The 142,143-nt window shown below is 50.8% G+C and overlaps 2 protein-coding genes across 26 annotated transcripts in view; both read right to left on the reverse strand.

Moving 5' to 3' along the window:
* Window positions 1-11,406: 11,406 nt before the first annotated feature.
* On the reverse strand, window positions 11,407-76,298 carry LOC118676438 (RAP1 GTPase activating protein). Of its 17 annotated transcripts, none has more exons than XR_004974109.1 (26): window positions 60,550-60,644; window positions 58,574-58,609; window positions 40,281-40,374; window positions 33,739-33,774; window positions 32,623-32,670; window positions 31,153-31,191; window positions 30,376-30,561; window positions 27,475-27,578; window positions 27,193-27,271; window positions 26,724-26,801; window positions 25,573-25,656; window positions 25,270-25,370; window positions 25,019-25,148; window positions 23,808-23,963; window positions 23,342-23,413; window positions 22,616-22,702; window positions 22,116-22,253; window positions 19,833-19,964; window positions 17,991-18,068; window positions 17,037-17,146; window positions 15,947-16,060; window positions 14,534-14,657; window positions 13,508-13,610; window positions 13,059-13,193; window positions 12,849-12,886; window positions 12,308-12,445 (listed from the first exon to the last, which is right to left on the reverse strand). XR_004974109.1 is itself a non-coding variant. In XM_036350375.1 (26 exons), the coding sequence occupies exons 1-25, from the start codon at window positions 60,591-60,593 to the stop codon at window positions 12,878-12,880; spliced, it is 2,286 nt and encodes a 761-aa protein (XP_036206268.1). In that variant the 5' UTR covers window positions 60,594-60,644; the 3' UTR covers window positions 12,308-12,445; window positions 12,849-12,877. The 17 variants fall into 17 exon arrangements, 16 of the variants coding, with proteins under 16 accessions (XP_036206263.1, XP_036206256.1, XP_036206257.1 ...); XM_036350375.1 differs by having other exon boundaries at window positions 13,059-13,162; XM_036350370.1 differs by lacking the exons at window positions 12,849-12,886; window positions 60,550-60,644 and adding an exon at window positions 76,218-76,277 and having other exon boundaries at window positions 11,407-12,445; window positions 13,059-13,162.
* Window positions 76,299-82,775: 6,477 nt separating this feature from the next.
* Window positions 82,776-142,143, reverse strand: part of USP48 (ubiquitin specific peptidase 48) — a 66,183-nt gene continuing 6,815 nt past the window's right edge. Inside the window, exons 2-28 of one of the 9 annotated variants that reach the window (XM_036347608.1) lie at window positions 138,336-138,414; window positions 136,698-136,818; window positions 136,272-136,428; window positions 132,411-132,538; window positions 131,955-132,079; window positions 131,355-131,463; window positions 128,443-128,576; window positions 127,460-127,542; window positions 123,368-123,547; window positions 121,888-122,016; window positions 120,368-120,517; window positions 116,191-116,388; window positions 114,064-114,178; window positions 112,948-113,078; window positions 110,620-110,691; window positions 104,889-105,013; window positions 104,633-104,755; window positions 104,302-104,363; window positions 103,925-104,035; window positions 101,517-101,647; window positions 101,065-101,171; window positions 100,288-100,392; window positions 93,688-93,843; window positions 89,783-89,908; window positions 88,299-88,347; window positions 87,086-87,112; window positions 82,776-85,510 (exon numbers count right to left, since the gene is read on the reverse strand). In XM_036347608.1, coding sequence (XP_036203501.1) covers window positions 85,488-85,510; window positions 87,086-87,112; window positions 88,299-88,347; window positions 89,783-89,908; window positions 93,688-93,843; window positions 100,288-100,392; window positions 101,065-101,171; window positions 101,517-101,647; window positions 103,925-104,035; window positions 104,302-104,363; window positions 104,633-104,755; window positions 104,889-105,013; window positions 110,620-110,691; window positions 112,948-113,078; window positions 114,064-114,178; window positions 116,191-116,388; window positions 120,368-120,517; window positions 121,888-122,016; window positions 123,368-123,547; window positions 127,460-127,542; window positions 128,443-128,576; window positions 131,355-131,463; window positions 131,955-132,079; window positions 132,411-132,538; window positions 136,272-136,302 — 2,730 coding nt within the window. In that variant the 5' untranslated portion in view covers window positions 136,303-136,428; window positions 136,698-136,818; window positions 138,336-138,414 and the 3' untranslated portion in view covers window positions 82,776-85,487. Of the gene's footprint in view, window positions 85,511-87,085; window positions 87,113-88,298; window positions 88,348-89,782; window positions 89,909-93,687; window positions 93,844-100,287; window positions 100,393-101,064; window positions 101,172-101,516; window positions 101,648-103,924; window positions 104,036-104,301; window positions 104,364-104,632; window positions 104,756-104,888; window positions 105,014-110,619; window positions 110,692-112,947; window positions 113,079-114,063; window positions 114,179-116,190; window positions 116,389-120,367; window positions 120,518-121,887; window positions 122,017-123,367; window positions 123,548-127,459; window positions 127,543-128,442; window positions 128,577-131,354; window positions 131,464-131,954; window positions 132,080-132,410; window positions 132,539-136,271; window positions 136,429-136,697; window positions 136,819-137,959; window positions 137,971-138,335; window positions 138,415-139,605; window positions 139,794-142,143 lie in introns of those variants that run through there. The other 8 variants (XM_036347607.1, XM_036347610.1, XM_036347605.1 and 5 more) reach the window with 8 other exon arrangements.

The following is a 142,143-nucleotide window of genomic DNA, read 5'->3' on the forward strand; positions in this document are numbered from 1 at the left end:
CAGCCGATCAATGATTCTCATCATTGATGTTTCCATCTCCCTCTCCTTCTCCCTTCCACTCTGAAATCAATAAAGAAATATTAAAAAAAAAAAATTAAACTACATGCCCAGCCAGTGTGGCTCAGTGTTGACCCATGAACCAGGACGTCATGGTTAGATTCCTAGTCAGGGCACATGCCTGTGTTGTGGGCTCGATCCCCAGTGTGGGGCATGCAGGAGGCAGCCAGCCAATGATTCCCTCTCATCACTGATGTTTCTCACTCTTTCTCCCTCTCCCTTCCTCTCTCTGAAGTCAATAAAAATATTTTTTTTTTAATTAAGCTACATGTCTACCTTCTTGCCAGGAAAAAGAGATATGTCATCTTGAACTGTACAGTGTGGTGTGTTAAGGTGTTATCTTCCTACCATCTTCATAGCTGCCATTCTGAGCAACTAGGAGTCAATCCCACCACGGCCTCCAGGAGACTGGGTGGAAGATGCACTTCAGAGTGTCCCACCACCAGGGCGAGGGAGCTGGGGTCTTTATTCTCCAAGCACACCCCTCACTGGCTAAAATCTGCTCCCGGAAAAATGACCACCCTGGCCCTGCCAACCTGCCCCTGGCAGGGCTGAGAGAACCCCCCAGGCATGTGCTGGAACTTCAAATACTTCGAGGATAAAAACAGGTACACCGATGGGTTAAAAAGGCCTCGAGTCAGAGAGATGAGACTGCCATCTCTGCTCCACCATTTTCTTGTTTCCACGACCTGGGGGCAAGCTGCTTGATGTTTCACTCTCACGTTGATGTTTCTCTCTCCCTCCCTCTCCCTTCTCTGAAAATCAATTTTTTTAAAAAAAGAATAAAGATGATCTGACAAGTTATTTTCTATTCATCCAGATAACCCCGTCTTCTATTAAAGATAATCCAGAACTTAACACAGTAAGAGTTTATTTCTGTTGTTAACATCTGGTGGTGCCTTTGGTCAGGTGACGGGGACCCAGGCTCTTTCCACCTTGTGGCTCTTCCCTCCTCTAAGTTCCAGATGTTCTATTAAACCAGAATGTCTACCTACTAGGTTCTATCTGACCAACACATTGACGGAGGGGAGGCAATGGAGGAGACATCTTTTTAAACTACTTCTTCCTGGGAGTGACACACACAGTCCATTGGTGAGAACTGATCATATGATCCCACTCAGATGCAATGGGGGCTGGTTGAGCAGCTGGCTGCCAGCAACAACTCTAGGGCAGGTTCTCAGGAACCTGGGCACCATTGGTACGTGGGGCCGGAGACTTCTCTGTTGTGAGTAGAGGCCAGGGATGTTTAGCAGCATCTACTCACTAGATTTCTAGGTGGCAAAACCATAGCCCTCCCAACCAGTTAAGAGCTTCTGCTCTATTTTTTTAAAAATATATTTTATTGATTTCTTTTTAGAGAGGAAGGGAGAGGGATAGAGAGTTAGAAACATCGATCAGCTGTCTCCTACACACCCCCAACTGGGGATGCGCCCACAACCAAGGTACGTGCCCTTGACCGGAATCGAACCTGGGACCTTTGAGTCCACAGGCCGACGCTCTATCCACTGAGCCAAACCGGTCAGGGCAAGAGCTTCTGCTCTATGGTAAGAAAAGAGCGTGGATGGGGGTGGTCAGCAGGCGGTCTTGTCTCAGCTTCGCTCATCCTCAGGGCCCCTTCCCACTCACGTGCTCCCCAGACGGCCCAGAGCAGCCTCACCGTATTTTAAAACATTGGGGACTTTCACACAGGGTTGGATTTCGGGCTTCTCTGAAAAACTGGAAGGTGTGGCTGCCACTGCCCCACATTTCTGCAGGGCAGTGGTCAGCGGAGCTGGCAGATGGCTGCCCACCAGGTTCACCACACGGCAGGAGGACCTGGAGTGCCATTCCAGGAATCCGGAAGCTGATCATGAAGACCCTGGGGAGCCAGGCAAGGTGCTGGGACTGGGACATGAGCGTCCTTCTTGAAAGGTCATCCTGGCAGCCGTTTCGAGGACGGCTTTGAGGAGAGGAACTAGAGGCTGGGAGGCCAGCCGGGAGGCTGTTCAAACAGACCAGGCAAAGGCAGCTGGGGCCGTGGAGATGGGGAGGCTGAACAAGCCCCCCAAACACGAGGGTCCCCGCTCCTGTTTGTCGAGAAGGAAGTTAGAACATCACGTGAATGGACAGATCATTGCAAACTGCTGAGACTGAGGGCAGGAGGGAGTGGGACACCTCCCACGCACCCACCCACTGAACACCTGAGCTGCGACTGTGACGTGGCCACCACGGGGACCCGTTTCCACACACCCCCCCACCCCGTCCTGTGAGGTGGGCATTATTCCCATTTTACAGATGGGAGAGTTGCGGCAAGCTGAACCCGGGTCTGCCTGACTCCCAGGCCACGTCCCCCCATTTTGCCTCTGGGATGCTAATCTCTCCAAGGAAAACAACCCCAGCCCATCAGCCACGGAAGCCCTTCCATGGGGCAGGGAGAGCCTGGGAGTTTATAATTAGTCCTTCCCCGTGGCTTACCAGGACCTCCCACCGAGACCTAGCCGGCCGGTGGGGGATGGGAATTAAGTTCCCAGAAGAGGATTTGGGCTCCCAAGTTCCTGTGTGGCTTCCTAGGCCTCCTTGCGATGCTGCCTTGATCACAGCGCCAGCACCAGGCCCTTTTCTGGCTCCTCAGCCACCTGTGCCCAAACCTCAGCACCTCGGGATGGTGCACACAAGTGCCCCCCAGCCAACCACGGGCAGGCCTGGCTGGGGTCCGTCATTGGCCAGTGCCCCGTCTCCCTCCTGCCCCCGCCCCCAGAAGCGAGGCTTAGAATCGTAGAGCGATGGGAACACTGACTGTGAGGGTCTCTGTGGGGCTCCCGAGGGCGACGCCCTAATCCTAGGGCCTCACAGCCCTTCACTCATCTGTCCTCCCAACCCCCTGTAAGGGCCTGTGGCCAGCAGCAGAGCACACGCCTGAGAGCAGCCATCGCTCCGTCCGCTGACCACTGCCCTGCAGAAATGGGGGGCAGAGCGAGCCACCCTTCCCACTTTCCAAAAAGCCCCAAATGCAATCCTGTGTGGAAGTTCCCCATGTTTTAAAACACGATGAGGCCCTGGCCGGTTTGGCTCAGTGGTCAGAGCGTCAGCCTGTGGACTGAAGGGTCCTGGGTTCGATTCTGGTCAAGGGCATGTACCTTGGTTGCAGGCACATTCCCAGTGCGGGGTGTGCAGGAGGCAGCTGATCAATGTCTTTAACTCTCCCTCTCCCTTCCTCTCTGTAAAAAGATCAATAAAAAATATATATTTTTTAAAGAAACACGATGAGGATGCTCTGTGCCATTTGGAGAGCATGTGAGCGGGACAGTGCCCTGAGGACGAGAGAAGCTGAGAAGAGACGAGCTGCCCACCCAAGCTTCCCACGCCCCTTCCTAAGCATAGGGCAGGGGTCCCACTCTCCCCATTTTCCTGGTGACGAAGCAGAGGCCGAGAGAAATTCGGTAGCTTAGGTGAAGTCACCCCGCTAACAAGAGGGAGGCAGGACTCGAAGCCAAACCCTGCGGCTCCAGGGAACGGATCTAATCCTGCCTTTATGTCTTTTGGCGCTGCACAGGCTGAGGAGCAGTCAGGAATGTAGCTGCAAAGGTTCAGGGTGGCTGGGCTGGGCTGGCGTCAGTGGCGGAGATCCTGTTATCCTGGGCCAGTGCCTCGTCCTGGTGGGAACGCCCAGTGGCCTCCACCTGCCCGCGCCAGGGCAGGCTGGCTCCAGGGCCTGGGGGTCGGCCTGGGCTGGCACACTCTGGCTGAGGCCCTGTCACCAGCCTCCTGCCCACTCAGGACACCTGGTTGGGAGCAATGGCTGCAGTGAGGCTGTGCCCTGAGGCCAGTCGGCTGGGTCAGGGTGAAAGAGGGCCCTGGGGCAGGATCTGGAGGGGTTTGAGCTGTAACCATGCACCCCTCACTCCCAGAGCCAAGACAGGAGCAGCAGCCCCAGCCACTCAGGGCAGGAGCAGGCGCTGTCCCCACACGCACCCTGGCAGCCTGGCTCAGTGGGGATGGGCCCTTCGTCAGCCCTGAGCCCTCCGCTCCTGAGGGATCTCCTGGGCCATGGGCCTCCTTCCACGGCCCCAGACAAAGCTCAGGCTAGTGGGCGTCTGCAGGCCAGAGGAGGAGGACAGCCCAGAGAGAGCCAGACCCCAAAGTGAAGTCACAGTCAAGTGGGCAGAGGGGCCCAGCGTCCACCCCCAGCAAAGGATTCTCCTGGGTCCAGCCAACTCAGCGTCAGCTGTGCCTTGGGACTGTGGGTGCTGATGAGAAGGGAGGCACGCTGGCCGGCACTTCAGCCCCCTTCCCAACTGTCTTTCCACCTTCTTCACAACACCGGCCCCATTTTACAGATGAGAAAACCAAGAGTGACCAGGGCTCTACTGTAGCTGGTGGTCAGGGGAGACCTGTCCGAAGAGGTGACATCTGAGTTGAGACCGGTTGGTAAGATGGTGGCCCTGCAAAGAGCTGGAGGGAAGATTGTTCTAAGCAGGAATGAAGCGCGCGCCCCGTGGTGGGAATGACTTAATACGTCAGGCGATGTGTCTGGAGCCCAGAGAAGGGGGCGGGGAGGGGGGCAGTGGGTGGGATGAGGTGGGAGGGGCGGGCATCTCCTGTCGCCAGGGAAGCCCTGGCAGGTGAGGCGCAGGGAGAGCGGTGATGGGCTTTATGCTTTGGGAAGATCGCTGGCTGCCATGCAGAGGGCGACCCTCCGGCCAGGAACAGATGCCGGAGGCCTCTCTGTGCCCGAGTGGAGGTGGTGGCGGATTGGAACAGCTCAGTGCCCTGGTGGCGGGAAAGAGCTGGATCCAGACCTGCCCGGGAGTTGAAGCCAGCAGGGCTGGCTGAGGGGCTGAACATGGGCAGCAGAAACAGGGATGCCCCTAGGTTTTTGGCCTGAGAACCTGGGGGGGATGAAAGTGACATCAGTGGCTGCTGGTTCAGAGGATGGTAGCTTGGAGGTGCCAGTGGGACTGCGAGGTGGACGTGCTGCAGGCGGTCGGGAGGAAGCCAGGCTGCAGACAGAAAGGCAAGGGCCGCGGGGGTGTTGGAGGCGCACAGAGGCTGTGACGTGCCCAAGTTCACAGAGAGCCGAGGGCCAGGATTTCGCTGGAGCCTGTCAGACTCCAAAAGCCATAGGAGCTCTTTCCACGGCAGCAGGTGCTCAAAGAGGGAGCAAAGGGGGCTTTGTCTGAGGCATGGGGGGGGGGGCTACAAGGCTGGAGGGCAGGGAGGAGCCCCCTGAGAATGAATTTGGGAACCATGTGGGCCACCGTGGGCTGCCCAACCCTAACTACAAAGTGAGGTCACAGTCCGGCTGGGGCAGCCCTGTCCAGCGTGGAGTCCCGGGCCAGCCCATTGTACAGATGGAGAGACTGAGGGCCAGAGGAGGGCAGGGCTGGTCTGGGTCTTCCTGCCCTCGCCTCCAGCCTCTAAGTGGGATCCTGCCTGAACCAACTCAGTGGTCGAGGTGAAACAATCCACCAGTGACAATCCTGGGGGTGGGTGGGTGGTGTTCTCTTCAGGCCTCCAGGTGGAACTGGGGCCTGGAGTCTCCCCTCCAGGTCGCCCCACGCCTGCCTCCACCCCTGTGCCACCCATCCCCCACCTTCATGACCCCTCTAGGTCCCTGGCAGGGCAGCCTCCAGCCTGACTCCAGTTGTGGCTCCTGCCCCTCGGCCAGCATCGAGCCCCCCTGGCCCCTGCCCAGACCACCCAGCGCCAGGGCAGGGCTGGCGGGCAGTGCTCCCGGGCTGGCCAGCCGCGGTCTGGCTCCGCCCGAGGGATTGTGGCCTGGGAACCACTAGCTGTCTCCTCAGGGAAGCGGCTGGGATCTCCAGAACAAACAGAACAAACCACAGCCCCCCCCCCACAACCCCCCACCCAACCCCTCGCCCCACCCGAGGAGGGGAGCTGCCTCTGGCCTCCTCCACCAACACCCCCCTCCCCCCCAACCCCATCCAGTCGCCACCAGTGGGAAAGGAGCCGAATGGCTTTGGCCACATGTGGATGGAGAGGGCTGGGACTGGGGGCTCGGGTGGTCCTAGGCCCCCCCTCAGAGCCTCTTAGGAGGGAGGTTAGCCTGAGCTGGGGGGCGGGGGGACACGTCTCCTTAGCCTCAGGCAGAGAACAAAGCCCTGAGAGTCAAACAGATCTGGGTCCAAGCCCTCAGTTTCTCCATCTGTACAATGGGCTGGGCCCGGGACTCCACGCTGGACAGGGCTGCCCCACCCCTCCCCCTCTGCCACATCCTCGCTGAGTGGCCTTTGGCAAGAGACTTCACTTCTCTGTGCCTCGGTTTCCCCTTCTGAAAAGTGGCCCCAGTACCCCTGCCTCCCAGAACTGTGGCGAGATGACCTAGAGTCCCCTGTCCTGTGTAGGGCATGGCGTACAGTAGGTCCTCAAGGGACATCAGTCCCTGGCCGATCAGTGGGAGCCAGAGCAATCCCAGGGGATGCCTGGGCCTGGTGGGGCAGGCCAGGGGAGCCTCTCTGATTCAGACCAGCTGGGGGAGGGGCGCATCTGACTCCACTAAAAGCCGCAATTAGAGCCCAATTTAAAGAAACGCTGTGTTAGTTCTTCCCAGGGCAGATGTGATTACAGGCTTGGCGCTAAACTGTTACTAACGGGATGACACAGAGAGGCCCCTACCAGGGCCTGGCAGGAAGGCCGGCCCTGCTGCCGTGCTGTACACCTGGGGAAACCGAGGCCCCGTGCAGAAGGGGACGCGCGCCAGCTCACACTGCGGGTTAGACGGGGGCCAGGACCGAGCCCTGCCTCCTGAGGGTCCCTCCCAGCTCTTCCCCGCTTCTTGCTTTTCCCTGAATGATTTATCTCAGCGTCTAGAGCAGCGGTTCTCAACCTGTGGGTCGCGACCCCTTTGGCGGTCGAACGACCCTTTCACAGGGGTCGCCCGAGACCATCCTGCATATCAGATATTTACATGACGGTTCATAACAGTAGCAACATGACAGTTATGAAGTAGCAACGAAAATAATTTTATGGTTGGGTCACAACATGAGGAGCTGTATTTAAAGGGCCAGAAGGTTGAGAACCACTGGCCTAGAAGCTATAGGCACCTTGAAGGAGCGAACCTCCCTTCAAGAGGAAGGATAGGGCTGAAGCTCCGAGAGGAAGTGGGACCTGCCAGATTTGGGGGTCCCCATACTGTCCAAGTGCCCCCCAAGGAGTGCTGAGAGCATGTCTTTGGCCTGCCCCCCACCTTAGTCCCAACCAGCCTCCCGATGTCAGAGCCTGAGGTCACCCTGCCCTAGTCCCCAACCCCTGCACCCTTGCCCAGGCAGAACTCGAGTTGGCACTGGGTCCAGGGAAGGGGAGGGAGAGGGAAAAGCTGGCCTCCTCTCTTCCTCCCCTCTGCCCCTCCCCTCCCCCTCTGCAGCTCACTTTGGGGAGCCCCTGGGTTCCAAGGACCTTGGGAGGTAGAGTACTGGGGCCCCCTGCTGGCCAGGTGCCCCCTCACCGCCGCAGGTGGGAAAGGTTCTTCATTCATTGAACAAATATTTATGAAGCCTCTATTATGGGCCAGACTCTGGTTAGGCACTGCAGCTCAGCAGAGAACACACAGGGATCCTCCCTCCTGATGTCTATGGCCCCACCGAGGTGACTGGCATCTCCTGTCCCGTCCACGCTCCGGGGGAACCATCCCCATCCCCAGAAAACAGAAAGCTCCCCGTGGGCAGGAGCTGCCTTCCCACAGACCGATTCCGGGGGACACGGCTGTGACATGGCCACCAGGCTGAGGCCGAAGCTCTCAAACCTGCCATTCCTGACCGACCGCCCCCTCCCTCCAGAGCCGCCCGGCCAGCGTTGCCAGATCAAACACAGGATGGCCAGTTAAACCTGAAGTCCAGATAAACAAGGAATAATTTTTATTTAAGTATGTCCCAAATATTACATGAGGTATACTTAAACTAAAAATTATTCCTTGTTTATCTGAAACTCAACCTGAACTGGGCTCCGTGTGTTTCTACTTGCTAAATCTGGCCACCCTCCCCCAGACCTCATTCCTCCTGCTGTCACCTGGCCTGACCAGATGGCCCAGGCCGTGCCTGGACACGGCCCCTGCCTGCTCCGTCGTCGCTCCTGCTGGCCCCCAGCACCGCCGCCCTCCCCCTGCGGCCCTAGCTCCCCACCTGCCCCTACCTGGCGTGCACAATCCAGCCTACGGCCCCGTCAGGAATGCTGCTGGACCTCCTGCATGACAGGCCCAGAGAGAGGAGACGGGGCACAGCCGCAGAGAGGGGCTGTGAGTGTCAGAGACCGAGAGGCAGAGACACAGAGGTACAAGGCCCCGGAGAGTGAGCGGATCGGGATGGGGGAGAGTCGAGACAGTGAGTGCCCGAGGGCCTCAGGGGCCCACCAGGGTTTGCTCTGAGTGGACTGGGGCCAAGGCTGGGCAGCCCCTGGGAGGCAGCTGGGAGTCTCCTGACTGGCGGTCAGGGGTGGGCGTCCGCCCCAGCCCCTGCCGCCCTCCCCTTGCCATGCCTCCCAGGAACAAACACAAGGACATTCATGGCGTCCCGGAAGGGCCCATGGGCAGCCAGAGTGGCTTTTAAAATTAGCCTGGCTAACCAGATCTGGTTATTTCAGGAGGCTTCATCCCTGGCTGTCCCCTTGGCGGGGCGGGTGCAGGGAGGGACCTCCACATTCCAGGGTCCCTGGTTAAGCACCCCTGTGGCCTGAGCAGCAGAGAACATCCAGGTCCCAGTCCCCTGGCACTGGGCGGGCCTGCGCCTGTGGCCTCTCTTTGGTAACGTGGCCCCAGGGCTGGCCACGGATGTCCAGGGTCGACAGACACAGAGAGGCCCCTACCAGAACCTGGTGGGAGTGGGTTCTATGCCATGTGCTCCAGAGGCCAGGCCAGCCCCTTCACAGTGTGAGGTAGGGCTTCGCCCCCATTTCACAGGTGAGGCAACTGAGACCTGGAAAGACAGGTTCCAGCTCTAAGGCAGAGACGGGGGTGCCAGGTTTGCCAGGCACCCAGGTCCCTCCGCGGGAGGCCTCTTGCCTCCTGCGTCAGGAGAAACCTCTGGCTGCCGTTTCCACCACCAGAGCTATTTCTAAGCAGAGTCCAGCACTTCCCGGAACCCGGTGCCCCCCGCCCAAGCCTAATTCCAGCCTCGGACAGTGTCCTGGCTCGCCCTTCCCACCTCATAACCAGGGTGAGCACGGAGCTGGCATGGGTGCAAGAGAAACAGCCCTGGACACTTTGATCCCAGAGGCCAGGCCTGTCCTCAGCCTCCCCCAGCCCCACCTTGGAGCCCAGAGGAGGGGTGGGTGGGGTGGGGGCCCAGCGGAACCAGAGGCTGCAGACGGGACTGGCACAACCCAGGGCAGAGGCAGGTTCTGCTCTCCACGCTGCCCCTGCGTCTGCACAACAGAACCCAGCGCTCTGGCTCAGCTGTGGGTAAGAGCCGTGGGGTGGGGCACCTCGTAAAGGGATACAAGTGGGTGCCCGAGCTCTTTTATAAAAGGATCACCAACCCCCCGGAAAAGCAGGAAGCTGAGGCTCAGGGAAGCAACTGACAATCGTCCAGCCTCAAAGCCTCAGGTCGGACGTCTGTGCCCGGCCGGCCCCAGGCACTCCATCCTCCAGGCTGGGCAGTAACCCTGCGCCCTCTGATGTGGGTTAAGGATGTGGTCCTCATTCATGGCTCATCACCACCACACACACTATTTTTGGAGTCCACCATGGGCCAGGGCTGAACCAAGAAATTTATGAAGTATCACCTCACTGAACCCTCACATCAGGGTACCAAGGTCAGGACTGTTCGCATCCCCACTGTACAGATGCGGAAACTGAGGCCCAAAGACCCAAAGTAACAGAGCTAGAATGACCTCAGAGCCAAGCTCTTGACCTTGGTGCTGAACTGTGGCTGCTGACCCTTTGGGGTGAGATGGGAGGAGACAGGTGAGGGATTGAGACAGAGTTCTGAAGAGCCAGGACCTGGGAAGGGGTGTGAGGTTAGAGAACAGGGGTGAGGCTGAGCAGGGTTAGGGTCAGGGGGGGATCCACTGAGCCCAGGCCAGCCTAGAGCCAAACTCCAGTGGGTGGGATTGGGGGTTGGGTGTGAGTCACAGCCCCTGGGTGGCCCCAGACATCTGAGGGTCAGTGGGGGTCCCCGAGCACGGCAGCCCCTGGGGTACATCAGCATCGTCCTGGGGAGGGTGTGGGGGCTGGTGGAGGGAAGGAGGGGGCTGGAAGGCTGTCAGGAAGACCAGGGCACATCTGATCCCACTGGAGCCCAATCCTGTGCCTACCCCCAAGCCCAATCTTCTCCAACTCACCTCCCCCTGCCCTTCCTCCCGTGCCCCTATCTCAGAAATCTGCCCCCTTCACCCAATACCCAGGCCGACCCTGGAGAGCCTCCTCACCTCCCCCTCAGCCCCACATCCCAGCAGGCCCTTCATCAGATGCTCAGACCTCCTCATGCCTTCCAGGGTCCCTCTGTCCCCAGCAGCCGCCTCGATCCTCCCCTCCCTGCCCTGGCATGCTCAGCTCGTCTCCGCCAGCAGCCCTCAGCTCCTGTCATGGCACTCCCGTTGTAAGTCCTCCATGCCTCCCTGTTGCCCTCAGCACCAAGCCCTGTTCCTTGGTCTGGCATTCAAGCCGTGTGGCTCTTCTCCATCCATCTCCGGCCCCTCAGTCATTACATCCCATCATCAGAACTGTTTGCCACCTTCCCACTCCAAGCCCTGTCTCCCTCCCTCAGGGGCACTGTCCTCAGCCTCCCCAGGGCTCAGGCACCACTGAGCCAGTCTTTCCTGCGCCTCCCTCACCGAGGCTGGGCCCCCAGAGGCCGGCCCCCTGCTCACGCACACCCCTCACTCACCACCCTGTATTGTGACTGCCCTGCACTGCGAGCTCCTCCCAAGTTGGACGGACTCAGCCCCAAGGGTCCCAGTAAGCGATCCCTGGGTGCCCCCTGGTGGCCGCAAAGGGGAAATGCTTGGGCTTCAAGGAGCATGAGGAGGGGAAGTAAGTTGATCATTGAGCGCCCACTGTGTCCTCTTGGGAGAGGTACTGTTGCTCCCCTTAAACAAAAGTGGAACCTGCGGCTCAGAGAAGCTAGAAATTCCCAGTGCCACCCAGCGAGTAGATGGTGCCAGGACTAACCTGGGTCGGTCCAATTCAAAGCTGCGTTCTCCCCGTGGAGAAGGGGGCAGGGCGGAGGGGAGCACAGCGCCATGGGGAGGAAGCCACAGCTGGTGGTTGGAGCCTTTGCTTGGCCTCGGAGGTGCCCTGGACCCAGCGGCTCTGATGGGGGTGGAGGGCTGGGGGACAGGCCTTCCCTCCATCTTAGTACCAGTCAGACCTGGGGTAGGTCTGAGCAGGGCTCACGCAAAGCCAGGTCCATCTCGGGGTACAATAGCGATAAATAGAATTTATTTTGTACAACTGTTACCAACATACACACAGCCACGGGGGCTTCCCAGATGGGTGTTGGGGCGGGAAGGCTGGCCTGACGGTGGCGCCTAAAAAGTGTGGACAGACACACACAAGATGTGGACTCACAGCAGCTATGCCTGGCGGCCTCCTCCATGGGAATGGGGGGGTCGCAAAGGCGAGACCTGTAACTCCAGGCCAGCCGAGACCACTCAGCCGGGAGCGCCCAGAACATGGGGGGCAGAGGTGGAGCTGGGTGCCGGCTGAGAGCCAGGTAGGTTCCCTCCGCCAAGGGGGCCGCTTGTCTGTCATGTGGAGGCAGTGGACGGGGCATCGGCAGGTCTGTGGTAGAGCTTGAGGGTCCAGGAGGGGCAACAGGCATTGCCAGCTCCCTGCCCCTCAGCCCACCAGGGGCCTCAGAGCCCCAGGAAGCAGGACAGGGTGATGGGAGGCCCCTGGGAGGCCGGTCCCCCATTCTGGGCAGGTGCATGGAATCGCAGTCTTCGGTGACCTCTGAAGTGATCTTGTCCATTGGTAGCAGAGGTGCCCAGAGACAGCCCAGAGCCGCACAGCAGAACCCAAATTAGAAGCCAGGACTCAGGACGCAGGATTCCCAACCTGGGGCTCCCTCCATCACATCTCACCCCCCGCTGCCTGGAGGCTCTGTATGCACTGAGAGATCTCGGTCCCCCCTCTCATCTTGCCCCCCCTGAGTCGAGAGGGGCACCAAGGTGTGATGGAGGGCCCAGGCCGGGGCGAGCCAGGCCTGGAGTCTTGCTGCAACTGACCACTCCCTGTCCAGCCTGGCCCCCAGCCCGGGGGGTGAGGATGACGCCGGCAGCTTCCCCGCTCCCAGGTCTGGATGGCTCCGCCCTGCAGAGACAGCCCAGATGGTGGGCCCAGGGGAGGGTTGGGGAGACAGGGGGCAGCACACAGGCTGGTGGTGGCCTTGGGGGCAGAGGTCCTATCTGCCTGGATTTGACACAGCATCTTCACCTTGTGTTTCTTCGACCGCATCTGTAGGGTAAAGGGAGATGGAGACACCACGGAGCAGGGAGACAGGCCCGCCCTCGGGGCTCCAGGCTCTGTGTCTTCCCACCCCACTGGGAGCCCCCAGACCCATCCCTCCCAGCAGCTACCAAGTCCCTTTCAGGCTCCCATCAAATCCTCCCAGCAGCTCGTGGGCAGAAGTGAGGAAGCATTTGTTAGCCCCATTGCACAGATAAGGAAATTGAGGCCTAGAGAGGGGCCAATGACCTGCCCAAGTCACTCAGTATCTGAGCGGCAGAGGATTCGAACCCAGACACAAAGCTCTCAGCCGAGAGAGGACAGAGGGACAGGGAGACATTGGCCCACTTCCTCGCCACCCCTCCCCCCCACCTCCCTCCCCATCAAACGAGAGCTGAGGGTTGGGTCTGACCTTCTCTGTCACCTCCGAGGGGAGCCTGGCTAACAGCTCTGCACAGGCAGAGTGGCGGCGAGGCAGGGACAGGACAGCCGGCATGGAGCAGAGGACACAGGCAAGCAGAAGTCACTGGCTGTGCCCAGGCCGGATGAGCCCAACCCCTCCGGCCTAGGGGGACCTCTCGGTCCGGTCCCCATCCCTGACTCCCCCCAGGACTGCACGCACCAGCTGGGACGTGTGCTGCTCAGCCGCTTCCAGCTGGATCTTGATCTCCGGACATGCAGGGTCCCCCGACTTGCCGGCGTCTGGATGGGGTGACCGCGAGGGGCCTGGAGAGGGGGGCAGGAGGGAGCCACCTCACTGGCCACGGGGAGGCACCAGGGAGACGGGTATGGATGGGTGGTCGGCACTGGTTGGTGTTCCCAACCCGCCAAGTCCCTCCCCTAGGGAACCCCACCCTCACTCCCTTCTTTTGTCCCCCATCATGCTCCAAGATTCTTCCAGCAGCCAGCAGCCCTCCAAGCCACCCAATCATCTTAGGCTCAATGATGACCCCTCCATGACATGCCCACCACCTGGGGGATGAGAAGTGGTCTCCATCCTCAGTGCCCAGCCCTGACCCCTCGGCCATACGAATGGCCCTACTTGGCGGGGAAGCTGCTCCAGCCTGGTACCTGGGGAGCTGCCCCCACTCGTGGTGCTGACGCTGTCCTCCAGCCACGTGCTATAGATGAAGGAGTCCCGCTTGTGCGGAGTCCCTGAGGACGACATGCTCTCCTGGGGACGCAGGGAGGAGAGTAAGAGGGGGGTTAGCCCTGGGCCCTGGCACTGGCTTGGCTCCCCTCCCCTCTAGGCCACCTTTGCCTCCCTGCAAAGAGGACAGGGCCCACTGTCTGCTCCAGGGAGGCCACAGGAGGACAGAGTGGGAACAGGCACACACCGCACACGCCCATTCATTCATTCAACCATCATTCACTGACGTTCTCGTGGGCCAAGACACCGAGAGGCATGGGGCCGGGTCCCCGCCCTCAGAGACCGAAGTCTAAGAGGTGAGACAGCTGGGAAGAGACCATGATCATCATCCCAGACCTGGCCCATCAGGCAGGGCGGTCTGCACTGCTCCTTGCTGTACCTGAAGCACCTGGAACAGGACCCGGCAAGGAACAGGGGCCCAGTGCAGGTGTGTTGAATGAAGGGTGACAAACGGGGGCTAAGGGCCAAGCCCAGGGTCTGTGAGGCACAAAGAGGGACTAGAACATCAGGGAAGGCTTCCAAAAGGAGGCGATGTGAGGCTGAGCCTTGAAGTGTGAGCAGGACTCAGCCAGACAAGGAGGGAGGAGGAGGCAGTGGTGTGCTCCAAAGAAAATGGCTCGTGCAAAGGCCCAGAGGTGGAGTAAGCCTCGTATGTTTGGGGGAGGGCTAAGGAGTGCAGAACGGCTAGAGTGGTAAGAGATGAGGCTGAGGAGGGGACGGGGGGGGGGGGTCTTCAAAGGTCTCAGAGATTGGGCTCTGGGTGCAGGAGTGGGCCCCCTTCCCCCATGCTGGGGAGCACGGAAGGTCAGAGTAGGGGAGGATTAGTCTGCATTCTTCCTTCTGGCTGGGTCCCCAGATCGCATCTCAGCCACGCCCAGGCTCATGCTTCGACCAAAGAGCCCCCACTGCAGGCCGCTGTGGAGCACCCCACTCCCTGGGCCTCTCACCAGGCCTGTGTCGTCCCCGTCCACACCCTCCGTCTCCTCCACTACGCTGGCGAAGCTGCTGGCACTGGACGAGGAGCAGGAGAAGTCCTTCAGCACTTCTGCTCTCTGGGCTGCTGTCTCCGCTCTGCCACAGACAGCACCCCATCAGCCAGCACCCACTCAGGGCCCCTCCTGGGCCCAGGCCCCGGTACTCTGCCCTCCGGGCCCAGGGAGACCTGCCTACAGCTCGCCCAGCGCCTTTGTGGTTGCTTTATAGCTCCCCAGGCCTCTGAGCCTCCTCCTGCCGCTGTCCTTCTTAATATGCAGATCTGGTCCTGTCCTCCCCTGCTCAAAACCCTCTCAGGGCTCCCACTGCCCCAGATGAAGTCTCATTTCCTTGACTTGGTGCTCAATAATAACTGTTAATAATATTATCATGTAGTGCACATTTGCTCTGTGCCAGGCACTATTCCACATGTTTTTACCCAAATTGCCCCACTGCTATCACTATTGGACCCATCTTACAGATGAGGAGACACCAAGGCACAGAGAGGGTAGGCACACAGTCCAAAGTCACCCTGCCACAGGTGGGAGAACAGACGGGACCCAGCTTCCAACTCCACAGTCTGCTCTCAGCCCTCCCACAATTTTGTTCCATGCTCAGGCCTTTGTGTTTCCTGATGGGAGTCTCACTCTTCCCCTTAAATCTCCCAAAGCAAATTAATCTTTCAAAAATCAACAAGGGCCCCCTCCTCAGGGAGGCCCTCCCTGATTCCTCCTCGCATGGTAGGGTGACCCTCCCCACTCTGGGTCCGGCACACCTTGTCTCTCACCATCCCTGCCACCCTTTCCTGCTTCTCTGTTCACCTGCCTGACTTTTCATCTGGGCTGAGTCAGAGTCAGCCAACAAGAGCTGAAGGGAGGAGCAGCCTGCTTGCCGGCCTCCCTGCTTCCATTCCCGCCCTTGCCCCAACCCTTCATGTGGGCCTGGCCCCTCAGTCACTCGGCTCAATGCACTGCCCTTCGTCCATCCTTCAAGCATACCTCAGGGCCTTTGCACTGGCTGTGCTTCTTACCTGGAACCCTCTTCCCTCACCCTTTGTCAATGTCTTGCTTGAGCACCCAAGCTGACCCCCACCCCAAGTCATTCTTCATCGCATCCCCTGCTTTGTTTTCCTCTGACCATACCTCCCTGGAAATAGCTTACCAGGTTATGTTACACTGGTTGTCACCAATGTATGCCCAGGCCACCAATGTATTGCAGAGCGGTGGTGGGTGGGTGTCAGAGGAGGACCAAAGAGAGTGCCCAGGCCTCCCCAGCACCCTGGTGTGGCAGTGCCAATGCTCCTGGCATCCCCCGGCCCAGGCGGGGATGGAAAAAATGAGCCCAGCACTCCCAAGCCCCGGCCCGGTGAGCCCTGAGCCCCAACCTACCTGTTCTTGGTCGTTGGCATCTCTGGGGAGCTCTGAGTGGAGGAGTTCTCTGACTTCGGCTCCTGTGAGGCGTGCCCGCTGTCTGGGGTCTTCTGGCCAGCCGGGGGGCTCTCCCTGCGGGGCACACGGGGGCAGTGGGGGGATTCAGCACCAGGCCTGGCATCAGGGTAGAATGAGGCCCAGGTGGTGAGAAGAGGTCATGGGCACCTCCTGCCTCATCCCCACACCCTGTACCCTCAGGGGCCAAACCCAGAGCAGTCCTTGCGGCTAACTGGCCAGGCCTGGGCAGGTACCCGCAGCACCTCCATAAGACAGGACACCCCCGAGTCCTCCTCTCCATGGGAGCAGGTGTCATTGTCCCTTTTGGATCAGGAAGCTGGAGCCCCGAAATGGGAGGGAACCTGCCCAGGATCACAGCTAGAACATGCCAAAGCCAAGACGAACCCAGGATTTGCAGGATTCTGGGCTCTCGCAGCCATGAGGACTATGCCAGCACCATTCCTGAGCCTCAGGGTGCCCACCACCCTGCTTCGCATGCACAGCACCACCCGCCGCGCCAGCCCCATGATGTTGGTTGTGTTCTTATCCTCACTTTTCAGACTGGGACAGTGAGGCCCAGAGAAGTGCAGTGACTTTCCCAAGGTCACACAGCCCCACTGTGGTAAAGATGGGATTCACACCCAAGAACTACCCTCAGCTTCCCAGGAGCTGCCATGCTGTGAATACGGCCTGCTGCCCACCGCCGCCCACACAGATGTACTCGCAGACCCCCACAGACGAGCCCAAAATCCCAGCTCTGCCCCCCACTGGCTGTGTGAGCTGGGCAAGCCCCGAGCCCGCTGACCTACAGCATCCTGGTATGCAAGGTGGGACCCCAAGGAGCCAGCAGAACTGCTGAGCAGATGAAAGCATTTTACGTTAGGCGACGAGCTGGCGTGGTGCCTGGCACACAGCAGGAACTTGAGTGTACAGCTGTCACCAGGGACGGACAGACGGGCAGAGGGTAGGCACTCCCTCCTGCGTGCTCTGCTTTGCCGCTGAATGGGGGTCACAGGAGACAGACCCGTCCCAGCCGCCCCGCTCCACCCACCTTTTCTCCTGCACCTCCTGTATGTTCTCGATGCCGATGGCGCTGCTGCGGCGTGAGCCAAACGGACCTGACTTCTTCCGCGTGGGGCTCTTCCCAGGGACAATCAGTGACTGCGAGGAGAGCCCCCAACTCAGTGCCCACCTGCCCTGGGAGCCCCGGTGCCCCCCACATGCCACCCTGAGCCCTGCTGCTCCAGGCCCTGAAGCAGAGGCAACGAGCAAGAAAGAACAGGAGAAAACGTCCATCTCCAGAGAAAGCCCTCCCACTGCACAGAGAGCGCCCCCCGCCCCCCGAGATCACCCTGCAGGCTGGGTCCCAGGGGGCTGGCAGCCACTCCGCTGGGGTGGGAGAGGCCAAGTCCTCACTATGGCTATCCCCCCACCCAGGGCTTCGTGGGACCTGCAGCCTAAGGTCAATAGGGAGTGGGTATAGCAACCAAGCCCGTACCCCATGCTGGGGGAGGTTCTGGGCCAGCAGTTGGCAGATACCCCCATTTGCACACACACAGAAGCAGGCCCCCGTCTTCTTGGGGAAATCAGGAAGGTGGGACCCAGGGAGGCACGAAGGGCAGGAACCCCCAGACCAGCTCATGGTGTGGAGGGGGAGCCAGGTCAGAGGAGAGGGATGGAACTTCATGCAGAACTGGCGATATTGGGGGACGTGCAGCTGGGCAGAGGGTCTTTGGGTGTCAGATCCTGGCAGGGACTGGACCAGGACCCCAGGGGCCAGGACAGGGCCAGAAGCCTCTGGCCGGGGGCACTGGCTCTGGCACAGGTACTAGGCCCCAAAGCAGGCGCTGGGTGCCATCAGAGCTGCGAGCACTCCGACCTGCATGCCCTTGGACCTGTCCCAGGGGAAGAGGGCAACATCCCCAATATGGCCTTCGTCCTGAGAGCGAGCAGAGAGCAGCGCGTGCAGGCAGCCTCCAGAGCCGCTGGCCCCACGGGCGACAACCTCTTCCACGGTTCCTATGCCTATGGCACTGCCCCGGCGTCCGAATCTACTCGCACTTTTCCCGGGAATAAGCAATGACTGGCAAGCAGCAGAGGAAGGGGCAGAGACAGACAGGCAGAGATGGTCAGAGGGAGAGAGGTGGAGGGAAGGGAAACAGGGAAAAGAGCGAAAGATGGAGAAACAAAGAAGGGAGTGGGACACGGGATTGGGAGACAGAAAGAAAAGGCAGGGGAGGGAAGGAGAGGAGGGAGGGGGGAGAGACAGAGACATGGACAAATGGACGGTTATACAGAGACAGGAACACATAGGAGGAGCCCGTGAGAGGGGCACAGAGTGGAATACAGACAGACAGACAGACAGACACAGATGGGAGGAGACAGACAGAGATGGGAAGGAAGGGGGAGGCAAAAAGGAAAGAGCAAGGGAGAGAGTATGGCAGGAAGGAGGAGGAGAGGGAGTGCCAGAGGACAGGAGACACACAAACATGTAAGAAGTGCAGAGAGGCCAAGGGGAGGAGGAAAGGGGAGAGAACAAGGAGAGAGGAGAGAGCGGCAGGAAGGAAGCAACACGAAGAGAGGGGAGAGTTGTGTAAAAACAAAAACAAAAACAAAAATGGGTCTGGTTACTGCCATGGTGGGTGCTGCTGGCCTGGCCCTGTCTCTGGGGCCCCTCTACAGCCACCCAGGGAGGCGGGCCACTCCAGCAAGGAAATCTGGGTTGGGGGGAGGGTGGGCTTGGTGACTGCTGGGCAGCAGAGGACTTGCTCTCTGGCCAGGCCAGACCATGGGGCAGGAATAGGGGTGGAAGGTCCCTCTCACCACAAGTGACACAGTCTCACGGCACTGAGCACAGGGCTTGGCATGCAGCAGTCAATAAATGAGGGATGGAGGGATGGAGGGGTAAAGAAGGGTGGACGGAGAGGGGGGAGCAGAGCAGTGGGTGCAGTGCCAGGGGTGGCCACGGGGCGGCAGAAAGCAGATAGGCCCACAATTGAATGCCTTGCCCATCCTGTGTGCCCAGCACCCACCCTGAGAATTATTAGTAGCAGAAACCCACAGAGCCTGGCAGACAGTAAGTAATCACACAGTAGGTACTCACTCAGGAGATGCTCACACAGAAGCCCACACAATTCCTGACACACATTAGATAGCCACAGCCACATAGGCCCTGACACACGGGTGCTCACACGGCAGCCTAGGGCCAGGCACACGGAAGGAGGTGCTCACAGAGTAAACGCTCACACAACAGCTCACTTCCTGACACATCAGGCTTAGCACACACGATGTGCTCATTCAGCGGTCCATTCTGACATACAGAGGTTCTCACACACAGTAGGTGCATACAGAGTTTATGCCCACACAGCAGCCCAGGACCTGACACACAGTAGGTGCTCACAGAGTCCATGTCCACACAACAACCCAGGTCGCCACCAGTGTTTCAGGGCCAGGCACACAGCAGGTGCTCACACAGAAACCCAGGTCCTGACACAGAGTGCATGCCCACAGCCTAACACACAGTTGGTGCTCCCAGAAATTCAAGTAGGTGCCCGCACAGCAGCCCAACTCCCAGCACACAATAGACGGTAGGTGTTCAATGAGGAATGTGATATAGAGGCTGCCCCAGCGCTGACCCGAAGTCACACTTGAATAAGGGGCCAGGAGGAGTGGAGGGCCGAGAAGCTGGGAAGGAGACGGAAGGCTCTCGGCACCGCAGTGCCTGGCCTGGGCCCTTGCCCACCATGGAGAGCAGTGGCCAGACGGAGTCCAGAGCCCAGGATGGAGGACCCTGAGGCTGCAGGACCCTGGGGGAGGGGAGAGCTGAAGGCCCCGGGGAGGCACTCACTATTCCAGCGGCCTTGGCCAGGTCAGGGTTGTTGGGTGCGAAGCTCCCGCTGTGGCTGGTGGACACGGTGTTGGGCTTCTTGTTGCTGAGTCCCATGGCATCCATGGACTGGCTGCGGCTCCGAATGACCCGCTGTGAAGGTGGGGTTGGGGTGGAGGAGGCACCGGTTTCTGAAACACCTGCTCCTCAGGGAAACCCAGGCACCTGGTTCCTCCCCACAAATGACCACTCTGAGTGCAAGAAGTCCTTTCCCATGAGGCCACACACAGTCAGGTCCACATGGTGCCAAGGGTAGTTTGGGCCTTGGCTCTGCCGCCAACTCACTGGGTGAACTAGTGCAAACCACTCACCCCCGAGCCTGTGAGCCCCTCGTGTGGATGGGGTGAGTATTAAAGAAAGTACTGGGTCACGGCCACAAGTGTGCACAGAGAGCCCTCCCGAAGCCTTTTTTTAAAAAAAACATATTTTACTGATTTTTTACAGAGAGGAAGGGAGAGAGTTAGAAACATCGATGAGAGAGAAGCATCAATCAGCTGCCTCCTCAACACCCCCTACTGGGGATGTGCCCGCAACCAAGGTACATGCCCTTGACCGGAATCGAACCTGGGACCCTTCAGTCCGCAGGCCGGCGCTCTATCCACTGAGCCAGACCGGTCAGGGCTAGGAAGCCTTCCTAAAGCTTCTGGTCCTCCCTCCCTGCTTCTCTCAGCCAGGGCACCCTGAGTGCTTCCTAGGGGCCAGGCACCCCGCATTGGCCATTGCCCTGTGAGGCAGGCACCACTACACGCCCATTTACACAGGCAGAAGCAGCAGAAGCACGTCTGGAGCCCATATGTCAAACCCAAATCCTTAACTGTGGGCTCGGACCAATCGAGGGCCACCATCCAGCACCCACACGATGTGGGGTCACTGGAGCCCTCCCTCAGAGAAGACACCCACCCCCGTGCTCACCCCACCCAGCCCTGTCTCCAGTGGGCAGAGGCAGGCCTCTCCTTGGGCCCCTTTCTCAAAGACAGTCTGTTCCCTTCAGTCCAGGGCAGGCCTGGGCAGCTGGGCTAAGCCCCTTAAACGAGCCCAGGGCTCCAGCTTCGTGGTCTGGGATGAGGTGGGCCCGACCGGCCTGGCTGGGCACTAGGAGGATGGGCATCCTCCTCCTGTGGGTGGAGGAGACAATGGCAAGGAAGCCACCCCCTGAGCTTCCCCTGGCTATTCTGGCGCTATGAGAGGAGGAAAGGAACTCCCTCTGCCTCTCACTTTGGACAACAGTTGCTGAGGCAGATGGACAGAATTCTGCATTTTGCTCATTAACTTTTATCGTACTGATCTAACTGTTCTACAAATCATTGTCAGCAACTGTGTACGTTGTCATTACCCTACCAGACAAGAAACGGAGGCTCCGGGAATGATCAAGCTGGCGAGTGACAGAGCTGGGGTTTGAACCGGGGAGTCTGTGCTCTTCACACTAAACTAAACCAGAGAGCCAGGCGGGTCACACACGCTGAGGGTCACGGCAGGTCCCTCTCCGATGGCCACTTGGTTCACACGCCCCTCCAGGACCTGTTTCTTTACTTCCATCAGGACAGGGCCTCCTCCTCTTTTCACCTGCTGACCCGGCAGCCACCACATTGGCATCCGAGACACCCTATTGCCACCCAGACACTCCAACTGCACCCCAACCCTCAGGGAGCCTGGCCTCCAACCAGTAACTCCTCCCTGGGCAGCGCCCACTTTACAGTTCCAACTGCAAGTTCCACCCTGTCACAGAACACACTAAGTCCACCCTCAAGCCCAAGCGAACCACTCCCCCACCCACCTGCACCCCCACGGTGAGCGTGCCTCTAGCCACGCCCCCACCCACCTGCACCCCCACGGTGAGCGTGCCTCTAGCCACATGCCCACCCAACGGCACCGCTCCGGTGAGGTGAGCCTCCCTCTAGCCACACCCCCACAGGTGTCCATACCCCCAGAACCACGCCCCCACCCAGCTCCGCCCCCACGGTGAGCCCGCCTCTAGCCACACCCCCACACGTGTCCATACCCCCCACGTCCCCACCCAACTCCACCTCCACGGTGAGCGCGCCTCTAGCCACACCCCCACACGTGTCCATACCCCCCACGTCCCCACCACCTCCATTGAGCCCGCCTCTACACTGACCACGCCCCCACCAACTCCGCCCCCAAGATGAGCCCGCCTCTAGCCAGGCCCCCACACGTGTCCATACCCCGAACCACGCCCCACTCAGGTCCCTGGCCCTCGGAGCCCAGGTAGACCCGGCCCTTCACCTTGAAAGACTCGAAGAAGCCGCCGCCCCCGCCTCCGTTCTCCAGCTTGTCGTCGTCGCCGCCCAGGCCCATCATGGACTGGCTGTGCACGTGCAGGTCCTCGTACAGCGTCTCCAGGAGGGCCACGCGCGTCCGCTCCTGGGGGCCGGGCCCGCGTCAGGGGGGACCCAGCGATCAGCCCCTGGTCCCACCACTCGAGTCCCGGCTGCCTTCTCGGACAGAATGGGGAGTGGGCCTGCGCCCCCGCAAGCCTACGCCCGGCCTCCCAGGCCCCAAGATCCGGCCTCCTGTCCCCGCCCCCAAGGAGCCTGCCCACCTCGGAGCCCCGCCCGGGCATTCCTCGCGCATCCCCAGGAATGCCCTGCATCCTCTCTCCCCTGACCAGCTGTGCACAGCCCGAAGTCCTGCTCCCCCTGGCAGCCCTCCCCAAGCCCGCGATCTGAACAGGCTTTGCCCTCCGGGGGCCAGCTCTGAAATTCCAAGCTGGAGCCCATCCTCACCTCCAGTTTGGCAAACTTCTCTGCCTTGTAGCAGGCATATTCCGCATTGATCAGTTTTGTCAGCAAAAATTCCTGGAACTCGGGCCCCTGGGAGCCCCCGTGTGGAGAAAGGAAAGAGGGAGGGGGGGTCAGGCGAACAGAGACAGGAGCTGAGCCCTCTGTCCCGGGCTGGAGTCCCCTGAGCCCCAACTGCTGGAGCCCAGAAGTCGCCCTCTTCACCCCAGGGGACCTCCTTGGGCTCAGCTCCCCAACCCAGGCACCTGTGAGGGCCCCTGTGCCCTTCATGGCTGCCCACCCCTCAGGAGAGCAAACCCACAGAAGTCAGGGGCTAGGTCGGGGTCCCCGACTGCCTCAGCCTGTGGGGGACTGAAGCCAAGGCTCTAAGTGTGGCTTCTGGGAGGAGAGAGACCTGTGCCCCCTCCCCAGACATTTTAGACGAAAGAAGACTCATTGTCAAAAAGAACAGAAATGAGGAAGGGCCACAGAGTCTGCTACGAAACATGTAAAAAATGTAAAACAGTGACATAGTTTGTCCTGTGCCTTTGTAAATAAAGGTCAGTGTTTATCAAGATAAACAGAAAAGCCAGGCCCCGGGTGCACAGCTAGGGGAACCCAGCTGCCCTGGCACACAGTGGGGCTTCGGGACCTAGTATGGCAGAATGTGGGTCCCCATCTCAGCCCCCACCAATTGGGTCCTGCCCATGACAGGGCTGGGCAGCCTCTCACCTTCCTGAACACAGCAGGGTCCGGGAGCGGGGGCCCAAAGAAGGGCACGTCATCTCTGGCCGTGACAGAGACCTGGAAGGGAGGGCACCAGTCCCTGTGGGTCCCCACACCCGCCAGAAACCCTTAATTCACCACCCTATCCCGTCCCATGCTGGGCACAGGGCCTGCTCCTTGGTGGGGGATGTTCACTGGCTGCTGATAGAGTGACTGAACCCCAGGATCTCAGCTCCTCCATCCTGGGCCCTGAATTTGAGTGGTGGGAAGGGGTCTCAGGAGTCGTCGGGGATGATGAAGGGGGAGGAGGCTCACCGGCCTCTTTGAGAGGGGAGCTTTGGGGAGCAGAGAGGGCAGGATGGGAAGCCTCCATCATTGGAGCAAGAGGGGGACTTAGAGCCCTCAGGACAGTCCCCCTGTTTACAGGTGGGAAAACTGAGGCCTCATCCTGGGAGGCTCTGAGATCACCCACCTTATAGAGGGGGCCGCCGGGCCCCCCGCCCTCGGCCTGCACCACCACATAGGCGTGCAGGAAGTTGGACGCAATCATGTCAGGCACAAAGGGCGTGTTCTCATCCTGGAAGACCACAGCGACGATGTCATTCCCGATGTGCCGCTTTCGCTGCAACTGAGCACAGGGCCACGGCCTTCACAACCTGGCCAGGGGGGGCCACTGGGCGGGGTGGAGGGGGGCAGGGGGGCGCAGGGGTTTGGGAGAGCTCTGGGGTAGGCAGGGGACACATCTAAGGATTCGCTTCTCTCTCCAAAAATGTGGTGAGGAACTTGTCTTCAAATTATGTTCGTTTTCTTGGAATCCTGTGACAGATGAGGCAACTGAGGCCAAGAGAGACATGACTTGCAAGGCCCTACAGTGAGTTGGGGGACTCGAACCCAGGGCTCCTGGTCCCTAGGCCCTACCTCTCAGCCCTTCTTCTAAATACCCCTAACATGGCCCCTCCTGAACAAACAAGTTCCACCCGGTATAAATTCATGTGGCTAAAATGAACAGAAAATCTTCTTAAAAGAAAATAAAATGACAGTAAAAGTAAAAAATAAATATTTTCTTTTTTTCTCACATTTCCGTTTTCTCCCCCTGGCGTGGGGGTGGAGTGGGCTAAGGTAGAGACCCGCAGGCAGCTTAGGGCAAAGTGACAAATTTCTCAGTTCAGCTCCTGGAACACGCTCTACCCTTCCTCATAGCCAGACCTTTACAGAAGCAGTTCTCTCCACCTGGAACCCCCCCTCACTTCTCCCAGCTGCCTCACAGCCTAAAAGGCACTTTATCTTGAAAGCTTTTCCTAACTCTCACCTCTGCCAAGTCTAAGTACCCCCACATGACCCCACAATGCCCTTCACTCCCAGTAAAAATACTCATATTGGTTGAGCTTTTGCTCTCCCAGATACTCTTCTAGCCACTGTATGTGTATCCTTCCTTTACACTCACCTATGAGGTAGGTGCCATTATGATCCTATTTCACAGATGTGGAAACTGAGGCTTTCACAACTTTGTTCCAGGTGGCTCCCTGCCACCTGCCCCAAGTAGAGCCCAGAAGGAGGGGGGACTGGATCACCTCCATCTTCCACATCCCAGGGCCCACCGAGCCGGTGTGGTGGACACTGACTGGACAGGTAGTGGGGGACAGGAGGACAGGTGGGAAGCAGGTGAGTGGGTGCCCAGGCTACCTGCTGGGCGTCCCCTTCTGTGTAGGGCAGCTTGGTGGACACGTGAAACATGATCTCCTTGTTGCGGAAGTTGCAGTACACAGACTCGGTCCCCGTCTGCCCGTGGGTCACGTCCAGGCCTCCGCGGAACCTGCCCCCGGCCCCCCAGGCCACGGCTCAGTCTCCAGCCCCAGCCAGGCCTCCTTGGGGCCAGGACGGGGGCTCCCTCCCTGCCCAAGATTACAGCCTGTTTATCCCTCCCTAATGCTCACCCCTTAAAGTCCTGCAGTTTGACCTTCTGGCCAAGAAATTCGAGGAACTCCACAAAGGCAGGGCTCTCCTCATTGGTACTGAAGAGCTCCTCCTCGGAGGTCTGGGGACACAGAGGGCAGAGGTCATGGAGCTGCAGCACCTGGGCCGCCCTCCCCGCCACCCCAGAGAAGCCTGGAAGGAGGACCTCTGGCAGCCACGGGAAACTGAGTCCCTGGGGAGGTGCTCTCCCCGGCAAAGGTCTGAGGTCCCAGGTACACGGCCAGGTGGGTGGGGGAGCAGGGAGGAGGAGGAGGTGAGCACACCTGCCCAAGCTTCTGATAAATGACTCCAAACTTGAAGTTGTTGCTGATGACGTGTTCATCAAAGGTGACGATGAGCCGGGAGGCCTGGGGGGAGAGGACAAGGGGTGAACAGACTGCGTTTCCAGGTTGTCATTTACTGCTCTTACTATGTGCCAAGCACTGTGGCCGATATGCATCGTCTCATTTAATCCTCAGAACAAATGCATGAGGCAGACATTCCTGCCGCTCCCATTTTACAGATGAGAAACCAAGGCTCAGAGCTTGTCTCAGGCCAACACCTTGCAAGGCAGAGCTGGGACTTGAACTCCGGTCTGTTGGACTCCAGAGCTCAAGCTCATTGCTGAGTTTTGTCTATAAACCCTCACCCCAACTCCATGCTACAACACCCAGCTCCCTCCTTGCTCCTCTGTAAACCCATCTCATCAGTCTACAACAGGCCAAGGCCCACCAACTTGCTGTGGGACCTCGAGCCAGTTCCCTCCTCACTTTGGGCCTCGGTTTCCCCTCCTGTAACTGAGATGGAATCTAATTTCCGAGGCCCCTTCCTTTAGGGACGTTTCCTGGACCACATGACCCCTCAGGCACCGCATCTTGCTCTAGAATTCCGTCAGAGCCACAGGGCCCACATGTCTTTCAGGCCCACCTCTTTCAGGAAGCCCCCTGGCTCGCTAAAGAGAGAAGTCCCTACCCTTTTCCCACATTGTTACCACGCCCGGAAGTGCAGCTGCTGTCTAGGCAGCATTGATGAAGGTGCCTGTGTTATTCTCTCACCAGGTCCCTCTGGGGTCGGAAGGCAAGGCCAGTGAAGTCCCCTGGCTTGGGAACACCAGTTGCCCTTGCGAGGGTCCCCAAATTACACTGAGAGTTTCCAGAGGTAAGGCACGCCCCTCCCCACCCCCACCCTCCACAATCCTGGCTGCCAACACTAGGTTTAAATGCAGACCTTTATTATCTGCTGTGCACCCCTGGGTAAGACACAGAACCTTTCTGGGCTCCAGTTCCTCTTCTATAAACTGTGGACTTCGCAGGGTTATTGTGAGGATTAGATGAGAAGCTTAAGAAAAATACCCTGCACACTGCAGGTGCCCATAAGTGCTCAGTGCCCTGCTCACCCACCCACTTCAGTGAGCAGGGCCCAGGGCCCGCCATACCTTGGGGTAGAGCACAGGATAGAATCGATCCACATTCACATCTTCGCACACCAGCTGCAGGAGGAGATATGGGGGTGCCTGGAGGTGGGGACAGGAAGGGGGGGCCCTCTGGGCCTCCCAGGCCAAGTCGGGAGGGAGCGGGGGAGGCACGGTGCAGAAAGGAGAGGGAACCACCAAGGTGGAAGCAGTACTGTGGGCTCACTGCTGCTCAGAATGGGGTGTGGAGAACTGGGGTCTCCCGTTTCTGAACGTGCTCTAAAAGAGTGCCGAAACACACAGGCAGGGGACAGGGCCCAGCACATGGACATCACGGGACATGTGAGAGGCAGGACCTCAGAGATGGGGCCACAGCACACAGGGCTAGGACCTGGAGCTGAAGATGAGAGCATGCTAAGCCCTCACACTGTGTGCCCCGCCCGCCCCCAGAGGTGTGCAAAGGGGGCCCCGCATGAAGGAGCAGAGGCCTCACCTTTGCCATCTGGACCACGTTGGGGAACTCGGTGAGGCAGGAGATGGGGATGACATCGTGGTATGTCCGGCACTTGGTCCTGGGAGGAGAAAGCCCGCGGTGCAAGGCTAGGCAGCGGGAAGGGAGGTGGGAGCCCCTCCACACTAACATGCTGTGCAACCTCAGGCCGATCCTTGGCCCTCTCTGGGCCTCCGTTAGAAGAGTGGGTAAAATGAGACGAATTCTCAGATTATAAGACCTCAGTCCTCCCTGCTGTCGCAGGGCCCCTCACCCCACCCTCACCTGAGCAGCAGCCGCAGGTGCTCCTGGTCCCCGATGACATCATATTTGAGTGAGAAGACAAGGTGGCCCAGGGCAGCGTCCAGGGAGTAGTAATTGAAATGCTCCTGTGGGGGCGGCAGAGGCCAGGGGAGTGGGTGAGGCGGAGCGTGGGGTTTCTGGGAACCAAACCGGAAAGCCAGCTCACTCCTAGACAGGGTCCTTCACCCAGCAGCAGGTGTCCGGCTAACAGCAGGCTCTGCACCGGACAGACCTGCCCTCAAGTCCCACTTGGCCACCTGCCAGCTGGGGAGCCTGAGAAGGTCACCTCACCTTCTGTGCCTCAGTGTCCTAGTCTGGGAACCAGAAGGGAGGCCTCCTACCTGTGGGGTGGTGGCAGGGACTGAGAGGGATAGAGTGCCTGGCACAGAGTAGGTGTCCAATGGACATTTACAGAAACCCCGGCTCTCTGGGTTCTCACCAGTTTCAGGACCCCATCTGGTATCTCCAAATCTGTGTCCCAGCCCTGCCTTTCTTAGCACTGAGCACACAGTAGGGGCTCAATTAAAATATGTTGACTGACTGATTGCTCAACCTGTGGCCCCTGGAGCCAGGGCCCGTGGGAAACAGGAAGTGAAACATCTCATGAACACACTGGGCGGCTGACCGGGCAGGTTCCCGCCCTCCTGCCTCGTCGGAAGAAGCTGCAGGTGGGAAGGAATGGGAGAAATATCCCAGAGGCCACAAGGGGAAGCTGCTGCAGGGACAGTTCCCCCAGAGAGGAGCCCCGGGCTGGTACCTCCAGAGGGGGAAGTCCCAAAGCCGAGGGCCAGAAGTGCTGGGAGATTACACCCCAGCCTAGCCTGGGCTCCCCCTGCCAGCCCCGACTCTGGGAGTGTGCAGGCTCCCCAGCCACACCCACCCCAGGAGTCATCCTGGAAGTCAGTCCTGTTTAAACATGAACACCTGTGCTCAGAGGGCAGGCAGAGAAGGAGGCAGGGGCCGGGGATGTGCTCAGGGAGAGTCCGGGGCAGAGTCCCCCTCAGCCCTGCCTGGGCACAGAGTGATGGAAAACCCCAAGTGCTTGGCACCATCTGCAGAGAGGGAGTGGCAGGCACTTGGCAAGGAGGGCTGCACCAAGTCCTCACGGTGGGGAGTTTCCCCAGACCCCGTACCTGAGCCCAAGGAGCCCAAGGCGCGCAGTGGGAAAGTAGGCTCAGGGTCCCAGAAAGTCAGTCTCCCAAGTCATCCTGACCTCCGCCTCGGCCAGAACAGGCCCCAGTGCTTCCCCAGTCACCCCACCTGGAGGCAGGAGGTGGCCCTGGCTCTCTACCAGCCCCCGGGGTCCCCTCCACTCTGTGTTGCGAACCCAACTCTGGTCATCATGCCCAACTTGTACCTCCCCAGATCCTTCTGTGCTCGAGGCACTTGCTCTGTCACTTGTCCTTTCTTGGCAGACTTTTCTGAGTGCCAACGATGTGCTAGGCCCACCCAGTCCCCCAGACCCCACCAGCTGCCAGGCCCAGCTAAGAGCCTCCGGACAGTGGGTGGCAGGATGCAGGTCTCTCAGCTGGAGGCAGAATCCCATGCCCTGTACTGGCTTTGTCCCAGGCAATGGCTCCTGAACCAGGACCAGGCCAATGCCTTGGGCCCAGACTGAGGTCACACAGCTCCTAACTCCCCAAGGAGTCACCCCTCCTCCCAACACACACGTGTGCACACGCACACACATGCCTAGCAACATGGCCCTTCCCAAAGCATGTCCTTTTAAAAATATGACATATAACTATAAATTTAAGATTTATAACATGTTACTTTGACACATTCATGTACTGTAGTATGATTGTCGTTGTAGCAGTATTTATCGCATTACATAATTATAGTTCAATATTGTTGTCTGTTCCCATAGCGTGTCTTGATGGAAGGTCAGCCAGAGCTAACTCAATTCTTAGCAGTTTCCTCTTCTGAAAGACTAGGCAATCCTGATCTCACAGCGTAATTAAGATGTGATAATCACAGCTAACATTTATCACGCACTTACCATGTGTCAGGCATGGTTTTCTAGGCTTCAATGTACTTTTATTACCTCGTTTTTATAGACAAGGAAACAGGCTCAGGAAGGTTAAATAACTTGCCTGAGGTCACACCATTAATAAACAGAAGAGCCCCGATTCCCACCCAGGCCTCGAGATCCTGGAGCCACGCTACAACCTGTCGCCTCAGAGAAAACCGACCTAGAGACAGCACCTGGGGTGGAACTGGGCACATACAGGGTCCCAGCGTGGGACCCCCCTCCAGCTCCCACCAACTTGCCCAATCACTCTGGCCTGGAACCCCGCTCGGTGACACTCTGACAAGTTGGGACCAGGCAGGGTCCCTGCTCGGGGGCTGGTGATGGGGTGAGGGTTGCATCAATCCAGGTCACGCCATGGCATTACTGTGTCTTCCCACCCCATACCTCAAGCCACCTGAGGGCAGGGCCTGGGGAGATTTTGTCTGCTGCTCCACACCTGGTGCCGTGAACAGGGCCACGCACACTCTGTGCTGGACGCCATTCTAAACTCTACCAGCACCCTGCCATAAAGCCTTGCCAACCTTCTGCGGTGGGTACCACCATCACCTCCGTGTCCGCAGCTGAGGAAACAGGCACAGGGAGTAAGTCACTGGCCTGATGTCCCGTGCAGCAAGTGGCACAGCCAGGACGCAGACCCTGGTAGCATCTCTGCTGTGGACTGTCACGCCGTCAGACTGCTTCTCGCGATCAATGTTTGTTGAATGAATGAGTGCATCCACTACGCATGCTCCCCGAGACTCCGGCTCTGGGACTGTCACCCAGCCCCAGCCCGAGGGTTCTCTTCCTCCCAGACCGAGACCCCGAGACCTGCTGGAAGGGGGGCCGAGAATCCACCCTCTCACAGCACCCACCTTGCCGAGAAAGTGCTTCCGGTAGATGCGGGCTGTGGGGTTGCACTCCAGCTTCACCTTGGTCGTGGGTGACTGCAGCGGCTCTGTCTCCGGGATGCTGGTGATTTCGTGGTTGGTGCCTTCAATCCAGTAGCCCCCAAACTGGGGCAGCAGGATGAGGGGGAAGGGCCCTTCTCGCCCCAGGACCTGAAGGGGGACTCGGTTGAGAGCCACCCACACTACACCCCACCAGGGACCACAGGACAACTCCCCAGCTCAGACCTCGGGACAACCCAGACACTACACAGGTCCCAGACCACATGGAGCCTCCCCCCACGTCCTGTTCTCAAAGATGGGGGTGGGGACGGAGAGCCAGGAGCAGGACCTTGGCAGAGAGGCTGAAATGTGTTGCTCAGAGGCCTTGGGTTCAAATGCACTCTGAAGGCTTTGGCCTGTAAACCGAGTCTCTAACTCAGCCGTGGGCAAACTACGGCCCGCGGGCCGGATCCGGCCCGTTTGAAATGAATAAAACTAAAAAAAAAAAAAGACTGTACCCTTTTATGTAATGATGTTTACTTTGAATTTATATTAGTTCACACAAACACTCCATCCATGCTTTTGTTCCGGCCCTCCGGTCCAGTTTAAGAACCCATTGTGGCCCTCGAGTCAAAAAGTTTGCCCACCCCTGCTCTAACTGGTTAGACTCCTGACAGGGCGGAGAACGGGGCACCCCAACTCCCTGGGTGAGTGCCTTCCAGCTTGGGGCGAGGATGGGCTCGGGGGGCTCCAGTGGGTTACCTCGTGGACACTTGGGTAGGGAATGTAGTCCTCCTCCGTCTGCAAAACACAATCAGGGCCGAGGCCCAGCGGGGATGGGTCCGTGCCCTTCCCCCCCAGCCTCCCCAGAATGCTCCTTGTTTGGCCAGTACCAGGCTGGGAGCATCTCCCCATCTCGCAGGTGGGGCAGGGCTTGCTTTGGGGTGACCCCACGAGGCTGAGGCTGAAGCAGGCTTAGCTCACTGAGTACTGGCAGCCTCTTCTGGGCCTGATCCTGCCTGGGGAGGAGGAGGCTCGCTGCCCACCCCCGCACCACCACTCCCCCTCCCCCACTCCCGCCTGAAGGAGCCTCCAGACCAGTGGTTTTCGGTGCATCAGAACAGCCTGGGGGCTCATTAAACACAGGTGGCTATGAGCCACCCCAGAGTTTCTGATGCCCTAGGTCTGGGGGGCCCAAGAATTCACATTCTCACAGCTCCCAGGTGGTGTTGATGGGGCTGGTCTGAGGACCACGCTTGCTTTGAAAACCCCTGCCCTGGACAAAGATCAGGCTTATGCCCATGAACCCCCTTTAATTCTCCCCCCTGAAGCGCTAAGCCTACTCCCCCAGGCCCAGCTGCCAGTCTTCTTAGATGGTTGGGGTCCCAAATCACCAACCAGAGAACCACATGCCTACCTGGAGAGGCTATATGCAGTCCCCCCACCCCCCAAGGAAAATGTGAGACCAAACAACAGCCTCCCTCTCCCCATACCCCCTCCCCCTCAGCCTTTCAGGTAGGAGCTACAGGGAGCAGGAGTTTGAGTCTGGGTTTGAGTCTTTCTACAACTGCTTATCATAACTGGCTTCCAGGAAAACCGTTTACGTAGGCCATCTTGTGAGGGATGGGGCTTCGACGCTGGGCGGGGAGGCCTGGAGAGGCCTGGAGAGGCAGGGTGAGGTCGCAGTGCTGAAGGCTGGTGGGGAGGAGCTGGACTGAAGGTCCCAGACCTATAGCAAGGGAGGGGTGCTCCACACATCTCAGAACTCCTAGAGGGCCAGACCGGACGGAGCTGGGTACCCCAGCACCCAGCCCCTACGACAGCCGTGGGCAAACTACGGCCCGCGGGCCGGATCCGGCCCGTTTGAAATGAATAAAACTATTGAAAAAAAAGACCGTACCCTTTTATGTAATGATGTTTACTTTGAATTTATATTAGTTCACACAAACACTCCATCCATGCTTTTGTTCCGGCCCTCCGGTCCAGTTTAAGAACCCATTGTGGCCCTCGAGTCAAAAAGTTTGCCCACCCCTGCCCTAGGAGGACAACTTCATGAAAGGGGATGGGTTCTCCTGGCCTGGCTGCTTGGTGAGCAGCTGTGGTAGGACTTCCCAGGCCAACCCCACCCGAGGGAGGGAGTCTGCCTGCTCCTCCCAGCCCAGGTCCCCAAGCCCTTGGAGAGGCTGCTGAGGAAGCCCAAGGATGGGTAGGGTGGTCACGGTTCAGACCTACCTTGAGGGGTGGTGGGAAGGAGCATCGTTGTTCATCCATCCTGCTTCCCTGCAAAGAGAGGGCAGCACTTCCTGTTACACCCCTCCCGCCCTTCACACCCCTCTCATGCTCGCTGCCGGGCTACCTCCCCTGGGCTCACAGCCCTTCCTGTGTCAAAGGGAAAGTCCGCCCAGGTGGGGTACTCCGGGGCAGGGTGCTGCTTCGCTCAGGCCTCTCTGCAGGCCTGGCCGTCCTGCTGGGAAGTAACCTGGGCTGTGGGAGGCGGCGGCGGCAGGGAGGGGCTGGGGGCTCTGTGCGGGAATGCCTGCCGCTGGGAGTGGGGGCAGGGGTGGTGTGCGTGTGCCTGTGTGAGTGTGGGGAGCAGGGAGGGAGGCTATTGCATCTACACAGATACGTGTTGTTGAGAGAGAGGGGGAGGGAGGGAGAGACCCGGAGAGGGAGAGGGGGAGAGGGGGAGAGAAAGAAAAAGAGAGGAGGAGGGGAGAGATGGACACAGAAAGACTAAATGAGAGGCAGAGAAACAGGAAGGGGCAGGTGAGAGGGTGTAGGGGGTGAACTGACACTAGGGAAAGCTTCTGCGGTTTTTTCTACTCATCCCAGCCCCCTGACCACCTCCCAGCACATGCCCTTGCAAAAAACAGACAAGGGCTTGGAAGCCCAGGGCTGGGCAGTGGAGGGTGGGCAGGGGTCAGGCAGAGGGGGCGGGGCTGCCTAGCTTATCGACACCTCCCCCTCCCTGCAGCACAGCTCTGGCTGCCCTGAGCCCTGGCATCTGCCCCTCCTCCCATTTTACAGGATGGGGGGGGGGGGCTGCAGAGTCTGTGATGCCTCTTGGGGGGTTGAAGTGGAGACCCCAGCTCTGTGAGAGGAGGGGGTAGAAGGTAGGGAGGCACACAAGTGGAACCTGGACCCCCAGGGTCAGATAGGGAGTTGGGCCCTACCAGTCCCCATCCTCTACTCTGGACAGAGCGCTCTGGACAATACACTGCCACCGTCTCCTCCCTGCATGGCCTGTCTTCAGAGAGGTGTGGGGCAGGAGATGTAGCCAGGGCCCGCCACCCCCAGCCCAGCCCGTCTGTGGCTCCCAGCCCGTCTGGGCAATGGATCCAGCCTCACCTGCATCTTTTCAATCATCTCAAACAGATCTGTGTTCTGCAACAGAGATGGGGAGAGAGCAGGTCAGGCCTCAGGGTGGTCTAGCTGATCCTGCTGAGCCCCCAAGGAGTCTGCACCCATCCGTCCTGGTCCCCCTAACTCTGACCAACCACCCTGGACCTGTCAACCCAGAACCCAGGCCTCCGCAGGGCAGCACACCCCACTTCGTCCCCTTCCCCAAAGGAGGAGGCTGGCACCTCAGACAGAGGGGTGTGACCCCTGGGGAAAGACACAGCTTCCCCATGTCACTATGAGGTTGGCAGTGCCAGGATCGGCCCATGCACCCCTGAGAAGAGCCCCAGGTCCCAGCTCCCCAGAGGAGCTTAGCTGGGACCCTCAGGAGGATCTGGGGTTCCACCCTCACCCTTAAGCAGTGTGGGGTGGGGGCTGTTGGGGGAGAGGACGCTGGGGTGTCCAATTGGCCCAACATGCGTGTGTGTGAGTCCACAGCACCCCTCACCCCTCACAGACAGCCTCTGCTGTGGCTAGCCAGGGCACACGCAGGGTTAATCGGGCATCTGCCAGCTGCCTTGGCAGCGTCAGCCTCTCCAGCGCCAACTCCCTGTGAGCCTTCCTGGAAGGCGGCATCCTTTATGGCTGGTGGGGCAGGGGGCTGGGCCTGGGAAGCCCCCAGAGTCTCCAGGAGGGCGCCTCTCCCCCAACCCCTCCCAGCTCCTGCTGCCCAGTGGGGGCACCACCCGAGCTCACACACATGTGCTATGGGGCTGTGCACCAGGAAACATACTCTTTCTCTCTCTCTCTTGCTCAAACACACACGCACAAGCCTACACACCAATATTGAAACAGTCTCACTGCACCAAAGAAAGCAAACACAAACCCACGGGGTCTCACCACACCAACTCTGAGACTCAAAGCTATACACTGACCCGCAAACACCCATGTTGGTGTCCTAAGTTACACAACAGCACGCCCACTCACACACGGGTCCATGTGCAAGAGCCACACGCACAAATGCAAACCCACCCCTGTGCAGATCTGCACACCAGCAACTGCACCCGAAGCTACACAAACACCAGGTCTGCGTGTGGAGACACAGTAACAGGCACTCACACATACAGGCAGGCACGTTCATGGAAACTCGCTACGGAGCCCCACTCCCACGTACTTTCCCCATCGGAGTCACACACCCTGTGGCTCAGGCATGAAAGACTTGATCCCACAACAGTAAATGAGTTTTGAGAAAAAGGAAAAGCACACAGTGGTTAATCACCAGGGGTGAGGGTCACAGGCATGATCCTCACACCTAGCTGAGTACACACCACCCACCTCTCTCTCTCTCTCTCTCTCTCTCTCTCTCTCTCTCTCTCTCTCTCTCTCTCTCTCACACACACACACACACACACACACACACACACACACAGCTCTGTTAAAAATCATGAGACACAAACACCCCATGTGTACACTCTGAGGCTTGACCACAGGGACAAAACCCACCCCGTGAAATGCACCACCAGAGACACTGACCCATGGTCACCTGTGGCCACACCCAGGGCTTCTGAGCTTGGACGATACAATTCCACAGGCAGAGCAGAGGCCAGACACACACCTGCAGTGCAGGTAGACAAACATGCCCGTCAGCCCAGCAGCCTGCACAGCAGCAGCGTCGGCATCTATGCCCACACCACTTCAGCCCAGCAGTGATGGGGTGCACTGGTGTCCCCCAGAGCACCCCCCTCAGGGTGACCTAACAGGGCCAGGAACAATGCAGCAGCGGGAGTCACATCCACGCTGACACACGGTATTGTCACCAGAGTGTTCACACAGCAACAAGTGCCACCCACAGTGACAGCCTCACGGAGCAACAGATGCCCTGACCCATGGAGGACTGTGAGCCAAGTGGCCCAGAGCGTCACGCAAAGTTACACTGACATACACCTGAACGGGGGCAGGGGGTGGACGGAACGGTCCCAAAGCTAGCGCGCCTGCACGCGCACACACACACACACACACACACACACACACACACACAGCCACTGGAGCTCGTTCCGTGGGCAGTGGCAGCGAGAGCCCAAGGCCCGACCCTCGGGCAGGGGTGTGCCCTGTGCGCCGTGGCACGGTGTCAGTCCAGGAGCTGCTAACACACGCTCCATGGCGGTGCCTCGCACACGCGCCCTGGCCGGGGCACAGCCTGCCGGCTCCACGGAAGTCGGGCTGACCCGGCGGCTCCGGCTGAGCCCCTCGGCCAGGCCACCTCGTCCCGATCCTCACCTGCCAGCCGGCCCCCGCGGGCAACGAGCCCCTCCGCGGACGGCTGGGGGGCGCCGGGGACCGCAGCTGTGCCATCCTGAGCCCGGCCCGACCTCAGCCCCCGCCCCGGCGGCGCTTCAGTTGGCCCAGCGGCTCCGGCCCGGGCCCCGCAGCGCCAAGCTCCGCGCTCCGGGTCCGGCTCCGGCTCCGGGCGGCGCGCTGCCTGCGCTGGGCTCGCCCGGCGGCCGGGCCCGGAGGGGGCGGGGCGCCAGGTACGGGCAGCGCGGGGCGGGGGCGGGGCTGCGGAGATCCGGGGCGGGGACACCGAAACCCCGCCCCCGCCCTCCCCTCACCCGCCAGCGGCCAGACCCGCGGCCCGGACACTGCGCCTGCGCGCACTTGCCGGAGTGTTGGAAGATTTCAGCGCACGGGGCCTCGGGCACCCCCAGGCTCTCCCCAGCGCTCCCGCACCCCGCCTTCTCTATCTTCCCAGACTTTGGGTGCCCTGCCTCAGGGCCTCGGGGACGGGGTTCCTGGGACCGGCTGTGAAGCCAGGCAGGATAATAAGGGGGTTACCTTGGAGACTTTCCTTGAGTACCTACTGAATGCTGGACCCTTGGCAAATCTCATTCTCTCCCCACCACCCGTGTGATGCGGGTGTCATTCCCATTTTACAGAAAAGAAAACTGATTCTACGAGGTGAATATCGTGCTCAAGATCACAAAGCTAGCGCCTGGCTGGTGTGGCTCAGTGGTTAAGTGTCGACCTGTGAACCAGGAGGTCACAGTTTGATTCTGATTAGAGCATATGCCCGGGTTGTGGGCTCGATCCCCAAGGTGGGGCGTACAGGAGGCAGCTGATCAATGATTTTTCTATCTCTCTCTCTCTCCCTCTCCCTTCCTCTCTGAAATAAATAAAATAAAATAAAATAAAATAAAACAAAATAAAAGAAATTAAATAAATAAATAAAATAAAATATCACACAGCTAGGAAAGGCAGAACTAGGAATCCAAGGAAAGGCCTGGAGTTGCTCTCCACTCCCTCCTCCTCTCCTCCTGTTCCCTAATGCCTGACAGTGGCTGGCCTGATCTCTCCCTTCCCCAGGCCCCAGGCCATACCTGGCTCTAACTAACCCCACCTCTGTCCTAATTGCCCCTGACCCTGAGGGAGACAACCACAATGGGGGGGAAGGCGGGGGGGGGGGGGGGGACGCTGCCAAGGCACCCCACCATATGCAGCAGGACATACGGGTTCCATCTCTGGCCTTGCTACAACTTGCTGGGTGAACTTGAATGAGAATCTGCCACCTCTATAACCCTCAGTTTCCCCATCTATAAAATAAGCCTCTGCAGGCCCTTCCAGCTGACCCTGCATTGTGTCTGCCACTGGACATTGGGGGCAGGGCTAGGGCCTCAGCAGCCCCTTCCCAGACAGATGCTGGGAAAGCAGCAATTCCTTCCTGAGCGGTGGCCATGTCAATACCAGCTGCTCTGGACCCTGCAGGGGCAGGGCTGCCCACCAGCTCAGTGCCCAACCTCTCCTCATCCGGAAGGAGCTGCTGGCAGCTGCCACCACCCTCCATCTCCAGAACCACGGCCCCTGGAAGGAAGGCACTACGCCTTCCTTTCCCCCAGACCTGGCCCTGGGTCAGGTTGGAGCCTGGGAGGCAGTGGGAACTCCAGAGATGTGTGTTCCAGACATAGTGTAGCTTTGTTTTTAATAATTAACAGCAGCAAATATTGATTTATGCAGGCACTTCCAGGCCTGAGCGCTTCCGGGCACCCAGCAAAAAGCAACCAGAGAAACATCCATTCCCACACTGGGAGAAGGCAAGACCTGCTCGTATCACCGGAGATGCCTGTGTGCCAGGTGGAGTGGGGGGGGGGGGGGAAGGGGTGCAGCAGCTGTATGTGTGTGTGTGTGACTGGGACAGGATGTGACTGTGTGTGCCTGGACATCCTGGGTATGTGCATTTGTACATATGCATCTGTACATGCTTGCATGTGTACATGTGCAAGTTTCAGCACACATGTGCAGACACATGATTGTGTCCACGTGCATATATGTGGGTAGGCTGTGTGCATATGTCTGTGCAGATTTCGGAATCCCCGAGTGAAGAAACCCCTGTAAGGGGGCAGGTAGGAAGGTCCTGGGAATCTCAAGTGTGGCTTCTCAATGAAGAGAGTCCCTCCTGGGTGTTCTGTCCTACCCTGGGAACATCTTGCTGGTAACAAACAGTTTGGCTTCCTGATTTCTACTTTTCAAAGTTACTTTCAGGGTTATCACTCAATTGCAAGCTGGCAAGGTGGATAGAGAAGAAAGTGTCACCTCTATCTTACAGATAAGGAAACGGAGGCCCAGAGAGGGGCAGGGATTTGCCCACTGGCACAGGGAGACCTCCTGTCCCTCAAACTGGCTCCATCAACATTATAAATATGTGCAGAGTTAGGGGTGCTGGGCGATGGGGGTGGACACTGGGTCACCGGCCTGGTTCCCTCAGCTCCACTACTGGTTTGCTGGGGATCCAGACGAATCACTCAATCTCTCTGGACACTGGTTTCCTCCTGTTGAAGGAAGATGACCCACAGACTGTGATCCACTTGATTCTGGGGTAGGGGTAGGTTGTCGCGAGCCTCCCATCTGGGCTGTGTTGGCACAAACGGAGGTTTCTAGACAGACTGGGTGGAAGCCAGGAAACCCAAGGGGAGGCATCTCAGAACTTATCCAAGAAGGCCAGCCTCGGGCTGTCTGAGCGGGCAGGACTCGGGGGATGGGCTGTTCCAACCCTCATTTTCCTGATGGAAGACTGAGGCCCAGGAAGAGAAGGGATCGTTCAAGGGCACACAGCATTGGTGAGAACACAGGCCTCCTCCCAGATGCTCACTCACGAACCCAGCTGCCACGGGGTCACCCCCTTCCTGCCGAGCCCCAGGATCCACATGGCCCGTCTTGAGCTGTTGCCCAAGCACAGAAAATAGGACAGGGTCCCCCTGATACTGTCCAGAGGACCCCCACTTGGGACCCCCTTGGTGGTGGTGGTCCCCCACAAGGACACCATTCCTTGGCCATCTGCTCTCCCAGCCCAGGAGAGAAACATGGCCCTTGTTCCGGGCCAGAGTGCTTTGGAGAGGGGCTTGGCAGATCCTGCCTCTGCCATTTCCTGGCTGTGTGACCTTGGGAAAACCACTTCACCTCTCTGAGCATCTGGATCCTCATCTGGATAATGCCTGCCACCGAGGTTTAGTGAAAGGACCAAGAGGCGTGGTGCTTGTGTCCATGCTTGAGAACTGTGAAGTGTACTGCAGTACAGGCTACGATCCTTTGCATCAGAGAGGCCACAAGACCAGGCCCTCTGGTCAGATAGCCCGAGTGACAGCCCTGACGCCGTAACATCCTACCCGTGTGCCTTTGAATGAGTAACTTAACCTCTCTGAGCCTTGATTTTCTCATCTGCAAAATGGGACTAATAATAGGAGCTAGCACAATTTACAATGTACAATTTGAGGATGAAATGAAATTCTGTATGTAGAGCATTAAGTACCCACGTGGCCCACAGTAAATCTCAAGCAATGCTAGCCTTTATTACTGACATCTGACACTCTGCAAAAGTTTAATTCTTTCTCTCTAATCTGGACTCAGGGTCTGTGTCTGGTTGATTACTGGCCGCTTGGCACCCAGCACAAAGTTTGACACAAATCAGGTACTGGGTGAACACTTGATTGTCATGATCACAACAATAGCCCCATTTACGGGGCTTTTACTCTGTTCCAGGTATTGCGTATGAAGCGCTCTATCGGCACTTTTCCATTTAATCCTCACAATAGCCCTGTGAAGTGCGTACTGTCGTTATACCCAGTTTACAGGTGAGGAAACTGATGGTGATGGTGATGATGAAGAAAATGAAGAAGAGTTGTGCCCTAGCCAGTGTTGCTCAGTTGGTTGGAGCATCAACCCATACACCAAAAAGTGGTGGGTTCCATTCCTGGTCAGGGCACATACCCAGGTTGTGGGTTCGATCCCCCATCGTGGCGCGTGCAGGATAGATGTTTCTCTCTCCCTTCCTCTCTCTAAAATCAATTTTTAAAAAAGAATAGTTGGGCCAGTTTATACCCAGCTGTTCTCCCCCACCCCCAGCTGTGCCACAGACCACCCCCATTCAATCTCCTAGACTGTACCAAGCGCCCCCAGGGGTGAGGAGTGGTAGTCTGAACATTTTACCTCTGCCCAGTGCTCATTTTAGGCCTCGCTCGGCCCTGGGGGCCTCCAGACCAGGGCAGCGGGGAGGGGGCACTCACCTTTGGGCAGAGTGAGGCAGCGTGTGGGGAGACTAAGTCCACTCTCGGCAGGTCTAGTGCCTGAGGGAAGCGCTGGTTCTGCCCATCACTCCTCCTGGAAGAGAAAAGGAGTCTGAGGTCAGGGAGAGCCTCCAGTTGGGAGATTTGTGAACTTTCAGAGGAAGAGTCAACCTCCGAGTTGGGGGACGTGAGGGGACACAGATTCCATGGAGGAGTGGGTCCTGGGCTGCCCCAGAGGAAGAGGATGAGCGTGCTGAGCACGGCTGCTAAACAGGCTCTCCTTCGCCAGAGACCAGAGATGTGCACAGGGTCTCTCCCCAAATACTCCACTGGACCTCCTTCACACATACTCCAGCCAAGAGGATGTCCACAGCCCATTCTGAAGATGGGTAGACTGAGGCAGTGAGGGTTGCTGTAGATGGCTGAGTCCAGACCTCTGGTTTAAGCAGGATGCTCCAGCCTCTACGGACCCCTTCCTGAGCCTCAGGGAGACAGCAGCCTTAGGACTGAGAGGCCACTGGGCTATTGTTATTGACAATAACATTACCCGACTCTCATTGGGCCTATCGGGTGCCAGGCCTGTGCCAAGCCCCACTCCCCGGCCCAAAGGCACAGACTGCTCACCACCCTGGTATTCCCACCAGGACCCAGAGGCATGTGGAGGTCACACAGCTGGTCAGCAGCAGAGCCAGCATCTGAGGCCTAACCGATGGCAAGCCCGAACTCTGTGCCCACACCACGCCCTTCCCCGGGGAAAGGAAACGGGTCTGGCGAGGGTGAAGTCAGAGCCGTCATCCTAGAAAGCCTGCTGAGGAGGCCGCCTCCAGGGCCAGTGCTTCCTGGGACCCAGGCAGCCCAGGGCTGGGGGAGCAGCCTGGCTTCCGCTGGCTGCCTAGGGCCACCCTGACGTGGCTGTATCCACGCCCATCCACCAAGAGGATGTGTCATTCAGCCGCCAGGTGACCCTCAGCAGCACACAGCTGCTTGAGTCAGGTGAAGCTGGGACCGCCACACCCCGAGAGGGGGTGAGCCTGCAGGAACCTGGCCCAGGAAGAGACCCTGAGGGACTCTGGGCCCCCCTGCTGACTCCCCTCAGCACACCTAGTCTAGCAGGAGAAGCAGCCTGGAGGAACGGTATTTGACACTCTGCATAAGTTTAATTCTCTCTCTCTAATCTGGACTCTGGCTCCTTGAGGGCAGGGTCTGTGTCTGGTTGATTACTGGCCGCTTGGCACCCAGCACAAAGTCTGGCACGAATCAGGTACTGGGTGAACATTTGATTGTCATGATAACAACAATAGCCTCATTTACAGGCTTTTACTCTGTTCCAGGTATTGCGTATGAAAAGCTTTATCGGCACTTTTCCATTTAATCCTCACAATAGCCCTGTGAAGTGGGTACTGTCGTTATACCCAGTTTACAGGTGAGGAAACTGATGGTGATGGTGATGATGAAGAAAATGAAGAAGAGTTGTGCCCTAGCCAGTGTTGCTCAGTTGGTTGGAGCATCAACCCATACACCAAAAAGTGGTGGGTTCCATTCCTGGTCAGGGCACATACCCAGGTTGTGGGTTTGATCCCCCATCGGGGTGCGTGCTGCAGCTGCCTGTCCACCTCCTGGGGGTGCGTCTTAAAAGAAAGGTCTTGACCCAGAAGGATGGATATGGCAACAGTGGCATTTCCAGCCTGTGGTACCATTGTGGGGAGGTATTCCCAGGCACTCACCTGCTGTGTGACCCTAAGTGCCACACTCCTCTCAGCCTCAGTTTCCAAAAAAAAAATCATCATAGAGCCTGGGCAGCTACTATCCACTCAACAAATTCATTCATGGTAAACTCTGGCTCCCCGAGTTAGGATCTCATTAAGTATTTGCTGAGTAGTTGAATGGCTCAATGAGGGTGGGCAATAGGGAGGTATTGAAGGTTTGTGGACAGGGGAACAGCCCAAACACAGGCTCCTATAAATTGCAAGACGTGCAGACATGGGGAGAGACTGGAGATGAGGGGCTAGAGCAGTGGTTCTCAACCTGTGGGTCGCGACCCCTTTGGGGGTCAAACGACCCTTTCACAGGGGTCACCTAAGACCATCGGAAAACACGTATATAATTACATATTGTTTTTGTGATTAATCACTATGTTTTAATTATGTTCAATTTGTAACAATGAAAATTCATCCTGCCTATCAGATATTTACATGACGATTCATAACAGTCGCAAAATTACAGTGATGAAGTAGCAACGAAAATAATGTTATGGTTGGGGGTCACCACAACCTGAGGAACTGTATGAAAGGGCCGCGGCATTAGGAAGGTTGAGAACCACTGGGCTAGAGAGAGGCCTATAGAAATGGTCCAGGCAAGTCCCACTGTGGCTGCCGTGGGGACTCTTCGTTGAGACCTACTGTGCGCTGTAACTGTCAAGCACATTATACCCTCATTACAGTGCTACAAGATTGGCATTATTCATCCCCATTTTTACAGATGGGAGAAAATGAGGTTCAGAGAGGTGAAGCCACTTCCCCTAGCCAGTGGGTGACAGAGCCAGAATTTAAAGCTCATGCCCTTGACAGAGCAGGGCCAGTGGGACGGAGAGGAGAGGGTGTGCAGGGGCCAGGAAGTCCTGGGTTGAAGCCCGGGTGAGGCTGGCCCCTTGGTGCTGGGACCACCGTCTTGGCGTGGCCCTGGCTGCTGAGTGGAGGTTGTTGGCCCTGATGGAGCTACTTGGGTAGTGTCCTCCTGTCTGTCCCCCGCCATGCCACTGTAGGTCAGCCTGGCAGCAGCTCCCTAACATGGGCCCCTTCCAGAACGCTCTCAGCTTCAGTCTCCCCATGCCCGGGTGCCCATCTCAGTCAGGACTGTTCACGTGGGCACAGGACTAGGGAACTCTCCAAAGACCAGGGGGCTCTGGCTTCCATCCAGGGCCCAGCCTCGAGGCCCTCGGCTCTCCAGGTCTTGGCTGGCCAGAGTCCTGCTCCTCACAAGCAATGCCCAGCCCTCCTCCTTTTCCTCCCCCTCCCCCAGGTAATTCCACCTAAAAGGTCATGCTTAGGTCCTAAAGGGCAGGGGAGGGAAAGGAATCCAGGATGAGGACAGCAGGAAGTCAGAGGCCCTGGGCCCTGCCTATCCCCACCAGCCCAGCTGAGGGCTAGAAGGGCAATATGAACAAAAGCCACAGCTGCCCTGTGCCTTGCATGACCTTATTCAATCCTCAGAGCTTCCCCGGGAGACAGGCACTCAGAAACGGCTGGCTTTACACGTGAGGAAACGGAGGCTGGTAAAGGGGATGCTGACTTGCCCAAGGTCACACTGTCCCTGAGGCAGAGCAGGCATTTGAACCCAGATTTGTCAGTGCAGAGCCCAAGACCTGAACTTCACAGAACGGGAGGCCGGCCCTGTGGGCCCAGCATGGCACCTGGAGAGGCAATAATCATCGTAGCAACAGCAGCCAACGCTGCTTCCCTTGTATTAACTCATCCAATCCTCACCATTCAGAGGCGGGCACTAAGACACAGAGAGGTTAAGCCATTTGTCCAAGGTCGTGCTGATGGTAGATGTGAGTGAAATACGGAGGATTTGGACCCCTGACCATCAGGTCTAGGTGCTGTGCCCTAATGCTACGCTATGCTGTCTCTTAGTAAATAGCAATCTCTCAATACTTTTGAAGGAATGAATAAACTTAGCCTCTCGCCTCCCTCCCCACCCCTCTAGCCTCCTCTGATGCCTCCTCCTCCTCTCAGCCTTCCTACCTCTCACCTTCTCTCCCCCACCTTTCTGGCCCATCCCTCCCTCCCCTCTGCCTCTGGCCTCTGCAGACCTCCCCCAATTTGGTCAATTTCCTCCCTCCTCATGCACTAGAACCTTTTTCTCTCTTATCCCCCCCTTGACTCCTTCTGGTCTCCACCATCCATTCACAGAAGGTCCTCAGGCCTCTGCCCCTCCCCGCTTCTCTGACAACCCTCCTGACGCGATGGCTTGGCCCAGCTTAAAATGCTTTGCATTCTTCCTGCACATGTAGCATCTGGAAGGTGCCTGGAGCATGCCTTCCCTGCCATGGCCATAGGCGTGTATCTGCACAGCACTCTAGTTGACACAGGCGTTGTCTCATTTGATCACCACAGCAGCTTTGTAAGGTTGGATTATTATCAACCTTTTTCCAAATAAGAAAACTGATGTTCAGAGAGGCTCAGTGACAAGCCCCGGGTCGGACCAAGGAAAGGGCAGTACCAAGGTCTGACTCCAGCCCAGGGTTCTTTTACTACACACACCACAGCTGCTCTCAACCCAGGCCTCAGTTCTGCTGCCCAGCGTGGCCCCCAGCAGCCTCCCATCGCAGGTCCTGGCCCTGCAGCCACCGCCAGGCATCTTCCCTAAGCCCAGCAGGAATCCTGCCCTGTTTGGCCTGGACACCTGCCTACAGGTACAGGACACCTGGACACAGACAAGGTGGTAGCCAGAGAGGAGGTGACTTGCTCAAGGTCACAGAGAAAGCTTGGAGCCGACCTGGAGTTCGGGGCAGGCACATTCCTGGGTCACCTTCAGGCCCCGCAGACACATGGCCACCAGCCAGCTGGCCCCAGCTCCCTTCCCTCCTGGAGCACCCCTCTCTCCCAGGGAAAGGGTGCAGCAGGGGAGTGGGGGGAGGGGACCAGCTCCTGAGTGGGATGGGCCAGGCCGGAAGCCGCTGCTGACAGCTCCAGGGTTTCTTGGCAACTGTCACTGCACCTCCTCCCCCTCCCTTATCTCCACATCAAGGTAACAATAATAATCTCACCGTCGTGAGTACAGCTCTTTGTACTTTTCAAAAGCCCTCTTTATCTGCTCACCCCTGGGAGACTCACCAGAGCTGGATCCGGAGATACAGCAGTCGCTAGAATCCCCAATTCCCAGAAGGTAAACTGAGGCTTGGAGAGATTAAAACACCGCTTCGAGGCCACCCAGCAAGGTGGGGGCAGATTGGGGACTAGAACCCAGGCCTTCCATCAGTCCAGGGCTTCACATGCCACACTGGGGTGGGGGCATCCCACACTCCGCAAAACGCAGGTCAGACCCAGGCGTGGGGCGGGGGGAGAGATGGGAGACCGAGGACAGGTGACCAGAGGCCTCCCTGGGTTGCTTCCCACCTGCTGACCAGCTGGACAGTTGGAAGGAAGGTCCTGTCTTTTTCTCTCACCTGCAAAATGAGAGATGAGGTGCCCACCCATAGGTTGCTGTGAGCCATGGAGGGGAGTGAGCGCCGTGGGAGTGTGTGCTGTTATTATTATTATGAGCCACTCTCCTGGAGATCCCCCCCCCCCCGCCGCCTCAGGGCACCAGAGCGGGGACTGGACTGTCCTGGGGGTAGGACTTGGCCCTTTGCCCACCCACAATTCGCTGCTCTGGATGGAGGTCCCAGGTGGGTCTGGCCGCTGCTGACTCTCCCAGCCTCATGTGCACACACACCGGCCCCTTTCTGTCCCGCCCTAGTCGCCTTGCTCTAGCCTGGCTGGCTGGGCTGCAGGCAGTTTTCACCCAAGGCGGGTGTTTCGCATGGCGGGGCCCTGCACCGGCTGTTCCCTCGCCGGGGCTCCCTTTCCTTCTTTGCTGCTTGGTGACCTATTCGTGCTTGAAAATTCAACTTAAACAGGTGAAACTGGTGGCCAGAGCAGGTGACATAGGACCCCTAAGACAGGAAGCCTGTGATGGGGAGCAGGGGAGCCGGAGGTGCTGGACAGCACACACGCATGTTGGGGAACCGGACTTGGGTGGTCGGGGGCAGAAGAGGGGCTCAGCCAGCCAGTGAGCATGGGGATGAGAAGGATGTGGGGGGACTGGCCCAGGACAGGGGCCTGAGGGGCCCAGTCCAGCCCAGGACTTGTCACTAGAGGTACACGAGACCAGCTGGTTCTATGGTGATTCACGCAGGGGGAGGGGCAGAGACCTCCAAGTGAGAAGAGGGTGCAGAGGGCTACTCCTGTGGACCCTGAGCGAAGCCCCTTTGGATGGGGCCTGGGAGCTCCCTGTCTCCCAGTCATGGTATCAGGTCTGAGAGAACGCTAATCTCCTGAAACCAGAGACCAGACACTGCCCTGGAACTGCCCCTTGCCCAGGGGCCACAGAGGCCCATTGTCTCCAGAGCTTAACCATCTGGCACTGCCCCCCTGCTTGCCCCCAGCCCTGCCAAGGTGCCAGGGAAGGTGGCCAGGGGCAGCCTGGTGAGTCAGTTTTTGAAGTTAGGCCAGAAAGCCTGACCCCGGGGCCCATGGGGAGCGGTTGGGGATGGGCCACAGGGCCCCCCCCCCCCCCGACTCTCTTTTTCCAGGCACCTTTGACCTCTGCCAGGACTGAAGGGGGAGCTTGGGGACGGGGGGAGCCAAGAACTTGATATCATGTAATCCTTACAACAACAACCCTGACTGAGGGCGCTGCTATCTTCACCCTGCTTCAGAGATAAGGAGGTGGAGGCTCAGGGAGGTTGCAAGATGGGCTCACAGTCACACAGCCATTGAGGGGTACAGCTGGCAGCATCCCCCGGAGGGTGGAGGAGAGGGCCTCAGGCTCCAGGCTGGGCAGAGGGGTGAGCTGGAAGGTGGCACGTGGGGCCCCCACCCTCACCCCGAGCTGGCTGTGCGCCGAGACACCCGGATCCCGGAGCTGGGCCAGGCAGCAGCCTCCTGAGCAAACAACAGGTTGGCAGCCCTGAGAGGAGGTCATGGGACCGGCCCCCACCCGGAGACACAGCACCTGGGGACCAGGCCTCCCATCCACCTGTTCCCTGCCCAGGTGGCCTGAGCCCTGCTGTGGCACAAGCCTCGCCCTCCCTGCCTCCCAGAGATGGGCTCCTCCCTGCACAGGGGCCAGGGGGGAGGAGTGACACTGAGATGACCTAGCCGTGGGGCCTCTGCTCAGGTAATAACATGTTTGTCCAGCCTGGCACTTCACCGTTTACAAACTGCCTTCACTCTAGACCCTGTCAACAGCCTCACAAGGAACCCAAGTCAGGTAACGTTATCTCCATTCCACACGGAAGAAAACTGAAGCCGGGTGACCTGCCCAAGGTACCACGCCCGAAGCTCAAACCCAGCGGCTCTACCCCTTGCCCCATCAACGCAGGACAACCCCCAGTGATGGGCCTGGAACACGCTGCCCACCCTTAGTGCCCAGGCAAAAGGACCATCCCAGCACTCATTGGCTGGGGCCTGATGCTGTGCCCCACCTCCCTCACTAACCTATTGTCCTTCCCCCGACCGGCCTCACAGCCTCCAGCCTCGCAGCCAGCGGTCTCCCTCCTCTGAACTCCATGCATTCCTTCACTCGCTCGCTCCATCATCCACCCACTCCCCCATTTGCCCTTCATTCCTACGCTCAGTCACGCATTTAGGACACATGTCCTGCTGCCTGCTCTCGGCTGGACAATGGGGCTGGGTGTTGGCATCCAAGCTGGGTGAGCCAGGCCTCCCCCACCTCAAAGCAAAGCCCCAGTGGCACAGGCCCAGATGGTTCTCTCGCTGTTTCTGGCACTGCTTGGGCCTCCCTGCTCAGACACTGAACCCTCCCATGCTGAGGCCTTGTTTAATCCATCCCTCTCCCTCCCTGGCCAGTGGGATTGCCTCCCGGGCCCCAGGCCAGGCTGGTGACAGAAGTTCCTGCTGGGCCAAGGTGACACTCCCTTGGAGAGGGACAAGGTCACCATTTCCTAACCCAAGGCGGCGGGAAAAGCCCCGGCTCTGTCTCTAAATTGCGTGTGTTCCAGATGAAGTCACCATAACCTCTTCAAACAGTTTCCACTGGTAACTGGGACTTGAACGAGATGACGCTGAGATCTGGCTCAAACAGTCTGCAGGAGGGTGAGAAACTGGGAGCGGAGTCTGCCAAAGACTGGCTGAAACTGGAACCCTGGAGGGCTGTGGAGGGTGCCTCAGACCCCTTTCCAAGCTGCTTCTCTTCTCTGAGCCTCAGCCTCCTCATCTGCAAAATGGGATAGTAACACCCACTTTGCAGGGTTGTTGTGTAGAGTAAATTAGATATTAGACGTGCAGTCTGGCTAGCCTAGGGCTGAGCGCAGACGTGCTGCCTAATGATGTTTCGGTCAATGATGGACTGCAAGATGGAGGCCCCGTGATATTATAATGGAGCTGAAAAATTCCTATGCCCTAGTGACGCTGTAGCCGTCTTAATGTTGCTGTACAACACATTACTCACATATTTGTGGTGCTGCTGGTGTAAACAAGCCTACGGCCCTGCCAGTCATATAAAAGCACAGCACGTGCAATTATGCACAGTCCATAGCACCTGATAGCGCTGCTAAACGGCTGTGTACTTACTGTACTCTGCTTTTTATCATCATTTTAGAGTGCACTCTTTCTACTTACATAAAGGGAAGCTGTAAAACAGTATGCTGTGTTATGCCAGCGACAGCCGCACACACCTCATGTGTACCAAGTCTCCTGATTGCATCGTTTTCTCCTGAGCTTGATTTAATCTCGTGTTGTTTTGAAGGTTTAGTGCAGCCGAAATGTACAGTGTTTATAAAGTCTGCAGTAGGGTCCAGCAATGCCCTAGGTCTCACACTCACCCACTCACTCACTGGCTCACCCAGAGCAACTCCCAGTCCTGCAAGCTCCATGCGTGGTGAGTGCCCTACATTGGTGTCATTGTTTATCTTTACTAGTGGCCTGGTGCATGAAATTCGTGCACAGGGTTGGGGAGGGGGGCGGAGGGAGGTTGTCCCTCAGCCCGGCCTGCACCCTCTCCAATCTGCGAACCCTCAGCCCAGCCTGTACCCTCTCCAATCTGGGACCCCTCGGCCCAGCCTGCACCCTCTCCAATCTGGGACCCCTGTGGGATCAGGCCTAAACCGGAAGTTGGACATCCCTCTCGCAACCCGGGACCACTGGTTCCTAACCACTCACCTGCCTGCCTGCCTGCCTGATCACCCCTAAACACTCTGCCTGCTGGCCTGCTTGCCCCCAACTGCACCCCTGCCATCCTTCTCACCCCCAACTCCCCCCCCACCGGCCTGATCACCCCCAACTGCCCTCCCCTCCTGGCCTGATAGCCCCTAACCGCCTCTGCCTCAGCCCCACCACCATTGCTTTGTCCGGAAGGTCTCCTGGTCTAATTAACATATTATCCTTTTATTAGTATAGATACTGTATTCTTCCTGTACTTTTTCTATGTTTAGATATATTTAGATACACAAATACTTACCATTTTGTTACCGTTGCCTACAGTATTCTGTACAGTAACATGCTGTTCAGGTTTGTAGCCTAGGCGTGCAGTAGACTATCCCACTGAGGTTTGTGAACGTGCACTCTATGTTTGCGTAACGATGAAATCCCCTTAACGATGCATTTCTCAGAATGTATCCCTGTTGTTAAGTGGCACATAACTGTATACATTAGGTGTTCAATAAACTATAGGCTCCTGTCTGGAGAGGTATAACATCAGAGGTGTGGGCTCTGGAGCCAGACTGCCTAAGCTTGTTTCCTAGCTTGGCCACCTGACAGCTGTGTAACCTTGGGCAAGTTACTTAACCTCTCTGAGTCTGTTTCCTCATCTATAAAATGGGATAGCAGTGCCTGCCTCCAAGGGTTGCCATGAGGACTAAATCAGGCCAGCATTTCCTGGCCTTCCCTTCTCTCTTCCTTTCTCTCTTCTTTCCTTCTCTGCATGTTGCCAAGAAGCAAGGCAGGATTCCAGGAGAGAGTGGTGAGAAGGCAAACGAGAGTTCAACACAAGGGCCAATGTGACAGAGCTGCTCAAGAGTGAGACACCAGCCGCGTAAGACACGGCGCTCCCTGTCGCGCAAAGGCAGGCAGAGCCTCTCAGGGGTGTAGTGGGTGAGAGACGGACGTGTAGGAACAGGAGGAGGAAATGAAGCCTGGGCGTGACCAGGTGACTTCCCGGGAGCCTCCCACGTGGTTCTATGCCTCTCAGTGACTCTAGGTCCCTGTGATTGGGGTCGGAGGCAGTGGGTAATTCCCGTTATTTTGAGGACATGGACTTTCCCGGTTGCCCGGGGCACACAGATTGCTACTACTCCTCTGCAGGGCTGTTTGGCCATCCCTGTCAAAGATGAATACGTGCACTGGCCCAGGAACTCCACTCCTAGACATTTATCCTCCAGAAAGATTTACACAAATGCACAAAAATGTATGAACGAAGAACATGCATTGCAGCAGGGTACGCAACAGTTAAAATCTGGAAGCCACCCCCAACGTTCGTTCAAAGGAGGCTGGTTAAATAAATATATCAAGGTGCATGCAAACCATGAAATACCATGAGACTCAGTGATGACAAAGAAGGTCTCTAGTCCTGGCAGAAAAGGGGGCTTGAGGCATAATGGCGACTAGTAAGTGAAAACAGCAAGTTGCACAGCAAGCATCTTACTTGTAAAAACTTAAAATTACATGTAAAAGCTCACATGGCTTATGCCTGGGAAGCAGGACCACAAAGAACTTCTGCTTTCTACAGAATGTATTTGTCTGCATTGTTTGAATTTTTACAATGAGCAGTTATTATTTTTGACCAGAAAAAAATATTTCTTAAAAGTGAACATTTACTATGAGTTAGCTCTCTGAGTACCTGACTCCTTTATCTTTCTCAATCATCCTGAGGAGATATTCTTCACTCTGTATTCCAAGGAGGAGACTCTGACACGCGGGACCACACGGCCAAGGTCCCCCAGCCAGGAGCGACAGAGCTGGGCTGTAACCCCAGTCTGGCCGACCCTACAGCTCACACTCTTTCCCTACATTAGGGATTAGGCAACCTGCTCTGAGGGTCAGGGAAGAGAGAAGGCAGGAGAGAAGCAGCCTGGGTACTGGGCACAGGGCTGTGCCCTGGGACCTCAGCTGTCACATCCTGGGAGCCGGGCCAGCTGAGGCTAGCACGTGCAGGGCCAGGGTTGTCTGTCTCATTTGCAAATGCAAATGCAGGCCCCATTCCAGGCTTCAGCCCCATGCCCTGAGCTGCCCCAGGGCTGGCGGGCTGGCAGGTACCCAGCCCCACCCCTGGCACTCCCCCCAAGGCCACAGGGTCACTCGGCAGGTGGGCATGAGCTGGGACTCTAAATAACTTTCCATGTTGATCAACCTGTTTCTGGAACAATCTGGCACTGAAGGTCACTTGCCACCTTCTCAGCAAGAGCCTGGAAAGAGGACGACCATGGCTGGATGGGCCAGGGGACACATTCAGAAGCCAGATGGACTGAGTTCAAATCCCGGCTCCAGCTGAGGAGTGAGGCAAGTCACTTCACCTCTCCGAGCCTCCGCAACTCCAGTCCCCCAGCTGTGAAATGGGGTTGATCACTGTCTCTGCAGGGCTGCTGGGAGAATTCAGTGAGATTCCCTGAGCTAGGAGCCACCTGCCATGTGCAGGGGAGTGTTATGATCCTGCACACGTGCGCCTGGGGCACGTGCACGCCTGTGCAAATGTAGAGTGAACACAGGTTGCTCCTGGAGGGAGCGGAGGACCCTGCCCCACAGAACCAGCAGGCAGGTGGGGTAAATGTCTGACACTTTTGCTGGCAGCCATCACCAAGTTTCCCACAGCCCTGCCTGGTGGAGAGAGAGGGCGTGTGACTCTGTGGGTGAGGATGTGCATGGAAGGCCTGGCAGCAACATAACATGTGGGTGGGAGAGAAAGTGCTCTGTCTGGGGCATGCGTGGGTTTGTACGAGCACGTGTTACCTATCGCGTCATCTACCTGCCGAAAAGCCCCCAGTGGCTTCCCACTGCACGCAGGATGGAGACTCAGCTGCCTCACGTGGCCCACTCGGCCCCGCGTGTCTGCCCCACCTCCAGGCTTCTGCACACACTGTACTCCCTGCCTGTTACACTCGGCCCTGGGCTCCCCACCACACAGCTGTGCTAGGCCAGTCCCTCCTCACTCCTCTCACTCACCCTGAGGCAGGGACTAATACCTCCACTGTGCAAAGAAAGAAACCACTACCACCACTCAGCCAGGTGCCGCCCAAGGTCACCCAGCCAGGACGCAGCACCAGCCTGTCTGGCTGCAGGGCCGGTTCTCCAGGCCAGTGTCAAGGTCAGTGCCCAAGGACAGAAAGCATGCTCACAGGTAAGCAGGTCTCACCTCCAGGAAGGTGGTGAGCTTCCAGAGGGCAGAGTCCACACACGGAGCAGTTCCCTCCCCTTTACAGAGCCCAGCACATAGACGACATCCAATGACTGTGTTCGCCAGCATCGCTCCGTGCCGGGCCCTGGTTTTAGCCCTGGGCACAAATTACCTCATTGAATCCCCACAACCATCTACAAAGCTGGTGCTTTCCGTGTCTGCATTCTACAGGTGAAGAGACCAACACCCAGGGAAGTTACCCTGCAGTCACATGCCACTGGACTGACAGAAAGTCAGGAAAGTCGAAGCTGGTATTTGAAGTCAGGCCTGCCTAGAACAGAACCCAGATCTTTCTATGCACCACCCAAGCAAAGGGCCTGAGCCTGGGCACCGCTGGGATGTAGGGGCAAGCAGGGCCACCAGGCTGGGAACCTTAGAGCTGCAGGAGACCCGAAGGGCCTTCTATGCCTCTTCACCGTGCCAAAGATGGGCCTGGGGAAACTGCCCAGAGATGGGGACTCACTTCCCACCATCACACGGGAAAACCGTGGCAGCCCCAGGACCAAATCCATCTGGAGGGGATCCTCTCGACTCCTTAAGCTAGAGGGGCGTTTCCGTGGAAGACGGGATCTCTCTGGTCTGGAGCCTCTCCCAGGGTGTGCCCTTCCCCTGAAGTGGGCACCTCCTGCCCCACAGGAAGCTAGAGAGACGAATAAAGGGGCTTCGAGGCCTGCAAGGGCTGAGTTGACTAGAGAATGAAAAGGAGGGCAGGCCAGGACCAGTGACTGATCAGACCAGAAAGAGCAGACTTGGGGAGATACTACGCAATCCCTATCCTTATCTCACCGAAGAGCCAGCGGGGGGGATGGGAGACCCAGGGGTTGCATTTAGGCTCAGGCAGCTAATTCTAAGCAAGGAAGAACTTTCGATATCCATCTGAGCTGCCCAACAATGGAACAGGCTACTTTTAAGCAAGGAAGGGCTGGTCAAGGAGCCGCGAAGCGGTCATGATGGTCTCAACCAGGGATGATGGGTTTCAAGAGGTTCATGAAGCCGCTGAAAAGAAAGGTGCATATTTCTCAGGAGACTCCAAAGGCTTCTTCCAATATGCAAAGGGGTCATGAACCAAAGGAGGGGTCCTTGCTAAGCGGGAGGCCAGAGGAGGGTACTTCAAAGGTCTCTTTCATCTCCAAAGATTCTCGGAGGCCCACATTTTCTGATTCTAATATTTACAAAGCCAGAAGTCTAAGATTCAGTGGTTCCGCGTGTCAGTCACTGACATTATATCCAAACTCCTATACTGCCTGCAAGACCCTGATCAATCTAGCCCCTCCGCTCTCTCCAAACCCACCCCTGCCCTCACTCTCCCTCATCCCTCCAGCCGCACTGGCCTCCTCCCTGCTCCCAGAACAAACAAAGCTTGTTCCTGCCTCGGGGCCATTGCACCTACTGTCTCCCCTCTACCAGGAAGGCCCCCTTGCTCCTGCTAACTCTTTCCACAGCCAACGCCTCCCATCCTTCAGGTTTGGGTTCAAATGCTACCTCCTCAAAAAGGCCTTCTGTGACTTCCTCCGTCATCCTCCATCCCTGCAGCTTAGGGTAATGTGCACACGGGAGCCAATCGCTTCGATTCAAATCTCTGCCTTGCCAAGAGACCGTACACAGGCTATGTAACCCCCCATGCCTCAGTTTCCTCAGCGCTCAACCAGGGATAATAACAGCACCGCCTCAGGAGGCGGCAGTGAGGGTTAAATCCATCAATACAGGCCAGGGCTTTGGGACACAGCCCAGCGCCCAGTAGGCTCCAGGTGAGGGTCAGCTCTCCTTAGCGTGTACCTCTGCTTCACAATTCAGCACAGCCACCCAGTCTGTGTTCTTGCCCATTTATCGGCCATGTTCTTTACTCCCAATTTTGTAGCTGAGGAAATTGAGGCTCAAGGATGTGAAGCATGGCCAAACCAAGCTCTCCGGAGATAGGGGCTGGGCCTGCCTCATTTTCCGCTGAATGTGCAGGGTGGTATACAGCAGGTGCTCAGCAATTACTTGTGGCTGAATGAATGAATGATGTATTTATGACTGTGACTCTATCACTCTGAGGTGCGGTACAGATAGGAAGCTATGCACTTAAGATTCTATTTTAGCCCACCTCTTCCCACCCTAGTCCCAAATGACCCCCAGCTCAATCAAGGTCCCAGACTTTCTTAGAAATGGCCACTGGAACAGGCAGGCTAATGAGGTAGGGACCAGCATCCGTGCCTCTGTCCCCAATGGGACCCCCTGTCCCCATCTGGACCAAGCAGATGCCTTGGCATTTGCCTTAGGGGATGCCTGCCCAGAGGTATGGTGGCAGGTGTGGGCTCAGGAAGCAGCTGCTGGCTCCCTCATCCTGTGCTCCGCCAGCTACCCGCCAGGGGCCTGCCTACCAGATGCATAATAGATGAGGAGGCCCAGCAGGCTGTGCCTGCCTGGCATTTCAGAGCCACTAATGAGGCCAGCCTCGTGCTTCCTGCAGAGGCACACAGACCCCCAGGGCTTCCGGCTCAGTCATTACAGGGAGAAGCCACCTGAGGACAGGAGCTGCCCACTCAAGCCCTGCACTCATCACAGGCAGCGTCCAGGAGAGCAAGGGTTAAAGGTATGGCCTCGGGCTGACCACCCTGCCTCTCATAGACTGTGCATCTCTGTGCCAGACAGGTCCCTTCCCTGAGCCTCAGTTTCCTCATCTATAAAATGGGGAAGATAGATGGGGAAGAAGCTGTTTAAAGATGGAATAAAATAATTCAAATGAAGTGCTCAGCCCAGAGCCTGGGACCCAGGAAATGCTTCATATATGGGAGCAAGTGGTGCCATCACTGTCAAGGGGGGATATCTCAGTGACCAGACGGGCCCTCCCTGTGGGGCACCTGGGGCTGGGCAGTGACTACTGTTCTGGAGGTACTGCGGGCCATCTCCCTCTCCTTACCCCTGAACCAGGAATTCCCTCATGTCTGTGGCTTCCTCATCTCTGGCCAGGTCCCTTCCCTGGCAAGAGAAAAATCTGGATTCACGTCCAGCCCTCACCAGCTCTGTGACTTTGGGCCAGAGCCTTCGCCATCCTCAGTTTTGGTTTTTGGCCTCTAAAATGGGGACACTAAGCCAACTTGCAGGACTGTCATCACGACTTAATGAGACGACCGACCGTAGTAACATGCCCGGCACGGTGTTGGCACTTAATCCTTGCTGGGTCCCTCCTCCTCTGAGGCTCCCAGCTTTATGGTCAAAGTTGACTCTTCTCTTCCCAGGGTATTTCCTGAACCCCCTTCCCTGAATGACCACACCCAGCCATTCCCCAACCTTAGGATCACTCCTGCCTCTCCCCACCATTCGAATCCACCTTCCATGTCCAGCCCCCTCATTACTCAATGTCACCACAATAAATTCAATAAAAAAGAAAAAACATGTCCAGCACCCATTACGGCTGCACAACCAGAGTCACCCACTGTCCCATTGGCTCCTAATCCTCACACTGGGCCTCATGCCTCATCCCTCTGACATCTGCACGCTTGTTCTAAGCTCCTCCACTGCAAATTACCTGCTGCTGAGGTGCAGGGGGTGGGGGAATCCAGTCAGATCACATCTGGCCTCTACCAGCCCCACTGCTCCCCTGATGCAAGCCCCAATCCCTTCATCCCAGGAGCTGGGAAAACTACACCTCCTCCAGGAAGCCCTTCCAGCTTACTTGACAAAGTTTTACCTGTTCCACTCTCTGAACACATTCAATTCAATTCCACAGACATTCATTAAGCATTTCCTGGGTTGGGATAGCTGTGCAAGACCGTGTGGAGGACAGAAAGATCAGAAGAGTACAGCCCCACTTTTATGGAAGTAGAGCTGGAAAGGGGGCCCAAGTCAAAAGTAACTTCTGCTGCCCTGGCCGGTTTGGCTCAGTGGATAGAGCGTCGGCCTGTGGACTGAAGGGTCCCAGGTTCCATTCCGATCCAGGGCACATGCCTGGGTTGCGGGCTCGATCCCCAGTAGGGGACAGCCAATCAATGATTCTCTATCATCATTGATATTTCTATCTCGCTCACTCTCCCTTCCTCTCTGAAATGAATAAAAATATATATATTTTTTAAAAGTAACTTCTGCTTCCAAGGACCTTAGAGCCTGCCCTGAACTGCAGTGTAATAGAGACACATTCAACTCAACTGAGGTCAGCCCCCTGACAGACCCAATTCAACAAATACGTACTGAGCATCCCAGGGCTCAGAGAGCGGAAGAAACTGCCCAAGATCACATCACCAGTATGTGGCAGAGGCAGCTTCAAATCTACGTCTGTCAGACTCTGAAAGCCATGCTGTCCCACCACCCCAGGAAAGAGCCTAGTGTGCGCTCTACAGGCATGATAAGCAGGCGGGGAGGTGTTCTAAGGAGAGAAAGATGGGGTGCAGGGATCAGGAAAGAAAACACTCAACAAACCGTGACAACGGTGGGCTGGAGGCGTGGCGAAGGCTTGTGACAATGGAAGGGGAGGGCATAGCAAGGGCAGGGGAGAATGTGCTCGTAGGGGCCATATTCCCCTGGATCAGAAATGCAGGGAAGGGAGAAGTGAGTCCCAGGCTGGAAAAGGAGGTGGGGACAGGCCTTGAATGCCAGGAATCACAATTAATAGTCAAGATGACCCCCGTTTTACACTAATTATATGCCAGGCACAGGGTGGGGGCTAAGTAATTCGCTTCCAGAAGTGGGGGTGTGAGGGGGGGAAGGGAGGATCCAGGTGTTAGCACCTTGGACAGCAACTCCAGCAAGGAGGCTGTGGTCAAGGTGTTGTGGGCCCGGGCAAATCCTGGTAATCTCAGAATCTTACGTTATAGGTGTCAACTGAGGCCCAGAGAGGAAAAGGGACTTGCCCAACTTCATGGTTACTATCAGTTCTGGGCCCTTATCTCTGACTCTTCATTCAGGGCTCCCTGGAGTGGACTTTCTGGGTCACCCTCCATCTCCAAGTCTTCCCCAAGTGCGTCCTTCACTCAGACCCGCCCTGTGGCCTGGAGGCCCTGGGACAGAGCGGGTGAGACCCTGGGCTCTGCCGAGTCTAGAAGACCGAGATTTAAACCCCAGCTCTGCCACTGACTAGCTGTTTGAACCTGGGGAAGCCAATTCCCCCCCCCCACCCCCCCGTGCCTCACGGTTTTCATCTGTATTTAGAGACAATAGCTTCCAGCTCAGGGAGGTGGGAAAGATTCTGTGAGGTGATGTAGTTCACGCACCTGGCAGTGCCCGGTCACAGCAGGTGCTTGACAAATGGCCGCTGTGGAGATACTGTTACTGAGCTCCTTGAAGGAAAAGATGGCATCTTCCTCACCTCCACCCTACCTCTGCTCTGGGCTTAGCACAGTCTTGCACAGAGTAGAAGCTCAAAGTGACGGGCGCAGCAGCAGGATCTGAGCCCAGAGAGGGAGAGTAACTGGCCCCAGGTTACACAGAGCGCATCAAAGGAAAATAAAAGGGCAGACCCTGGAGCTCAGCCTGGGTACCCCATGTGCCTCCCACCCCAGAGAGGGCTTCCTGGGGGCACTAGTGCCAGATAGGAGTCGCCCAGCAGCTGGGGGCACTGCAGGGCCTGCGGGCCCTGGGAAGCCCTCAGCAGGGGCAGGAAGCAGAAGCCAGAGCCCTTGGGGGCTCTCCTGCTGGAGCTGAGGTGGCAGCAGGCGCAGCCAGCTGGGCCCATGTGGTGCTGGTGCCAGGGAAGCAGGGCAGCGCCCTGGGTGCTGTGAACCCCGAGGTGAGGCGGCACCTCCACCCACCGCTCTCCATGTTGGGGAAGCTGCAGGCACAACCGCCTCCCGCCCTCCTCCTCCACAGAGAGGGCAACTCACGCTTAGGACACGGGCTGGAGGAGAGAGTTCTGAAGGCTGTGCATGAAGTGGAACTAGAGGGCTTGGGGGTCAGCAGAGGCTAGGGGCACCCCCAGCTGGGGGCCGCCACGAGGTGGGAAGGAATGGAGAAGAGAAAGCAAGGACACCCTTTCAGCGAAGGCCTACAGTATGCCGGGCCGTTTGGTTTGGTTTGTACAACTTCCACTGTTACATACGCATTTCTATCTCCACGGCACAGATGAGAGCTCCGAGCTGCAGAGAGGTTAGCGGAATGCTGAGCATGCAGAGAGCGCCCAGAGGTGATGGGGTCTGGTCTGGCATTAGAGGGGGCCGTAATGAATGGTTCCAGACTGCCCAGCCCAGCAGGCCCGCCCCGGTACTTACCACACACTCCGGCGAGGGGCGAAGGACTTGTCCACCCTGAAACACAGCGAGAGGGGCAGCCGGTGAGGGGACAGCCCCTTCTACCCAGACGTGCCCAGCATGTCAGGCCAACCCCACTCACCCCCCACCCAGAGAAGGCCGGAGGAGGTGCTCGATGCAATGTCACTGTCCCCCACAGGCTACAGGAGCCCCAGTGTCAGATGAGGGCCATGGGGCGGTGTGGGGTAAAGGAGTAAGGAAAGAGGCAGGATTGGGGACACGGGTGTAGGGAGCAGGGGCCTGGGACCAGGCTATGGGGTGGCAGGGGGGTGGGGTCAGCATGGGAGGGCCTGGAGCAGGTGAAGCGGGACAGTGACCACAGCATTTGGGGTCAGAGCAAGGATGTGAGGTGTGGCCGAGGCCAGCTTACAGTGCTTCCAGACGGGACTAAACATGTGGGGGCTTAGGAAAAACCCTCCACACACACTTCCCCCTGCCTGCCCCGATCTTGGAGCTGGAGCCCACTCACAGCCACCAGGGGACAAAAGCAGGGGAATGTGGGAGCAAGCGGTCCACAGGAGCTTCCTCTCCTACCCCCCCCACCCCGCACCCCAACACACACACACCCTGCCCCCAAAGCAGAGCCAGAGGAAGTCCTCCAGCTCCCAGAGTTCAGCCGTTCCCCCAGGCTTTATCTCCCCAACCCCTCCAGGTCCCCCTGCAGAGAGAGTGGGTAGATTCTCCCCCGACCCACCTCTGAGGGCACCTTGGGGTTGTGAGGGCTGGAGAGGGCTCCACCCTCCTGCCCAGCTGGGGGCCTAGGGGCTCAGTAGCTGTTGGGACAACAAACAACCTTGCCTCCTGCCCAGAACCCAGAGGAGAATGGCAAAGAGGCACCAAGCCAGACTCCGCCAGTGAGGGGGCACCATCTGGGGAGACAGGACCAGGGTCTCCCAGAGGTCAGCTAAGGTGGCCTCTGCAGACGGGGAAGGTGAGGCCAGAGAAGCCAGGACTTGCACAAGGTCACACAACAGAGCCCAGCCCCGCTCCCTGCTCTGCCTCTCTGAGTCTGCTGACCAGAAACTCGGCGCTCAACCCAGGTTCCTCTCTTCACCTGATGGCTCACCAGGCCCCGCACAGAGAAGGCAGCCCACCCAGCCTCGGAGGCTGGGTGTCCAGAGAGGGCAGGCACGTCGGACACACTCCCCACAGCTCAAAGAGCACCTACCCTGCACCAGCAGCGTGACATGCGTGAGCCCCAACTGCTCCCCACCCAAAAGGTGTGTGTCCCTCCAACTGCAGGGAGGCTGGGCCTGGTGAAGGTTATGCAATTACTTGACCAGCCAGGGAAGGGGCTCTGGCCCCAGTCTGTCTACCCATCTCCCTTCCCATTTACCAGATCTCTGCCTGAGGCTAGGACACACACCCCCCATGCTGCTATACCCGTGAGGTGGGCACTTGAGGTCAAGAAGGACGGTGACCCCAAGATGCACAGCCACCACTCTGACTACCTCCACCCAGGTCTCCAGGCCCCGACAGCCAATAGCCCTGGGAGGAGGGGGTCCCTGAGAGACCGGGGCATGACATAGGGGCAGCCCAAGGGCCTGCTAATGGCTTCTAGGTTCCTTTCTTTCAAAGCCTCAGTGCAGGGGCCCAGCTGACTCAGGTGACCGGCCCCCGCCCACCCCACTCTACCTACAGCCAGGAGTGCACACACACAGGCCCGCTTCCTGTCCACACAGTCTCATGCCCAAGAGCCGTCGCGAACTTGGGACACAAACACAGAAAGTTCCGACCCCACACGTGCCCATGGACACCCACCCGCCACACGCGGGAGCGCACACACCGCGACTGCTCAGCGCGGCCCGCCACGCACTGAGATCACGCGCCCCCCGCTCCCGGAGCGCACACACACTCACACCCGGACCCCGGCCGGACCGGAGCCCGAGCGCACGTGCCCACGCGCGCACGCGGGCGCCCCCGCCCGACGCACCTACCCTCCGTAGGCCCCGAAGGTGAAGCTGCGCTTCCGGCCGCTCATGGTGCCCCCGCAGCCGCCCGCCCATCTGGCCGGAGCCGAGCGGAGCCGACTTCCCCGCGCCCGCCCGCCCGCCCGCCCGGGTCACCTTGGCAACCCGGCCGCCCCGCCCCCGGCCACAAGCCCCGGGATTGTCCGCGCCCCCGCGGGCTGCGGTCCAGCTGCCGCGGGCAGCGGCGCAGAAAGGGCCGCTTGTTCACGCCGCCCTCCGGCCGGGGGCGGGGGCTTCGCTGGACTTTCCCAGCTGGGACCTGGGGGGGCGGGGGGAGGCGTGGAAGAAGGAGGAAGGGGGTTAGACGAGACCCACCCTTCACCCCAGACCCGGGGCGCACCGGGCTGCAGACCCTCCTTCGGGGGCGGCACCTTCTTCCACCCGCCGCTAGAGCTGTGGGTGGATCTGCCCCCGTCATCACGCCAGCTGGTCGGGTCAAGAACTTGGAATCCAGGGTCAATGGTCGCAATGTGGGCAGGTCTCTGCCCTCCGCGTAGGTTCCGCAAATTTCTCGTCTGTAAAATGGGACTAATCGCCACCCCCACCCCCTACCTTGCGGTAATGGAATGAGTTAATGCAGTAATGCTTAATAAATAGCAGCTGCAAGGGTCCCACACTAGGATAGAAGCTCTGCTCAGGCAAACGAGAGAGTGAAAGAAGGAACGGACCAGTGTCACCCCAATAAAAAGGAAAAAATAAAATATAAAGTGTTAAAAAAGGAATGAATATGTAAAACTTGGGGGGGAAAAACCCACAAGAAGGAACAGAGCCTCCAATAGCCCTTCTATTGCTCACTCTCATCCCCCTCTCCCTGCTGAGGAGGAGGCCAAAGGGGCAGGAATGGAGATGCCCCGCCCTCCTCTTGAAAAGTCATTCAGCCTGGGTTCCTGCGGGGCTGGGTCCTACAGCTGGTCACGTATTCACTCAACAAACACTCTGAGCCCCTCTTCTGCCCCCAACTCACCCAGCGCTCACAGTTCAGCCCACCCAACAGGAAGCTGTCTCTCCTGCCCCAGGTGACAGGCGGCACTGGCCCTGCGCCCCAGGGCTCACCTCCCAGAATGCCCACTCTGCGCCCCAAAGGAGGAGGGATTATTCCCCACCTTCTGCACCCAGGGAAGCCACCAGAGCTTTCAGGGTTTCTATGGGGTTTTCTGGTTAAAAGGACTACAGGGAGCAGATGCAGTGAGGGACACGGAAGGAAGGACGACCAGGGGCATGATGACAGGGTGAGAGGGATTCTTAAAAGCCTTTCAGGAACTGTTTGGCCTGCGCCCTGGGCCGGGGCTCACTTAGCACCATCTACCCTGGTCTGGGTACAGGGCTCCACCGTTTGCCTCATGCGGCAGGGGGAGGTGGTGCAGCAGCCTCCCCATTTCAGATGAAGACCCCAGATCACAGCAATCACTGCTCTCTTGGGGGGGGGGGGGTCCACCCCCAGCCTCTCCTCTGCCCCCACCCTGGGTCCATCTCCTCCTCTCTACCCGCTCTGGTGGGCAGAGGAGCCCTCAGGAGCCGCTTGCAGAGTTCAGACTCCCAGCAGGGCAGGCACGATTTCCTTGCCCTTAGAACTACCCGCTGGGTTTGGTTCTCAGAGGAGGGTCTGGATCCCTCTTGGCAGGGTGCTCCGGAACCAGGGCAGATGCCTGGGTGGAGGGCCAACCCAGGGCAGTGAGGGAAGCCCACTCTTCACAGGGCAGTCCACTATGGCTCCGAAGGGCACTGAGGTTGGCCTGAGAAGGGAGGAAGTCTCTCCTACCTGAGTGGTGGCAGTGGGGAAGGGAGGCAGAGAGCTGGAGGGAGGGGAGGACCAGAAGTTAGGCCTGGGCTATGGGGGTGTGCTCAGTGCCAGGGAGGGGACCCAGGACTCCAGCCACATCCAGGCTGCTGCACCCCCGAGGACATGGCCCTCTGTCTCGAGTCTGTCTTTTCAGTAGGAATGATTCATAAGTGGGCTCTGCATGTCCACTTGGCAGGCTGGCCAAGGGGCCTCCAATGTGCCAAGTTTCCCAGCCGAGCCTGGCCCCTGGGAGGTCCTGCTGGTGTTGGGACAGTGGGCCCTTGAGAAGGGCCGTGGGGGCCACAAGGTTCCCACCGAAGACAAAGAGCCCAGTGTGGGCTCCCGCCTCTTGGGTTCTGACCAGCTGCAGCTGCCTCACTGGCAAGAGTGGGGGGTGGGGCGGGGTGGAGGTCACGTTCCTTTAGCCAGGAAAGCACCCCACGCTCCCTGGCCAGCTCCTGGTCCCTCAGGCAACAGTATAATTGAAAAGCACCTTCTTAACCTGCAAGGTCACTTCCAAGAATTTAGCCTCTACTTCAGGGCATGTGGGCCTGAAGATAAATGGCCAAGGACAAGGGACAGAGAAGCACAAGTTTATGTCCTCATGCTTGTGAAATTTACTCCTCGCCCTGTTCAAATCCCAGCTCTCCCACTTGTCAGCTGTGTGACTTTGGGTAAATCACTTAAATCTTTCTGTGCCTCAGTTTCTTCATCTGCAAAATGGGGTTGATGATGACGATAACAGTACTTACTTCAAAGGGTTTTGCCAAGGACTGACTTTAAATGAATACTTTTAAAGCACTGAGAATAGTATTTGAATAGCGTGTGCTTATTAAAGAAAGCACTTGCTGTAGCATCCTTTGTACTGGGCTAACCCATATGAAATCACGATTTTTGTAGTTAGCAGAGATTTATAGTAAGAATTCCAAAACAAACTAATGGCCATCCAGAGGGAGCCAGACAAATAAATTAAGATCCATTTATACCATGCAATACCATCCAGGAATGCAATACCATTCCTTCCCCGTTGGAAGGAATGGGGCAGATCTAGGTATGGACATATGGAACAACCTACAAGACAGACACACACACACACACACACACACACACACACACACACACACAGGCAATGGACAAGGCTCTGACACTTCCTAGCTCTGTGATCTCAAACGCATTATTTAATAGCCCCCTGAAAGCTGACCTCCAACTGTGACCAACAGTCAGCACAGAGCCGTGCTTGCCCACTGGCCCCAGGAGGTCATTGCCATCTTTGGGATGGGATAGAGCTCCCTCTTCCTTTCCCTCCAGCCGCTCACCTAGAAACCAGAGGCAGGCTGCCCTCCAGGGGCCAGGCCCTCCTTCCAGAAGGCAGCCTCCTCTTCTGGACATCTTAGGCTTGCACTTGAGTCTAACAGGTGCCAGACTCGGTGCAGAAGGAGTGAGGGTACAGGATGGAGTGTTGCAGAGCTCTCTTTCCAAGTTCACCCTGGGTTCAGCTCTGGGAGTCCCACTCCACTTCCCAACCCACAGCAGGGAAATATGAGGCACAGATTCCTGGGAAGATCTCAGGCCTGGGCTCCAGGTGGGACTGTTGGGGTCAAATCTTGCCAAGGTCCCCAGCACCTCCCCTGTCCCAGTCATTCCCATTCAAGATATCTGTCTGGGCTGCCTGGCCAGCAGCCTCCTGTGTGGCTCCACAATAATCAGCTTTCCTCCCCGGACCTCAGTTTGTTCATCTGATAAACACCCACTCTCACCTGGCTGGGTTAGAGACAAAATAATGGAAACATGCATTTGCCTTTGAGGGATTCCATTGTCCATGATCCATTATCGAAGTATCACTACCCTTAGCCATGGTCTTTGTAGCCAAGCCACACCCACCCAATCACATGCTGTAAACCCTGAGCTCCTGGAGAAAGAGTCTGGATGGGGGGACCCCAGGCCCTGGGGAGGGAGGAGAAGTGGGTGTAGCTTGGCTCACACCATTTCCCCAGCAACTGTCCAGTGAGGTTAACAACCCAGCCATCCCCTGTCCTGGCTCTAAGACTCCTACTTTATTCAATGGGTTCCTGAGACACCTGCCTACTCAGTGTCCCCATTCAGGGACCAGGACAATCTGGCCTGGACAAAATGGTCTGAATAAATGCCTCCACTCAGGCCAACACCCCTAAGAATGTGACTCTGGTCACCATAGGGACCATGTGCCTGCAAGGTCCCTGAGAGCAATGAGCTTTTGGAAACACAGACACACAAAAGGGCATGTCTTTCTTCCTGCCTTCAACCATTCAACAAACAATACATGCATAGTGAGCGTCTATTGTGCACCTGATACTGTTCAGGCACTGGTGACAGAGGATAAACAAGGCATCAAGTCTGGGAGGATCTGTGTGCACACCTGCACAGGAACTTCCCCGACACACATGCACCTGCCCTTGTACTGTGCACAGAGACATCTAACTCATGCCTATAGAGGTCATAGCAGATCAAATTCATGCAGATATGCCCACATGAACATCAGTCCCTACACTGCAAGCCCACATGCACATACACACGCAAAAGTCAAATCAAGCTCACACCCATATGTGCCAAAACCAGTGTGTGCTCACCTCCTGACTGTGGCTGGGTTTGTACACACATGTGAACACACACCAATGACAACAGATCCATGCACAGAAGTCACCGGCCTACACGCCCTTAGATCACATTAGGCTCACACGCAATATACAGACACACTGTGCACACACATACACATATACACACACACACACAGTGCCCAGATAACTACTGGGGAAAAATAAAGGTAGGAGAGAGGCTCTTTGGGGGTTGAGAGTTATGCAATTACTGCACCCCAATGAGAGGGGAAGCCAAGGCCCTTCTCACACATTGTAGCTGGAGTCCAGCCACCTTCTTCTCCTACCCCTGCTAAGGGCATCGCCCTCCCCGCCCATTTTCAGGGGCAGGTAGGCTGAGCTGGAAGGGAGGTTGCTTAATGCCCAAAGCTCTACCCAGTGCAACTAGGCTTACTGAGCCTTGTACCAGGGGGCAGGAGACCTGGGTTGTGGCTTCTGCTCTGCTCATCACTCATTGTGTTTTCTAGCACAATCTCTTCCCACTTTGGGCCTCTGTTGGTCCATCTGTAAGATGGGGGATGGGATGCCCTGACAATTCCTTAAGGTGCCACCCTCCCATTGAGCCAGTCCAGGATTCTGTGAGCCCCTTTTCACCCAGCCAAGGTCCCCCACCTTGATAGTTATTCTCAATGCGGGTGTCACTGCTCCCTAGAGGGCATTAAGAAAATACATGATGATGGTTTTTGTCCTTGGCAATTACTGGGGATCCCCACTATCATTCAGTGGGTGGAGGGTAGGAAAGCTAAGCTGGAAAGGGTTCTACCCAAGGAAGACTTGCCATGCATCAAATATCCCCCCAGGTATTCAGGTGGGTGAAAAGCCCATTGATCCCATTCTAGAACCTCATTGGTTTATATATGCACTAGTGGCCTGGTGCATAAATTTGTGCACAATGAAAGGAAATTAATTAGAAGAAATATTTTAATATTGCCCTTTCTCTATAATCGACAATGACAGATGGAAACCCACACATGCAATTGGAGAACAAAGGGTAAAATGTTTAACTGCAGCAGTGTTTGACTATATTCTGCTCAGTGAGAAAACCTGAAGTCATTTTCAAAGTCCACCATTTCTTACTTCTTTTCAGTAGGGTCAAGTTTCCAAGCGTTCTAAATCTCCAGAAAAAGAAAAGAAAATAGGATTCCGCCGACTCTCTTATCTGCCTACTCCAAGACTTCTGTGAGGATCAAATGAGATGAGGCACCAGGAAATGCTCCAGACATTTGGTTAAAGTGTAAAATGTTTCCACCTGTGTTCCTGGGCTGATAAAACTCCAAGGAGGTTAGTCGCTAGGGAGAGGAAGCCGGGAGTTGCTACGTGACGTCATTACCCAGCACCCACAGCGACCGTTTCAGGGCTGGGCTGGGCTATGGCGATTTGGTGGGGTGTCGCTCCTGGGTGATGGCAGGGCCTGTGTCCCACTTAGGGGAAGCCTAGTGTTGCTTTCTGGGCGCCAGGTCTGCAGTGCCGTTTCTCTGTGCCTGTAACAGCAGCTCCTGCATTGAGCATCTGCCCCCTGGTGGTCAGTGCGCATCATAGCGACCAGTCGGAAGGTGGGAAGGACTTGTCTTAGCATATTAGCCTTATGCGAAATGCTTGGTTACTTTATTAGGTCCCGGGGTGTGATCGTGCTAGAGTATCTATGGAAATAGAGGGCTTTTACTTTTTGTTGTTGTTAATCCTTACCAGAGGATATTTTTTCCCATTGATTTTTAGAGAGAGTGGAAGGGAGGGCAAGAGAGAGAAAGAGAGAGAAACATCGATGTGAGAGAGACACATCAATTGGTTGTCTTCTCCATGCACCCCAACTAGGGCAGGGATCGAACCTGCAACCAAGGTATACATGCCCTTGACCGGGAATCAAACCCGCAACCCTTTGGTCCGCGAGGCAACGCTCTAATCACTGAGCCACACCAGCCAGGGCGAGGGATTTTACTCTCTTAGGGCAGGATATCTTTTAGGTTTTGAAATTAGGTGTGTAGGTAGGTCATTACAGGAAAATGAATGCTCTTTAAAAAACGTGTTCTAAACGGGCCTGGGAGTCCGCCGCGGTCCCGGGCGACCTCCAATGGCCATCACAGGAACTGCAGGGCAAGGGTTGGGCGGGCTCCAGGACCAGGGACAGCGCCCCGGGCGTCTCCCCCGAGGAAGGCGGGGGCCCGGGGAGCGCCCGGAGGCTGCGCCCTGTTTCCCCGGTCTTGCGCTCGACACCCCAGCCCCCCCCATGCTTCTCACTCCTCCCCTTGTGCGGAGGCGGCCCCCAAAGCCTGCCCTCTCTCTCCCTTCTCCCCGCTGCGACCTGCCGCGCCTCTCCGGGGACACAGTGCCACACCTGAGCGCCACAATGCGCCGCCGCCCACCACGTTCGGCCGCCCCCTCGCCCGGGATCCGTTCGCTCCGTGTGCAGATCACGAACCGCACCTACGCGCCCTGGGACCTCTGTGATGCCAACGACAGGCCCGTGAGGCACATCCTGCAACCGTGATGTGACAACCATGACGGATGGGGAAACAGGCCTGCGAACAAGCAGACCCAGCTGTGCTGATGCCTCCTCCAGACCTCAGGCCCTCTCCCCCAACCCCCGCATCCCCGCCAGACAGGCACCCGGCTCAGTAAGAGAAGCCCCTAGATCCTCAGGCCCTATCCCCCCACCCCCAAACCCCCGCCAGACAGGCACCCGGCTCAGTAAGAGAAGCCCCTAGATCCCCAGGCCCTGTGCCCAGCCCACCTGTTGGTTCCAGCCTCATGACTACCGGTAAGTTAGGTGCTGTGACCATCCGCAGCTGAGACCAGGAATCGGCCTGCTGGGCGAGTGGCTGCTCAAGGGTGGGTGAGAGTAGAAGTGGCTGTGAAGACCTCTGAGGTCTTAACTCCGCTCTGAGTCCCTCTCGGGGACACTCCTGCCAAGAAGAAAGCCCTTCAACCAGCTCCCACTGCCTGCCCTGACACCCCTGGAGGCCTGACAGCCTCCCCTACCTCAGGGCTTGGGTGGGGTGGTTGCACGGGGCCCCGCATGCCTCTCAGAGGAGCCCTTATCTCATCTTCACACGCTTCAGCTCCACGACGCACGTCCCCAGGCACAGGGTAGGTGCTCACGGAATACTTGCTGCCTGGCTGAAGCCCTGCCCACCAGGAACCAGGACTCTAAATGCATCACCACAGACCCGGGCACAGAGCATGGCCGAGTGAGCCACCCGTAAGGAAGCGGGAAACGGACATGAGGCCAGACAGAGCAGGGTTTGGCTCCGTCTTGAGCTGTGTGACTCTAAGCCTCAGTTCTCACATCTGGAAAATGGAGATATACTAGCTCTTAGCCTCTGACCCCAGATCCGCTCCCTGCTCTCCTCAGCATAGTTGGCACTCCATAGTCAATGAATGAATGATGTCCTAGGTTGGCCACGAACAAAAAGAAAGATAAAATCAATTCTATTCCTGTCATACTACATATGCATGGGTTTGCATGGGCTGACATCAGCATGGGGTTAGAGTCAGATGGACATGTGTTTGAATCTTTGCCTCTGTCACTTCCTGGTTTGTGACTTTGGGCCACGTTCATAACCTCTCAATGCCTCAGTTTCTTCATCTGTAAAAGGGGGTGGTAATGGTAAGAATAGTACTTGTGTCATAGGGTTGTTCTTAGGACTCAGTGTAATGTGCTCAGCCCTGGCAACTATAAACAGGGACTGTCTTTACTCCTGCTCCTGGGCACGTGCTGGCACAGCCATGCGCTGAGTCAGGAGACCCGGGTCCTAGGCCCAGCTCTGCCACTGGCTCATCGTGGGCAGGTCCCTACCCCGCTGGCCCCAGTTCCCTTCTCTGTATAATGAGGGCCCTCCAAGGTGCCTTCTAGGTCTGATTTTCTGGGGCAGCCTGCTCCCCATGGGCTTGGTGGGTGGGGAGGCCTGGTCCCCGTGGGCATAGTGGGTGGGGAGGCCTCTAGAGAACAGCTCTGCCCCTCAGTCTATCACTCTTGTCATGGAGAAGGGGACTGTGTTCTCACAACAGGGGAAAGGTGGACAGCACTGGGAATCCCAGAGCGTCACTGCTACCTGCCCTGTGCCCATGCTGACCTCTCAGGACCAGCCCCCTGCCCCGCCCCTAATGCGGGATGTAGTCCTGAGCCACACCTGGTGGGCTCTGGGCCTCAGGGGCCCAAGATGGTGGGATGAGCTCAGGGGGAAGAGACATCTGGGTTTGGAACCCAATACCAAAGCCAGATGTGTGCCCGAGACCGAGCTCCTGGCCGCTAAGCCTTGGGTTCCTCGGTCACAAAGTGGGAGGGGCATAAAAACTACCAGATGAGCTCTGCCAGCCCCAAGGGCTCTGGCGCGCAGAGGCAACCCAGATGTGAAAGCCCTTTGTGAATTGCCACCATCGAGCGTAATCATGATAATTATTATCTGTAAAACGAGGGGGTTGGACCAGCTGATCTCCACGGGCTCCTCTCCAGCTCTGATGCTGGGGATTTCTCGGGTTCCCAGCTAGGAGTTCGTGCAGACAGGGGGGCGGGAGAAGCCGGGGTCTGTGGGATTGTTCGTCCCTGGGAAAGTCTGCCAACAAATCTCCCCATTCATCCTCTTTCCCCCACTCAGTCCTGGCCTCTGAGCCCCAGGGACAGGCCATAGGAAGGGGAAAGGGAGGGAGGAGGGTCTGGAGGTTTAGGGCCAGGTCCTGAAAGTGTGGGGACAGCCCCAGAGTTGGAGCTGCACCCGCCCCTGCCCGCAACCGCCCCCATTCCCTAGGGCACAGCCCATTCTTCTCTATCGCACACTCCCCTCCCCACCTAATTCTGTATGCAGTACACGAAGTGATTGACAGTGGAGTCAGACAGGCCTTAATTCAATCTCAGCCCCAGCCACATTCCAGCTGGGTGACCTTGGGCAGCTAATAAAGATTGCTCTGAGAATTAAATGAGATAGATCCGTGAAAAGTGCTTAGCATAGGGCCCAGCATACTGTAAACACTCAATTCATGCCCCCACCTGTGTTCCATCACCAGCCTTCCTTCTGCTTCTCCCCTGCCAGAAGCCTCCTGGGAACCCGCAGCCAGCCAGTTCTACCCGGCAGACACAGGGCAGGCCCCCAACAGTGCCATGTGGGAGCAAGGGCGGGGTTGGGGGGCAGGCCCCAGCTTCCTTTGACCCTCTGAGGACCACTGAGGGCCATCCCTCTCTAGCCAGACAGGAGGTCTGGGGGTCTGCCTGGTGACTGGGACAGGTGAGGGCTCTTTCCAGTCCTGCCTCTGGGGACTGGAAGCCTTGGGGAAGGGACTGTAAGGGACCCCTTTGTACCTGGCAGAGCTCCCATGTCTCAGGTGAGGTGGAGGCAGGTGATGAATGGGGCAAGGCTGGAGCCACCTCCTCAGAGCCTTCAATCCAGTGGCATCCACAGCCTGCTGCCCGGGCTGGCCCAAGGGCCTGCAGCAGTCTGCCAGGGTGGATGGCCTCTCGGGGGACCTCCGAGGTTAGGAAAAGCCGTTCCCATCATCAGCCTGGGCCTTGTCCTGGCAGCCCCTCAAAGATCAATGACGCGCCCTACTCATGAGAATGGAAGAACCAGGGCTGCCCCGCGGTTCTGACGGAGCTTGCAAGCAGAGAGGAGTTCCCAAGGTCACCCTCGGTCGGCCACCTCCATCCCACCTCGAAGACCCCAACTCAGAGGAGTGGGGCCTTGGAGGGGGCTGTCCTCGGAGCTGGGGTGGGATGACTTTCTCGCATAGACTCAAGGCTGAGAACTCAGGAGCAGAGCAGAAGGCTGGGCCCCTCTAACAGCCTGGCTGTGGCAGGCAGGTGGCTCCTGTGGCCTTGAGAAGGTCACGGCCGCTCTGGTGTCTAAGGAGTCTGTCCTCACCTGCTGTCCCCCCACATCCCAGCAGCGCCACTTCCTCAGAGGAGCCTGGGGAATGCGTAATTATAAGAAACAGCAGGAGCTCCCCGGAGACATGACACACCTGAGCTCCTCTGACACGGTCACCAGCTCGGTCTCATTAGTGTCACACGGCAACGGCAGAAACTGTAAACACCCATTGCACAGATGAAAGGGAGGCTCCAAGAGGCGGGTGACAGCCAAGATCACCCAGCGAGGGGTGGGGTCAGCGGAGGAACATGCATCTCCTGATTTCCAGCACAGACGACAGCCCCCTCCTGCCCTGACGGCTTGGTGCCAGGTCCTCTCGCCTGCCCCTGGATGGAACATGCTGGAGGCTTTCTTGGGGAAATGAAGCCCAGGGAGACAGCCACACGGACCCAGCAGGGACAGGGCAGGGAACGGTGCTGGCTGCTTCCCCATTCCTGGCTGGTGCGCCTGGCTCAGTACCCAAGGCCCAGCCACAGGAGGCTCAGCCAGTCCCTCCAATGGTTTCCCCACTGGCTTCCAGGAAAATGCAAACGCCTTAGCCTGGCATCCAAGGTCCTAAGTAAATTGTCCCAGCTCAACCCTGCACATACCTCCCACTGAAGCAAAACCAGTGTCCCAGTCGCCACGGTGCAGCAGTCACGCCCCAGAAATACCTTAGCTCCTTTCACTACAGAACTTATCATTCCACTTGGGGCCACTGTTACCATTTACTGACCACCTACTATGTGCCAGACGCTGGCTCCACAGGGGGAACACTACCCATCTCACATGATGATAGCAGGGCCAACTGCCCTGTAAGTGTAAAATTATGGAAAAGCTGCCCACTACCACAAAAAATTGAAGAAAAGGCTTATTTCATTTCTTGCTATAATAAAATATTTGAAGGTGTTTTTTAAATATTTTTTCTCCACATTATTCTGGTGTTTGCTTTTCCTCTGTGCTCTCATATCTCTGGGTGCAGCTCTGTTTTTCACAGCAGCTCCCAGCCATCAGGTCTGATCTGCACAAACAGCACTCCCAGGTGGACAGGGAGTATTGTCACCCCTTTCTATGGAGAAGGAAATGAGGCACAGAGAGAGCAAGTGACTTGTCCAAAGTCACACAGCAGAGACCAGACTTGGATTCCTGACAAGTCCCAGCCCATAACCTCTTAGTCCACAAGTGCCCAGGAGGAGGTGGGCATGGCCCTGGGTACTTACCTACATCAGTCTTCTTAACCCTGGAAGCAACCCCATCAGGTGCATGAAGTGGGTGACCCCCACTTTACAGATAATAAACAGAGGCTCGCCTGAGCTGGTTTGGCTGAGTGGATCAGTGGATAGAGCGTCGACCTGCGAACTGAAGGGTCCTAGGTTCGATTCCAGTCAAGGGCACATGCCCAGGTTGTGGGCTCGATCCCCAGTGGGGGACGTGCAGGAGGCAGCCAATCCACCATGATTCTTTCTCATCATGGATGTTTCTATCTCTCTCTCCCTCTTCCTTCCTTCCTCTCTGAAATCCATAAAAATATATTTTTAAAAAAGAAGCAGCAGAGGCTCAGAGAGATGTAGTAACTTGCCCCACGTTGTGCAGCTAGTCAGTGGCAACGTCTGAATTTGAACTCAGACCTTCTTCTTCGAAAAGGAGGCCCAAGGAAAGGTGGCTCATGCTGGCAGAGTCGTTTTCTAACAAAGTGTGGGCAGGGTACTTCACCTCGTTGAGCCTTTCCTCCTCATCTGAGATGTGGCCACAGTAAAACCACCCTGGGCCATGGTGGGAACCAAAGATGCCACACCCAGCTAATCTCTGTGTCCCTGGGACACACTACACGCTCAGTGTCGCTTAGTCAGTGTGCAAATGAGGTCCCCACCACTGTGCCCACACACAGCATGCGCTTCAGAGGTTTGCCTCCTTCCTTCCAGGGGGGAAGGCTGGTGTCGCAGTGGGACTCCCCTGTTTTAGGATATTTCCCCACCAGCACCTTCCTGCTTCCCTCTTCGTCCTCTCTGAGTCACTGTCGGCAAGTACTAGTCTTCAGCCCTAAAAATAGAGCACATTTGGGGGCACAAAAATACCCACAGATAAACTATAGCAGCCCCCCGCTCTCGGTGCCCCCTTGCTGGCCCCAGGGTGGCCTCCCCAGGAAGTCCCAGACTGGCAACCCCTGCTTGACCTACTGCGGGCCTTAGTTTCCAATCTGCCCACACTGCCCAACTGAGCCGAACTTCCTCTCCTCATTAGCACAGGCTGCCACCTCCCACCTCACTCTCCCTAAACAGGTGGAGCTGCCTCCCAGAGCTGGAGATGGTTGCCAGAGACGGGGGATGATCTGCACGGGCCACACAGCCAGCGAGAGGCAGGGCCAGGCCTGGACCCAGAACCAGCGCTCTGGCCAGCCTAGGGTGAGTGCCCACGTGAGAACGGCCAAGCTCAGAGCCCCTCCCTGCTCCCCACCGAGCACCAGTCTGCCCTGGAGGTCATCTGAGCCCACAGAAGCACCTCTCAGCAGCTGCTCCCCAGCGGTGCCAGAGGCCCAGCCTGCAGAGGTTCTGCCAGGCGAGGAGGTAAGCAGAGGGGAGCTGGGAGGATTCCCCTCCCTTCACACCAGCTGGCCCCTAGAAAGACTTGGCAAGGCCTCCTGGCAAAAGTGGCAAAGGAAATGAAACCCAGGGCTGCTGGAGTCTGGGCTGGGAGTGTTCTGATTTGGGAGGGGCCTGTGCAGCAGCACCTTCAGGGGCAGCCAAGGGGGAGCCTGGTGGGAGAGGCTCCTCCCACAACCTGGCAGGTATAGGTGTATGTGTGGGAGGGGCAGGAGGGGGGAGGAGGGTCCACTAAGGGGAAAACACCAGGCAGTTTCCCAGTCTCTGAGCCAAGCTGGGTTCACACGAGGCAGAAAAGAAGGAAGGGGGTGAGCTTTGGCTGGGGGTGGCCGGAGGGGCCTGTGCCACCCTCTCCCGGGTGATGAGTTCACGTCCCACACACAGGAAGCTGATGTCATTCACGGGTGTGTACACCTGTGGTGGCCTGGGCGTGGGTGGGTGGATGGACGTATCTGCCATGCTCATTTCTGAGGGCCTGGGGTTTTCCTGTGCCCCTTCCCTCATGTGTATGTATCATGTGTGCGCCCTGGAGGAGATCATGGAAACAGACATCAGCCGGTCGAGGGCTCCGGAGGAAGCTCTTCTCGCTGACAACCACCTCCGATCTGTGTGCGCACGTCCGTGTGGTGTGTTTTTGTGTTTGTAATGTGCTCAGGGTCAGAGGCGGGGGTCCTGGCCTGGGTGTGCCTCTCTGGGTTCCTGTGTCTGGGTCTCAGATATTTGTGAGTTGAATCCTGTTTGCGTGTGTGTCTGGCTGTGCGCGGGTCTCGGTGTCTGAGCAGCATGTGTGGCTGCTCAGCAGCCTCTGACAGCCAGGACAAAGGCCTCTGTAGACAGACAGGTGGTGCGGGAGACAGACCTGCCCCAGGAGTCCTCAAAGGGCCTCTAGGCTCAGGAACACCACAGGGGGTAGGGGGAAATGGGGAGGGGGGGGCAGGGCCAGGTGAGAGATAGGGCTCAGGGCTCCCTAACCCCAGGCCTGTGCAGATCCTGCGGAGGGGCTGAGGGCCACACAGCAGAGACCCCCCAAGCCAAAAGGAGGCCCTCTGCATTTCAAGAGGCCAAAGGAAGAATCCTCTTGTCCCCCAGGGGCAGCTGGTAGAGCCAGGAGAGAGACCTCCTGAGACCCCCGCCATGGGGCAGAGAGAAGAGGAGAGGGCTTTGCCCCAGGGAGGTGGTGAGCTGGGAAGGTCCCAGGGCGGGAACACCATCCTGGCTGTGAGCAGGGGTGGCAAAGCGTGCATGGGGCTCCGAAGGGGGAGAAGATCTGAGGTCTGGACCCTGGAGAAGGTGGAGGGCTTCTCCTCCACCTGAGCCAGCTTCTCCGCCTCCGTCCAGACGCACCCCCGACGGCACAGGGAGCAGGTCCACTGTGGACACTACCCGTCAATGACCTTTCCTCCACCCGCCGCTGCAGGGTCCACCTGGATCAGGCAGAGGGCGACTCTGTGACCTTGGGCAGTGTATTTAGCCTCTCCGAGCCTCTGTTTCCTTATCTGAGCAATGGGGACGTGAGCCCCTGCCTTGGAACCTCGCTGTGGGTCAGGAAGGTGCTCCTGCCACTTGAGGATTAATCATTACTCTGGAATTCTCTCCCAGGCCCTTAAGCTGCCCCCTCCCCTTGCCAGACCCTCTAACTGCCAGAGGGTCTCAGAGCAAGGCTGAGGCCCTGGACAGAGGAGAAGGGGCCAGCTGAGCATGACCACCACCTCCCCCACCCAGCTGCTGCCCTCCGCCGCTATGCCAGGCCTCGATGCCCTTCAGGGGTACCTTTGACTGAGTTCCTTCTCATTCGCTAGAAAACTCAGGGCTGCTCCCCATCCTCATTTCTTCCCTCAAACACCTGGGGAAGGAGGGACCCCAGCTCCCTTCTGGGAGGAGCAGATGCCTCCTTGCTTCATGTCCCCTCTCCTTGCTCCCGGCTGGCGGGCGGCGCCGTCCTGACCTGGCTTCCCTCAGTGCCCTCCTGCTGGCCGCTGGCTTTGGTGAGGGAGGGGAATGGAGCCAGGAGACAGATGCCCAGGTGCCCTGTGTGAGGGTGGGTTTCACCCTAGGCCTGTGTATGACCCCCAAGAACTTGGGGGTCACGCACAGGTCAGGGTCTGAGATCCTGGAGGGAGCTAGTTGTGTGTGTGTGTGTGTGTGTGTGTCTTCCCCAGCCCAGGCGCCCCACCACGGGCACCAGGGCGCCTGCGGGGCGCGGGGACCGCCCTGTGGACTCCCACCGAGTCCTCAGATCCTGTGGAGCCGGCGAAGCGACAAGGGGACGCCCGACTGCGTGATGCGCGTGTCCTGCTGGGTGGCGGGTCAGGGACAGGAGGCGGGGAACGCGCTCCGTCCTGAGGACGCAAGGGCATCACCAGCCTCTGAGCTCGGGGGCGGTGGAGCTGGGGCCCCCACTTCCCTCTGGGAACCGTGCGCCTGGTCCTGGGTGGTGTTAGCTCCCCGGCCCCGGGGACCCAGGGACCCAGGCACCCAGGGACCCAGGGAACGCGCCCATGTCTGCCCTCTCCTCGTCCCCTCCTCTGAACCCGCGGCACCCCTCCTAGCGGGGAGCAGGAGGTGCCCCCACCCATGCCGGCGGGTGGGACCCGAGCCCCCCAACGGCGGCCTGGCCCCACCCCGCGGGCGGGGGGCTCGCTGGCTCAGCCCAGGCCTGGCCCCTCACTCCCGCCTGCACCCGGCCGGCCCACCCCCGGGACCGCGTCCCCGCCGGCCCCCTCGGCGCCTCCGCGCCTTCCCTGCCCTTCCCTTCCCTTCCCAGGGCGGCGCCCGGGCGGGGCGGACTCACCGCGGGCCGGGGCCGGGGCCGGGGTCCTGCGCTCGGGATGCGGCGCCCGCGGCGGCCGCTGCAGCTCTGCTGGGACGCGGCTCCGTTCGCCGCCGCCGCCGCCGCAGTTCGGGGAGGGGGGCGTCACGTGACCGCCGAGCGCGCCCTCCCCGCCCGCCCCCCCTCACTGCGGAGCCCGGCCACGCGCGGGAGCGGCCCGCGCCCCCACCCGCCGCGCGCACAACAGGTCCCTGGGCGGCGCGGGCCCCTCGCACAGGTGGGGAAACTGAGAACCGGGGAGGGCGAGGACTGGCTCCAGGTTACCCGGCTGGACTGGCCGGGCCCCGCAGCAGCCAGCGCGCCAGCCTGTGCTCGGGGCAGAGAAACATCTTCTGGGCAAGTCGGGGCGACAGGAAAGGTGGGCAAGACGGGAGACGGAAAGGAGGCCCCCTGGGCTCCGGGGAGAGGCGCGGGGCGAGCTGGGCCAGGGGGCTCGCTGACGCCCCCCAGCAGGTCAGCGGCTCTGACATCCTCCCTGGACTGGCAGCTCGCTCCCCGCTCCCCACCTAACCGGGAGGAGAAAGGTGGGGTCAGGACAAGAGTTGAAAACCCAGGCAGCAAGGGGTCCCAGAGATCACCTTAGTCTGACCTCTGGGCCCACAGAGGAGAAGAGACGTGGCCAAGGTCACGTGCAAGTGAGCAGCAGTAGCAGCCAAGCTGACACTGTGGCTCCTGGGCCCCACTCCCCACCTCTCTGTCTCCATGGGCCCCCCTCCAAGGGGCAGCCCTCGATGAATCAAGGAAACAGGCTGTGTGTCTGCAAGGCCAGAGCTGTGGGGGACAGTGGGCGAGGGCATTCTTGGTGGCCCCAAGATCATGCCTGGGTCAGAACATGGTTAGAGGGACCTTTGAGACCTCTGAATCTCACTAGGGGAAACTGAGGCCAAAAAGGGGTAGAGACAAACCTCCGTTTCATCAACCATTTATGATTAGTAGGTCAAGCAGACAGGCCCCTCCACGGTGAGCCAGTCCATAGGCCCCCTTCACAGGTGGGGCTTAGGGAGGGCCCAAGTCTTCGTTTATTTACGTGTTTACTGAGCACCTGCTGTGTACTTAACAAATGACTGTCCAGTCCACCTCCCCCTCTGTCTTCCCAGCCACAGGGACCGCATTTCATTAAGAAAAAGATCTGGGCCCTCAGCAACCCTGACATCAGCCTCTGCAGGATCTGAGACATGCAGGGCAGCGTGCTCAGTCCCACCGCAGCTGTTTCTCCCCAAGAATCTCACCCCCACCAAGAGATGAGAATTAAGAGGGAGTAACAGGACATGCCTCCTCCTCATCCCACCCTCCAGCAAATGTGACAAGGCAGAAGGGACGTGGAGCTGGCACTTACTTTCCAGTCCCTCTCTGTCAAGTTCCCCTTCCACAAGCTCTCACAAGCCATGGATGAGAAAAGAGGTCCAGCCCAGGGCCTCTCAGACTTCTAGGAGTGGCCTGATCCCAAAGCAAGTCCAGATTCAGGGGGCCTGGGGCCTGAGTTCCGGCATTTCTAATAAAGCCGTGCAGTGTTGCTGGTTCTATGGGGCCACAGACACTCTGAGTCGGGCTGGTTGGAACAAGGTGAAGTTCAGGGCAGGAGGCAGAGGGCTGCTCCAAGGACTCCTGGAGCATCACCTGCAAACCACTCCCACCCCTGGAGGCCCTTTGATTTCCTGCCTGGCATGTGCCCTGGGCCTGGGTCCCGGACCCTCCTCAGCAAGCACCATGGCTGCAGAGCTGGTTCGGAGTAGTAGTAAGAGGGGAAAGAAGTTGAACCAGCTTGGCCCAGGCACTGCTGGAGACGGTGCAGAAGGGATTTCCCGGGGCAGCCATCGCCCCAGCCAGGTATGTCCCGCAGGGCACTGGCTCTGGAAGATGCTTGGTGCAAACAGATCCTGTTGGGGAAGGGCCCGCTGAAAGCCTACAGACCTGGGGCTGGGCTCACACAGCTCAGGGAGGGCATATGAATTCCGGGGCCCTCTGAAGCATATCTCAATATCCTTTGGCTTTTTTTTTTTACGCTTGGCCAGATGGATCCTTAATTCTGGTCACAATCCCAGTGCCTCTTCCTGCTTCTCCAACAACTTCTCCAAGGAGAACCCCCCCCCCCCGCCCCCATGCTGAGACTCCCACTTCCGGCCAGGAAGGCAAGGCTGAAGGTACCGTTGCAGACTGTGAGCAGAGATGGAGGTGCCCCACCTGAGCAGGAGCGAGGGGCAGACAGAGGCCGTGGGGATGTGGAAATGCACTCACTGAGGAGTTGCAGCTGTGACCTTTCCTGGTTTGGACCCGGCAGACTCCAAGATTCCCCAAGGGCCGGAGGTCCTGCTGGCACCGGGCACTAGGGACTAAACGTGCCCAACCCTGGCTGAGCAGGCCAACGAACGAAAGCTCTTCTGTGCCAGGCCGCTCTGCTTCTTCTTTATAATCAAGGAGCTTTTCAATTACAGCATTTTCCTCTTTACAGAAAACCTCAGTGCAAGAGCCTTCTAATCTCCTGCCGGTCCTGGGGTGGGGGCAGCATTCTGAGATAGTCAGGGCCCCTGGGGAGAAGGCAACATGTGCTGTGCTGTAGGGGGCTGGGCACGGAGCCTGGCATGGAGCCTGGCTATGGCAGGGAAGACTGGACAAAGGCCCCGCAGCTTTGCTTTCTCTGCCCTATTTCAATCCAAACCACTCAGGGCTGACCAGTCACGCATGGCTGCCTCCTGGCACAAACCTTTTCTTTCTCGCTTAATACTAGTACGCTGTGCCCTAGCCACTACCCCTGCTCTCCCAAGTACTCGAAATGAAAGCTGGCTTCAGAACAGCTGACATCTAAGAAGACTGGAGAGCGAAAATGTGGATGGCACAATAAACTCGGAATAATGCACGATGGAGTCCTACAGTGGGAACGAGGCCTCTTGGAAATAACTATCCCCTCGATGCCCACCCCTCCCTGGCTGGATCAAAGGGGAGAAAGGTGGGGCTAGAGCAGCGGTTCTCAACCTGTGGGTCGCGACCCCTTTGGCGGTCAAACAACCCTTTCACGGGATCGCCTAAGACCATCCTGCATATCAGATATTTACATGACGATTCATAACAGTAGCAACATGACAGTTATGAAGTAGCAACGAAAATAATTTTATGGTTGAGTCCCAACATGAGGAACCGTATTTAAAGGGCCAGAAGGTTGAGAGCCACTGGGCTAGACTAGAGACTGCCCAGCAGGAAAAGCAAGGGGAGAAAACGCAAGAGTGGTGGGTCCCCGAGGTGTGTTGTCTGTGCAGCAGTAAGGTCTAGTGGGGGGCTGGTAAGGGTGTGGGGGGGTGCTGTCTGCAGGGCTGGCTGACTGGGAGAAGCAGTGCCACTCCAGTGAGCATAAGACAGGATGAGGAGTGAGAGTTGGCAACTCGGGGGGGCCCACTCTTGGGGAAGTCTGGATCAGGAATGTGAACACAGCTAGAGGGTGAAAGAGATAAGCCCAGAAGCGGGGCCAGCTCTGATTATACCGAAGCAATAGAAGCTCTCTCCCGGAGGTCTTGCTGCCACAGAAAAAGAGTGTCTAGTGGACCCTGAAGGGATCATTCATTTTCCTGGCTGAGAACATGTCATGTGGCTCACGGTGGGATGTGCTGAGGAAGACGGCTGAGCCCCTGCCCTCGGGCACAAGAACAGTCTAATAATTAGGTTGATTCATTTCTGGGATCCGAGTGGTTTTAGGGGCAGACAGAAGATCCAGGCCAGCCCTAACTCTGGCTCCCACAAAGACAAAAAAATAAACAGTTCACTCTAGTCCCAGAATTCTAAACAGTCTAGCACAGCTTGGAGCCTCCCACCCCGAGTCAGTGCCTGCTACGGCTGCAAGAAGATGCAGCGAAAAGCCCAGACATAAGGCCGACGAAGAGAAGTCCCCAGTGGCCGTCCAGTTGGGCGACTTTCCAAATGCACTCCCTGGAGCTTCAAGGCAGTGGGTGGGTGTGGGAGTGGAGCTGAGGAGCTGAGGCCCCACTGTCTCCTTCCACCTAGTTCATGTTTGACAACTTCCACACATCCAACTTCCTTTTAGAGAACACTGCGGCCCAAAGGGAAACACACTTGTCCAGGATCATAAAGAGCGGGTAGCCCTTTAGTGTTCCCTAGGTTATAAATACAAATACAGCAGAGAACTCGGGGGGGGGGGGGGGGGGGTCAGGGGAAGCTGGGGGGAAGGGAGGGGTCAGGGGAGCCAAGATACAAGTGCGCAAAGGCCAGTGTGCCGGCTGGCAACCACTCAACCCTAGACAGAAAGCCCAGGCCTTCTGTCTCCCCTGGGGCGTGTCCCCACTTCCTGTGGCCCAGGGCTGGCCTGCTGACAGCACTAGTGGATCTGGGATTCCAGCTGCCATTCCAGCTGCTGTCATAAGGCTGGCTCCCTTCCTGACGGAGAGCAGTTCCACTTCAAAAGGCCTGGCCTCCGTGGTCTTAGGCAAGTCCTTGAAAGCAGGGTGCTTTTTCCTGTTTTCTTTCAGCATGTTGGGGCAAAACAGACGATGCTCTCTATCTGAGATCGACATGGCAGTTATGTTGGACAAGCTCCTAGGATGGACTTCACGGAGGATTCAGAGCCTCATGGATGAGAAAGTGTGAGACTGTATGGAGAGCCCACATGCCACCTGTGTTGTGGGATGGGGGCCACTTGACAGCAGGATCCCCTTCCTCAGGGATCATGGTCTCGCTTCTGCTGGGGCATAACAAAGGCTCGGTCCAGTAATGAGCGTGTGCAGGTCCCAATTCAAAGAGCGGACCAAGGTCAGCCAGAAGAGATCATGCCCTCCTCGACAAGTCACAGGATGAACTCTGCAACCTCCTTCTTCCCAAAATTTGATGGGGCTCAGGAACCTCACCACATGAAGTATCACCAACTTGTCCAAAACATGCATTTTAAAAAGTGATAGGCCCTGGCCGGGCGGTTCAGTTAGTTAGAGCATCATCCTGATACGCCAGGGTTGTGAGTTCGATCCCCAGTCAGGGCGCATACAGGAAACCAATGAATGTATAAAAAAGTCAGTGTTTCTCTCTCCCCCACACCCCTCTCTCTAAATTCAACTTTTTAAAAAAATTTGATATATGGTTAGCAGTATGCTGTATTAATTTGATTTAAAAAAAAAAAAAAAACCTGGTTCTGTGGTTTATTTGTTGGGGGAAAGCACAAGAAATACCTGTTCTGTGTACTCTAGTCAGGAACATTATTCATGTCTCAAGAGGTAAATAAGAATGAAAAGCATGACGCTCAGGCCATGGAAGCAGCCTGGTGCCTGAGCGGCCCCTGTTCCTGATGTTCTTGGCAATGGCCATCAAAACACGGGAAGCTGCCCCTCTGGGAAAGGACCTGCCCACCACAGACAGACATCTCCAAAGCACTTTCTAAATGTGTCTTGAGTATCTTTCAATGACCCCGCAAATAAAGCACCAAGGAGGCTTGTGTTTGACCATTCGCTTCGTGCTCCTTATGGGACAAGAAGAAACATTTATATCACAGGATGATCAGACACCTTTCCCAAGGGCCACCAGGGCAGGGGTTCCAGGTAGCTTGGCTTTGTTCATTCTTTTTGAAGTCTTGCAGAGGACTACAAAGCATTTTCTCACAAAAGTTAGAATCTGATTACAAAGAGTAACACCCAAGTCTTTTACCCCAACAATATTACTGCTTAGCTTCAGTGTGGAGGGTAAACAAGGCAGCATATTTGGCCTTGTTCTACAAGCTAAGAAAACTAAGACAAAGCAAAGGAACTTTTCTCAGTCATAAGGTAAATGGTGAGATTATCTGGAACACAGGAGACCCAGCTTCTCAAACCTGCCCTTTCAGCACTTGCCTACGCACGTGTGTGCTGCCTGGAACAGCTCGCAGGCTCCTGAGCCCAATGAACTAAACAGCCAGGCTTGAAAAAACCCCAAGGCTCGGGATGTGAGAGGAGGTAGTTTTCTGTGTCTCCCTATAGACATTCCCACACTCAGGACTTGGCACGAGGCCGTTCATTCAGTGAAATACGTCGAAGGGGCAGTGTTTTGTAAGTGCTTCTAATTTTATTTTAATGAATAACGGATTCCAATGTTGACAATCAAATCCCCGGTTAATATTGGTGTCCATAAAATAAGGTGTTGGGGGTGGTAAACGCCTAGTCTCAAGGATCAGAAATGCCCTGTGCCTTGTGGGAAGGGGTGTCGGGGCTGAGGTGCTAAGTGCGTGGGGTGAGAACCTAACATCGAAAACACTGGCTTTTCACCCGACTGAACTCTGCTCCCAGTCCCCTGCAACACTGAACAGGCCGCAGTCAGATGCCAGGGAGAGAGGAGGTGCTGCTCCTCCCCGATCCCGTAACAGGAAAGACGGGCTTCAATGCCCATTTCACTCCAGCAGTCACATCAGCGATAAATCATCCCCTGGGTATTTAAAACGGGTTCTTCCAGCCCAGCATTAGCTTCAAATATCAACCAGGGTCTGACAACATAGACTAACCAACGGGACACTTACAGGAACAACAACAAAAATTCATCTGGACGATGATTCCATAGAAATAAAAGGACAGTCATTTCTTTTTAATTTGGCAGAAAGATAACAGTAATTCCAAACAACAAAGTCCATCAATACACAGGAGGATACTTATTCCCTCAGGGAATGACGATGTCCAAATGGCAACCTATATTTCAGGTAAGATGTTGCACGCCTCAGTTTGGGACTGAGGAATGGTCAACAGTGTAAGGGCGGCGGGAGGAGGACTCCAGCTTTAGAAACCTTCTACCAAAGAAGACTGGCCTAACATCATAAAAAGGGTCACGTGCACATTAAAAACCCAATGGAAAGTCTCTGCACTAAGATGTGGTCACAGCCAATTGGTCTCCATCTATTTGTCACTACAAAGCAAGAATTGGGCTTTAGGTTACAGCGTGGCCCTGCTTTTCCCACACAAAGTGGTGAGGGTGGTGCTGCAAGGGCACTACTGTGGGTGGGAAAGAGGTCCCAGCCCAAGGCTTCTCCACTCCCAACAGCACAGGAGAGCGGCCCGTGGAAGCAGATTCCAACTCAGTGGGTCTCGGGCCCAGGTTCCTACATTCCCTAACAGCTTCGTGCTGCTGTGGGGCCACAGCTAACATCTGAGCAGCGCTGATGGAACAAGGAGACCACTGCTGGGATCCCACAGGCTCGGGGAGCATCACCTGCTTACTGGGCCCACCTGACTCCCAGCCCTGGGGAGTGTCATTAAAGGAGCCAATACTAAGATTGGATCATCAGCCGGAAGACACGAAAAAGGCTTTAAAACTACTGACAGCAGACTGGGAGAAACAGATCGGATTTTGGGGAGCTACTGACAGGTTGGTGTCAATCCCCGGGAAGAAGTCCTCTGGCAAACAGCTGCTGAGCAGGGAAAAGGCAGCTGCTGCCTCTAGCACTAGACAAACCTCTGCACAAGCCTTTGCCTTGGGAAAGAGTAAGTTGCTTGGCATGTTATCACTCTTATGCGCCAGCTCCATTTGGAGCAAAATAAAAGAGCGAGATCTAACAATGAGGATCAGACCCGGCTGGCGTGGGACAGTGGTTGAGCATTGACCTATAGACCAGGTCACGATTCTGATTCCCAGTCAAGGCACATGCCAGGGTTGCAAGCTCGATCCTGTGTGGGGCGTACAGGAGGCAGCTGACCAGTGTTTCTCTCTCATCATTCATGTTTCTCTTTCCCTCTCTGAAATCAATAAAAATATATTTTTAAAAAGATGATCAGCTATCTGTGATCTTAACTGAGTCCTTTCCCTATGCTGACCGAAGGTGGGAACTACCGGTTCCTAGGATGGCTTGAGGGTCCTGTGTGCCGCTCTCTCCCACACAGGCTCACTAAACAAACCCAGTGTCCCCAGGGGGCAAAGCCTGAAGACATTGCAAACACAGAGGGGAAACACAAGAAGCTATAATTTTGCCCAAAAGCCATGGTTATTCTGATAAAAAGAGCTATTCAAAAGGGATGCTGCCAGGGTGACTAGCCCTCCAATTGAAACCTGCCTCCCCTCCGTTATTTGAGTTTAAATGTTTAGGAACGGGGGAGCGGGAAACCTAGCACAAACCTAGAGCTAAAAGACAACGTTAGCAAGAGAGACGTCCGCGTCTGCACCTCTGCCCCAGAGATGTACATACACACTCAACAGAGGAAACAGCGAAACAAACGCCAGTCATAAACTCTATTTAAAAGTCCTTCAATGTTCTTAGGAATATTGCTTCAGTTGTATGTTGCTCATAACGATAATCCTGAATTGGATAAAATGGCCACATTCCCCCCCCTTTTTAAACAAAGTGATGTAAAGATCCTTTCTGGCCATTCCGGAAGAATGTTCTCAAAAAGAGAGGTGAGATGCAAGGGATGGTGGACTTGAGAGACAGGAAGACATTTTACAAAAGCCTGTGCCGTCCACACGAACTTCAGTCCACTCCGCTCTTCTGAGGCCGGATTGTTCAATAGCGCCAGGAGGGTCTGACTTTCTGCTTCTGAATAACAGCAGAAGTGGAGGAAGACGTTACCACATGTTTTAACATTCGTCGTCCTTTCCGAAAGGCTTGAAAGCAAAAAGCTTTTGAAGCCAAAAAGGAGGCAGAGTCCCTTGGTCACTGCAGGAGACACACAGGTGCCCCCTCCTGTGCCCAACACTAAGAGACAGACCGCCGGGCAGCGTGTGAGGCGGGCGCGGAGAGGAGTCTAATCTGAAGACACTTTCCCACAATTATGGCAAGTTCTTCACTTTCATGCTTTATTGAAAGTAAAATATGAATCAAAGACAGGTACTGGTAAGCAGATTACGTCTCTAAAGAGTTACTTGTAGCTCAGAGCAGAATGTCGTCCCATTTACTGTGATACAAATCCCTTATGGGCCAATGCATCTGGCATGAAACTCGAGCAAGGAAATAGAACAGAACTTCATTCCCTCCCGCGATTATAAATCTCATATGTAAACATGATTTACTGTTGCTGCTACTAACCTGGTTTGATCTTTATTCGCCTTTCCCCCACCCCCACCCCTTAAATAGAAAACCTGAAACATTTCCTTCAAGTCTGAGGCCCTTCAGTGCAATCGGCTTTATTTGACACAAGGCATTTGGGACGGTCACTTTTGAATGGTTTTCTGCCTTTTGGAAGAGTCACGTAATGATTCAATTCTTAAATCCAGCTTTTCTTTAATGCCCTAACATGTCAAACTCCTCTTCCCTTCTGGTCATTTCTTAGCAGTCAGGAAAGGTCCAAAAGATTAATGTCCAAGGAGACCAGTACCTGGGAAAAGAAACACGTGGAGGTATAGTTATGAACCAAAAATTCAGAGTCCATGCATTCCACTCGCCCAGAACACACCACCCCAGAGACTATCCACCTTAATGAATGAGTGCAGCAGCCCCTTGGTGCTGAAGGGCGGGGAAAAAATAGCCACGCCCTGGCTGGTTTGGCTCAGTGGATAGAGTGTCGGCCTGCGGACTAAAGGGTCCTGAGTTCGATTCCGGTCAAGGGCACATGCCCCGGTTGTGGGCTCGATCCCCGGTAGGGAGCAGGCAGGAGGCAGCTGATCAATGATTCTCTCTCATCATTGATGTTTCTATCTCTCTCTCTCCCTCTCCCTTCCTCTCTGGGAAAAAAATAAATGAATAAATAAAATAAAATAAAAATATATATATATATATTTTTTTTCTTTTTTTAAAATATATTTTATTGATTTTTTTACAGAGAGGAAGGGAGAGGGATAGTGAGTTAGAAACATTGATGAGAGAGAAACATTAATTAGCTGCCTCCTGCACACCTCCAACTGGGGATGTGCCTGCAACCAAGGTACATGCCCTTGACTAGAATTGAACCTGGGACCCCTCAGTCCGCAGGCCGACACTCTATCCACTGAGCCAAACCGGCTAGGGCTATATATATATTTTTTAAAAATCAGCCAAATGTAGGTTTTCAGCTAAATCCCATTTCTGTTCAAAGCCATGTGTTGTCTTCATGCAGTTAGTGAGAATTGACTGACACTTTCATCAGATGGTCATTGTTCATTTTAAAAAAAAAAAAAAAAATTTTTTTTTTTTTTTTGCTTTGCTTTGGTTGTGACAACAGGGGTTTCTTTGCAGTCGTGATGCGCAGACAACAAAGGGGCACTGGGAGGAAGGCTTTCCACGGGCCAGTGGCTCCTTCACTCATTTCCTTTAGCAAAGGCACCCCCGACATCTGATTCAAACAACTCCTGGGCAAAATCACAACCTGCCTGGACCTCTGGAGCCGGCCAGCACCAGTTAAAATGGCAACAGTAAATGCCAAAGGTCCGTACTTGGTGCATTAGTGAATAACATTGGTGTGCACAGCTATAGCGGCCAAGATGTAGTACAAGGCACTGCTGTGTTTCCATCTAAAGTAATAACCCAAGACATGCCTTCATTCTAAACAGATTAATGAAACCTTTTCACTGAACCTCATGTAGTTCAGCAAATTCTTCTCCTCCAATTCTTATCAGTTGCACACAAACTGTTTTGCTCGCAGATGGGACTGACAGGGTGAACTGGAAACAGGTTAAATATAAACCTCGAAATGCCACTAGCTAATTCCCCAACCTCTCCCCACCCCCGCCAAACAAGAGAAAGCAGAATGGATATGTGGCAGTAGATACTGCGACCACACAGGCCCCACTGGAGGCCCGAGTGCTGAAAAGGATAACGAAGAAGCTCGAATAAAAAATGCATTTAACTAAAATTAATTTCAGTCATGAGACTCAGATGGAATTAAATTTTAAAATCAAATTATAGCCTTCACTTTAATAGAAAATTACAGTATGACTCTGACATTCACGAACAGAACATGACAAATGTAACTTACCTTTAAACCCTTCTTCTGGCATACACACTGGCGGGGGGGAAAAATCCAAATTAGAAAGACTGTCGTGACAGATAGTAAGTAACAAGATCATGTCAATGCCCAAGATGAGGTTTAAAATAACTTTTAATTACTTCACCCATAATCATTACTTTTGAAGTTATGGGTGATAATTATCAGATGACATTCTTCGTTTTTACATTCTGCGCGGCTCCAGGGAAGCCTGGAGACAACCCCGGGGCTGACCTCTGGAGCTGCCCACACACCCCCCATCCCCACATGCCAGAAGGAACCACTTTTGACTCTTGCAGCCATTTCTTATGGTGTGCAATCTCTTTTTTTCTAAATAACATGCTTATATTGCTATTCCACTATTTTAGACAATTCCTCAAGGGATGAGACCAGCTACACTTCCTCCTGACACTGTGATCCTTTGTTGTTAGGCTGATCTCCAGCGTTCACATTATTTTTAAAATTTTATTAATACTGCTCACAGTAGAACCCTTTGGTGTACTGTGGCTACACTGCTTGTCTGGTATGGTTTTTATGGTTTTCTGAGTTGTTAGCTCTGCATTATTTATGCGTTTCATCTTCTCTATACCATCTCCAACTCAAGGGCAAACTCATAAAGACCTCTGAGCCTCAGGACAGTCGGCTATCGCTTCCACTTTCCCGAAGCCTGCATCCCGCGGCTCCTACCCATGCTGGGTGTGTGCCGGAAAGTAACGGGCCTCGGCCTCACCTTCTAGTTTAACTTCTTCAATGAGCTGAGACACATACTCTAACTGCCCATCTGAGGTGCCAGGGGAAGAGGCAGGATGACATGATGTAAAGCGAGGGGCTGTGAGGAACTGGGGGACAGCGAGGTGTCTACCTGCTTCTTATACAGTTTTCCAGCCAGTTTCCTGTTTTTAGGCTCATACCTCACTCCCACTTTCAGGGGTACCTGGGGCCTCCCATTCCTGTGTGCCTGATCTGAATTAGCTTTGCTTCCTGATGACCTCTTCCATCTGTAGGCTGACATTTATTTCGGGGTTTTTTTGTGTATGTTTTTCAGGTCAGCTAAATAATTACTACTCTTCTCCCTGCTTTCCATTCACAACATGTAGACGCTTTTTTTTTTAAGGTTAATAATATTATAGATGAAAGCTTAAATATCTATAATTCCACATCCTTCTAACAAGTTAACAAATTCCTACAATAAATTTGCCTTTACCTTGCATGACATCATCCATTGCAGCATAATCAGCAATTGGTTCATCAGCCTAGACAACAAATGAAGACAATTCAAAACATAAGGGAGAGGCAGCCAGGAGGAAGTCTGGCCCAGGAGCCGACTACTGTGTGGCCACAAGACACAAATCTGAACACTGTCCAGTAGAGAACTGGGTTCGAGCCACAGCCGGCAAAGTTGAGGATTAACGAAGGGTGGCCAGCCTGAAATGGGTCTACTCTAAACTCATCACCCACAAAACTGCACACTGTTTGTGGCATGTTTTCCAGCTTCTAAAAACACCTCTAGATGTAGAGATGCTTAGACACCAAGGTTACTAAACTGGTTTAATTAATGTGAATTCACATGCTGGTGGTGGCCGAGTTAGGCAGGAATAAAAGTCAGACTGGTCCTCTAAAAATACTAACTAGGTTAAAAATACATTGTTGTCCTGCCTCACTAACAAGAACAAAATACCCTGATCCTTTTTAGGGCAGAAGCCAACACAGAGCCCGAGCTTCTGGTGGGATTAGCTGGAAGGACAGGGGCCAGTGACCAGTGGAGAATCTAACTGCCCATCAGAAGTACAAACCCACTGTCTCTAGGATTTTAGACAGGCCTCCTAGGACTCAACAACTCAATAGGTTTTCAAAATATTTCCACAGAACCTACAGTTCCAAGAAAGGAGAAAGTGAACAGCGGGAGGGGTAGGTGGTAGGTGAGGGTGTGTGTATGTGTGGGGTAGATATGAGTCTGCTCCATCATGTCCAGGGCCTAGCTTATCTCCTCAGAACTGAGGCGCTTGGGTATGATCTATGTCCCCGTTCAAATACCCTATGAACATTTTAGCACAGTGGGGATGCTTCTGGCCACAGAGAAACAACAAAGAAGCAAATGAAAGTGATGAGTAGGTACCTCTAGCCACGAGAACCATTGGGCAAATAAGGCTGGTTCAATGACTCACTTTCTTTGACAATTTCTCAGAAGCCCTACTATCTAACATACCTCCTACATCCATTCTACCCAAAGCCAGTTTCCACCAGCTGGACAAGAATCCCATGAAGACAACCAAAAGTATTTTGACTGTGTGGCTAAGCCTCGGGCCCGTGTGATTCCTAACATGACTGGCTGCGATCTTTGAGCCTGGAGGAAATGAGCGAATGCTTTAATAGTAGAAGTATCGTTAATTCTGCTGATCCAGAAGTTAGGGAGGAGGCTCAATCTAGATCCATTATTTTTAACAAAATTATGAAAACTTCAATGATGCCCCGACCTCCTCTAAGTCTCTGCGGCTCGGCCACAGCCGGCGAACCGAGACACCAGCACGAATTCATGGCTGTCACCTGTTACCACACCCTGCCGAGGACCCGGGCAGCCGTAACCACCACTGCGGCAGTTCACACGTGGGTGTGCATCATCAAAAAGTTCCAGAGAAAAGAGAAGGAAAAAACCTTCTAGAATTCCTCAGGTAAGAAACCGTCACTTACCTTTAACAAAATGACAGATTCCGGAATGACTCCAAGGGTGCCGAGGGTGGCACTGTCATCAGTTAAAATCTTTCCATCAATGGAGAGATTCTGGTCAAAAGGAGCGACTGAAAATGCATGCATGATCTGAGAAAAAAAAAGAAGTTGGTATAAAGCAAAATGCTGAGACTTATACCCCATATGAATAAATAGATTCCTTAAAAAATAAAGGAATTCGAGTACAAAAGACATTACTGTGTGCAGTCAGCCCACTTGCTACCTACCTACTGAGGCTACAATCCCAACACATCTGGGAACTCCCCTAGGAGGGCTGGTAGAGGAACTGTTATACCCACAGATCCTTTAGTCCTGCGCCTATCACCTCTCCGAGGGTAGGGAATCAAAGGAGCAGAAGGTGGGGCTGGGCTGACAGCTCCTCTGGCCATGAGGCTTGGGCAGGGCCACTACTGTCATCAGCCCAAGTAACCATGTCCAAGTCCCACAGCCTTGTAATCATCAAGTCTTTAAATTAGCCAGCAGGCGATTTGGACTCTTCTTCCTTCTGCTTTGATTCCTTTAGCAAGCAGCCTGGACTACACAATTCAGTCCTTGGGACACATATTCTTAGACTGATCCTTTATCTAGGAACCAAAATATGAATTCCTTAAGGGTAAGGACCCTAGTTCTAGCCAAGTGTTAAAAAGTAAATACATTCAGAAAGACTACTTACACATTTTCAAACTCAGAAAAACTTCACTTTTATTATTTCCCGGTGTGTACTTTATTATGCTTCCTGACTCAGTTACATCCTCCTTGAGCGCATTCTATTATATATATTTTTCATTACTTCTATACCCATGACGTAGAGGAAAACCATCCTACCATTCCATGCACTCTCTTCCTCTACCCTTTGAACATGGGAAGGCAAAACGAGCCTAGCTAAGCAGCCTGAACCAACCGTGTGTATAACAGGGGCCAGGAGATTTCCATGCTGGGACAGCTGGGACCACAAAAGTGGTCTTAATAACGGCACACAGACAAATAAGAACCTCGACGGGACTTCTCAAAAGGACATCAGCCCCCGAGAAGCGAGCAGGGATCGATCAAACAGGGACGGGTGGCTACGGTGCACTGGCATCATCAAGAACCGCCTATGAAGCAATAAGCCTATTTCTGGGAAGGGAGAAGAATCGACAGGACAGTTCTACCAAAGCCAGCCCAGCACACAGGCCCCGGGACCTGTGGAGAAGGACCAGTTACAGGGAGGCATCGCATACAACAGCTGCTCGGCTGGAGGAATGCTGGCTCATATCCCTGAATGCTGATGGTCTTTGCACCACCCTGTGGACTGACAACAAGTACCCCTGGACACAAGCACGATCGGTGAGGGGCCGATGCTCAGACTTTATTATTTGAGCACACAGACAAGGACATTAAAATTCACTCTAGAACTAATGAAATATTTAATAAGAAGCTACCTGTCAAATACTGTGCTAAGAGCAAGAAAGATGAAAGTGACTGACGCCACCCTGGAGTTCACAGGAGTGAGAGCAGCAATGTGAAGGCGGGGGCGGGAGGGACGGGTAAGATCCAGGGGGACACGGAAGAGAACAGCCAGCTCTACAACCCGAGGCCAGGACAGGTTTTGTAGAAGAGGTGCGAGGAAAAATGAACAAGTGTGTGCTAATGAGGAGAAAACGACTTCAGAACAAGGGAGCAGGCTAATTAAAGACATGGAGGCCTTTGGTACAACAACTCACAAACCGTAAGTACTAGGAGAACGCTTGAGCAGAACTAATATTATATAAGTGTGTTTAACAAGTAGATACAGCTTTCCTGATCTATAGAGCAATTAGGGAACAATGTTTTCCTAACGGTGAGTGGCTCCCTGCTGCTTGCTAGTGTGCGTGTGCATGTGCGTGTGCGTGTGTGTGTGTGTGTGTGTGTGAGAGAGAGAGAGAGAGAGAGAGAGAGAGACAGAGAGACAGAGAGACACAGAGAGAGACACAGAGAGAGAAATAAGGAAATGTACGAGCAATGGCTTCCACTGCCAGCCATTTAACCTGTGCCAACACTTCCTCCTTTCTCAGGCAGGCAATACCACCCACTCAAAACCTATTTTTGGGAAAATGAAATAACACAATAAAACACTGCATCCTTTGAGAAAGGAGATGAATAAATTATACTTCATTTGCTTTATGGCATCATAGGTGGATGAATTAGTAATTTGGCAAAGCAAGTTTCCTTAGGTTTTAAAGAACTGCAAATGGGTATGTCTAGGCTAAGCCATTGAGTTTTACAAAGCTCGTCGTCCTATTAACTTGGAATTGTAGTATTCCCTGGAGGAAAGGCTCCATCAAACACAAAAACATGCTTTTCAAAAAACCACCCACCACCACAAAGCGGGGATCACACGCATGCCCACCACAAGCCCCGATGCTGCCCCGGCTGCTGCGGAAAAAGGGTCACATCCAGTCGGTGCTTTCAAAGCCGCCGCACTGAGCAGCGAGGAGAAAGGGCATCTGCTTAGATCACAGCGGTGCTTGAGCAGGTGGGAGATGAGAGGAAGGACACTGTAAAGGAACTGTCTGAGCAGAGCCCATTTCGGGACGTTCACTTGAACAGCTGCTGCCTTCTAATAACCCATTGGTGCAGGTTACACACTCCTCTCCTGGAGAGGTGATTTCTGCTGACTTTTTGACTTATTCTTCAAAAATGGGAGTCCATAATAGAAGCAGCACAGGCTTTTCAAATGCCTCCACCACAGGGGCTCTTTGTGTCCTAGAAAGGGTTTGAATGTTCGAGGTTTACCACTGACAGGCAGAAAGCCGGTGAGAGAAGCAAGCTTTCTCAGATGGAAAAGGTACAATAAACAGAGGGAAGATATTGTGCCAACACGTTTATTTCCAGAGCGATGGGTTCAACCGAGGGAAACGCTGTTCCCCGGACAATCTGGAACACATAACACCCTCAAAGGAAGCCTGTACTTTTGTCTCAATCACAATGATAAATATCAGCAACAAGAAAGATGCGTAACCATTAGACTATGCCACATGAAAGCAGCAACGAGGGAAATTTGGTCAACTTTTTGGACATATAGCAGTGACTGAAACAGATCAGGGGCCAGGCTTTCTTCCTGGACATCTTGAACTTATCAGCCCTCTTTGCCTGCGTGGTGAGATATACCAGTGGCACGCTCATTTACAGCCCTTCTGCATTAGCGCCGAGAACTAACACTCCGTGAAGCCTTTTCACAATGCCCACATTACATTCATTAAATTGATCTGTAAAGCAATGCATGCTTTTAGGGGGACAGAGAGGAAATGATGTAAGATGGACCTTTACAAAACAATATGAAAACACCAGTCTGAGAAGAGAGGTGAAGGTAATTGTAAAATTCTACCAAACAGACTTATCTGACATCAAAAATATGATGATGAAAAGAATTTCTGACTCATCCAATAAACAATTAAGCAGCTGCCTTTTACATCCCCTTAAATTTGACAGAAGATCCTGGTAATAATCGGCTCAGATGCCCATTAAGTGGCCAAAGAAAAGCATACAGCACAATAAAGTGAGAGAACAATTATTCTGGAACAACCCTGACACGTTCACGAACTGACACTCGATGTTTCTCGTTGGAAAGCTACTCAGAACTTGTTCAAATTTCAGAATCCAAAAACACTTTCATCTTCATAGAAAGCTTGTCTGTTCTAAAATCTTCTGATCATTTTAAAGAATAAGTTATTTTAATGTTGAGGTCCTGCAGGCATTACTCCAAAATCAATAAAACCTTCTCAGTGGCTTAATACATGACCAGAGATCAACCTAGAAAAAACCAGTTACACATATGAACATGGGTGGAAAGCAGGGATTTATGAAGGTCCTTTTAGTCCACAACATACTCGGTGTTATGCTGTCCTCACCTGAATTTTCAATTCTTTCAATGTCTGATTAGCAGAAACAAGAAGTGCTTTCTCGCCACGAACTTTTCTATGCCGCATACTCCGTCGAATAACTTGCTTCTGATAGGCAATGTAATTTTGATGGGATATCTTTTGCCTTTTTGTTCCTCCGTTGCTCTATAATAAAGATTCAAAACAAAGGAAGCAATGAAATGATCCACAGTATTACTCGTGCTCTACTGATGAGTCCCCTAAACCAGGGGTCCTCAAGCTTTTTAAACAGGGGGCGAGTTCACTGTCCCTCAGACCGTTGGAGGGCCGGACTATAGTTTAAAAAAAACCTATGAACAAATTCCTATGCACACTGCACATATCTTATTTTGAAGTAAAAAAACAAAACGGGAACAAATACAATATTTGTATTTGCATGTGGCCCACGGGCCGTAGTTTGAGGACCCCTGCCCTAAACATTGAAATTCAATGTCAGAAATAAGTCGAGGTGATCAACCAAAGACTTTGTATGCATATATGCATAACCCATGGACACAGACAGTAGGGTGGTGAAGGCTGGGGCAGGGGTGGGAGCGGGCTAGAGGGGGTTGATGGGGGTGGGGGTGGGAATGACATATGTAATACTTTCAACAATAAAGAATTTTTTAAAAGATAATCTTTTCTTCCTATATCATTTTAAAAAAATAAGTAGAGACTCATTTTTAGCAGGCTCATAGAATTGAATAAAGAAAAGAATGAGATAATTCTTCTAACTGCATGTAAGCTCCAAGATTGTTTTAAGAAGACATTATAAAAAGAACATTTAAAAGCAAAATGATATGTCTGACCTTAAATCAGAAGACCTGTGATATGCTGGAAAACTTTAAGATATTTTTTAAGAGAGTTCATTATTTTTAATTTTTAAAATATATTTTATTGATTTTTTTACAGAGAGGAAGGGAGAGATAGAGAGTTAGAAACATCGATCAGCTGCTTCCTGCACACTCCCTACTGTTGATGTGTCCGCAACCAAGGTACATGCCCTTGACCAGAATCGAACCTGGGATCCTCCAGTCTGCAGGCCGACAATCTATCCACCGAGCCAAACCAGCTAGGGCAAGATTTATTTATTTTTTTATCCTCATTGGAGGATATGTTTATTCATTTTAAAGAGAGAGGAAACATTGATCTGTTGCTTCTTGTATGTGCCCCTACCACCAGGGATCGAACACACAACCTTGGTATGTGCCCTGACTAGGAGTTGAATCCACAACCTTTTGGCGTATAGGATGACTCTCTAAATGACTGAGCCACCCGGCCAAGGATAAGATTATTAGTTGAACTCATCATCCTAATTTATTTGTATTAAATATTTTCTTCTGTTTTTTGAGATGACATGGAAATTTAGTATAAGCTGCTGATAACTTTAAACACTTCCGTGCTGGTTTAAGTATTCAGATGTGAAGGTCATAATGAACCTAAGGGCTGTTCAGCAACAAAATATAGGAATACACATGGGCACGTAATACATCTTATACTAGTCTTAAGGAAAAAATAATAGGTAAGGACCAAATGTCATTCTACAAGTTTCCTCAGCTTTGACTTTTTATGAACTCCCATGTTTCCTTAACCTTTCCTGACGACAGTCAGAATCATTGGACCCAGCCTGGTGCGGTTCCTAGCCTGTGGGCACCACCCTAAACAAATGCTCTTCTGTGTTTGCATCCTGATCCTCTTCCGCTTCTACAAGGCATCCTATAAATGCCTCATCAAGAGTCTAACAGAGGCCCTGGCCGGTATGGGTCAGCAGTTAGAGCGTCAAGCAATGTAATGAAGGGTCACAGGTTTAATTGCTGGTCACGGGCACATACATGGATTGTAGGTTGTATTCGTGGCCCTGGTCGGGGCACATGTGGGAGGCAACCAATCAATGTGTGTCACTCTCACATCAATGTTTTTCTCTTCCTCTTCTCTCCCTTCTACTCTCTCTACACATTAATGGGAAAAATATCCTCAGGTGAGGATTAACAAAAAAGAACCCTTTTCCCTGATTTAATGAAAACTGAATGAGGTAACCATGAGGCACTGGCTCGTCAGCTGTGCACAGCAGAGAGGTTTCGGGATCATTATTTATGGACACAGATGCCACAGTCATTACCATGGGAGCTCCAGAGATTTACAAAGCGGAAGGGGATCAGGATGCAAACACAGAAGAGCATTTGTTTAGGGTGATGCCCACAGGCTAGGAACCGCACCAGGCTGGGTCCGATGATTCTGACTGTCGTCAGGAAAGGTTAAGTAAACACGGGAGTTCATAAAAAGTCAAAGCTGATGAAACATTTTTCTTAATCTCGATCGACTATTGAAAGAAAAACTGGACCGAAATTCCACAATTAGGAAAAATATCTACAGTAATGTGAAATTTTACTTTAGAAACACAAAACACAACCAAATAACAAAGCCCTGAGCATTAAGCATGATACGTTAATGACTGGTTTTAAATGGGTCTAAAAGCTTTTCCCAGAATTACTTTTAAAAAAATCCATAGAATTTAAATACAACTTATCTGACAAAAAGCAGCCCATTGGTTTTAAATGGCTTTTAGTTACCTAAGTGATAACCAATACTGGGTTCATTATTAACCTAAATTGTAGATTAGGTCAAAGTCAAAGGAACTGTGTTGATCTAGCTTAAGAGAAAAGAGGAAAAGAGATTTGTTCATCTCCATTAAGGACAACTAGAAATCATTTGCTATTAGAGGGATTTAAAACAGCAATTATAAAAGCTATCTATGTACTGAGATACTGTAATGTACAGTTGACCCTGAACAACACGGGTTTGAACTCTGCAGGTTCATTTAAACGTGGATTTCCCCCCCCCAGTAAATAGAATAATTATATTTTCTCTTCCTTATGATTTTAATTCTTAAAAATATTTTCATTGATTTTTAGAGAGAGAGGAAGGGAGAGGGAGAAACAGCAATTCGAGAGCAAAGCATCAGCAGCTAACTCCTGCACGCCCCCTACCGGGAATCCAGCATGCACCCTGGGCATGTGCCTGATGGGAATTTTTTGGTGCCTAGGGTGACACCCAACCAAGCCACACCGTCCAGGGCTCTTCCTTATGATTTTCTTGAGCACATTTTCCTTCCTCTAGCTTACCTTATTGTAAGAATACAGTATGTATTATGTACAATATACAAAATGTGTTAACTGACTGCGTATGTTATTGATAAGGCTTCCAGTCAACACTAGGCTATTAGGAAAATTTCTGGGGAGTCAAAAGTTATACGTGGATTTCTGACTGTACGCGGGGTCAGCAGCCCGAACCCAGTGTTGCTCAAGGGTCAACTCTGTTACAAAGAAAAGGTTTGAGGAGGCTGGCATTCTGAAAAGACTTGATATTCTGGGACTCTACTCTTTTCTAAAGAAGGAAGGTTACACTTGAGATTTTATTGTGGGACAAGAACTATTTAAAACATTCTAGAGTATTACAACTTCCAAACAAGGAGAAGATAGAAGAAAATTACAAAGTATAAAATGTAATTACAGCATAAAAAGCAATGTTTCCCAACGTCCTCTATCATATTTGTACATGTGAAATCTGTTGTCATCCACATCGAAGAATTCCACATTCACTTTTGTAAATTGATGTGGTTATGACCAATGAATAAAACTACATATTCAAAAAAGTCAGCTTTCCAAAAGCCTAAATCTCTTGAAAATGTAAAGAGTTTTCTAAATACTTCTTAGATGAAAAAGTAAAGCTTGAAATAACAGAAACTAAGAACAATAAGAACATACACGTCAAGTTTTACAAACTAATTTAAAGTTTACCAGAGGGAACAGAAAGTGAGTTGGTGACCACAGGTAATAAAAAACATAGGGAAAAGATGAGATTCCCAATGGATTATTAAACCATACATCCAAGAGGTAATAATTAAAACCGTATGGTTTGGCTCAGTGAATAGAGTATCTATCTGCCTTCGGACTGAAGGTTCCCAGGTTCTATTCCAGTCAAGGGGACGTACCCGGGTTGTGGGCTCGATCCCCAGTAGGGGGCGTGCAGAAGGCAGCTGATCAACAGTATGGTATTGCCAGCCAAGCAAACCAAAAAGAGAATGAAGCTGTAAATCAGAATGGGTATGCACACGTGTGCACACAGATGCGCGCGCACATACTCTTTTAATGTATCAACTAGAAACACTGCTGGGGTCCAACCCCAGCAGGTCCAGGGGTCCCCAAAGGTGTGGATGGAGTCGGCGAAGAAGGAATGACACGGAGACAGCGTTCAGTTGATCAGCAGCCTAGCCAGGATCTCTAGCCAGGATCTCCAGCCAAGTTCTGGTCTGGATCTCCAGCGAAGTTCTGGTTAGGATCTCCAGCCAGGTTCGGTAACCAGGTTCTAGTCAGGTTCTCTTGCCATGTTCTATCCAGGTTCTGTAGCCAGGTTCTCTCGCTAGGTTCTGTTGCCAGTTTCTGTCCAGGATCTTTTGCCATGTTCTCTCCAGCGAAGTTCTTCTGTCTCTAGAGAACGTTCTGTGTAGGTTCTGTGTCTAGGTTCTGTCTTCTAAGTTCTGTCTCCTGTTGTCTTGTTACATCTGTATTTATACCAGTTGATTCCAATCCTATCAATCTCTATTACAAAGGTTAGGGCGTTTCTTATCTCCATTCCAGGGAGTAAAGATTATGTAGCTTAAGCATGATTGTTCGGTAGTCAAAGTGATTAATTACCCGCCTGGCACTTAGTTGAGGGGTTTTATTCCCTCCCTAACTTGAGGGGAAAATCCCTACCTGGGGAAACAACCTTTCTCAGAGAGGAGGCCTTGGTTAAAACACATAGTGCTAAGAAGGTGAGCAAACATATTAAGAACAGTATGCCATATATGCCAGGTCCCTTGAAACAGCAAGGATGGACCGGCTCCTGGCAAAACACAAACAGACTTGTTTGCAGATCTGTGAAGATCATGGAAGATGAACTGTATAAGGATTTGAGACATGAAAAAGTGGACAACAAACAGATTACAAAGGCAGAGAGGTTTGCAAACTCCTACAAAGAGACATATTATTTGACTCTGTCATCTCAAAAACCATCCCTCATAACAGAAGGCATACAGTGGGGCCTTGACTTACGAGTTTAATTCGTTCCGAGACTGAGCTCCTTAGCTCGTTAACTCAAATTACTCTGTCAACTCAATGCAAAAAATCAGCCGAGAGACAGCTGGTATCTCAAAAAACTCATTAGTCGGGACACTCGTAAGTCAAGGCCCCACTGTATATGCACATGGGTTTTAATAGGGGGGTTATTTGCCATAGGAAAACATCCCCTCAGGGCTGTAAACCTTCATTCCTGTAGAATGTATACATGTATACACGGCCAGTGTGGCTGTTGGTTGAGGGTCATCCCATGCAGATTCCCAGCCGGGGCACATGCCCGGGTTGCTAGCTTGATCCCAAGTCAGGAGTGTGGCCTGCATGAGGCAGCCAACCAATGTTCTCTTTCTCAATGATATTCTCTCTCAAACCAATAAAAACGTATTTTGAAATGTATAGATCTGAACTGGCACTGAAGCCAAGGCCCCCGATGCTGACTGGCAGAAATACGAATTTGGTAGGGCAACTTTAACAAGAGTGGCTGATCGCTGTCAGAAGGATGGTGCACAGGGTGCACGATTTTGTTCTCTCACAGGTGTTTTACAGTTAACATTTATGAGATGCGACAGCACAGAAAGCAAATGCTGATGTATCTCTCTGCCAACTGGGAAACCACAAGTAACATTTCGCTCGGGGAGACCAAGATTCAAGTCAAAGAGGGCTTTTCAGACTTTCTCCATCGACATTAAAAATGAAATAGCAGGATTGGTGAGCACAGACAGGACCAGCCCAGAGTTCTGCTCTCACAGATACAGCAGACGATCACTATACCATTTACTCCGTCAGGGAGAAGGACAACCATCATTTGACTACCCTGTATTTCGGCAGAAAGAAAGAAAATCTCTCATCTGTTAAAACTAAACTCTAGGTAGAGTAGAAATTTAATGAATTTAGGGTATCCATATAATATCCTGGAACACAGTGGCCTGACTTTTGGAGAAGATCAAACTTACCTACATTGTACATCAACCAAACATATTCCTACGTTATTTCCTGTTCTTAAGACAAGTTTCCCAATACAATGAGCATGCAGAATATAATCAAGCAACCAAAAAGGAGAGGGGATAGGAAATCATAATGGAATAGAAAAGACTAATGTTGGCATGGCTAGTTGTCTACTTACAGACCCAAAAATCGCATCTATAAACTCCATTATTAAATCTATTGTTTATTTTATTTATGAGGAAATCTAAGACGGCTTTTTTATACCTAAAGATTCCATGATTAAGCAACAAACCAAGATATGGGTCTTATTTTAGCCTTCTTTTCTAGCTAAAAATGTGTTACTGTGATTCTGTACTAATGCTGCCCAGAGCTTTTCATGAGACATCAGGACGGCTACTGCATGCCACCAGAACGAAGGGTGTCGAGGCTCAATACCCACACGGGTGTGGAGACATGCCTGGGGCACGGAGAGGCTGCCCTCCCTGCCAGCTCAGCCGAAGGCACGACGAAGAAAATCTGCTTCAACACGTACCTGATTAAAGTCTGGGTCCTTTTCTCCGTCTGGTTTAGCTTCTTCCTTATCCTCCTCTGTTTCGGAACTGCTCACATTCAGCTCCGGAGCGGAATCCTTCATCACCTGAACGTGCGAGGAAAGCAGAGACAGACGTAGGTCAGACCTCAGAAGATGAGTCACGGAGGGGCTTTGGCTGCCCACCGTTATCAAGAGGAGGGACACCTTTATCACCGCTGGGATCACACACACACACACCAGAGGTTCAAGACTCAGGGGCTCTGGATCCTCCTGTAACAGGTTAAGTTTATCCTGTGGTTTATTCTTGCATCTAATGCAGCCACCGTAATGTCAGTGATCTGCACAGAACAGTCACTGTGGTCGGCTTTAACGATGATGTTATTGTGCGGCAGTTCAGAGATGCTCTGCATTTCTCCCAGCACCCTGACTGTCCCGTGGTTCAGACGGCAGGAGGCCCAATGCTACGTGATCTAACTCACGGGGCACAAATGCTCTGGAGGCCGGTTCCTCGTCTGTCTTCTTCACCACCGTATCCCCAGCAGTGAAGCCATTCCAGACACACAGATGACATTCAGTAACTATTTGTGTGCCGAATATTCATTCCACCAGCAACCACATAACCATTCGTATTCAATTCCTGTCTAATTTTAATTTTTATACCAAAAGCTCCATGGAAACAAAAACGTGATCCTCGGCAGTCCTCGGGGAAACTCCCAACAGCAAGTGAAAAACACGAGCCTGACCATTACCAGCCAGGGCCACAAGAGGGACTGGTACCTTTTTATTATCCACAACTTTATGGACATAGATGGTGGCTTGAGTATATTCACGCAGGTCCCTCTGCTGTTGACACAGTAAGCCCTCTCTGCATTCTGGGCAGAGTTCTAAAGAAAAGGGAAATAGAAGACCCAAATATCTAAAAACATGTATCAAAGTTACCAGTGAGTATTCATTCAACAATTACTCATATTTTCTATTAACTGCTGAATTGTTGCACTGTTATATGCAAATAGCAACAACACAGAAACCCATTTACTATCAACAAATAAACGTACAAATCATGACATAATTGTATGATGACTCCCCCCCCCCACCCCCTCCGGGGAGTATTAGTTTGGACTGCCATGGGACCTTTAATTTTAAGTAGAGGACATAATATCCACATGCTCTTACTTCCCTTACAATGTCAACTCTTCACTACGCAAACCAAAAGCAGTATGAAAACTTACTAGGCTCAGAAATATACTGTGTTTCTGAAGGATTTACGTCTTCCACTTCGGTTCTTGTGATTTTAATTACATGATCCACAACAAACAGCTTTTGTATCATTTGCCACTCACTGGGCCATATGAGAGCTATACTGTGCAAAAAAACACAACATGCCTTAATTCAGAGAACTGATATCATCCATCAGTCTCCTAAACAGAAATCATCACAACCAGCATTTAATACAGAGGAATCAGAGGGGAAAGCCACATCATCAGCAACGAGGAACAGCAGTTTGGGTGTTTTTTTCCACAGAAACGAATGCTACCAAAGCAAAGAAACAAAATGGACTGAAGTTACATGAATCAACTTGGTTAAATCTCAAAAACCTAAATTGAAAAAGAAGGTAGTTGGATATGGTTTTTTACTGATTTTAGAGAGAAGGGAAGGGGGGTTAAGAAAAAAGTGGGGGGAGAGGGAGAGAGGGAGAATGGGGGAGGAAAGGGGGGAGAGGAAGAGAGGGAGAGAGAGAGAGAGAAACATCCATCGATTGCCTCCTTAGGCACCCCGAACTGGGACAACCACAACCCAAGTATGTGCTCTGATCAGCAACAGAACTGGCAATCTTTCGGTGCATGGTATGATGCTCCGACCAACCTAGCCACACTGGCCAAGGCTAGAAAAAATTTTAACCACGCAAAACATTACTGTGTGTGTGTGTGTGTGTTTTTAAAGAAATACTTTCTGAGGTGGATAACCCTCAAAAATTCAGGACTATTTGACCCAGTGATCCCACTTCTAGGAATATATCCCAAGAAACTAGAAACACCAATCAGAAAGGACATATGCACCCCTATGTTCATAGCAGCACAATTTACAATAGCTAAGATTTGGAAACAGCCTAAGTGCCCATCAGCAGATAAGTTGATTAAAAAACTGTGGTACATCCTCACAATGGAATATTTCACTGCTACATAAAAAAAAAAAAAAGGGGGGGGGGGGCGAACTTTTACCATTTGCAACAGCATGGATGGACCTGGAGATGCTAAGTGAAATAAGTCGGTTGGAGAAAGATAAATATCACACGATCTCACTCATTTGTGGATTATAATGAACAACATAAACTGATGAACAAAAACAGATCCAGAGACAGAGAAGCATCGATCAGATCATCAAACCTCAGAGGGAAGGTGGGGGAGGGTGGGGGTAAGGGAGAGAGATCAACCAAAGGACTTGTATGCATGCACATAGCCTAACCAATGGACACAGACACCAGGGGGATGAGGGCAGGAGCGGGGTGGTGGTGGTGGGGGGGGGGGGTGGTGGCAACGGGAGGATAAGGACACATACGTAATACCTTAATCAATAAAGAAAAAAGAATTCAGGACAGTGGTTACTGTGAGACAGTCAGGAATAAAAAGAGAAAAGGAGGAATAAAAGGTTAAGTATTGAGGGCCTTTCAATTATATTTGAATTATTTAACTTTTAAATAATTGGTGGCCCACATTTGTTTGCTTTATTATTATAGATATTTCCCCAACAAACAGGAGAGAACCTACCCTATGTATACACTAAGCTTCCTGCACTGATGTTAAAAAGTATTGATATAGGGCCCTGACCAGTTTGGCTCAGTGGATAGAGCGTCGGCCTGCTGACTGAAGGGTCCCAGGTTCGATTCCGGTCAAGGGCATGTACCTGGGTTGTGGGCACATCCCCAGTAAGGAGTGTGCAGGAAGCAGCTGATCAATGTTTCTCTCTCATTGATGTTTCTAACTCTCTATCTTTCTCCCTTCCTCTCTGTGAAAAATCAATAAAATATATTTTTTTAAAAAAGTATTGATATAGGAATAATAAACTCCCAAATTCTAACTTTGTCCTAGAGAAATATTTATGTTTCAATTTTCTTTTCATGGTTTACAGGCAAGGTCAGGGGCATTCTACCTATCTTATATAGCTATTTAAAATTTATTTTAAAAGACAAACTGGTAACATAATGGGTGAATGTCATAGATGAGCCCCTTTGGAAACACTAAAGGAATGGAACACAGTTTTGGTTTTAGGACCCTGAGATTCCAGCTCAGTGCCATGCTGCCTCCCTTCTACTTTATGAAGTCTGGTGGCTGCCGATAAAAACTACCAAGACCCCAGCTGTTATGTGTTCCTAGGAAAGAGGCCCATCTAGAGACACTGTTAGCAGCAGCTTCAGAGAAAGCAGGGCTCCAGGAAGAAACAAAGAGCAAGGTGCCCATGGTCGGCCTCTTGCCTTTTATGGAGTAGCAGGTCTTTTTTTTTAAAAAGTGCTCATTCTGGTAGAGTGAGTATATGAAAGAGGGAAAAAACCCACAATTCAGCAAGGGACTAGATTCTTAAAATGATAAGAAACTTGCTAACCATTAGAAACAGACAAATTGCATGAAGAGAAGAAACTCACAGTTTAGAATCTTCTTTGGTCATGGAAGCGAATGTAAACATGAGTCCCCCATGGGGACATAGAAGAGCACTGTTTCCGACCGATGACACGGGACTACATCTCGTAGGTTTCCTACTCAAATGAGACAAGGAGGATCAATATACTTCACTACTGCATGAGTAAACAGAAGAGTGCTCCATTAGTTAAAAATGAGAGATATATTGAAAAGGATACTAGTAATTAAATGTTTCTCTTGATTATTCCTTTAACTTAAAAGAAAGCTTTTAGCACATGCTAGAAAAAGTAACTAAAAAGGTATGATGATTAGAATCCATGAATTCTTAAAACACTAAAATCAACCCCCGAAAAAGGGAAATAGAAACATTTTTGGATTCTACCTGACAAATTTCCGCCATTCTTCTACAAAGAACTGTGACACAATGTAGAGGACATCTGTATCCTAGAACAGCAAAGTCACATTAAAGCAGGCATCAGCACACTGTGTTCTTAACCTGAACCCTTTAGGGAAACATGTTTTTCCATGCACTAAGCTTTATAAATAAAATGAAAACACAGCCCGCTACCAAGAAACAGAATTAGAGTAAAGCCCCCTGATTAGATAAAAACTAAACGAAGAGAATCAGAGAAGCTCGGGTTGTTTGGAAGCAATACAGCAGAAAAGCCTCTGAAACGTAAGATGCATTCTGTCCTTGGTGGGGATCCTTATACCTCTGGCCAGTTACTAAGACAAGGTCTGCTTTTGTCCTGGAATAAATTGGGGAGAGAAGTCTTCTGCTCGTTTGCAATCATCTTATGTAAGGCTTCGTTTTCTTCCCCTTCTCTTTCTAAAATCTGAAAGAGAATGAAGCAATCAACCATCTCCTGCTGACAGCCCGGGGCGTGCCTCCTCCCCACCCCCTCAGCAGAAGTTCTAACAAGGCTAATTCTCGGGAAGTGGTACAGGGAGGAGACTTGTGTTCAGTACCTTGCACTGTGAACAGCATTCTTTGTAACTGGGAAACTCGGGAGCCTTTGGAAAGTACTGCTGCAGTTTGCTCCAGGCCTCTTTAGAAACAAGTCTTCTTTCGTTTTCAGATATGCACAACTCCCCTGAGTATTAAAAAAAATTTTTTTTACATTTAAACCAAAAAAGTCAACATACAGCCTCCAAAAAAGATGTTTCCTATTTCTTAAACCTAAGAAAAATACAATTTTTCTTTGGTTTCAGAAATCTCTAATTTTGTTTATTTTATCTCATTCTAAAGGAACCATTCCTTTATGCCCTTCATTGTATCTGTGGTTGAAAAACCAGGCAATAAAGACAATTGCATGAGACTCGCGCTGTGCATTTCCTGTCTTTCTTCCTGCGGGTGAGAGGGGCTCCCGGGATCCTGGTGGCTCTGCGCGAGGCATTTCATCTCCACCCACACTCGCCTCACAATATCCTGCGGACTGTATTTCCTCCCATTTGATTGTGTTACCTCACTGAAATCATCCTGAATTAAAATGGTGTTTTCAAGGTGGTGTCCATTCTCTTGTTACCGATCCAAAGTTAAATAATAAAGTAATCTAGTATCCAACTGGTTAACTGTCCCCAGACAAGATCCTGTTAGTTTACGACTGCCATCACCCCAATCTTTAAAAATCCGCAGAGAAAAAAACAGGACCAGTGACCACCACCCTTCCTCTTGTTGGAAGGTCGGAAGGTCGTGGGAACGCCCAAATGGCAGAAACCTGCAACCTCAGCAGCCCCTCCTTGGTGCCTTTCCCCCACTCTACCTCTCACTCCATTTGTGGTTCTAGTTTTCATTGTTTCAGCTCTTCCTAACTGATGAATTAATGAACTGTCCCTACGTACCTATATGGGTCATTACCCAGAAAACCATCTGTAAGTTTCCAAGGCCACATGTTTTTCTATCCCCGTTTGCCAGGAACCTCCATGTTTGTTAAAAGTAATAAAGCTTTCTAAAGACAATAGCATTCTGCCCTAGCCAGTTTGGCTCAGTGGATGAAGCACTGGCCTGCGGACTGAAGGGTCCAGGGTTCGATTCCGGTCAAGGGCATGTACTTCCATTGCAGGTTCCCAGACCTGGCTGGGGGACATGCGGGGGGCAAACAATCAATGTGTGTCTCTCTCTCTCACATCGGTGTTTCTCTCTGTCTCTCCCTCTCCCCTCCTCTCTCTCTAAAAGTCAAATATCCTCAAGTGAGGATTAAAATAAATAAATAAAAGTATACATAAAAAAAGAATCTTGAGACACACACTGGTGAATATCACTGGTTTAAAAAAGAAACAATTACTAAAATAAATAAAGTAAGTATCATCCTTTGCTTCATGTGTTTCACCTAATAATAAATAAACTGAGAATCAGAGAAATTAATACACCTAGGGCTCCACAGCTGGTGAATAATGAAGCTGGACTATGAACCCAGGTCTGTTTCATTCAAACCCCGTAACTTCTAATACCTATAAATATATCTTCATAACTGCCACCCTTCACCTCTTATCGACCTTTGAATAATCCCAAGAAAAGATTACTTTGCTTTAATAAACTTAATACCAGAGAAAAATAGGTCACAATGTAAAATTTAACTTTTTTTCTGAGTAGGCTATTAACTTAAATTTCCTCTGGGGCTATAAAAGCTTACTCCAACAAGCATACCCTAAGACACAATTAGGAAGTATTTTTAAAAGATTATGCAAACCTAGTCTAGCACATCTTTATAGTGAAATAGAATGCAGCCATAATAAGGAAAGGTATGATTTCTATGACCTGACTGTCTAGAAAGCACTCCAAGGCAATTAAAATTAAAAATAATTTTAAGTGGTTTCCTTTTTTCCCTTCTTAAAAAAATAAAGGAAAAAACTCTTCCTCTGTATATGAGTGATATAACCCAATAGGTTTAAAAAAAAAGGGGGGGGGTGTTGTTATAAAAAAATAAGAAAATTCAAAACAAGCACTTCCAGGAAAAAAAATGATGTTAAAACTGCATTTACTTCCAGTTGCCTCTTGAAACACCATTAAACCACAGTAAAGGGAATTTTTAAAAAGATCTCAAATCACAATGATGGATGAGCAGAGAGGGAAGAACAGCAACAAAAACTTTAGAAGCTTAAAAGCAGACATATGAAACATATGAAAAATGAATTCTAAATTGGCAAAAGTCAAGAAGTAACAAGATTTATACACTGCACAACTGCCTAGAAATTGCGGGCACCTGCAAGTACAGGCGGGGTTAAAAAAAACCCAGAATGAATTAAAGTCTATTGAAGAGGCAGTTAATATTTTCTGCTTCCCTCTACCCACAAAGAAGACCATAGCTTCTCTGGTGACATAAAGCGCCAGACCTCTACACCAGGGGACACAAAGCACAGAGATGAGGGAGGCAATGAGCTGACACAAAGGCAGTCTCCCAAGCCCTCTTCTCTCTACTACCCGAGAACAGGCTCAGCCATGGCTGCATTTCCCAGGCAGGAGAATGGATGCCTATGGAGAAACTGGAGCAGCCCAAGAGCAGATACTGACATTGAGAATTCCCCAGTGAGGCCCCCCTGGGTGCACCCGGCCTCCACAAGCACCTCGCACAATAAGGGAGGGAGGTAGGGCCTGCACCAGGGCAGACCAGTGTGAGATGCCAGTGAACACAGAGGAAAAAAATCTTACAAGCTGCCAAAAGGGAATGAAAGGAATCACCTATGCATATTGGACAAAATGCACAATGAGAGGTAGTGCAAGTCCTTTAAATTTCTGAATAAAAGTCTAATTTGAGACAATTATGCACCTAGGTAAAATTATCCATTAAATGTGGTGATCTTGAGCAAATGATTCTTAAATCTCTATGCCTCAGCTTACTTACTCATCAGTACGATGGATATGACAGTAATACTGACTTCTCAGCATTGTTTTATAAAAGAGTTAATCCAGCATGTGTATAAACATTCAGTACATGCCCACTATCATCTCACTACTGCTTGTATTCAGTACTACCATCACTACCACCAGCACCAGCACCAGCACCATCACAATCCAGGAACAAATCTATGTATATAAAAGGCTAATGCACTAAGTGTCTGACAGTCCAACCAGTCGCTATGATGCTCACTGACCACCAGGGGGAAGGCGCTCAACAGAGTTGTGGAACTGCAGTGACTTAGCAGCGGCGGTTCTGGGGTGCCACACCCCAAAATCAGAGAGGAGGAGCCCGATTCCTCATGGGGCGGCACAATTCCACCTCCGCCCAAGGGTTATGTTGTTGCTGGGGCACTATCGGCCCTGAATCTGGTTTATTGCACACTTGTGTTTCTGTTCCACACCCTGTAAAACAGCAACTTTGCAGAGTGCCCTCTCACACTCCGGAAATCCTCGGGGATGGACAGCAGGTTTTGACCTGATCCCAGCAGGCCAGGCCAAGGGACCCCACCAGCCGGAGGGACCCCGTTCACTCCGCAGACACTGGCAGACCACTGGAGGTTGGCTCCAGGGCATGTCTGGCCCACCCCGCCGGCCACCTTCTAATTAATTACCTTTCAATGTGCACAAATGTGTCCACTGGGTCACTAGTTTTAATATAAACCTAATGAGTCAAGTGGGTTTCTAAGGTCCACTGTCCTACACTTGAAAAACCTGATCTCATAGACACGGTACATGGACAAGTGATGTCCACAAAAACAGTAGTTAAGAACTATCCTTTAAAAAGTACATCAAGAAAAGGCCAACAAGTCCCAGATCAAGCTAAGGAACTTTAAAAAACAGCTCGAGCACGATTTCTGCTGAGGAGTGCAGCACACGTCCTGAAATCACACTCAGCTCTGCCAGGCTTTCTAATCAAAACTGTAATATGAAATGACAAGATGAGACAGAAGGTGGGAAGACCAAGCAAAAGTCAGTGGGCGAAGGAATGAGATGACAATCTGAGTTCTGGCACTGTTTCAACCGTGGGACAGATCACAGATCAAGCATTCCTCAACTCTCAAAAGGAAGGCACTCATCCTGGGTCCACATCTATGCTGTGAAGGTAAAATAAGAGATGACAGAAAGTGTTTCCATAAAAACTCATCTACTTTTGGCCATTTACTCCGCCTCCTACTTATTTATTCAATCTGTCTACCACCCAGGAGGCCACATCTCTCACATTTGTGCTCCTGCTGTGACTCCAAGTGTAAGGAGGACAAACTGGGCAGCAGGTGATGGGATGAGAAGGAGAGATGGGCTTGGGATGCAGAGACCTGAATCCAAGTCCCAGGATGACCCCCCTCACCACCTAGTAGTGTGGTTAGTAAATGAGAATGCCACTTAGCTAGTAAGCTAAAGCGCAGTGAGACAATATCCAGAAAGACCAGCATGCAAGGACCATTCAGGGGAGAATTATCACCACTGTCATCAAGGACCCTCGATATAAAAGGGCTGGAGTGCACGACGGTGTGAGACATTATGTATTGGTTCATAATGAACCAATGGAGTAAGAACTAAAATCAGGAATTTATTAGGACCAACAAGCATTCTGAGATTGGGCAATACATTAGCACACAACAAGAAATACACATGCCTTGGCTGATGTGGCTCAGTTGGTTGGGCGTTGGCCGGTGTACCAAAAGGTTGAACCTCAGTAAGGGACAGGCAGGAGGCAGCTATTCAATGTTGTGCTCTTACATGGATGTTTCTCTCTCCCTCTCCAAAAGAGAAAGAAAGAAATGCGCAGACGTGGATTAGTAGAATAAACCAAGTTTTTAAAAAGGGGTGAGGGGTCCTTACATAGCATAAGGCTTTGAGAAGCAGAGACCCACTTGACTTTCAGTGCTAACAGAATGGATAATCATGTCTCATATATAAAGAATCCCTTGCAGAAAATTACTTATTAATAGTGAGCACTAACTAGGCCAAATAAGAAATATATAAACAAATAAACAGGAGTAAGTGTCTAAGAAACTAAACCAAAAATACCCCTAATAATAATAATCCTATTAAAACTCTCCCTAATATGCAAATCGACCGAACAGTGGAAGACTGGTCGCTTTGATGCACACTGACCACTAGGGTGCAGACACTCAACACAGGAGCTGCCCCCAGATAGTCAGTGCACTCCCACAGGGAGAGCACCGCTCAGCCAGAAGCTGGGCTCAAGGCTGGCGAGCACAGTGGCGGTGGCGGTGGCGGTGGGAGCCTCTTCTGCCTCCACAGCAGCGCTAAAGCACAGCAAGCTGAGCAGTAAGGATCTGCGAGCAGGCGGGTGGTAAGTAGCCAGAGGTCCCGGACTGTGAGAGGGCGCATGTGGGGCTGAGAGTCCCCTCCCCCCTCCCAGGGCACCAATTTTGTGTACCAGGCCTCTAGTAAGAAATATATGAACGCTGTTCTCAAAGTGTTCAAACTGGACAAAGACAGTCATGGGAAATAACTGGAAGTCTTTCCTTCCACTCAGATAGCCCTTCAAGGAGACAAGTGACAAAAAGTTTCTTCTCCACTAAAATATAAGAAAAATCATATATACGTTTTTTTGCAAGGAGAAGAAAAGGTGTGCGAGCCATTGGCCTGAAACCGGGCTGTAGAATCTAACAGTTAAGAAGGGTGTGAGAATAGAAACATCAGAATCAAGTACAGTTTAGAAAAACCATGGCTGCCGTATTAGGGCCTAATTCCTAAGAGAAAATACAAAACCGTTAACAAAGTATTTACAATATGCTCAAGTCTGACAACAGAAGATTTATGCTTCTAGCTTACCATGTGGACACAGAATGTCTTCATTAAAATTTAATTCCTCTTCTTCTTCTTTTCTTTCTTCCTTTGATTCATCTAATCAAAAGAAACACAGAGAGTAACTTGCTCTGGCTGTTGTATTTAAAGGTCAAAGTAGCAGAGATAATACTCTGCACAATTTTGAACAAAGCAAACTTAAACGTTCTAAAAATTTGACCCAAGTAATTCCTACACAGTTCTGCTAAGAGGTGTTATATTTCTTTCTTTAAAAGGAAAGAATATCTGAATAGCAGTTTTCCTTTTTAAAGAATTAGATTATGTAAGAAAATGTGCTTTTTTTTTCAAATTGAAAAATAATTTACATATCCTTCCATTAATTCTAGTCAAGGTGTTCAGAACTGTGTCATAAACCAAGTTAATAATCTACATGTCATGTCATTCTCTTATTTTAAGGGTTGAACAGAAAGCTCTAGAGGCCAATGAAATAAAAACCTAACCTTTAACGTCAAACACATATAGTAAGAACTTTGCTTTTCCTGTTAACATTTCTCTCCCAGTATCTACTTTTCTTACTTGCCCAAGCTGTATCAACGTCAATTTTTAGTTGTGTATACCAGGAACATGATCAAATAAGAGAAGTCTTGAGTATCAGATCAGAATGGTTATCATATGCATGGGTTTTCCAAGTTAAGAACACAATACATTTTTAGTATAATTAATACATAAATAAAAAGAATATCTGCTAAACATTGAAAAGTTCAAGTAGAGAAATGAGCAAAGGAAGGACGTGATCAGGTAACTCTGGCATCTGTCATACACACACAAATAACACCTCAAATATATGATGAGGGTCGACCTCAGTGATGGTTTTGAAAGATATAAGCTTTGACACTGCTAGTCATTTTTCATATATATATGTCTGGAAAAAATGGATGTGACTGATGTACTCTTTATATTGATGAAGGCATGAGGACATAATTTCTAGAGGAAATGTACTGCTGTGTGTCAATTTATAGCAATTATATATGGAGATAATTCTCTGGTCCAGCAATTTCTACAAATTCATTTGAACTTCAAATTTAAGTGTTAAAAAATCATAGTTTCAAACTAATAATGGCTTTGGTGTTTTTATTTTCTCAAAAGGGTAGTGACAGGAAAGATCCACACCAAGCAAAATTGAATGATATAATATGGCTGAATGCAGAAAATGCACGGTATTTCAGTAAAATGGTTAAGAATATTTAAATGATAAAAATACATGTATGTAAATAATATCTGAAGAGAAGATTAAATGAAATAATTGCTTCTGGATCACTAATTTACCTCTGAATTAGTAAACTGATCAAACCTCTAGTTTCCATTTTAAATCTAAAAATAGTTCCTATGACTTAATTTCCCTTGATATCTTATAAAATATTGGCTATAACATTAAGTTTAGTGGTTTCTTAGACCAGAGGTCGGCAAACCGCGGCTCGCGAGCCACATGCGGCCCTTTGGCCCCTTGAGTGTGGCCCTTCCACAAAATACCACGTGCAGGCGCGCACATACAGTGTGAAGTTGACTTAAAACTTTAAGTAAAGTTTATTAAGTTAATTTTAGGGAACGTTGTGGAGTGAAAGAAGATGTAGTGTCGAGGATTGAGAAAGGTATGTTGACATGGTTTGGACATATAGAGAGGATGAACGAAAGGAGGTAGATGAAACAAGTATACAAGACGAGTGTGGATGGGAGAGTTGGGAGGGGTCGACCTCAGCGAACGTACCTCAATCAGACTGAGGACGTTTTTAGCAAAGGCCCGCTTAGGAGTACCCTAATTAAGTTAATAACATATATAGTTTAAGTTTAAAAAATTTGGCTCTCAAAAGAAATTTCAATCGTTGTACTGTTGATATTTGGCTCAGGTGACGAATGAGTTTGCCGACCACTGACTTAGACTAACATAATTTCCTATTTGAAAGCATAGCTTCAAAAAAAAAAAAAGAAAGAAAGAAAGCAAGCTCAGAAAATGTTATAAGCAAAAAGCTGCCTTCTCACCCGAAGCACAAGCTCTTCTACTTGAAGAAGGCAACCTGTACGTGTGGCCGAAAACCCACCACCAAAACGCCGAGCTCACAGCACACTCTGCACCTTGCAGCAGCCTTCCCTTTCTGAGCTGCTCAACCTGTGACCCTTGCTCAACTGCATTAGCTGAAACATTTTTCATTTGTTATGAGGCATTTTTTTAGAGGTTTAGGTTTAATAAACATTTTCTTTAAAATTACATGGATGGGGATAAAACCAATTTTACTAAAAACAAATGTTTACAATTTGGTGGTAGAATTCCCAACCATCGACACAGGTTTTAGAAGGTACCTTTATTCAAGGAGTTGCCATTCATTTTTCCATTGCTTTGGTCTGCGTCACCATCTTGCTCATCTAGCTGTTCAAGAGCCAGCTGGCGCCAGCTGCGCAAGGACGATTTTCCCACCCAAAAGCCATCACTGCTGAGGAACAGAGAGAGGGTGAAATCATGCATGTCACGTTTCCTCACATCCTCGCCTCCCTTTTTTTCCTTGTAAAGGCCACACCTAAAATGAATCTCAAATATTCAAAGTCTGCTGTGATATACAATTTCTCTAACCCACTTCTTCATTTAGGCCATTTTCACTCCTTACTACTGAACTGCAGGTACTGTTCTCATCCTAAATCTTACCCTGCTTCTCCTAACCCTCATTTACATTCATGCCGATCACATCAATCAACTGGCTGCTTTCTTTCACTTGATTACTATTCACAATTACATACAGCTGTGCCTCTAAGTATACACAGACGCACTCACATATATACATCCACGTCTACACATAAACACACATTTAAGCTGTTTGTGGAATGACTAAAAATGGTGAACGAGATTAATCTTTGTTTGGGCAATACACAACTTAAATCAAATCCAGACATAATAAATGCCATCTGCCTCTATTGTATCTGAATCCACAGGTACTATAGGGAGGGGGGCTCAAAGAACCCTGGATGTTCTTTTCTTTCTTTCTTTCTCAATTGAATTTATTGGGCTGAATGTTTCTGACGAGGATGCTCTGCTAGGTACCATTTGTTAACACACATATTTCATTTTCTAGATCTAAGGCGACCACCACCAGACCAGGCAGGATGTTCCACCATGGCTTTCTGTAATTCCAGGCCAGAACACAGGCTTACACCCCTGTCTTGGTCTGACCAAGCCCCAGGTCCACATCTCTGCTTCTATCTTTCTAATGATGGAATACTCTCGCAAAGGCTGTGTGACTCAGCTATCTATATCTTTACCACACTGGCAATCACTGCAAAATTTAATCTGGCTCTGCCATGCACATCATCATACTTCTTTCTTCAAAAAAATCCAATTCCCTCTTAACTAAAAATAATCAGCTACTTAGTTAGTACTTCTTATTTTTTCTTAGTTTATCATAAACAATATAGGGTGTAACATACCCCTTTATTGTTGTTTTTAGCAGATTAGTAACAGTTTTATAATCTTCATTTAGTTGGTTCTTCAGACGCAACATACGACAGCGTTCTACTACACATTCCTTACACAGGGCTTTCACTAGGGCCAGAGAGAATGAAAGAAAATACAGTTTATTCATATACATATTTCCTGTTAGGAAAATGCTTTCACCATTTCACAAAAGACAAAATTCTAAACCAAAGTCACAAATTTTGACAACATAGCAAATTGATATATATCACCCTAGCTGATTTGGCTCAGTGGATAGAGCGCGTTAGCCTGTGGACTCAAGGATCCCAGATTCGATCCCCAGTGGGAGGGCATGCAGGAGGCAGCCAATGATTCTCTCTCATCACTGATGTTTCTCTCTCTCCCTCTCCCTTCTTCTCTGAAATCAATAAAAATATTTTTTTTAAAGGCAGTGGTTTCCAAACATTAAAAAAAAAAAACTACAGCAGAAGATGCAGGTTTAGAAGGTAGATGATGATTTCAATTTTTAAAATACTGAATTTAACTCACTCTATCCAAAATGTTTACATTTCTTTATGACATCAGTATTTTTAATGGCAGTGAAATATTCTACCATCCTTTTTCTATCTCTCTCCCTCTCCCTTCTTCTCTGAAATCAATAAAAATATTTTTTAAAAATTGATATATATCCTAAATTATTTTGTAATGTTAATATCAAGATATAACACTGTTCGAAGAGATAAAATGCTATATGTCAAAAGTATCTGTACCATGAAACGCAAAGTTTACAGGGTTTAGATGCAAATTTCACAAGACCCTAATCAAATAATGGTGGGATGGGGAGTCAATGCATCTGACAACCATAAATGTAATGTGAATTGTTTAAGAGCTTCATGTGAACACTTCAAAGCACAGAACACGAAAGGGAAAACAAAAAGCAAGGCCTGCTTTAAAGCACAGTGCCAGGAATCATATGAAATTTGATTCTTTGGAAGATCATCCCATTGCTATTGATTGACTGTGAATCAAAAACCTAAATTTAGAAAACTCCAGATATGTACAAGAGCTGGATCATATAGTTAAGTGCCAGTTTTTATGCAGTAAGTGGTACATGATCAGAAAATAGCACTTATTTTAGGGAAAAAGAGGATGATGGTTTCGTTTATTAGACTCATCTATAGCTTGCGTAAGGGGTGGGGGACTGTGTTGCCAGTTAAAAAGAAATGTTATGAGGAGAGGTAACCAGAACCAAATAGATTATGGGTACTACGTGGTTTTTTATACAGCTCTATATTCAGGGTAGAATCACACAGATTCCATTCATAAGCTAAGTAACAATCTGCAGATCTCATACTGTTAAAAGTCACTGTAGCAGGGAGGCATAAGATCTATAATCAACTAGACCAGGCTTCGAGTATTTTGATTTAAAAATATATATATTTACTATTCTTTTAGAGACAGAAACATCAATTTCTTGTTCCATTTAGTATATGCATTCATTGGTTGATTCTTGTATGTGCCCTGACCAGGGATCAAACCCATAGCCTAGGATCCATGGTCGGCAAACCGCAGCTCGTGAGACACATGAGGCTCTTTGGCCCCTTGAGTGTGGCTCTTCCACAAAATACCAAATGTGGGCACGCACGTACAGTGCAATTGAAACTTCGTGGCCCATGCGCAGAAGTCGGTATTTTGAGGAAGAGCCGGTATTTTGTGGAAGAGCCACACTCAAGGGGCCAAAGACCTGCATGTGGCTCACAAGCCACGGTTTGCCGAGCCACAGTTTGCCGACCACTGTCCTAGGTGCATCAGGTGATGCTCCAAATGACCTACTCAGCCAGGGCTCAAGTACTTTGAAGAGTAATGTCTAAAGCAACAAAATACTACCAGATTGATTTTCTCAAAAGTATCCTATTCTGTCTGCTTTGAAAAAAGAAAAGAAAAAAAACAATGAGCAGTACCAGTTTCCTAACATTGTAAATATACCATGTATAACGCCACTTCTACTTTATTTAGCAAATCCTTCTTGCGGTGTAAGGAACATTTGGTCTGGCTTAGTTTGGGCCCAATGATCATAAAGATGACATGATGAGGACCTAGAGCATCCCTCTTTTTGAAGTAGAGAAGACATCGGAAATTACCAGTTAGCCTCGGTCCTCCTCCGTATCTACTGTAGAAAACGTCAGCTGCATATTCAGATATTCTCTTCATGATCGATATTTTATCAGGATGCAGCTTGTCATGGGAACAAAGGCAGGCGTGGTTATCGATAGGCTTGGTAGGTGTCGACTCATCCAACCACTTCTGCAGCCACTCGAGAGAGACGAACTCATAGGGCTCTGAGGAAGAAAGGGAGAGAGCCTATGTATTTGTACAGCTTTTAAACTAAGTGATACATTCATTTTTCTCAAATGACAATGCAAACTCTGTCCAAAATTAGAATCAGAAGAATCATTGTTGAGGGGGAAATGTTTGATAAGCATGACACAGAGCTCCATTTAACTACCCTGTCCTTCCCTACCCGTCCCTTGGTGCCAAGGGGCTGTGTGAGAGGCCGCGCGTGACGGGGGCGAGTCTGCTCAGGGCCTAGGAGATCGGCTGGTATTATTAACCACATTCTACAAAGGAGGTATCCGCAGAGAGAAGTGTCTTGCTTGATAGCACAGCAGAGCTTTGATCAGGACACCGTGACTGTTGACAAGCCGCTCCATGCTGGCTCGAAAATCACATAACCTCATCCCCTACTGTTTATTCCATAAAACCCTTCTCACCAATCCTTTTCATCAATACAGAATACACATCTGAAAAAGCACGACTGAGTTCCAAGTCAGAGATTAACCCCATCAGTTACAAGCGCACTTTAAGAGCCTGTTTCAACTACTGAGCTTTTCTTCATCCAAGATAATATGGGCATATGGATGAAAAGGCAACTGATTTCCCCACCCAATCCATAGCATGACCTATTCATTACATTTGTTTCAAGAAAATAAGCGATTTTAAACAAATTCCAGGATGAAATACACTAGAATTGAATTTCAATTTGAAGTAGTAAAAATTAAGACAAAACCAAACACCTCAACATGAGTTTTAATTTGGGAAAATGAGAGTGCCCGAGTTCCCTACAAGCCAAAATTAAAGGTAAAGGGCCAGCTTTGATTACTTACAAAGATCTCCAGTGAGTCCAAGCATAAAACATAGAAGAAAACATACAGAGGTTGAATTTATATATTTGTATTATGTACTACTTCTGATGAGATCTGAGGGATGGACAGTTCACCTCAAAGCCCATTTTGAGCAATTGTATACTTCTCTTGAGTTACAAATCTAGAAAACTAACTCCCATCTTAGGTTTAGTATAAAACATTTCAAGGTTTACAAAAACAAAATTCAGAATTTTTGAATGTCTTGTTTGTGCTAAAACTGTACTGATCAGCTCAGACGCAGCTGCAGAGGAAGAGCAGGTGACTACAGGCTGAGACCAAGGTCTAATCCAAGTTCTGCCAAGAAACTGAACTTGAGCAAGTCACTTAAACTCTATGCTTCAAGTCTTTTATTTGTAAAATGAAGGTAATAATACCTGCCTTCTACCTACCTCACAGGGATGTTGTTGAATATAAAAGATAAGATATGTGAAGCATTTTGAGCTTTTTGGAAGAAAAGAGATACAGAAAAGTTAATTATACATTCACACAATATATTAAAGAGGAGACCTTAAGATTTAGTAGAGGTAACATGGCCATGGCATTTCACAACATATAATGATATGGTTAATGAAATTTAAAATACCTCTCATTGTTATTTGCCACTTATCAAGTTTAACTTGGCAGGGATAGAGTTAAGAAAGCAAAATCCCTTTCTAAGAAAGGAAAATCAAAGTCTTAGCAGGTTTGACCTTTCCCCAAATAGTCACATCAATTAAAATTTAGTAACTTAAGGCTGTCAAAGGAGGGAAAACAGGATTGCGACACAGAGCAACATTCAAGAAGGATTCACCAGGTGTTCCTGTTTGCCCCACAGCTGGGGAGGGGTAAGTGCAGGACAATTACCTGCTGTTTCTAAGCGAAAAAATAAGAATCTTTACCTTTATAAGAAATCTAGAGAAACTAAAAGAGCAAAAAGCATTCCTTGCTAGGGGGTGTCTGCTGGATCCAAAGCCCAGAGTGACTCTACCCTGGCCCATACAATAGCAACGGACTCAACGGCAATTAGTTCAAGACAACATTTTCCAATTCCCTACCAGAGTGAACTTCCCAGTGAAGCTTCTTCCTGTTTGGGTTCAATGTACTACATGAAGGTTAGAAAAATCACTTGTGGTTTATCATAAGGAACAGAGCGGAGCCTGGACCTATGATTCTGGTGTAATTCCATACTCCCCAGGTGTGCAGATTTCAGGCGCCAGTCTGTGTGCTGGGAAACCCATGGAAGGCTGTGACTGTGGTCACAGAGCTTTCTTTCCTTTTCCATCCCACCACGTTAGAGTTGGATCAATCTATGCCCAGAGGTTCCCCGACAGTCAAGGTCTAGCATACATCTTCATGGTTAGGTTAGAGTCCGCGTGGGGACCGCTTTTTACACCACAAATGTTTCTGCCCGAAAGGCTCCTGGCAGGTTCTCAAAGATGTTCTCTACTTCTGTGATTCATAAACTACCTAAGCATTGCCTTCCAGAGGCATGGGTAAGCCAATTTGCCAAATAGCCACTTTCTTTAATGATCAATCTGGAGATAATACACTATAAAATCTCAGCATGTGACAACCCAGCAAAGCTATGTTAAAACATTTAACAAAGGGAAATGCACATTTGGGTTCAAAGTTATAATATTTTAATGCCTGGATTTTGAACAAAGTATTTTCTTTTGGAACATCATGAAGTCTAGAAAGATTGAGTCATCAAAAATATTTAAAATACTTTGTCTACAGATAATTTAAGATGATTACAGCACAGTCCTTATAGACGGAATGAAAACAGCCAGGAGAAGCACAAGCATGTGCTGACTTGACACATAACATCTTTGGACCATGCAGATTTAAAGAGTGGTTCCAAAGAGCATTTTCCTTCAGGCTCCGTAAATCCCTTTCTCTTGTCCAATGAATTATGAAAATGGAATAAAGTTCAAAAAATTGATTCCCAGTTCCGAGCTCCGATGACTGAACTTACAACTTTGAATCATATGTTCATTTCCAAATCATTTCCAAGAAAATTAAGGTCAGTTTAATTCTTTAGGACAATCCCAACTCTTGGAACAGAGTGACAGTAATAGGTTACAAAGAAAGCTCAGAATCAAATCATTTAGAAAGAACTTTTAAGCCCTGGCCGGTGTGGCTCAGTGGGTTGGAGCATTGTCCAGTACACTGAAGATTTCGGGTTCAATTCCCAATCAGGGCACATACCTACGTTGCAGGTTTGATCATCAGTCAGGACCTATAGGCGAGGCAACCAATCCATGTTTCCCTCTCTCTTCTTTCCCCTCTCTCTAAAAATCAATGAACATATCCTCCAATGAGGATTTAAAAATAAAAGAACTTTTAAGAGGCATTCTCCAGATTTAGCCATTTATATTCATCTTTTGTTTAAAGTTGTAACAGTAATGGAAAATTAAGATTATAAAAAAGACAAAACCCATAAGTACAATTATGCTTGAGTATTTATGTTCTAAAATTAGGATTAAATTGCCTCTTCTTTAAGTAGAAATTGGGTTTAGAGGAATTCATGTCTATGAAAGGACTAAGACAACATATTATTACAAATGGCATACCAGCTTTAAAAAGTTGAGGTTTCCTTTTTGAGGCATTAGGTAAACTTACAGTAGAGGGATGAGCTGGATTATGTACAACAATTCTTAAGAAATTAAAGGTCAGCAGAATGCTTTCCTATTCTTAACATAATATTTGATATTAAATTTCAAATTAATCCTAAGAAACAGTACTCATATTAAAGAATGCCTGTTGAATACTTCGAGGGTACAAAATATACAAGGAAACCAAACAGCTGAGCTGCCTCCATTGTAACCCAATCCAATTTTTCCTTAAGAACAAGTTACTATCTCACAAAATAGGAATATTTATTTCTTCTTCTATGAAGAGTGCAGACCTAAACCTTATCATTAAGAGCTTCCCGTTTTTAAAAGTACATGATAATGAAAATTATATGAAATGCTACACATCAAGTTATTGCTGATTTACATGGCAATTTCATAGTCTATAAGGCTGGCATTAGTGAATTCTAAGACAGGGAAGGGAAAAGTTAGTTCATACACATTTGTGAACATAAAACAAGGCACTCAATGGCAACAGTGCTGTCCCAGAATGTCTTACAGACCAGCTCCAGCAGGTAACCTTTGGTACAGCTCCTTAACCTCTTCGTGCTTTGCTTTGCCTTTGTCCACACTTTGCTTACGCATCTCAGCCATCTCAATACACCACTCTTCAAACTTGGAATTATCCCGATCTACCAGCTCTTGAAGGAAGGCTATTCAAAACAGAAGGAAAAAACAAAACTACTTTATCCTATTTTCAGACACTGAACCATGCTGGTCTCTAAATCATATCAAATAGATCATGCTGGCTCATATTTTGGTGGCAGCTTCCTAACTATGGTCTCCTTTTCTGACAGAGACCCCCAAACTGAAAGCAAAAGTGAAACCGAAGACAGACACTAGAGTGCGAGTCCCCACCTGGCTATCCATGACATTACAGCCAACCAGAACCATCAAATGGCTCAGAAACACAACTTCAAGATACATGCTACTGCCCTGGCCAGTGTGGCTCAGTTGGGTGTCGTCCTGTGCACCGAAAGGTTGCCAGTTCGAATTCCAGTCAGGGCACATACCCAGGTTTTTGGTTCAATCCCCAGCCGGGGTTCATCTGGGAGACAGCGATGTTATTCTCTGATATCAATGCTTCTCTCTCTCTCCGTTCCCCTCTCTAAAAACAATAAAAACGTATTTTCTAAAAATTAAAACACACACACACACATGGTGCTGCAGAGCACAGAACAGTATTAGATAAAATGGCAACAAAAGAATGCAACAGGCCAGTAGCAACTTTCTTCTTTTTTGAAATCTAGAAAATACTTACAAATAAAACCAACTGCTCTTTATAAAATGTGTTTTTATTGATTTCAGAGAGGAAGAAAGATGGACAGAGAGAAACGTCAATGGTAAGATAGAATCATTGATCTGCTGCTTCCTGCACGCCCCACACTGGGGATCAAGCCAGCAACCCAGGCATGTGCTCTGACCGGGAATCAAACCATGGCCTACAGGTTCATAGGTCAACGCTCAACAACTGAGCCACGCCAGCCAGGCCCAAACTGCTCCTTAAATACTCCTGGATTACTTATTGGATTTTTAGAAATTGCTTTTTTTTTTTTTTTTTTTTTGCGGGGGGTAGGGAGGTTCGATGGATTAGTTCCGTTAAAGGCTCCCCCCCCCCTTTTTTTTAAAATATATTTTATTGATTTTTTACAGAGAGGAAGGGAGAGAGATAGAGTTAGAAACACCGATGGGAGAGAAACATTGATCAGCCGCCTCCTGCACATCTCCCACTGGGGATGTGCCCGCAACCCAGGTACATGCCCTTGACCGGAATCGAACCTGGGACCCCTCAGTCCGCAGGCTGACGCTCTATCCACTGAGCCAAACCAGTTTCGGCAAGGCTTCCTTATTTTAAAAACTCACTACTTTAAAGCAAATTTGTGAATGATTATATCTACTTTCATGAATGTTTACAATATGCAATCAACCTATATTAATAACAAAAACAATCTGTTCTTGTCATTGACCTTTCAGCATGGTATTCTAAAATATTTGCCTTACACAATCTTGGAAAGTTGCTTACCTGGTACCTGAACAGATGTATTGGGCTTTTCTTGAGTTTGAAGTCTATAAACCAACATGTATGCATTTCGAGAGCAGTGAGTTCCTTTGCCACACTTCGGTTTACGTGTCTGGGACTTAGAAGGTTCTGCTGAGGTAGGGAAATCAAAAGATGATTAAATTAGAATGCCTAGTTGGTTTTAGCTTTCATGAGGGTGGGGTGGACTTAAAAATAATTCCTACAATATATGACCAAGAAACTTTTACATGGATCTAAAACATTAAAATGCAACACAAATTTAGCAGGCTCTATAGATGTTTGAATCTTTAAAAAAGTCTCCTACCCCTCCCCCCACTGCCTTGCCTGCCATATTCCATTCTCAGAAAATGTTAAGTACTGTTTTTCATGAGAACATACCTAGAACAATAAAAGTACTATTACTCGAGTTTTATTTTAATATTGGTCTTAAATTATAAAAATAAATCCAGACTTAATTCAATTGCCCAAAGAAATAAAATTAACACACACACACACACACACACAAGACACTCTAATGAGAAAAAATAATAAAATAATCAGTAGAAACACTAAATGTTCTACCTGGTCTATAAATACCTACTATTCTTGTAATAGAGTATTTTCTATTTTTAAACCACAAGAATAGTCAGCACATGGAGATCTGTAGAAAGATTGCCCACATTCCTTGAAAGCCAGCGAAGCCAGCCAACTGCCATGTCCCTCCCTGATTCCTTGGAAAAAAAGTTCTGATCCATTAAAAAGAACAGTGGCAAAGAGACACATGCTTATTCCCGTTCCTTTTCCCTTATTTAGATCCCAGGTCAAACCTCACCCCAAAATGGCAAATATGGTAAGAAAGTCATGAAAACCTCAGCCAAGATGGCTCCTACCGGAAGACCCATGCACTCCTTCAGGGAATAATGGGTATTTTGGACTAAGAAAACTAAGTGGATGAGAGCCCCATACTAAGACACTATTTTAAGAAGTACTTTTTAAGGCAGACCTCATCACTACAAAATGGCAAAAAGTTTCCTCCCCAGAGGTGCTGCTCCCCACTCCATGGGATAAGATACTCCACAGGAAGGAGCAGGTACCATCCTTGGAGCCACCACGTTCCCTTGCTGTAATTATTGCTAAAAATAATTTCTTGACCCCAAGGAAAGGACTACAAATCCTACATATTAAATCTACTAGCCATCATTTTTAGTTTAATACTTACCATCCTCTCTCCCAATTAACCTGATAATTGAAAATATTGAAATAGTTGCCTTCAAACATGGCATTATAGAAACCACCTCTGGAGCAAAATCTTTTTTTTTTAATTTAGGCATTGCTAATAAAAGATGTTCAGAGATTGTATTTAAGAAATACAAATATCCCTGACAGTCCATTAACAATCTTGAACCATAATAATTTATCACAAATATTTCCGGCAAAAAAATATTTATATTTTAAAAGGGCACTCACAACTTAAAGGTTTTACCTAGATCTTCCTCAATCCCTAGTTGTAATTTCTTGCCCTCCATCTTTTCTATGTCTTCATCATTAAACTTATACCATTCACCAGACTGCGGATCTTTCACGTGGGCAATGTAGTGGCCAGAATAAGCACTCACTCCTCTGTGTATGAGAACTGCACTGAGTTCATACACATAGGACCCACCTAGAAAAGGAGAAAGTGAAAAAAATTTGGAGTAACAATATTTTTTCTTGTATCCTAAGCCTAAATAATGAATACAATTCTTTATGCATCTGATAGAATTCTAAACATGTCATCTAAGATTTTAAAAAAAATTAAGACTTACATGATAAAATAAGCTCACTGTATTAATTCTCCATTCCCTCAAAGACAGAGAAAAAGCTATGGCATCCTGGGCACTGAGGGCTACAAAGCTACTCTGTATTATAACTTTGCCTTTCCCAGATAATTTGCCTGAGTCATACACTTACCAAAATTCTGTTCAAATTCTCCAACTTGTTACAAAAACCAATTACGCAAGCTAACGAAAGATGACTGCAAAAGTAAAATCTATTGTTTATGTAAAATAAAAAAAAATGGAGGTAAGTCATTAAGAAAACCTGCCTTTCAAAATAGTTATAGGCAAGACAACTGGAAATATAAGAGGAGAGAAAACATTGAAAATCTATACTGATTCTACACTCAGATTTCTTCAAAAGCATTAAGTTCCTATTTTCCTTTAAATAAACAAAGCCTACACAGCCAATCAATGATTCTCTCATCACTGATATTTCTACCCCTCTCTACCTCTCCCTTCCTTTCTGAAATCAATTAAAAAAAATAATAATAATTAAAAAAAATAAAGCCTAGCCTTGACCAGTTTGGCTCAGTGGATAGAGCATCAGCCTGTGGACTGAAGGGTTCCAGGTTTGATTCTGGTCAAGGACATGTACCTTGGTTGTGGGCACACCCCCAGTAGGGGGTGTGCAGGAGGCAGCTGATCAATGTTTCTAACTCTCTATCCCTATCCCTTCCTCTTTGTAAAAAAATCACTAAAATATATTTTTAAAAATAAATAAAGCCTACACACCAGCCTGTGGTGCCAGTGGTTCATGAGAACGCTTTATCCATACAGCAATGTATCAGCAAATGAATATAAATATTAAGATACAACGAAGTACTTTAAAGTTTGAAAAAATATATGTTTTAAAGATTCTAAACTTAAGCCAATGACACGGAGGACATATGTGTTGGAAAAGATCACTTCTACATTTTACTATTAAAAAAGGAGAAAACAATTCATTAGCAATCCCACAAATGTAATTACTATTAATATTTAAACCTGCCAAAACCGGTTTGGCTCAGTGGATAGAGCGTCGGCCTGCGGACTGAAAGGTCCCGGGTTCGATTCCGGTCAAGGGCATGTACTTGGGGTTGCGGGCACATCCCCAGTGGGAGATGTGCAGGAGGCAGCTGATCGATGTTTCTCTCTCATTGATGTTTCTAACTCTCTATCCTTCTCCCTTCCTCTCTGTAAAAAATCAATAAAATATATTTAAAAAAAAAATATTTAAACCTGCAGGTTTTTCTAACAAACATTATCATCATATTTCCATATCATTAAATATTCTTCTAAAATTATTTATAATGACTATGTACAAGTACCACACTATACCGGACAACTCCCTTACTGTTGACTATTTAAGCTGGTGGCATTTCAGTGACATTACAAACAATAATTATTACCTTTGTAGTAAAAATCTTTGCACGTTTCACCACTACTTTATAACTTCCTTAAAGCTGTAAGGAGCGAGTCACAAGGTATAACCAATCACTCACTCAACAAATACACATGATGGACACGGTTTAGGCACAGAGGATACAGAGGACAGTTGCAGCATTCTTGTAGCTCAGTAGGAGACACAGTAATGCAAATAGCTGGAACAAAACCCACTAACCAGCCCTAACTGAACATCACTTAGATGTAAGTTTAAAATAACTTTTAAATGCATTAACTCATCTACACCAGGAATTCTGTGCATTTTTGTTTTTGTTTTTACACCAGGAATTCTTCATAGCATTTGCTATTTTATTTTATTTTTATCCTCACCCGAGGATATCTTTCCATTGCTTTTTGTTGTATTTTTTAGAGAGAATGAAGGAGAGGGAGAGTCAGAGAGAGAAATATCGACATGAGAGACATGTTGATTGGTTGCCTCCTACACGTGCTCCAGCTCAGAAGGGTATCAAGCCTGCAACCAAGGTATGTGCCCTAGACCGGAACCAAAACTGGAACCTTTCAGTCTGCAGGCCAACACTCTCTACTGAGCCAGATCGGCTAAGGCAGTATTTCCTAAATTATTAATGATGACAATGAACCACAGAAGTATTGGCATTAACGATATGATTCTATTACCATTGAATCATATCACATTACCATTATTGCTGATAAATTTTATACTCAACTTAAGAAAGATGGTACTTCGGGTTTTTTTTAATCCTCACCCAAGGATATGTTTTTACTGATTTTAGAGAGAGAACAAGGGGGAGAGAGAAACATGGATCAGTTGCCTCCTGTATGCACTCTGACCTTGGATGGAAACTGCAACCTGAATGTCTGCCCCAACCTGCAACCAGGAATCAAACCCTGGCCTTCTCAGTGTATAGGACCATGCTTCAACCAACGGCGCCACACGGCCAGGGTTAGAGCGAAGGTCATTTGTTCAGCCAAATTCAATAGTGACACAGTCTGTAGTCAGTAGTTTCGTTCTTCCAGGGAAAAGCCAATTTTAAGCCACAGTCTTGACAGAGCATTGTACATTTTAAAGCTCACATATTTACCATATGGCTTCCCAACCTCCCCAATCATTTCTTTTCAAAGTTTTGTTTTATGGCTTATTTCTGCAATGAGCTGCCTCCAAAACCTTTTTATGTAAAGAGACAGAGTTTATTACATAATTTCGACATCAAAATTTTCATCAACAGTACAATCAATCTTAAAAGGCAAGTAAAACAGTCCTTCCAGTAAGGGTAAGATGTTGGTTTTCTCTGATAAGAATCACCCTGTTTGATAAGGTAAAGACTATCAAAAGAGAAAGTAGTAAACTATTTCTTGTTGAAACTATCTCACAGCATCCTAGAACTCTTCTCACCAGTGGTCAGGTATGAATTACAATATACATATTAGATTTGTCACCTAATGTTTTTGATAAAATGTTTTAAAAAAAGTAAAAAATGTGGGGGCAGCTTGGAGACTTAATTTAGTAAGGAATTACAGATACATATTGACACTTAAAGGTAGCAAGTGTGGGTTCAGGAACAGTGAAATATCTTTTTCATTTTTTATTCTTTAACTAGAGGCCCAGTGCACGAAATTCATGCGGGGGGGGGGGGGGGGGGGCGCGCGGGGGGGGGGGGGGGGAGATTGTCCCTCAACCCAGCCTGAACCCTCTGGCAGTCCGGAAACCCGCAGGAACGGGCCTAAGCCGGCAGTGAGACAACCCTTTCGCAGTCCAGAACCCCCCTGGCTCTTTAGTGCTGCTGCAGAGGCAGGAGAGGCTCCCACCACTGCTGCTGCGCTTGCCAGCACAGCCGTGAGCCTGGCTTCTGGCAGAGTGGCACTCCCCGTGGGAACGTGCTGACCACCAGGGGGAAGCTCCTGCGTTGAGCATCTGCCCCCTGGTGGTCAGTGCGCATCATAGCGACCGGTCCTTCTGGTTGCTCCGCCATAATGGTTGCTTAGGCTTTTATTATATACATACCCTTAATTATGCAGATATTGATGAACCATCTAATCTCTGCAGAAAATAAAGTAACATTTCAGCCCACCCAAAAAGCCTTTGTTCCCAGAGATTAGGTAATAAAATGTAGTAGTACTATTCTGTATTCATCATAGGCAGATCACAAGTTATGATCTCTGAGCACTATGATTATCACTGCTCAGTAAAAATATTACCTTTAATTGTATACATGTATATAAGCCAAACCAATGGACATGGACAACAGGGGGATGGGAGCATGAGTTTGTGTGTGGGGGGGAGGTTGGGGGTTAATGGGGGGGATGAGGACACATTTGTAATACCTTAACTAATAATTAAAAAAAAAAAAAAATATTACCTTTATGTTCCACATAAGGCTCCATATCCAAAAGCTCTGAGAAGCCAATGTAGGTATTCAGCTTTTTCTTATGTCCAGTTTGCCTAAGCAAGAGAAAAGCTAATTATAGTTATACTTAAAACAATCATAAAACAATGCATAAGCTCTGTCATCTATCTTAAAAAACTCAATAGATTTCCTTCTTCAAAGACCTGTATAAGTATACATAATACTGTCTTAGAATTGGGCAAAATAAATCGATCACTTAAAAGGTATGAATTTAAAATGCTAATTCCAAACAGAGCACTTATTTCCAGAGGTTTGGATTTGATCACAAGAGGAAACCACAGATGCTCCTGCTTTTTTATGGAAGAAATGACTGGTTTTAATGATAAAAGATATATATTCCCATGGAGTTGAGGGTACCATAATGAGCAAAAAATTTTTCTCTCGCCGAAACCGGTTTGGCTCAGTGGATAGAGCGTTGGCCTGCGAACTGAAAGGTCCCAGGTTCGATTCCGGTCAAGGGCATGTACCTGGGTTGCGGGCACATCCCCAGTAGGAGATGTGCAGGAGGCAGCTGATCGATGTTTCTCTCTCATCAATGTTTCTAACTCTCTATCTCTCTCCCTTCCTCTCTGTAAAAAAAAAAAATCAATAAAATATATTTAAAAAAAAAATTTTTTTTTCTCTCGTTCTTACACAATAATACAGAATGTCAAGTAATTCAGTTCCGACCTAAATGTTTGCTTTTCCTTTGCATCTTAAAAATAATTTCCCAGAATAAAAAATAAGGAGTCTCTACTTTTCTATTTCTGAATTTTATGTCTAGCTTCTTTAAGAATTTTGTGATAAAATCATGAAATACACGCATTTCCAATCAACAGGCTCCATCTATAACTTTCATCCTCAAGCTAGCATTACAAATTATAACTACCTGTCTACAGTAAAATCTGCACATTATTCCATGATGAGCTACAAACACTACACCTGCACATACTTACCTGTCAAAGACAAAACGCATGAGCTGCAAGTTCAGAGTGCAAGGAAGGCTTAGCAGTCGGATCTTCCTTGTTGCATTCTGTTTACTTTGACAGTTTTCACAGAAGTATCGATTGTCTCCTTCTAGTCTTTCTTCCTGATAAGGATCAAGACATTATATTTTAAAAACTAGGAGATGGGAAATGGGTTTTAGAAGCATAGAACAGACTGCAGAACCTCAGAGAGAAGTGGGGGGGAAGAAATCAAAGAACTTATATACATATATGCATAACCCATGGACACAGACAGTGGGGTGGTGAAGGCCTCGGGTGGGTGGTGGGGGCATAACAGAAGGGGTCAATGGGGGGAAGAAGGGGTCATATGTAAAATTTTCAACAATAAAGATTTAATTTTTTTTAAAAAATATATGCATTTTGATGCAGCATAATTTAAAAATAGTGAATAGGTACAAACTACACGTGGGCACCACAATACAAAATTAATTATATATATACTAGAGGCCCAGTGCATGAAAATTCACACACTCAGGGTTCCCTCAGCTCGGCCTGCGCCCTCTCGCAGACCAGGAGCCCTTGGGGGATGTCTGACTGATGGCTTAGGTCCGCTCCCTCCTCCCGGTTCCCCATTCAGTCAACTTGCATATTAGGCTTTTATTATATAGGATACACATACACAAATTTTACACACGTGCATGCACACGCACACTGGGTTAAAATTATTGAACCACAGAAGAGAAAGCTAAAAGAAGAGTGCAGGGAAATTCAATGTCATGGCTAACGGTGGTTTCTTTTTACATTTTTCCTTATTATTTCTATAATAGCTTTTGATACAGATGACTGTAAATACTACAATACTGACACCACCACTGTATTCACCTGGCTCCAGGATCCCACATTCACCTGTTTCCCTCAACTCACTGGCCAGTCCTCCTCCTCCTCCTCCTCCGCCCACTGCTCCTATCTCCCTTTCTTCATGTTTGAATGTCCCAGGGGGCTCAGTCCTTGGTCCTTGTCTCTCATCCCTGGGGACTTTTTTTTAATATATATTTTTATTGATTTCAGACACAGGAAAGGAGAGGGAGAGAGAGATTGAAACATCAATGATGAGAGAGAATCGTTGACTGGCTGCCTCCTGCACGCCCCCTTCTGGGGATCAAGCCCACAACCCGGGCATGTGCCCTTGACCAGAATGGAACCCGGGACCTTCAGTCCACAGGCTGATGCTCTATCCACTGAGCCATACTGGATAGGGCATCCCCGGGGACCTTATCTAGCTTCAATTTATCCCTCAACTATACCTCTCAAATGTAACATGCCCCAGTGCAAACTCCTGATTCCTCTTCCAAACCTGCTCCTCCCATAATCCTTCACATCTGGGTTATGGCAACCACATTCTTCCAGTTGCTCAGGCCAACCTTAGTAACCCTCGACACCTCTTGCTCTCCGTATCCAGCCTGCAAATTTCATCAGCTCTACTTTGAAAACATATCTAAAACCCAAACTCATCATCTCTTCAACTAAGCCTTGGTCCAAGCCACCATCAACATCTATCTGCCCTGGCCCCGCATCAGCCTCCTCTTCTCAAGACAGTACCCAGTTATCCTGTTAAAAACAGGTTACATCCTTCCTACGCTCACAGCTCAATGGCATCTGACCTCACTCGAATAAAAGTCAAACTTCTGACAAAGGTCTACCAGGCCCTATCTGAAAAGGTCCTTGGTGATCTCTACCACTTCATCTCCTGTCATTCTCCCCTTTTTTGTTTCACTTCAGTCACAAAATAGCCCAAATATGCTCCTCCTGGTTTTTGCATGGCTCACACCATCACCTTCTATCACCTTATTTCTAATTGTAACCAACCTCACCCTCATCCCTACCAGATTCTCCACCCTTCTTGCCTGCTTTAGTTTTCTCCATAGCACTTGTTATAGTTGACATTCTTTGTATTTTACTTATATTTGTTTTACTGCCCCTCCCTGATCCCAACACCATTACACTATAAGCTGCTTAAAGGCAAAAATGTTTTGTCTGTTTTGCTCACTATGGTTATCCCCAACAGCTAAAACAGTGTCCGAACAGCGACCACTCAACACTAGCTGAATGGATTCAAGGAATGAGTATCTCTAGCATCTAATGGTTGTGCTAAGAGAGTAGGAAAAGTACAAAAATAGTAAGTTCATCTATTATGCTATGTGTCTGTTCCTTCTTTTTTCTATTTTTTTTTAAAATATATTTTATTGATTTTTTTCACAGAGAGGGAGAGAGATAGAAAGTTAGAAACATCGATGAGAGAGAAACATCGATCAGCTGCCTCCTGCACATCTCCCACTGGGGATGTGCCCGCAACCCAGGTACATGCCCTTGACCGGAATCGAACCTGGGACCTTTCAGTCCGCAGGCTGATGCTCTATCCACTGAGCCAAACCAGTTTCGGCTGTTCCTTCTTGATAGCAAAGGTTTCCTCCTAGCAGCTTTTCCCCCAGAACAAAAGGGAACCACTTCCACATCAGTACATAAATCTAAATATACAGAAAGTAGAAATATCAAGTGGCAGACCTGAAGAATGACCACAGTGATATAAAAATTATTTACATTCAACACATTCTACCTCTCATCAAATGAAAATGTAAATTAAACAAAGTAACAGCTTAGATTTCCTTAAACACTCTATTACCCCTCATCACACAGTAAGTTTTTATATACATAAAATAACCTGAAATAGTCAAAAATTATTTTAAGATGCAGCCTGCTTCAATACTTTATAATTTACTAAGGTTCTTCTAGATCATTACATAACCAGAGACACTTCATATATAGAAAATATTGAAATAACTTTATCCATTAAATCAAAAACCATTCAGAATAGTATTTAACTGTTAATGAGCAAAAACAATACATACAACAAAATTGAATACCTTCAAAAATTCCGAGATACAATCTGTTAACTGTTTATGGCCTTGGATATTTAACTCCAGTTCATAAAACTTTGATAAAAGCTTAGACTCTCTGCCACACTGATTGCAACTGTAATAAAAGAGTGATAAAATTAAGATCAGGGTGGGAAAAACAAAGTTCTATTGTTTTACATCCTAGAACTATAGATAGAAGCGTTTATGCCCTTAGTTCTCTTTCACAGAAATTATTTACACTATATGTATTTAGTAAACACAGACAGTGATTGGTGAGGCCATGTGTTTTAGGATTAGGAAAGTTTTTAAGAGTTATTCTACATTTACACTTAGTATTCTAACTGACTTTAATCTTACTCTTTCAGCTAACACCACAGCCATAAAATAAGTGGCAAGTGCTCAACCAGACACAGTTCCCAACACCTGGATGGGTTCAACTGTAACTATCAAGACAGTTGTTCACATGTTCCCATGGCAATGTATTGCTATAAATATTTCAGGTCCCATGATAATCCACTAAAGCTATAACGTGGAACTGAACTAAAAATTAGATAACATATGAACGACTGTCTTAGAGTAAAACATGAAAAGCTGAAACACACTTACACAGTTACATAAGCATATTCCCCACAGAACTGCTGTTGGACAATGTTCCGCACATCTGGATTCTTTTGTTTAGACAAAGTATCTTCCAAAAGAGACATAAAGAGCTTTGAAAATTCTTGGGCATCCTACAACACAAGTTTGGGTTAATAAAAAGAAAAATCAAGTCTTGCTTTTCAACTTCTGATACAAGTAGAAATAAGTTAAATATTCCCAAAACCATCTGTACTTTGAACTTGACATTTATGAACAAGGACTAGAGCTGTACTGAATCAGCTTGTGCCCAAAATAGGAATTTTCAGAAATAGGATCAAGAAAAATGTACAATAAACTGAACAGTAAATAAATGCTCTAAATCAAGATAGAAAAAATAATTTATAAAAGCATTTCCTTCTATAAACATTCTAAGGAATGCTTGGGTACCTTTTTATATTGAAAAAATAAACACAAGGTTCTTACCTGCTGTTGCCCTGTGTCCAAGCCCAAGGCTTTAACAAATCCCGATGGATCGATGTATCGCCTATTACTGTTTTGCAACAAGGCAAACAAGTACTGGAGATGCTCACAAATTGTTTGAGGCTCATAATCTATTTTTAAAAAATGTTTATGTTTAAAAAACTGCTACTCTTTAAAATATACTTCATCTTCACATGAGATATAATTAAACACCCTTACATTCAAACTATATAGTATTTTATTATTGTTTTAAAACTTCTAAAGAAACAAATTCATAACCACATGTCTTTTGGAAGTAATGAGGTGGCCATAGCTGTCTATATACATCCTATGAAAGCAAGAGGCCATATGTACATTTCAACAATCACAGTCATGACTAGTTTCTACAAATCACACTGAAAACATCCATTCCAGTAATAAAAACCATATTCACCGTTCGTATAAAATGGCCAAACACTTTAATGAAATCTCATTAATGTGGTCTTGCCACCCACAGAGCAAGTGACAGGAATCTCAAGGCTAGAGTTTCAAACTTGAATGAAAAATCCTAGAATTTTTGAATAGCAAATTTTAATGAGTTGGGGGAAGGTAGGCAAATCAGAAGCATGAATCTCAAGGGCCCTAAAAGACTTGAGTGTTACCTTCTGTGCCAGTTATTAATTTATTGCCTCTCACCTCTAAATCCACCCTTCTTTGCCTGCTCTATGATAACAGATGAGCTCCGCAAATATTTCTCCTTTGCCAGGTAGGGCAAGGTTAAATCTTGTCCGTAGGGGGCACTGGAGAGTTCAGTTATGCCTCTCACCACACTCCTGGGGGGTGCAGCTTCTCAGACTCCAGGTCTCTGCAGCCTACAAGTGGCCAGGAGCGTCCCTCAGGACCTCCTCTGGTAGCTAGCTGCACAGTAGAATGCGTCTGTTGAGACACTTCCTCTTAAACGAGCACCCAGTGAATGACCTTCAGGCACCTCTCAGGTGACTTCACAGAGGCTTCTGGGCCCAGCACCTTCCTGTAGGCCAGTGGTTCTCAACCTTCCTAATGCCGCGACCCTTTCATACAGTTCCTCGTGTTGTGGTGACCCCCAATTTCATTGTTACAAATTGAACATAATTGAACCATAGTGATTAATCACAAAAACAATGTCATTATATATGTGTTTTCCGATGGTCTTAGGCAACCCCTGTGAAAGGGTCGTTCAACCCCCCAAGGGGTCTCGACCCACAGGTTGAGAACCACTGCTGTAGGCAGTTTCCAGCAGAGCCCCACGGAGGCATCTCTAGTGAGCCTTGGCAATGCTCTCTCCAAAGAGGTCTGGATCTCCGCCCCAGGCTTACTGGCTGCTCCCTATGTCCGCTACTCCTGTATTGTTTCAAGTCCTGTTTAATTCTTACTAAACAATTCCCCATTACTTGAATTTCCTGTTAATAATCCCCTTTGCTTCCTCTGTTCAAGTTATTGTGCAGTTTGTCTTCTGATTAAACTGACAGTTTATCTCTTTACTGCCAATTGTGACTTCCAGGAAATCAGTATTTCATTTGCAAAATAAAGATAAAAATCTTACTTCCTGGGGTGCAAGGCCTTCCAGCCTGTTAAAAGCTGTCAAGTAAGTCTTATCTACTCCAACTCTTTTATTTGACAGGCTAGATACTCCATAAGATCTTCAACAACTCCTACTCCCTGGTTTTTCTATTTGTAAAATAAGGGAGTGGTTGAGCTGGGCATCAAACTCATCAGACCACACCGTTCCCAACAAAAGCCCTTTCCACTACACGGCACTGTGACCATTAAGATAACAGCAGAGCCCTAGTCGGCTTGGCTCAGTGGATAGAGCGTCAGCCTATGGACTGAAGGGTCCTGAGTTCGATTCCAGTCAAGGACACATGCCCGGGTTGTGGGCCCGATCCCCAGTAGGGGGGTGCAGGAGGCAGCCGATCAATGATTCTCTCTCACCATTGATGTTTCTATCTCTCTCTCCCTTTCCCTTCCTCTTTGAAATCAATAAAAATATATTTAAAAAAAGAAACAGCAGAAATGTACATGCTTATGAAGAACTTCGGTGAAATATTAGAATTTGTGTGTTTAGAAAATGTATTTAAATTTCTTGAAGATACCCAAAGAATTCTGGCAACGGTACATCAGTTTATAAAATAAAAATTTAGTTTTCATTTGTTATTTAACTATCTTCTCATTGGTAAATTTATACTTCAGCAAAACAATGCTAAAATTTTTTAAATGATCCATTTTATGATTCAACCTTTACATACACTATTACCTTAAATATTTAACACACTATTGGTCCAGATTTAAATATTCAGAACTATAGAAAGAAAGCATGCGGAAACAAACTTAATTTTTAAACACTGTTGTGAAGCAAAGATTACCATTGACAAGGACAGGACCAAGACCCTCAAGTATCACTACTGTCTGAAGGGCTGAAAGAGGTGGGGCTTACACATCCTATCTTTTCTCACTCCTAGCAAAAGAGATTAGCATTATGCCCTGGCTGGCTTGGCCCAGTGGGCAGAGTGTCGGCCTGGGGACTGAAGGGTCCCGGGTTCAATTCCAGTCAAGGGCACATGCCTGGGTTGCCAGCTCGGTCCCCAGTAGGGGGCGTGCAGAAAGCAGCTGATCAATGATTCTCATCATTGATGTTTCAATCTCTCTCTCTTTCTTCCTCTCTGTAATCAATTAAAAAAATAAAACAAAAAGATCAGCATTGTGCTCAAATCAGATCATATAAAAGACAGCACGAGGTTTACAGATGAACTACTGACTAGGGCCTAAGGCACAACTGTCTTGCTCTGGGCTGAATATCGACCTCATTAGAGTTGTCAGTAGCCTCTTAGAATTAATTACTTGCTTATTTGGCGTTATACTGAACTATTTATTAATTAAAATACATCAAGGTAACAAACTAGGCAAAAGAGTAACTTTGTCTGCTTTACTGACTGATTTTGATCAGTCACTAGAAACTAATGGACTACAATCACAGCCTACCCAGGCCGAGTAGCTCAGTTACTGTTAGAGCAGTGGTTCTCAACCTTGGCTGCACATTAGAATCCCCTGGGAATCTTTTTAAAATCCGGATTTCTGGGCCTTATCCTCTGGAAATTCTGTTTCTTTGTTACTAATGTTGTGGCCCCACCCCATAACAAAGAAACAGAATTTCCAGAGGATGAGGCCCAGAAATCAGGATTTTAAAAAGATTCCCAGGGGATTCTAATGTGCAGCCAAGGTTGAGAACCACGGAGTTAGAGCATCATCCCGATGCATCCAGGTTGTGAGTTAGATCCTGGGTCAGGGCACATACAAGAATCAATCAATGAATGCATAAATAAGTGGAAAAACAAATCAATGTTTCTCTCTCTCTCACTCTCTAAAAATCAATAAAAAATTTAAATGTTAAAAAAAATTGAAAGAATCATCAAATATATTTCCTTCCCTTGAATTTTAGCCATTTATTTATTTATTGGTTTCAGAGAGAGGAAGGGAGAGGGAGAGAGATAGAAGCAATGATGAGACGGGATCACTGATTGGCTGCTTCTTGCACGTCCGCTACTGGGAATCTGGGGATTGAGCCTACGACCCAGGCAACTGCCCTGACCTGGAATGGAACTGTGACCTCCTGGTTCATAGATCAATGCTCAACCACCAAGCTACACAGGCTGGGCGAGTATTAGCCATTTTTTACATAAATGATAAATATAGAGAAAAAAGGAAAGTGATTTTGAACCTTGACAATGTTTATAAAGAACTACAACCATGCCTGGCATGGAACACTTGAAAGCAAGTCCCCTCTATTTGGCTGGTTGGGATGTGATCTACTGGCAACACTCAGAAGTGAACCCATCCCATCCCACTGACCTTTCTCTTCCTGGATACCATCTCCCCTCATGTAGTCACTACAGGTACTTGGACATAAGTATAGTGCCTGCCGAAGTTCCAAGTTGAGAAACCAGACTTGAAGAAATGTGTTGACGTAACAAGTAGCTCCAAGGTTAGTGAGGCCCACAAATGAGTTCTACAAAAACAGAAAATTTACAACTAAAAAAAAAGTTACAGGACACGTTATTTTTTCAATTTCAGATTACAATTTTGTTAAAACTGTCTCAGCCAACATGGTAGAACCACCTTCAGCCTCTCGGCCAAGCGTGGGGCATCGTTTTGCTGAATAAATTACAAACTCTCAATGGCTTCCTTTTCACAAGTTACCAGAAATCAACAATGGTTTCTGACCATAAGCACAAAACATAGGACACCATGTGAAATCACTTAAAAATGATGGCTCACCTTTTTTCTCCTCTCACAATTGGGATCATCAATGTTATGAAAACTATTTTCATCTATTTCTCCTAACCAAATATGCTCACCAATCCCAACCAAGCAATTTGGATTTCCTTTGCAGTTTCGTCTATGAAGAAAAAAAAAGTTTAATTTTAAAATACTATAGCTCCAGGATAAGAAACACTCAAATTAAAACTATAATGATATACCATTTTTTTTTAAAAAAAATCTATTATCTCTAAGATTAGCATAACTGAGAAAGTATTCCACCACTCAACACTCAGTTTGTGAGTCTGTGGAAAACAGAACTAATTCACCACTGAAGGGAATACAAACTGGTAGGACTCTTACAGAGAAGAATTTTGTAGTCTCTTAACAAATCTACACTTACAGCTAACCATTTCCTCTCTAAGAATTCACCCTGAAGATACAACTCCTTCAGTGCAGAAACACAGGCACGAGGTTTTTCCTTACAGCACCGTTTACAACTGCAAACTGCTGGAAACAAACCAAATGGCCAAACAGGGGATGTGGTACACACACATAAAAGAGTACTATGCAACCAACAAACAAAAAAAAAGCAGGAAGAAGATCTCTATGAACTAAGGTGGAGTAATTCCTAGGATATATTAGTAAGTGAAAAAAGCGAAGTGCAAAAGAGTAGCTACAGTATGCTAGTGTGTGTGTGTGTGTGTGTGTGTGTGTGTGTGTGTGTGTGTGTAAGCAATAAGAAACACAAGGACAGCCCTGCTAGCGTGGCTCAGTGTTTGAGCGTTGACCTATGAATCAGGAGGTCACTATTCAATTCTTAGTCAGGGCACATGCCCAAGCTGTGGGCTTGATCCCATGTAGGAGGCAGCCAATCAATGTGCAGGAGGCAGCTGATCAGTGATTCTCTCATCACTGATGTTTCTATCTCTCCCTCTCCCTTTCCCTCTGAAATCAATAAAAATACATTAAAAAGAAAAGAAAAAAGAAAGACAAAGCAGAGACTAATGAAATTGGTTACCTATTAGGATAAGGGTAAAAAAAAGGAGAGGTGTGACACTTTTCTGAATATACTGTTTCATACACAGTTGAATTCTGGGGCCATGTGAGTCTCTCTCTCTCTCTCTCTCTCTCTCTCTCTCTCTCTCTCTCTCTCTCTCTCTCTCTCACACACACACACACACACACACACACAATCAATAAGGATGGGGAGAACCCTAAATTCAACACAAACATATTTCAACTAAGTAACATCCACATTGAAGGATGGGGGGACTAACCCTAGCAACCTGAACAGTGGTCAGCAATCTCATTTAGTAGTGTCCTTAGGCTGAAGTAAAGACAAAAGGAATAAATTACAAACTCTCAATGGCTTCCTTTTCACAGAGACAGGGATCCTTAGGCTGAAGTAAAGACAAAAGGAATAAATTACAAACTCTCAATGGCTTCCTTTTCACAGAGACAGGGATTAACAATTCTGAAACAATTTTCTATATATTCTACAACTCAACAAAAAGTAAATATACTGGAGACAAAGGGAACCAAATTTTGGAGAGGAAAGCTAGGGTGGTGGAAGGCTAAACTCATGGGTCTTAATATATGGAGGCAGAATAAGGTTGCCAGGTAAAATACAGGGCAGTACTTATTTGAGCATACCTAGCAACCAGATCTTGATGCCTAAATATTCCCCACTCGACGAATCCAGGGCTCCTTGGAGAAATGGCTGTTGTTAAGGCTGGGCATGGAAAACACAAGATAAACATGGAATATCTTGCCGTGCCCAAAAAGTAAAGATGCAGTCAAAGAATGATGGGGGCATATAAAAATGACAGTTTCAAAGGGGCTGTAGTGGCCAGATCTGGAACAATTTGATCCAACAAAATAAGTAACAATAGGATTATGACTACTGAAGAAAGCAGGTATCGATAATGAGATGGATGGGAAATCTCTAGAGAAGAAAGCCCACTTACAAAGTAAAAGGAAGGGTGGAATTAGGAAATCGTCATTTGGCATCCATCAGATTAATTACAGAATCAGGCAGCAATCATCAAGGATGCTAATATAGGCAAGTTTGAGAAGGAACAGACAGTAGCTCAGCACAAACTGTTTAATAATTACAAAAGGAAAAATAGTAGCTTTGAGTGGAGAAACCTGGCAAATACCACTTTAACCAAGTGATCAAAGTTAAGGTAACCAGTATGTGGGGGGGAGGAGGGGCAGCCACAAGCTGGGCTGATGGCGAGCACAGCAGTGGTGGCGGGAGCCTCTCCCACCTCTGCGGCAGCGCATGTCCAACTGTGGCTTAGGCGGCTCCCTGTCGGTCAGACATCCCCCGAGGGCTCCCAGGCTGCCAGAGCGATGTCTGACTGGGGATAGCCCCTGGGGAGCAGGCCTAAGCTGGTAGGTGGACATCCCTCGAGGGGTCCCGGACTGTGAGAGGACGGAGGCTGGGACAGGGGATCTGGAGTGATTACTCAGATCCCGCCACCCGCCCCCCCCAGCCCCCCAGTGCACAAATTCCGTGCACCGGGCCTCTAGAGAGAGAGAGAGAGAGAGAGAGAGAGAGAGAGAGAGAGAGAGAGAGAGAGACTACACTAATAAAAGAGAAACATGCAAATTGGTGTCACTCTGCTACGCCCACTAGCCAATCAGGATGAATATGCAATTAACCCAACAAAACTGGCAGTTAATTTGCACATGCAGGCGCAGAGCGAAGACTAAAGATGACGGAGGAGGCTTGGCTTCTCCCCTGCGGCCGGAGAGAAGGCCTGGGTCCAGGGCGCCGGAGGAAAACCAGTGCCAGCAGCCAGGGGAAGGAAGGCCTATCGCACGAATCTCTTCGTGCAACGGGCCTCTAGTGTATATATAAAAGAGCAACACCAACCAAACCCAAGTTGAGGAACTTTACACAGTAAGTGTGACGTACTTTTCTAAAATGTAGTGTCACAAAATACTAAGAAAGACTGAGTAATCCCTCCAGATCAAAGGACACCAATGAGGCACTGCAACATGAGCTTGGATTTTCTTCTGTTATGAAGGACGTCTTTAGGTCGATGTGTGTGAACATCTCAGGTTATCCACTCAAGCTTTACTGGTAGCAGTGAAAAACTGGAAGTATTATAAATGGCCATCAACAGAAAACTGATAAAAATAAATAATATAACCAAATGGAAACTACTGTAGGCAGGGAATAAAGGCAAAACTTTTTAATGTAATGATATGTAACAATTATCATTAGTTGAAAAAAGGCACAAAACAGTGTTTAAAAATGGATACGAGCCCAGCCAGTGTGGTTCAGTGGTTGACATGATCCCCAGCAGGGGGCAGGAGGCAGCCCTCTCTGAAATCAATAAAAATATACTTTTTTAAAAAAGAAAAATGGGTGTGATAGGCCTGTTTGTTTAGATAAAGGTAAACACACTATAAAAAGGACACCACCATCTCTGAACAGTTCACCATGTACTTGCCTGCTGCAAATTAGGAGTAAAAGGCTATGTATGCTTCCCCATGCTTTTTTACCTCTCTGACTTAGAACTAGGGAGTCTGCCACATATTCCAGAAATAACTGTTTAAGGGTCCACCCAAATATACTGTCTTCCTGGCTTTAAAAAATAAAAATGAAAACAAGTTTGCTCAATGTAAGAGCAGTTTTTTGTCAGGTTTACATGTCAAAGCCGGGTGGAAAACAACTTACTGAAGAAATAAAAGTAGGGCTGATTCACTGAGGGAGGTTAAGACCTTCCCTTGGACTAATTTGAACTTCTGTTAATCAAATATGCCATTAAGAAAGTTAAACGCGACCAGCCGGAGTGGCTCTAGTTGAACGTCAACCTATAAACCAGGAGGTCACGGTTCGATTCCGGGTTAGGGCACATGCCTGGGTTGCAGGCTCAATCCCGGGTATAGGGCGTGCAGGAGGCAGACGATCAATAATTCTCATCATTGATGTTTCTATCTCTCTTTCCCTCTCCTTTCCTCTCTGAAATCAATTTTTAAATTTTGTTTTAAAAAAAAGTTAAAAAGCAAGACGAGAAGATATCTGCAATACAATATATTCAACAAACACTTGTATCAAAATAAACTCCTACAAATCAATAAGATAGCCCTAGCAGGTGTGGCTCAGTGAGTTGAGCCATCATCCCGTGTACCAAAAGGTCACCAGTTCAATTCCTGGTCAGGGCACATCCTGGGGTTTTGGGTTCTATCCCAGTTGGATGGGTACAGGAGGCAAGTGATCAATGTTTGTCTCTCAAATCATGTCTCTCTCTCTCTCTCTCTTTCTTCCCCCCCCCCCCCCAAAACTCAATTAAAAACCTTTTTTAAAAAATCAGTAAGATAATCAAAATGACAAAAATGGGTAAGAGATTTAAATAAGCACCTCACTAGAGGATACACAAATAGTTGAATATGAAAGAGGTCAATTTCATTGACCATCAGAAAAATGCATGTTAAAACCACAAAAGGCCGAAACCGGTTTGGCTCGGTGGATAAAGTGTAGGCCTGCAGACTGAAAGGTCCCAGGTTCGATTCCGGTCAAGGGCATGTACCTGGGTTGCGGGCACATCCCCAGTGGGAGATGTGCAGGAGGCAGCTGATCGATGTTTCTCTCTCATCGATGTTTCAAACTATCTCTCTCCCTTCCTCTCTGTAAAAAATCAATAAAATATATTAAAAAAAAAAAAGAAGTAAAAAAAAAAAAAAAAAACCCACAAAAGGATACCATGACACATACATCATTAATGGCTAAAATGAAAATGATTATACCAACTACTGGTGAGGATTTGTAGCAAATGAACTTGCACATACTGTTCATGAGAATAGAATGTGATACAATAACTTTGAAAAACAGTATAGCATTACCTGCTAAAGCTACATAAACACTTATGTTCCAGCAATTCCTCTCTTATCAAAAATGTATATACAGCAGGCAAAGATATATATAAGAATTTTCATTGCAGCTTTATTCATAATAGCCAAATACTGAAAAGACTCTAAATGGACCATCCCCAGAAGAAGAAAGTATATAGTAACAATGGAATACTGTACAGCTCTAACAATAAACATACTTCTGCTACCCCCAACGAGGATGAATCTCACAATGCTGAGCACAAGCCACACACAGAAGGCGCTACAATGTATACAATGTATACTTAATTGCATACAAAGTTCAAAATTGGCAAAATCTGTTCTATCCAAAATAAGGGTAGTGGTTGCTTGTGGGGAGGTGTAGCTCAGTGGTTGAGTCAACCTATGAATCAGGAAGTCATGGCTGATTCCTGGTCAGGGCACATGCCCAGTAAGGGGTGTACAGGAGGCAGCCGATTAATGATTCTTTCATCATTGATGCTTCTCTCTCTCCTCCCTTCTTCTTTGAAAATCAATAAAAATATTAAGAGAATCAACCAATGAATGCATAAATAACAATAAATCCATGTCTCTCACTTTCAAAATCAATAAATCAAAA

The sequence above is a fragment of the Myotis myotis genome, unplaced genomic scaffold, assembly GCF_014108235.1.
Source record: "Myotis myotis isolate mMyoMyo1 unplaced genomic scaffold, mMyoMyo1.p scaffold_m19_p_2, whole genome shotgun sequence".
Classification (NCBI taxonomy): domain Eukaryota; kingdom Metazoa; phylum Chordata; class Mammalia; order Chiroptera; family Vespertilionidae; genus Myotis; species Myotis myotis.

Bases quoted from the DNA above. Each gene is read 5' to 3' on its own strand.
- LOC118676438 (XM_036350363.1), bottom strand. From the start codon at position 60,593: ATGAGCGGCCGGAAGCGCAGCTTCACCTTCGGGGCCTACGGAGG. The intron at 25,371-25,572 runs GTGTGCTCACCT...CTGTGTCCCCAG, and splicing joins TTTATCAGAAGCTTGGGCAG to ACCTCCGAGGAGGAGCTCTT. The intron at 13,163-13,507 runs GTACCAGGCTGG...CCCCCTCTCCAG, and splicing joins GAGTGGGGGCAGCTCCCCAG to GCCCCTCGCGGTCACCCCAT.